This window comes from Solea solea, chromosome 14 (genome assembly GCF_958295425.1).
Source record: "Solea solea chromosome 14, fSolSol10.1, whole genome shotgun sequence".
Classification (NCBI taxonomy): domain Eukaryota; kingdom Metazoa; phylum Chordata; class Actinopteri; order Pleuronectiformes; family Soleidae; genus Solea; species Solea solea.
This window is the reverse complement of record NC_081147.1, coordinates 20,359,797-20,502,781: the sequence shown is the minus strand read 5'-3', so window position 1 is coordinate 20,502,781 and position 142,985 is coordinate 20,359,797. Positions and strand designations below refer to the sequence as shown.

The following is a 142,985-nucleotide window of genomic DNA, read 5'->3' as shown; positions in this document are numbered from 1 at the left end:
GTTCACTACAGTGGAAAATTCCTAATGATGACTACACTTAAGTGTGAAGAGCTTATTGAGTTTTCCCTTGGAAATCTCTCCAGTGCATCGTTTGGAGCTGTGCTGTAGGCAGTCACTGCAGAGACTCCAATTACTGACCAAGTCCCACTTGGCTGGCTTCTAACTGTGAGCAGAAAATTAGAAAGAAAGAGAGAGGGAGGGAGAGAGAGAGAGAGAGAGAGGGAAAGCGTTTAAAAGGCAAGACAAAAGTTTGGTTTGCAGTGTGATACTGGCCTACAGGAAGCCAAAAAGAAGAGCGTCAAGCAGAGTTTAACAAGTGCATTGCCTGAGCAGTGAGAGAGATAGGCAGCTCTTTGTTCGTGACTTGGAGCTGCTCCAAATGCCTGCTTCATAGGATGTTCTTCGATAATCCAGCAGTAGGCAGCTGATTTACGACCCGTATTAATGTTCTGACTGAGCTTCCTGAACAGAATCTTCTACTACGACCAAACCACATGGACAGAGAGAGAAAAAACAACATTCAACAAAACTGGGGCTTTGTGAGGATTGAGTCAAAGTGAAATTTTATTGTAGGTTTGATAAGAACCCAGTTTAGTACATTAAATGTGCAATTTAAGACCTTTATTTTCCTGTAGTGCACTGCGTCCTCTGAGAAATATTTAAGGACACTGATTTGGTAATCTAAAGAAAATTAATAACTGCAATTAATCATTGAAGCAGGAGGAGAATGTACTGCTTTTTTTTGGACTTACATTACAGTAGACGGAAAATTCTGTTGGACTGTTGCTTGGACAAAACAACACATTTAATGACCTCATACTCATATAACTAGAGATGAATAATTTGAATACATTGAATAATGAGGAGAAAACTGGCAGATAATGAATTAATAATGATGTAGTCACAGAAACGTATGTTATAATGCTTGTAACATGAAGGCAGCTGAGATTACAGAAGGTTGAGGTTTGGCAATTTGGTCATTTCCCCACATCTGGATTCTTTAAAGAGGCACTCACTGCTAACATCCTCCTCTATGTGATGATCCACGACTCCAGATGACTCAGCAGGTGTTGAAATAACATAAATGAGAAGTCTTAGTGAGAATTCATGTATGCGGAGTAGAGTTGTGTGATTCCTAAAAAAAATTTTCACCTGCCAAATGGATTACATACGAGTAAAACATGCTTTCTCCTGGGAACACCCTTTTTTAAAAAAAAAAAAATTGTATCATAACTATAGCATGCTTGCCAACATTAAATAGAATAGAAAACCCTGATTTTTCAAGACAAGCAATAGATCTTCTTCAAGATCACATCTGTGTGTGCCACCATCAAAAAAGGAAAAAGAGTAGGTGTAAAACAGCCCATGGCGAAGAGGAAAGGAAATGGCCTTTTAACTGGGATGGGTCATTGCTGCCTGGGTGCAGATAAGTGCTGCCCACTTCTCCTTCACCGTGCGTTCACCACTGTTGTGTAAAAAGGATGGATTAAATGCAGAGGTAAAAGTCACTATCACTGTAATTGGTGTGTGTGCAAAAATAACTTATTCTTTTAGGTTTTTTTAAACTCGGTTTTTTTGACATTCAAGCTGTTATATATGTCTAGAAATAATTGATCCTATTTTTAGTAAAATGGCAGAATGAAAAAGAAGTTTTTGCTACTATAGTTTTTATTTCCTTGTACAAAGAGTGAGGGATGAAATCTCAGTCTGACTTTAAGAATAAAGCTCTGCCGGCAGTAGTGCTGTAACAGCAGGTGGTCAGAGTACGATTTCCCTCATAGCGTATGTGCACATTACTGCATTGTGCGGTAACTAGGCCAAAAGTGACGAGTCTGTGAGATAATACTTCCTGTCTCTGAAATGCCTCATATGTTTGCAACATGTGGGAGTCTCTGTGTTGTAGTGAGACATTAAAATGGAATTGTGATGAAAAATTGGATGGAAAAATTATTCAGTCCCTGCAAACAAAAGCAATTATCTTGAGGTTCGTGGGCCAAGAGCAGCTGCCAGTTGTAAAAGAAAGCAGAAGACTGTCATCTTTTTTTTTTTATGTCACTGAGAACTTTCAAGGGATCTCGGGCACTTTCAACCCATAACTTACTTTTGTTCCCGTACTGTTTTGACTCGATATCGTGTTTCCCAAGACAAGGGCCTGTACACTAGGGAGAGAAGATGGATAAGAGTGGATGTGCCACGTTTGACATTGAAGTAAGATTACTCTGTTCCCTTCAAGAAGGCACACATTAAACAAGTGGGAGATCAGAGAAGCAGAAAGGCAGATGAGAGGTAGCTGTGCATGTGCAACACATCCACATGGGGCTCACAAGGCAGAAAGGACAGCTGGTTCACTCATCACTTCTTTGCTGTGCCCTGGGTTTTTAAAATCCCCAGGGAGAGATTGTTTTTGCTGGATAACTGATGTGCACTGCGCAACAACTGGTTAACAATGGACGGCAGGATTTTCTAATGCAGCTCACAGTGTTTTCTATTTTTGTGCCATATTGGTGTAATTAAAAACATAATATCAGCCTGAAGATATTACTCATACACTGTGGACCTCGGCTGGGGGTGGACATCTTGTTGTGCCCTTTGGGATATTTTTACGTGTCTAATGAATCGAGTCAACAACTTCATGTTATTGTTGTTGCTGCTGTGAAAGCTTCCTTTCTGGTACATATGTTTTCCATAATCATTTCAAACACTGGGATTTTGCTCAGTGCCTCTGTACTGGTAGCAGATTTAAAACAAATCTAATTAGTCAATGCTGTTTTCAGTTGATTTGTAAAATTAGAATCTTGGACAAGGCTTTTAAACATGCACTTGATCGCTTTCTACTTGGGCTGTCCGACAATATTTTTTTTTAATTAATAACAGAAGTTCAAGAGTTTATCACGATTAATCAAAACTTTATTTTTTATCACATTCAAAACTGTATGGCATGTCTTGCATTACACACGTTTTTATGGGAATCAAATGAGTGCAAATAAATTTAGCTTTTAGCTCTATTTGATTGAAATAGAAAATCCAAAGATGTGAAATAAAAAAACGTCTGCTGTTATTATTGCAGATATTCATTGTTTATTTAACTTGGACACTATTTTATACAACCTGTCACTTGTAATACGTCTCAATGCACAAGACTTCAACATGTGGAAAAATCCAAACATCTACGGCCTGATTAGACACAGTTGTTTTTCCATGATCGGTACATTTTATAATGACTTATAAGAAGTTACATGCAAATCAATATTATTTTTACTCATTAACCCTTCGAATGCAGAGCATTGCACTGCTTTTTTACATGCTTCTTATGTTAAAATGTATATAGAGAGACTATAAGAATGTGTAATATAGAGTGTCTTATATCCTTTTTTTCAGCACAACCTACAGCCATGAAAAACTTTTTTTTAATTTTCACCAACTATATAAACACACCTTTTTAAATCATAAATACGTCACATTTTGTTTGCTTGGCTCGTTTTATGAACAAAAATAAAAAAAGAGATATAAATTAACTTTGACTCAACAATACATAAAAAGACAAATAAATGCATTTTGTAAAGCCTGAATATATGACCTATAAGCACATGTCCCAGGGTGTCCATATAAGGATTTAAATTTACTAAGGGTGCATTGTATAATAATAGTGTCTAGTAGTGTATAATAATGCATCAAAATCTAAGCTGACGTGACCACTTACACTGTATTTCTGATTAATTACTACATGAACATTCATGTAAACATTGTTATCTCCAGAGCAGGGAGTCAGAGCTACTTGGAAATGACCACAGTTTTTTTACTCACTCGTCTTCATTCTTTTGTACGTCCAATACAAGTACTTCACTCCCACGTGATTTGTCGACACTGATGTATCCTTTGTCGTCCTGCAGTGTACTAGTGTTTAGTTTCATTCTCCTTAAGAGGCTTAAAAATAGTTTTTACAGTCTCTGGAGCCTCAGTCAGGTCTTTCCACAATATTCTTTTGTGGAAATGATGAATTAGGAGGAGTGTCTTTGCTTTTTCAAGGTTGACAGTTTAAAGTCAGTTGAGGTTGTTTTTCTCCAAGTTGCAAACAAACTTCTTTTCCGCATGTCAGGTGCGTGTGTGATTGTTGACATTTAAGAGGAAAACTTCGGGGGTAACGGTTTGATTCAGTGTCAGATCTGAGGAGAGGCTGAAGGTATGGCAGATGACTTTGACTGACCTGTTGAAGACCTGTTGTCACTGCACTTATCTCAGCGATGAAAATGTCCTATTGGCTCCTCACGCATGGCTGAACCCACCCGTCACAACAAGTCTGTCTCTCTGGGCCTGCCAGACATTTGTGTGTGTGTGTCTTCAGGGACCTTTTCTGGCATAAACACTGACCTTGTCAGGACCAATAGTCCCCAAGACCTGGCCCTATTGAGGCAGAACCTAATTTCTGAGAAACTGGTTACATTTAGGGCTACATTTGAATTGTGGTTAGGTTAATGTTAGGGTTAGGCATTAACTGGATAGGATTAGGGATAGCGCTCAATGCAGTGTCCAAGAAGACTAGCTTTGCAAACTTGTGTGTGCAAGTGTGTGAAATGGTGTGGCAGACAAGGGAGTGATGGACTAGATGTGACATTCGGCCCCTGAAGCAGCCATGGATTAATGGTCTCAATAGGCAGGCTCCTCAAGAAGGATGTGGACGGATAATAAGGACTTCCACTGGCCACAGTGTATCCCATACATCTGCCCTTCCGGATCCTTGCTCTCCCGCAGCTGGAGATTCCAGATGTGAAGCCACCTGTGGAAAAAGGGGGACACTGATTTCCTGACACAGGAGAAGATTCCTCCAAAATTCCACTCGTAATTCTCTCGACTCCCCCTGATGTTTTTTCTTTGGAGAACATTTCTGAGTCAAGGGCACCTTTGGTGGTCTGAGCAGCGGTGGTTTTCAGGTGAGGACGGCCTCGCCAGCACCGTGACAGTTAACACGCAAAACTCGGAAGGCAAGAGATATAAGACACTGCAGGGACTGGAGTCAGGGTCCGGCGGGAATCGAAACATGGATACTGCCGCTGGGGTGTTTTGACATCTTACCCCATATGCAGGTCTGAAAAGGTTCAAACACCGACCGAGAAGTGAAAGTGGCAGCTATGAATATGAGTCGCTCGCATGAAAGAAAGCGTCACACTTCTTTTAACCACCCAGTGGTGTTAATTAATTTGAGAATTTTGAGTGAAGTCAGAAATATTTTCTTTATTAAGAACATGTTTCACTTGAGAAGAGATGGTTTTCGGAAATGACTGAATTTTAAACAGTCCCTCATTTCAATGTGGGGGTAAAAAAAAAAGGGTCAGTTTGGTCACAAAATCACAAAAGACCAATGTTCCTTCTTACTTGTGGTGTAATGACCAGACTATTCTTTTCTGAGCCTATTGTTGCCTTGAACAACTGCTCCTCATTAACTATTAAGCTTGCACCATCAGTGGATCTAGAATCCATTGCCCTGATTAATCCGTGACCTTACTGTGAACTGTTTTTTTACAACCGGTGTCTTTTCATTCCATGTTCAGGAATAATAACGTTGTCAAATAATTGCTCAGAGCACATTTTGAAATAATTCATTGGAACAAGAATCATGAACAGTGTGAGCAGTCGTGCAATCATACAAGTTTCAAACAAACCCTGGGGTCAGACAAACTTATTTGGAAGAGAAAATGAGAAAACATCCATCACAGTTTTCAGCATTAAACAGTTGTGCATGTTCATGCTGCTATTTTGTACACATACATAATTTTCATTGGATATTTACCAATATTTATAAGGGATAGTTTTAGTTTTGTCGTTGAATAAAGGCTTTACATAATGTTTTCCATTATACTTCAAAATGTAAATATTTACATTTTAATAGATTTCAGCAAATACTTTGATTAGCATGTTGTTATAACAAAAACCTAATGACCATAAAGGACAGTCACTGACTTTTAAAACTGAATTAACATGTTAGATACAGCTGGGAGCGTTTTATTGCTATTTAACATTGACAACACCTTGTCACTTTCTTATTCAAGCTGGCCTATGTTTATCTGTTGTCTGACTGGCCTAGAATAAAAACCTCATATAGGAGGCGGATGAAAGTGTTGCCATAGTCCATCAGGAGGTGCCAGCAGGCAAAACACCTGCTGTCACCGTCTCCCACTCTCTAAACCTGCAGGAAACACACAAGGTGAACAGCCAGGTTGGTGCTTCAGGTCTCCATTTATTTGATTTTGAGATGCTCTGCTTTTCACCCAGATCAAATCCCTTCCTGCCAATCAGATTAGAAGCACTGACTGGGGGGCAAGGGGAGTGCCAGCAAGCTGATTTTTAAAGCAACTCATGTTGCTGACCAGACTCTCAACAGAAGCAAGCTACACATCACTCAGGAGATATTGTTTTTCCCTAGGAAGGTTGCAGCTTTTACCAAAGTTTAATCCTGAAAAAGAGAACACTTAAATATGATCTTGCCTTTGATTATAATTTGGGTAAGATTTAGTGAGCCAACACTGACATATAGTATTCTTTATGTTATATAGTTAATAGAGCGTGTCCAACCAAGTCCAGGAGACTTTGTGTCCCTGACATGCAATAGTTACCATGGATATTGGTTTCCCTGATTACAGACCTGCATTGACGATGAGAGGACATTCTAATTGTTCCACTCCTCTTACATGTACAGGTATGCACATATACAGTCGTCATACCACTGAATACCAGTGAACATGAAACCATCTTGTGCTGTAGGCCAGCACAGAAATTTAACCACATTCACCCAAGACATGAATACCACTTCAAAAACATGACCTGGCTTGTCCCAGCCCGAACCAGGTCAGATGTCCACACTCCACTGGCTACCTGGTTACCCAACACTCTTACACTAATAAATATGTATCACTTACAGTATATTAATATGTGGTTTTATATGTATATGAACATGCATTTTATAATAATATTATCTGTGAGCCACCCAGCCTTTTCACCCAGTACTGTTTTGGTCAACCATTTACTGACCTGCAGCTTCACTAATGAATGTCTGCTTTGCCTTAGTTGTAAGGAGGCTTATTTCTATTTAAATCGTATTAAAACATTATGTTCCCTTTGTAATCTTTATCTTATCGAAACTATTTCCATGTGTCTCCAGTTGGTCTTAATCCCAGGGCCAATAGATCCCTCTTAACTAGTAATTGTTCAAAGGCAGACAGTGAGTAAGGAGACTATCTTGGTCCTCTCCCGAAGAACTCACTTGGGGGCTTGTATATTGGTCCAATGTGTCCATATTGTAGTGAACAAAAAACAAAACAAAAGGACCCCATCAGAGCCACAGCGCTGCTTAAACCACAGAGAGTCAACTGACTCGTAAAAAAAAAGGATCGTATGTTTGGTTAATGAGCCTCAGCTGACCAGCCACATTCACTCATGTGTATCTCCTAATCTGTTGATGGCTGTGTAAGAAGGAAGGGGGGATTTCAGAAGCGACACAGACAGACAGATAGCAAAATGCATAGTGGAGGCCTGGTCCAGGATGTCAGTGTTCAGGGTGGGTGATAGTGTTATTCCCTGCCATCTGTTTCTCAGGCGGCGGTCCATCAGTGCTAGATCGAATACACAGGCGTTAGGGAGTAAGGAGCACCAGTCTATTGGCATTGCAGCATTTCTTCTTCTTATTATTAACATGGAAGAAGCCTCTTCCCTGTTTGTGGGGTTCAGTCCACCCATCTGTCTTGTCTGTTTGTCTTTTTAACATTCTCAACACAGGCTCAGTTTGCACCACATCTAAAGTTACAGAAAGCAGAGACAAAAAAAGGCAGAAAAGTGAAATTATTTGATTAGACAACTATTTATTTGCTCTGTAGCTTCCGTGTGAATTTTTCCGTGAAGAATCGCTTGAGCTCTCTTTCATTAACACGAGTGAGTGGCGTCAGTGTTTGGTGACTCTACAAATGCCATGAAAGGCGTATCATTTTCTGTTTAGGTATGTTACCCAAACAACAAAGGAATGTTATGAGAGCAATGGGGTCTCATCACTCAAGCTTTTATGAGCAGACCTCACAAAGGCCCGGATCACTCTTCCTCTCTGTCTCCGCTGTCACCCTCAGGAAAAGTGAGCACGCCGTAAATCACCTTGGCAGCTCTGTGTTTTGAAGCAGCAGACTGCCCATAGCCAGTGTCATTTTATAGGTTTTTATTTCACCCCATTATGTAGAGAGGAGGCCTCTGAAATCATGTTGCTTTAAACACTGATGTGTTTGTGTGGAGTGGTGCATCAAAGGTATGGTTGAATGGAGCGACATCTACAGAAAGACAACGCTAAGTTCACAGAGGAACCTCAAACCAACCTTTGTCCAGAACCTGAACCTTCAGGAATTCAGCTAATTCCTTTAGTATGGAAAGTGCAGGCTTTATTGGGGATGTGAACCTTAACGTAGAAGTGTTAATTTGCATTAACATGCACTTTTTTTTTTTACAATGAATTACTTTGTGTGAGGGCTCATGGGAGAGGTTTCAAGAGAAAACTAAAGTGGGTCCTAGTACCTGCAGAGATCTGGGCCATGTCCTGGATGTGAAAGTGTAGTGATAAAGAATTTGAAATAATTTGCATTATGTCAAGTAAAACTAGACTTCCAACTCCAGCGATATTTCCTTTCTTGTTTTCTTTCACAGTTTTTGTGTTTGGATGTGCCCCAAAACATTTAGCCAAACGTGTCATGCGTGACATGTTTGCATGCATAGGTCTGCACAAATCCCAAAACAGGCTGTTCATAAGCTCCAGAGAGAGAGAGAGCTGGATTATTTCTCCCCGATGCCCTTTGTTTGAAGAAAAAGGTGTTGACTGACAGCTGAGCTCCTGGACCCTACTCAGCCAGGGTTCAATGCGGATGCCTGGCTAATGAGGTCGACTATGGGGATTATAATCAGGCAGGGAATATTAGTGTTCTCGTGTGTCAGTCAAGAGGAGAAAACCTCCCAGTGTTGCAATGTCAAAATGAGCTTTTCAGCTTCCAATTGGTTCATATTTACCATACAACAACACAGAGCCATGTCACAGTGTCCCTAGGGTGGTTTTAAGACGTCTCAAGCTCGTGACAGTTAATGGAGGAAGGAGTTATGGTGGGAAATTTCACCATGGGTCCAATTCCAAAGCCCCAGTGAACACCGAGGGCACTCCAAAATGCACAAATTATCTCCTGGTGGTTTTTTGGCAGTAAAATGTGCTTGTTTTAACCTTGCAGTCTTTAACCTCACAATAATCTTTCAGTGAAAGGTAGACTTCAAGCTGTGACTGAATCCTCGCTTGGCGCTGAAATGTATTAATGGGCATAACGTTTGACCCCGTCCAACCTGGACGGCACTCACCTCTCCCTCCCTGTTCAGGCCATTTTAAAGAGCAAAACAGAGAAAGAGATGAGAGATGGAAAGAAAACATTAAAAAAAAAAAAAAAAAAAAAAAAAGAAGCACCAACTTGAGGAGCAATGCGACATATGGAAGCCATCACAGGCCTGGACTCCCATCTGTGTCGGGCAGTCGTGGCCTGCTGGCAGCCACTAGTCAGTGCGCAGGATGAGAATAATCCAGGAGAGAGGATCCATGGAGCTGTGATAAGAGGAGTTAGAATCCCTTGAGGAGAAGATTTCAGCGTCGAGGGGGATGGTGTTGTTGTGAGGTGCAAAGGCTTGCTGGTGTTTGCAGAAAACAGGTGCCCAGCAGCTCAGTGGGGTTTAGTGTAGGGCTCAGTATCTCATGTTTCTGCCTCCAACAAATACGCTACACATTCCTGCTATTTCCTTGTTCCACATCAGACTCTATTACAAACTGTTAGTGTAAGTGGCACATTCCATCACCATATACATTAAACAGTTTGTAGACTGTAGTAAATAGGCTTTGGCTGCCCTTCCCATTGAGATACATTTGATTTATTTTAAGTTTGATTTCTGTTTAGAGTGTGGCGGCAGTTTTCTGGCAAAGTATCAAACTGGGAATAAAACTAAATAAAAGTCATAATTGGAAAAGGAAATTGGCTCCTTGTCTTAATTTACATGTTAGCATTGTTGCATTTGCCTAAAGGAATGAATTACAAGTATGTTTTTATAAGTCTCAGAGTTGAGCCAGGAGGTAGGGTAATTTAGGAGTCTCCTGTCCACATTCATTCAGGCTTCATATCCTGGTTCACTGCAGATCTAATCAGCAAGTTGAATGATATTTGCTCCCTCCAGTTATGTTCTGCTCTGTTCTCCCTCTGAAAATGGCAGCATATACAAACACTCAGTCAATGTAAGATAAAATGTTAGACATTAGATTTTAGTAGCAGGAAATATTCAGTGTTTTTTTAAGAATCTAACACGAAACATCTTCTCCTTAGTTTGACCTCACTGTCTTTTTTTGTTGTTTTTTTTATTGTAAAGCAGTACATTTTGGAGGACCCCCGACGGTTGCTGTGGTGCTGTATCAATTTCAGAGAGTATGCCCTTTAGCATGTTCATGGGCATACACAAACAAGCATACACTGAATGAATTTACACATTTTACAACAGCTAGGGAAAGACTTACATCTTGTGTATCATAGAGACATGTGCGTCAGTAAAACAAATGAGCCCTATACTTCCAAGCAACAAAATAAATGCAATATCTGATCTTGTTTGACAGTACGGTCAGGTCTCATGGGTCCTCCACGCTGCAATGTTTGGTGCTGCCCCAAGGCCACAGAGGGCCGGACTCTTCAGAATTAACACCTCACAGACATGAACACCTGGGACTTATTAGTGGTCAGGCTCTTGTGGCTGCGTGTTGACAAAAAGTCTCGGCCTTTGTCTTGAACAAAACGGAAAAGTTTTGACTTTTTCTGTCTGTTTCTTTTTTTCCCTTCTTCATAACTTGCTTTTCATCTGCCTCCCTGCTGCTCGTCCATCCTCAGTACTCTTGTGGGGAGTCTTTTCAAGCTTGACTAATGTGGTTCAGATAGCGTGCAGGTTGACGATGGGAGAGCACCTTGATCTGGCCCATACCTTGTTTGTTGTAGTGGCTTTACCTTCTTCTCTTTTTGTGCTGTTCTGCTTCAGTAGTTCGGTCAAATGAAAGAACAGCTGCACGACCTCTTTTTAGCCCAGTTGCTGCGGTCTGGATCCTCTGGACATTATGTCAGGATCATCTCCAGCAGGATGTTGGCCCTGTCACTGCGGTCAGGAACACTTGCCTCATCTCCCGGCTGCTTTCTCTAATCAGACATTTCTCTTATCATCAGGATGTATTTCTGGAGGCGATTCTTTTTTTGTCAGAGTTTCTTGTTTTTGTACATATTTGTTTCGTGAAGAGCCAAACAATAAGACAACATCCTCAGATGGGGAGGGGAGTAAGCCAGTGATGTGTGCAGCTGGGGGTGACACAGCATGCTGTGGTACAGTAATGGAGTCATCAATCAACAGGCAGCATTAAAACACCTTGACAAGCCAGCTGAGGCCACTCCAGTGGCCATGGTGACTAGTCTAAAGGTTGGTTTTGTTTTCAAGAAGTAGCTACAGAAACACTCAGTGGAAAGGCAACACCACTGACATAAATTTGATTGCTGTTTACACTATAAATAATCCACATGTCAACTAGATAAACAGCTTTTAGTTTACATAGTTTTTAGTTTGTGCAAGGCATGAATGAAATACTCTACACAGTATGTAAGAAGAGGATAAAAGGAAAGGAACAGGGGTTGGGATTGGGGTGGAATCTACTTTGTGTCAAGGAGGAAAAATAATATTAAATACATTTTTATCAAATTAACATGTACCGAAGTACTAAGGAAACATAGTGATATAACATGCCAAGAAACACCAAGAAGATGTGGTAGCACTGCTAATACTGCAGTTCAATTCTTTTTATACTGTATATATGGGGTGGCCGTGGTTCAGTGGTACAGTTAGTCACCTTCCAACTGAAGGGTGGAGATAGGGTTCCAGGCTAGTCTACATGCCAGTGTGTCTCTGGGCAAAACATCTTACCGCAAGTTTCTCTTGGTGGCTGTTCCAGCACTTTACACTACAGAACTAAAAAAGGTGATATAGAGTTACATAATATTTATTGTAGGATGATAAGACATTTGCTAAATCTAATTTTCTTCGTCCTAAATCAAGTTATACCACTGCTCAGGTGGAAGATTGTTGACTTTTTCTATTTGCCAGTGTTGTGAACAGTTTCTGTGACATCATCTGTTCAGACGGCTTTGAAAAAAAAAATGCGTAGTATCAGTAGGACATGACACCTTCATTATTTACCATATTTGGTTTCATGCTGGTCATCCAGCAAAATGGACATCCCATTTTAATTCAATCTCAATTCAGTTTGTGGAAATATTACGGTGGTGTTTATTTGGGTAAATGTTTAGGTTTCTACACCACCCACTTGTTTACACTATGTTTGCATTGGGCAGGTATTGTAACGTAAAACAGCTTGTGTGCAGCTGGCTGTGGTTAGAGATGAACTATTGTGATAATGGTTTGAGGGTCTGTCTGTCCATCAACTCTGTGCTTGCTCAGTTTAACACTTGCATCTAATAAAACAGATTTTGATTTGTCATCTCTCAGGTATGTTGAATGATGGTGAAAATTAAAACAAAAAATAAAGGAGAGGTGCAGTCCAATAGGTCAACAACCCTGTGTTTTAGAAAGAGAAATAAAATCATAAATCAGATGACTGATATTTTAGGAACTTGTGCGTGTCTCTTCGAAATGGTCTTTTTCTGTCCTTGTTGCTGTTTAAGAGCTTTGTTCCCTGCACTTAAGCCTCTGAGAATTCACTCAAGCTGAGATAGAGTAATTATGTGCAATTTCAGCTCTCAAGCCCATCTCCAGCAATCACCATGGTGATATTTAAAATGTGGTTGGAGTCAGAAAGCAGAAACAGAAAGTGGTAATACGTTCCTATTTTTTGTTGACCACTCTTTGTTTTCTTGAAGTTTAACTGATGTCTAAACAGACACCTTTCTCAAGCCCTTTTCATTGATTTGAATGAATTCTTGCTTCAACAAAAAGACACAGTCAGTACGTGCACAGTTTAATTGAGCTGCGGCCGTAACTCCAGTGAGTCAGGCAATCGGACACTTGCCAAGTCCGAGTATACGTGCGGAATAGAAAAACGAATTAGCGTCTGTGTACGTCTGTCTCAGCATCCCTAGGTGATGCTGTATCTCTCTATAAGCCAGTGCATATTGAATCAGTTTCCTGTTGACCTTTACGTCACAGAAAAACACTGTTGTGCTGTATGTTTCGTACCTGCTGTACATGTTAATTGTGATACAAATTAGAGGTTGCTGTGTTGGCGCCAACGTATGATCCGGGAGAAAACTGGCGAGGAAATGCTGGTGCATACACAGAATGCCAAGTCCGACGCCAGTCCGACTAAGCGTATAAATGCAGGAGTAATCGTACTATGAATCACATTATCCAAGTATGTTAGTCCGACTAAGACTAGCTGGATTTTAGTCAGCCCAACTTACATGACACTGAGAAAACCAAATTATTGTCTTAGTCTGACTAAAATCTTCAATATACGGCTTTAATATTGTATTTTGTGTTTGGGACAAACTTTGAAGCCCTGTGGAGGATTGTTATACCTGCGGTTTTCACTTTTTTATTTTGATTCCGGTCCAGCTAAAAAGTCCCAGTGAGCCGCCAGTGTGTAAACTATCTTTGACCAGTGATCAGGATCCTATTCAGAAGACCATATCTCTGCCATCTGTGGCTTGCAGACAGGCATCCTCCTGCATTCCAGTCCCTTTGTTTGCAGAGGTAGGGGAAGGATATTAATGTGTCTATCCATTGACTTAACATCCTTGGAAAGTCCGCCTTAGCCTCACACCTGCTGCCTATAAGCCCCTGGAATCTCTGCTCCATCACCGTTGAGGATGTGCGGCCTGGAAAATATGTGGGCTGCTCAAGGCCCTTGAGGTAGTGCAGCATGCGTCGAGGAAACAGTGAAGAATGTCAACCTGGACACCATCTCCACATCCACCAGGACGGCCAAGAATGCAGCTATTGTTATGGGAGCAGGCTCTTCATCACTGATATTGAGCACCTGTAGACTTAATATACTTTTAAACTCCATTGTGTTGTTGTTTTTCTGCCTGTTTTGACTGGAACTGAAGGGCAAAAGTCAAGTGGTTGTGCGATATTGGTGGTGCAAACAAATGTGGCTGTTTATTAACACGGTAGAAAAATATTTGTCTCTTAGAAAAGGTTGCCAAGACAGTGTTTGACATCCTCAAACTTGGTCTCACAGATAATTTTAAGTCAATATGCACCTGATTTCAAAAAACATATAGAGTGAAACTGATGGTCAGCTGAGGCTTAAGTATTGTAGTTTTCACTACTACAGTGCATCTCTTCTTGTCAATGAAATCTTTATTTATATGTTCTGTTCTGGAAAAAAAAAAAAGTCACTCTGAAAGCATTTGATGAAGCCTGAAATAAATTGAGACATGAAAAAGGCACCTCCTTCAAAGGTGATCAGCTATTTACTTTGACTCTTTCCACATGTATTCAAACAACCAAGATGATAAAAGTTAGCTGACACTAACTGCAATTGACTTTTTTCTAAGGCCTACATCACAGCTATAGTGATTAATTTAAAATACAAAAGCTGCCACTGCGATTGAGCTTCTTTTCTAAGGTAACGTTGAAATAAAATAGATCCACAGGAGATATTTACTGTGTCAAAAAGTTATTTAATATCACAAAATAATACAATACTTACAACCTCTTCAAATGCTTTTTGATCTTTTAATTGAATTATCAAATATCAGCTCTTGGCATTTATACCTTTCCTTTGTAAAGAGTATTTGTTATATTTATGTTATGAAAAGAAATTGGATGCAATGAGCATAAAATGTTAGATGTTATTAAAGTAATATAGTTGAGTGCTGGCCCCAGTCTCATGAGCTGTCATTTTGACAGTTTGCAGACGTGTCATAAATTGGGCCTGTGAGCTGATTCTAAGTTAATCTGGAGGTCGCCCATAAACTGAAAATGACTTCACACTGATCTAAGCTCTGTTTGTGTGTATGGCAAAGAAGTGTTTTCACTATGAGGCCGTGAAATTTGAATGAACATTCTACTTTACCCAGTGTATCCCTGCTTGGTAACCAGCCAACAGCTGTCTGCAGATTTCGGGTTAATGTCTAATGTCAGCACAAACAGACTCTCACTTTCTGCCCTGAGTGCACTGACAGTGATTATTAGAGTGGATATCTGTTTGTTGTTAGTGAGTTGAAGCATCTGCTACAGACGGTCCATGCAAAGCTGGTATGGGACTGGTGTTTGCCTTTTAAATCTGCACAGTTTCATCGTTTGGTTTCAGCCATGAAGGTCTTAAAAAGAAAGACATTTACACTTTGAGTTGTTTGTTAATTGCTTTTTTAGGGTGTGTGTGCATCGCATTGAGTGCTTTCAGTGCATCTTTCCACAAAAGAAGTAGGTGAAACTCCACTGTGAAATGAACTCCACACCTCCGTCATCAAGACAAAGTTTCTGAATCAGGAGGTGATGGAGAGGATACACACCACACAGGTTTTTTTTCACACACATCGAGCAGCGAAGGTTTTGGTTGCTTAGTAACGGCAGACATGACAGGCGTGCGACCCTCAAGCACCTTGCACTTCTGGCTTAATTTTGCATTTTTAGGCTGCATGTGAAACCTCAAACTGAACCATTAAGATTAGGGCTGTAAGTTATTCAATTGATCTATCATTAATCTATTGTTGAATAATTCATTCATTCATTCATTCATTCATTCATTCATCATCTACTGCCTTATCCACCACATTAGGGTGGTGTGGCTATTGCTAAATGAATCGCTGGCTATCTTTTAATTGTGTTTTGTTTTAAATTAAAACAAGATCCTTTGCTCCATATAAAAAATAAATCATTAAAACTGAATCATTTTGGTGTGTGGACACAACATTTTAGGGGTTAGGATCAGTTGAGATTTATGATATTTACAGACCAAAGGTTATTCATGGAAATAATTGAGAGATTAATCAATGGTGAAAATCATAATTAGTTGGAGCAATAATTAGAGTCAATAATCAGTACATATCAGTTACCACAGACACCCACAGCAGTGTCTAATATATCAGAATAGGCTTTAAATGGCTAAAACAGCTCCACAGAGAAGCTCCCCTGGTTCTGAGGATCTGGAACTGTTTTTTATTAGGAGTGAAACTACACTCAAGCGCTTCTCTTGTGAATGCTTTGACAGCTCTGCAGAGCCCCGGACAAGGCTCAGATCTCAAAACAACTCCCTTTGATAGACAGACAGAAATATGCCTCTGCGCCACATGGTGAACATAAGACAGCCAGTTGACTTTTAAAGGTCATAGATTATTCAAAAACAAAAGTTATAGTTAAGTTTCTATAAAAAACATGTCTGTCTTTCCCTCTTTCTGAACTCCACGGACTGTAACACTGCAAACATGCCCTCCCTGGGCAAAAATCATGTTATGCACTCATACACACCGCGGGCTGTCACGAAATTGCTAAAAGGTTAGACATACAATCAGGAAATACCACATGATGGGTTGCAGCACCTCAGCAGGAGTTGAGACTCCCCGCTGTGGCAGTGTGTCATGTCTGTGGCTTTTCCTCCATGACCCCCAAACCCACAAGTTACCGTACTGCTGCCCTGCAGTGAATGTGATGGCCTGGAAGATCTGTGAGGGGCCTCTAGGAGATTTATGAGCACCGTGCTTTTGTTTAGCTGAGGCAACCTGCTTATTTTTGTATCCTTGTTTGAGACTAAAGGTTGAGAAATTCATCTACACACACGACTTACGGATTCACAGAGAGCATTTTTTCAGTCTAGTGTTGCAGTCATTTCCTCTTAATTTAGAAAGAATGGCTTTTAGGTATAGAAGAATAAATACTATATTAAATTGTGTGTGTATCATAAAAATTAGGCATAACCTTCCAGTTTGAAAAGTGAGGCCCAGGAAGTAGGACAGTCTTAGTCTACTTGTTTTATAACATTAGTAAACATTTTGCTGAGGAGTTAATGGTTCATGGTTAATCTTATTCAATTTAAAATAATGTCAATTTCGTAAAGTATGTTTTCATCTAGAGTGGACACAGTGTGAGGGGACATTGTGTGATTCCATCAGGAGCCTGAACGTCTGGCTTAAAAAAAAAAAAAATTGCATATGGAGTTGATCAAATTTTTCATTTTTTATTTTGTAACCGAATGTCAACGTCCATCTTGTCCATCTACAGTCTATGGCAGTGGTCAGCAATTGGTGGCCCATGGGCCAAATCTGTCCAGCCAGCATCAGTATCTGGCCCAGCAGGTGATTTAACAACTCTGATCCCAAATTATTTGCATATCTTCACAAAAAAAATCAGAGCTTTTATTCGGAAAAAATTTAATTGACAGTTAACCTAAACTAAACGTTTGGTTCGAAGAATAAAAACACTGCTGTTGTCATGGACAGCCAGGTTTGGGGAGTAAGTGTCTGTAAAATAACTACTTGCATATCATTTAAGGCACTTTGCCTTATGAAGATACGATGTTTTGGCCAAATATTCAATTGCTTACAAAAGAAATTGGCCCTCGTCCACATTTACCTGCTGATCCCTGGTCTATGGTGTGCATATACACTCACTGGACACTTCTTGAGGTGCAGCTTTTCATCTACTGAACAGGTGTACCTTGTGTGCTGCATGGTTGCTGGTGCCAGACAGGCTGATCTGAGAATTTCAGGAACTGCTGATCTACTGGGATTTTGCATGCACAACCATCTGGGTTTACAGAGAATGGTCTAATAAAGATAACATTTTCAGCAAAATACCGTCTTAGTATGAGAGGTCAGGGAAAAATAGCTAGACTGGTTACAATAAAAATAAAAAAAACTAATTAAAAACACACATTGATTTTACATACATTCCACTTTGGTTAAGCATCCATTCAAACATCCTGTTGTCAAGATTTTTGCTCATATACTCTGATGTTTTAGACAAAACAATGAATGTATAATGTGCAAATGTAATGCAGATATAAAGACCCATTGTGTAAGAATTAGCGACATCTAATGGTGACACTGCTCACTCCTCTCTTGCCAGTGCATCAGAGAACTCTGGTAACCTTAGTAGAAAGAATGTTAACACTCTTCCACAACGCTCTGCCGTCTCATCCTCCTTCTATGTTGGCTTATGCATGAGGTTGATGTGAGCAGAACCATGTTTCGTTGTGTGCATAGTAAGCAAAACATGAAATGCACGTACATGTGAGCTGCTGTGTACGTGTCAGTTTCTGTTCATTGTCTGTTCATCTCTGCTTTATCCTCCACACGAGGGGTCGCAGGGCTGCTGGAGCCAATCCCAGCTTCTATTCCTCACTGAACCTCTCTCTCTCTGTGTAACACAGTCTTTGTACAAAATAACAAAGCTACTGGTCAAGTTCACCGTGCATATTCTGCATAATCTGTCAGCATGAATTGATCATAAATAGGCTGAACCTGTACAGCACATTTACAGCATGTGCTATTGTGGCTCATTTTTCATCTCAACCTTTGAAATGATGTTGCTGCAACATCAGTGAAATGTATTATGAGACACAATGAAATCTCTCTTCCTCTCTTTTTCAGTTATATATGCAGTGCTATGCTTGGCTTGTCACTCTGTAAGGGGGTTGACAGGTTTGGTTTTTTTCACAGGCTAAAATAACATTTGTTCACGGTGATAGAGCCTGCAAATGTGGGCCGGTTTATCACTTAAAAATGTTAGATAAGGGTACAGTGTAAAGGTATAGCGCTGTATTAACACCGCTCAGATGTGCTATAAATAGCATTTGTCATCAGAGCTGGGAGACGAAGGTGTTTGAGCGAACAGGCAGACTGGATGAAATGTCAACTGAGGTCACCGTGTGCGTGCCTACTGCAGCGGTTCCATTTTTCCACTGGTCACTGCTGACACCCATAAAAGTCCTGCACATGACAGGGCTGCAGCAGCAGAGTCTCATCGCCCGCAGGTTTGTTTTTATTCGCTGCTTTCAGCCATTATATGAGCCGGATTTCACATAAATTGCTTCGTTCCCTCAGTCTAAATGACACACTCAGACAACTGAAAGTGACAGTTTTAATAGTGAGCTGTTTATGTCGTTCGGTATCACACTGGTGCAATGATTTTTAGCGTTCCTATTAACATTTCAACGTGTGAAAACTTTGCTCTCTTCTGTCTCCACTTTACCCTGTAAAAAAGTAACAGAAGTGTCCTCTTTCTTCTATAAAACAGTTAAATAAGGATTTCGTCCTCACTTTACTTTACTTAGGTTTTCTTATTGTTGCATGGCAGTTTCCATGGATTATAATGACATTCTTCATCAAGCAAAATGAAAATACTGAATTGGCCTTAAGTTGTGTCCTCATATCTCCCCTTGCTTTGCAAATATGTTGCATCTGCATCAAAATAGCAGCCCGTGGGATTAAAGCTCTCTGTGACAGCAGCCTCAACTCCCACCATTTCCCAGAGCACAGCTTAATCCCCGACCAATGTATATAATGAGCCAACTTGACTGGCCACGTTTGACATGCAGTCCTCCCTTTGTAATGGGGTCAGATCCTGCTATGGTGGAGTAGTTTACAAGTGTCAGAGGGGAAAAGGAATTTTGTGGGGACGAAGTAAAAGCAGCCGTCGCTGAGGGTTGCCTGCTCTTTCCCTCCCTCCACTGATGTCTGTTTGCAGTAGTGCCGGGGCCTTACACTGACTGGTCAGGGGGTCAAGTTAGGCACCACGCACTAATCCTTTCAGAAGCTTATTATGGGCTTCTGGATGTGTAGACGTGAGCTCTGCAATACTGTAAGTCGTAAGTCGAACCAAAGCTCTCCATACACTCTCTTTGTTTCTGCAGCCATATGTGAAACTTTTAACCCCCGGACTTTCCATTTAATTAATCAAAGTTCTGTTTTGTATTTAATGCACTGCATTAACGTTTACATAAATTTAAACTTTCAGTGACTTATTTTTATGACCTATGACTGACATGGCTGACTTTGATCTTCTCTGCTGACTTTTCTTTTTGCTCCACAATGACCTAAACATGTGTGTCTTTTACATAAATCAACAGGTGGGCTGCTTTGTGTTTGAGTTGTTCCTTACCTGAGCTGAGGGTCTAAGGACAAGGGATGCTATGTGTACAGATTTTAAAGCCCACTGAGAAAAAAGTCTGATTTGTGAATTTGGGCTCAACGATTGACACAGTGGAGCATGTGGCTAGCACTGTTGCCTCACAGTAAGAAGGTTGCTGGTTTGTGTCCCAGTCTTGGCTTTTCTGTGTGGAGTTGTGTGTGTGCATGGGTTTTCTCCGGGTATGTTGGCCCTGTGATGGACCCACTTTTCGCCCTATGACAGCTGGGATTAGCACCAGCAGCTCCACGGCCCTCACGTGGAGGATAAAGCGGTAGACGATGAATGAATGATTTGAATGTCAGCATGTGACATTGCATCACTTTGTCACTTGTATGAAATTAATCCCCTTGCTTAGAGTAGCAATGTGCTAAAGACCCAATATTGTCATCTGGTTGATGTATTGTTTGCAAACAACATAACAGAGCAGCATTATCATTCTTGGGTTCAGTTTAATTCGTATTTTCTGGCCGTCAGATAATTGTCAAACATTCGTTCCACCATTAAGATGCTGTTTTGCTTTATGTTTGAATAAATAGAGCTGTGAAATGCTCTTCTGTGAACGTTTGGCATTTGGTGCTGAGCATGTAAAAAAACAATCCTCTGTCCCTGTGAACCTAAAATGATGCTGTGAGAGACAGTGAGCTGGAACACACCGTCCAACTAAAACACACTTCATAGTCCAGTGATAATTCTCTGTGTCTTTGTCTCCGTAACTGATCCATTTACATTACACATGGTCATTTGATCAATGTTATCTCGCTCATTAAAGTCTGCAAATGCTTCTCTTTATCTCACAATGTTTTGCCTTATTTGCGTCCAATCTGCGGTCCCTAAAATTCTAACTTAAAGTCAATTAAAGCTGGAAAAAGAAAACTTTATTAGGAATATGTAGACTCGCATGATATCTGTTTGGGCTGATGATCACTTGGTCATCCATGGAGATCGACGGACACAATGACATTCCTCACATAACAGTAACATGCGTAATTAACATAGAGCAAATTCCAGCGTGCAGTTTATGATACCAGTTATAGATATCGTTAAACAAACAAGCTGACACAATGACAGATTCACTAAGTCAAACACACACACATACACACGCACAGGATATCCGGAAGTAAGGAAACACTGTGTGTCAATAGGAAACAACACAGCATGAGCCGGAGTGTGTCCCATGTCCCTGAAGGCAGTGTGTGCGCTTCAACCAGGTGCCTTCCTCCTGTGTATTTTCCTGTTTACTAAACCCACCTGCCTGCTTGTTTGGGTGTTTTCTTTCAGTCCCTTGTCACCTGACTTCACTGCTCGTTTCTGGCCGCCGGATGTCATTAAAAAAGCTCAGATTATCGGCCAGAGGAAGTCTAATGGAGTCCAGTGTTCGGTGCATTGTTTGGAATCCATGCTGGTCTAGGCTTCAGCTATTTCTGGAGCCACATATCTGCCTCCCGCACATTAACTGTATTCAACTGTAAGAAGTAGTTATTTTCCACCTACGCCTCCATTGCCAAATGAAACAATACAATTTCCAAGGACTTCCTCTGAGTATGAATTAATTTCCTCCCCATGGAGCGACAACTTTATCAACAACTCAAACACTTGGATGTTTTTTGAAATGGATTCTTTTCATTGGAGGGTTTTCGGAAGTATGGTTGGACAAAGAATTAGAACGATTTTAGAAGGAAAATAATGACAACATCTTTTTTGTTTTAAACTTATCAGCAGTGGCTCTGGGACTAACTTTTGCATGTATTTTCATGAATCTTTTTAAATATTTCACTCGTTCTGGCCAGCTGAATTGACTGGCAATCAAAGTCAGGACTCCATCATCAGCTACTACCCAAAAATCTGTTGTCATTCTGTCAGCACTCATGATTTAAAGTTCAGAGACCGTCTCTGCCACTCTGGTTTTATGACTGGTGTAAAATTTCATTTGCCTTTAATCACTCTTGAAATTAGAGACTCAAAACTGATTTATGCCCGCTTATTCTTATCCCGGTATGTCCACCCAGTTTATCTGCACAACACATTGCTGTCAGATTTGGGATTACACTCAATCCTCTACAGACATTTTTCAGTTCAAGTCCTGATGTCCTTCTTGACCTTAGTGTATGATATTTCTTATATTCGGTTCATGCACCTTTATGTATCTGCATCACTAATCGGGCCTTTATCGTGTGACCTCTTTTTTAAACACATTATCTATTTACTTACACACCCTAGAGCTGTGCTGCTTTCCCGCTGACCTCGAGACAAACACACTGATAATGAGGGATTAGTTTGACTAGTGTAGAATTTCTCTGCTCACTTTTAACATGTTACACACTCAATCCAGGCCTTATCAGGCCTTTATCAATAGAAACCCGCTGTGCTAACACTCGTCTACTGTACTCTCCTGATATGCGCTCCCACTCGCCTGAAACAAGTTTGGTTATTCCCTCAGCGGTTTGGAATTTGACACCCTGCGAGACAAATGTAAGCGCAACAATCTCCTTGGACGAGTGTGTAGAGCCGCTGCGTATTGGAACAAGACTCTGTCACCTCACACCAAGCACATACTGTTATCAGCCTGCACCCTGCCAAACATGCATCCACCTTACCAGCTGCACTTGGATCAGACAGAGTTCTTTAGCTTCCCAGAGTGACAGCAGCCTGTGCCCTTGACAGAGCCACTGAATGAGCCCCTACCTTGTTCAAAAAAAAAATCAAGTGAAGGAAAACCGCTTGGGTTTAACTTCATGATGAAAGCAGTTCAAAAGTTTGCGTATATGCTTCTTGAGTGGCTCTGGTGATTGTATACTGACGTCAGTCTTCATTAAACTGATCTTTAAATGTCATCATGAGTATTGCCAAGCAAACCACCCTAAAAATGAGTTGTTAACATAATCAGACCATGAGATTAACCTCATAAAAGCTCTGGCTTAAAACGTCTGTGCTCCAATTTTTTTTGATATTTCATCACTTGGTCGGAGCAGTTTGTGAATAACTAGGCTCATTCCAGGCTTTTTCAAGGTTGATGATCAGCAGTTTTTATTCTGGTTGCAATTTTTTAAAAACCACAAAAAAAAATGGAAATAACTTTAGATTCCTTTACCTAATGCCGTCTGACATATTACGCCACCATGCTTCTTCTCAGCAGCAGAGATTTTACACAGTAGATATTCATGAGGCTCTGAGGTCTATGGAATCACAGATTGCATGTGATGGTCTTGTTAGGAAACATAACTCAAGCATGCCGCAAACTTCTGCAAATTGCCTTAACCATGCTATCTCATAACCTAAAAGTCGATTACATTATTGAAGACAGACTTGAGGAACGGCAGCCTGCAGCCTTTCGGTCCCCAGAGCCCCACGCGCTGCTTTACTGTAAAATGCGATACCTCTTCATTAATCCCGCTGATTGGAGCGTGGCCCAGTAGGATACATGCAGCTCGAGGGCCGACTGCAAGGCTCAAGTTTTTTTGTTTTTTTTGTGTGTGTGAGCGTGAACACTCGTACACACACGTCTTTTCTTTTGTGAGCTGGTGTGCACGTGCATTGACACCTTAACATGTGTGAGTCAGTGCATGCTAAGTGAAGCGTTGGCGCCTCAGAACTCAAACCCTGCACCCTGGAGTGTGCATGTGTGAGTGTGTGATTCAAGCACCAAAGGCTTCTTGCATCCATCTCATCTGACAGCTCCCGACCTTCCAGTAATCCCAGTATTTCTTGCTATCTCACTCTTCATTACTTTACGCACACACACATACACAGGCACACCAGGCATGTGACCTGCCGCTGCATCAAAGTCGTTCAGCTCATTCATCTGCTGCTGAATTGACAGGTAATCACAGTCAGGACTCCGTCATCAACTACTGCCCCAAAACCCTGCTGTCATGATATCTGCATTCCTGCTTTAAAGTCCAGAGTCCTCTGGTCCATGTTATATCATCTCTGCCAGTCTGGTTCCGTGACTGGTGTGAGATTTCATTTGTCTTCATTTACTGGAGAAATTACTCTGCAATCATCACATCTCACCACATTTTGTTGGGTAAATTTGTCCACTTTAGGACACAATAACGTTTAGCAAACCCAGTGCTGTCTAACAGTTGGTCCAATGCCGTAACCGCAGGGTTGCTGGTTTGAGACCCCACCAGGTTAGAGGGCTGGGGTACCCCTGAGCAAGGTACCCGCTCCCCGGCCGCCTGCTGCTCCTAATTCTAGGGTGGTTTCTAGTAGAGGATTGAGAAGGAATTTCTCCTGTGGGACTAATTTATTTAATCCTCATTAGTACATTGTCATGGTACCAGGACGAAAGCACTTAATGTTTTTGATTATAGGACGATACCAGCAAATATTAATTCAGGGGTCTCGAACTTAAAAGACCAGGGGACCAATGAGTGTCTACTCTGGTCATGTGGGGGTCGATCATGTGACAAAAACTTCATCTATGTAGGAAATAAGGTCAAAATCATAAAACAATATTCCATCACAATGATATTATTTCACAGAATTTCAAAGTAAAAAATGTTTGTTGTGATATCAAACGATACACATTTTATGATGCAACAGCTGCATATAATCAAGTGTGTGTGTGTGTGTGTGTGGGGGGGGGGGGGTTATTTAATTCTTCCTGTCTTTAACATAAATGTAAGCTGGGCTATAAACAGATCATTAATATCGTAGTAAAAAACGAGCTGTAATTAGGGTTGGGTATTTTTTTTATAGGGGCGACTGAATTACTTTGGTTCCACCAAGTACTGATTCATGAAAAATCAAGTGAGAAAGAGCAGCAAGCACAGCTGCTCAGGCTTTATTTGTCTGGGAGAATCATGAACTGTTACCTCTGTAAACTGTGAGCTACAGCATAGCTCAGGTGAAACTGAGAAGCTTTTTACAACTTACAATACTTTCTAAGTCAAATAAGCAATAAAAAAATGAAGCACTTTTACTGAATTCAAGGTAGAAGTGCCAGGACTGGTATAAATTTTAAATGTGAACAGTACCAAACCCTATTGTAGAAAGTGGTTGTAGTTATTATACTGCATATTCCCATACAGAAAATGTTGTGTTTATGTGTTATAAACATTGATGAAATATTAATGCATTCTCGAAAACACCACTATCAACCTCAGCTCTGGAAACCTCGAAATCAAATAGCTAATTTGTTTATGTTAACCTGCTGTGAAAAGATGAATACACATTAATATCTAACATCTTTCAGTATTACAGATTCACTTGCTTAGTATTCTTATTCTGTTTTGTTTTTTTCTACATTAAGTGAAATAAACAATGATGCTTTAATGATTTGCTTTTTCAGAGGCAGATTTGTGAAACTGTTATATACTGTATGGCGGCGTAAAGAAGACATCACACATCACATCACTGTACAGACTGTGTTTTACCAAAGGCTATAATTCTTCTGGTTGTTGCCGTGACAGAAAGGTGTTACTACTGTTCTGAATGTGAATCTCTGGCTGCAAACCTTTGTCTTCCAACAGCATCTGATTTACTGCCTGTTATCTTCAGTTTCCTCTATTTCTGAGCAATCTGGTTTCACTTGGGCTCCCTGCTCTGTTTGAGAGCACTTTGTCAACACAATGGGAGGAGGACATATTCCTTCATGCCAAAGCACCCAAAAATTATGTATTGTGTCATGAAGAAAAAAGGGAAGATCTGTTTTATACGTCTATCGTTGAAATTTCCTAATTCCTTCAAGATGTGCGGGTTCGCAAAGGTGCAGATATAAAGAGAGCGTCCAAATGCGGCATGTGTTTGTGATCACAGTTGAAAGACAGAGAGAATGCACTGTGTTTGACTCACGACAGGAACTCTACACTGATACGATGATAAATATCTGTCAAATTACATTTTATTCAACATTAAAATAGTCCTGAAAAATTGGGTCCACGTATTTAAATAACAAAAAATAATAATTTTCAGTTAATGAAAATATATAATCTGTATTTAATCTGTTCTGTGTTGTCGTACGTAGCTGAGAGGTGCAGAAATATTTGGCCACAGACTTAGACTTCCATGTGAAATAAGAAAACAAGAAACGGTTATGTTGCTGTAATCCAGGCTAAAGGTGCGTCCGTGGGCCTCTGCAGTGGCACAGTCAACAAAGGCAGCGGTGTGGATTGTAAGTGAGTGACCCCACCATGGTCAGTTGTTGTTTACTTTATACAAAGACTGACGGCTTCGCTCTGGACTGTACAGTGTATACGTGACGGAGATCACAAAGTCTTTGTTATAGGACAAGGCTGTTACTAATTAACTGTTTTTGATGTTATTAGTTATGTCCCGTCTTTTCTTCTCAGTTTGTTTCCAATGTTTCTTCGTTATCTTTCACAACGTGTGACTGATTGTCCCTCTGTGGACCACAGTAGAAGGTCTAATATGACTCTGGAGCCATGTGTCCACTCTCTGCAGCACTTTAACTGATTTATACCTAGTTGATAATTCTAGAAATACATCGCAAGCTATTATGATCACTTTGAAAAATATTATCCTCTACTCAGGGGTGCAATCGTATGTGCAAGACAAACCACAGCATCTCCCCCCCCCCCCCAACAGACCTCAGAGCACAAAAGGGAGCACACATGTTATTTCCTGAAATGTTTACTGTACTCAAATCCTTCACATTGTTCAGACCGTCCAAACACTGCAGCACAAGTCAACTGTTAGTGCTTCAGTTCCCACCGCTGTAGGTTTGATGGTAAACAAATCCCCCCAAAAAAAGATTTGTCTGTTGTGAGAGCCCGCTGATTATTTCATGCTGATTTCATTATAATTCAACTCTAGTTCGGCACAGATGTGACGCTGGTAACAGCCAGGCTTGGAGGTGGTTTTCAGAACAGCATCCATGGTCGGCCACGGTGCCCTGCCTTCCCCTCTGAGCTCCTCTGACTCACACACGGAACACTGTTGCCAGGGCTACCATTTATTAATATTGGTCCACAACTTTGAGCCTCATTACAGTGCAGCTTATGGTTGTCACAGGCACGAAATCACCTGACAAGCACAAACAGACACGTGCAAGCACAAACACGGAAAAATCATTTTGTGTCCAGTTGATAGAGACTGAATGAGTTCACCTTTGATAAAGCAGATTTTTTTTTTAAGAACAGGGTGTTCACTGAGATTGAAGTGAGGAGTGAAGTAGAATACATTAAACACTAGCTACCCCTGGTGGTCATGTTTGGTAACGGGGGTCACACTTTGCCCTAACCAGGCTCAATTTCTGTAGTGTACATTCTAGATTTGGGTGCGGGGTCTTAAGGTTTGAGCCAAGTTTGTACAAGGGAAAATTTACATTATATATAAGTGGTAACAATACATTTAATCAGGGAAAATAATCCGGTAATGCCTGATATCGATTCTACTGATTACTGATGGATGGATGGATGGATGGAGATAGATGGATAGATAAGTGGCATATTTCCAGTGGCTCTTAAGAGTTATTTTTAACAATTTCCTGCAATTAATAATTTTGTATGTTTCTAAGCAGGGTTCTTGATTATTTAGTCTTAGAAATAATGTAAATCTGTTTTGTTAAATTGAATCAGGGAAGGACCCAAATGCAGTACACAGAGGCAGGCAGAGGGTTGGTAATGACGTTTATTTAACCCAATGTTCAGCAATAGTCTTTCACAAGGGAGTTGACAGGTCTGGTGCAGAGCTGTTCCACCACAGGAACAAGTAGGCAGGGAGCAGGCAGAATCCGTTGTCAGGGGCGGAAGGCAGAGTAGATCACTGGGCGAGACTAGTACTGGCGACATAGAACAATCTGGCACTGAGTGAACTGAAAGGGGAGTTTATATACAGGGTTGATTGGTGATCAGAGGCAGCTGAGTGCAACAGGTGGGGAGAGTTGGACTAATGAGCAGGGAGTGGCTGGCAGCCATGTGAGGAGAAGGAGGGGCTGGTGAGCTGAGATGAGATGACAGAGAGAAGATCATGATAGTTAAGCACATCATTCTTTTTTGTGAACGGTAACTGCTGCACAGTTCATCATTCATGTGGATTTGTACACAAATACAGTTTAGCTTCACTTTTTTTTTTAACAAGATGAACTTTTCTGTGCACTCAAGAGATTACAGTGTAACACTTGCACCCCCTTTTGGTCATTTGTTGTTACTAAATCTTATGGCAGAATTCTGTCAATGTTTTTGCATCATGTGTAAACAACATTCAGTGCAGATGGACTGTAGCACTGCACATGTGAAGCTAAGGAAATGTGACAGGTAGGAATCAGCTTAATAGAATTGATTACATTCTATTAACAAGGCAACCTGAAATCGAAATGTAAGTTTCCATCTATTCCATCTATAAAATAAATATACTTTATTTTTAAGTGTGTTTGAATCAGCTCTGGGTCAGCTTTCAAAGTCACCTTTTCACAAAAAGAAAATTAGCTTTTTTAATGGTGCGCTCCTTTTTTAAAGGTGCTCTGGATAAAATGTGACAACTAATTCAACAGCAAAACCCTGAAGATGCTGGCAGACCTGACTCCAGTAAATGAGATAAAACTGTCTCCATTTCCCGCAGGTACTGAGCACCAACTGCTTCCTATCAACAGTTTATTACATGGGAGTTAAAGTTGCATAATCACTTTTACTGCTTGTCTGTGTTATCAAAGAATTATGCAAAAAAAAAAAAAAAAGATTTATTACCAGCGCTGGCTCATTTGCAGTTTCCCATTTGTACACAATGACAGATGGTGGCCAAACATTAACAGCTGTATCTCTCTCTCTCTCTCTCTCTCTTTCTCTCTCTCTCTCTCTCTCTCTCTCTCTCTCTCACTCTCTTCCCACTATACTGCAGGGGACATTGGTTGAAGGTCAAAGCAGTATTGGGCCTTTATTGAACTCATTGTTAAGTTAAGTGTGAGTGGGACCATTAAATGAAGAGATTATTTGATTGTCTTATTTTGTTGTCGTACCAGAATGTATTTATTAACTAGATCATTGCAGAGCACAGTAACTCTTGCTGTTCACTGACAGTTGACTACAATAGAACTGTAATCCAGAAAGTCAACCGCAGAGAAAACCAGGCCCTTACTTGAAACAAGCTCAAATTAGAGCACAATTCTGTGCATGGGCAAGACGAAATAACCCACTTCTTAAAAATGACAAACCTTTGCGACCCAGTTCACGGTATAAATCATGACATCAAGTGTCTAATTTTACTCTGAATATCTAATATTACATTGAATATGTATGTTTCCAAAAGATATATACTGTAACCCACATGTATTAAGTTGTGAAGATATCCTTGATCTCCAGAGGATGAATCCTCAACCTGCTAAGTTCTTTGTTTTGACTAAAATCTCAACACCTTTTGGGTGTTAATGATTGTGCAGGTATTATTCCACTCCATAACTTTTTTAAAAACAAGTTAACACAGTTGTCAGTAGTCAGAAATCTGATCGACAAACATTTTGATAGTCAAATACATAATCTTTGCACAGTTATTCAGGGCAAAACAAGACATTTGAACGGGTAATTATCACAACAATGTTCTGATGATCCCTTAACTAGTACTATATATCTAGTGCCATCAGCAATACCCAAGCATTGTAAATACCTCCTAAACCTAATCATTGTAGCATCATAGTAGCATTTTAGCAAAGATGCGATCTGCCTGTAAGTTACACAACAGGAATGGCAGCACAATCCAAGTATCACATAGGCAACGCTTAATCAAACCATTCGTTTGTTTTATAAAGCAATTAACAATTAATACTGCTGAATAATTGATGATAGTGGTCATGGTTTATGAAGCCAGACATGCTGTCGTCTTAAGGTCTGTCAAGTTCTGAAGATGTGAAGGGCAACGGTAGCTTGGTGGTAGAAGGAGTCGTCTTTCAACTTGAAGGTTGTGAGTTTGATTCTCTGCTAGTCTACATGCTGTGCTGGCATTGTGTGAATGGGTATGAAAGACAAAATGAAAGTGTGTGTGAATGGCAAAACTGTAGTGTAAAGTAGCTTTGAGTTGTCATCAAGAATAGAAAAGTGCTACAATACTTACCATGATCAGACGCAAACACTCCACGACAGTGTTACTCTTTAATGGAAATGTCTTCATCTCTGGTAGTTGCAATGATCGTAAATTGCATACATCTGCTTAATAAACCAGGATTAACAGATCAATCTGAGCCTCCACAGAGGTTATACAGATGCTGCTCACGTCACTGACTAATTGGCTTGGCAATCAGAGTTCTGTCTGTTTACATCATGATAATACTGTATAATCTTTATGTTGAGCTACACACATGGCTAAACATAAAACACTAAGGGCAAATTTCCAAGGGTGGATGTTGATGGTCCGACGACCTGGATGATTTAGAAACTTCATTTGCTACAAAAGGCAAATGCAAACACTTAGGAGGGATTTTGATGAAGGAAAAAGTGCACAAAGGTCCAATGTGGTGGCTAGTGTGCAATTATACCATCAAGCTGTCCACCACAGTGATCACTAGTGACCACATGAAAGGTTTAAGATAGAAATTGTTTGTTTTTCATAGTCTTAGAGTGAGCCTTTTGTATGCACTGTTGGCAAGAGCCTTGCTTTATGGAAGCTGCTCTTGTACTGCTGTGTTTCTACTGGATAAATCAGCCAGAGTGTGCATTTCACGCTTTAAAGTGGAAGTTTACTTCACAAACAAAGAAAAAAAAACTCGAGCGTGAGCAGATGAGTCCTCTGTTTGTTACAGTTTGCAGTCTCACCACTAGATGTCACTAATTCTTACACACTGGGCCGTTAAAGTGCAAGTTTGAGTTTGTCAGGATGACATTCATTGCATCCCAAAGCCAGCAGTTCTGAACTCTAAACATAAAACTTTCTGAATCCACAACTATCAAACACTGTGACTGGCCCGGAGCTGGAGGTGAGAGACGAGCCATGCATCGATCTTCTCTCTGTGTGCCTTTTTTTTTCTTCTAGTACATCTGTCACTTTTAATGACATCAGCCAAATTCTAGTCTATGAGTGTCTTCAAGGAGAAACTGAGCATATGCCCCCATATCCCTGCTGTCTCCTCCTCCTCTCAGCTAAGTGCCATTACACATTTGGCTTGATAACAAGGATTTAAAAATACTCTAAGCACAAAGGCAGTTTTTGCAGGAAACCTCTGCAGGATTACAAGGACTTGTATAGGACTTATCTGTACTCTGTGCATCTGCAGATGCAGATGGTGATACATGTGCTCACATCTAGAAAAATCAACATCTATCCACGGACAAACCCCACTCCACTCACACATGCGTGTGTTGTCTTGTAGTGTATTCTTGCGTTAATTAAAAACACATGCACTAAACGCATCCTAGTTGGAATTTGTAACCCACAGCTTCTATAATTCTAATGTACTGGGAAGAAATTGGTGCGTGTTCACAGTGATAAGACCATTTTTTTCCCCCTTTTTTCCACCGATTCTCCCTTGAAGAACCACTGCACGTGATTCCTATCAGAGGGCCACAGGGAGAGGAGATAGTGAGCAGAAGCAGAGGAGGAGGAGAAGAGGAGCGAATGAGAGAGAGAGAGAGAGAGAGCGAGAGAGAGGACAGCCATATACTTACGAGCAGACACCCACACACACTTTCTCATCAAAAACCCACACCCACTATCTCACATACACTGCATACACAGCAGAGCACCTGCTTTATAGCCACTCTGTGTGTGTGTGTGTGTGCATCTGTTCGTCACTCCACGATGCATTCCTGTGGCTGGTTGATGTCTCTGTCTCTGATAGCACTGGCAGGTAAAAAAAAAGTTCCTTTTTATCTTCACTGATGTTGTGCGATGTGTGAAGACTTGAATTTTAGCTTCTGATCAAGGTTTCTATTTTTTTATAGAACAGGATACTCATTGTGTCCAAACATATGTTTGTTTGCATGGAGTTAAAATACTATGCCATGTTTGTGCCAATAATAGTGTCACAGCTTGCAAATGAGGAATACGAAATTGTGATCTGCTCTTTCCTTGACAGTTTGTATACTCTTCAGGATCTAAGAGGAATATATCAGCTTTGTTTGTACAATTACAGTTTTGACAACAGTTTTCCATCCATTTAAATCTAGAGATTTGATTCACGTTGATTCCACATATTTCTCTGACTGTAACTCTGTCCAAAAACATTCAGCATGATACATTGTGATAAAACGGAGCTTCAGCGTTCACTGTCCTAAAAATGTGCCCATGCTCAGCTCAGCTTGGTCACACTCTCTCTGTCACTTTTCCAAGGCCTTTCCCCTTTCTTTGTGTTCGTCATTTCAGGAAACACAGTTGCTGCTGCTGCGTACAAGCGAACTGAGAGGAACTGCTCTCTGTCCCCTCCGGTAAGATCTGCTTATCAGTGGAAACATGCTGATTTTGACTGGCGTTATTGACTTAATTCATGAAGTTACAAACAATGAGACGACAAACTGTGGTGAAGTTTTTAATGGCGTGGTTTCCCCACAGTTATAGCGAGTGACAGTTAGTGCACATGCGGTTAATGATTACAGAGGGTGATACAAAAAAGATGAATCAGCTGCCGCTTCGGTTTAATTGGATGTGAAGGATTTTAACTCCGACTCTTACTCGTGTGTGTGTGCTCGTGTTTGTGTTTGTGTTTGTGTTACAGTACCTGCCAAGCACAGCAGTAAATACAACACTCCAGCTGCAGGAGTTACGAGAGCAAATGCTTCACCAGAATATATATGCATACATTATCCCTGGCACTGACGCTCACCTGGTACATCTGCCGTCTTATTTAAATCATATTTAAACCATCTTTAAACCTTGTGTGTGTGCTCATGGGTGTGACCTGCTCTGCTTTTTTATTAGAGTGAGTATATTGCACCACGTGATGCCAGAATGGCCTTCATGACTGGTTTTACAGGCTCCGCAGGTACAATCCTCCTCCTCCTCTTCCTCCTCCTCCTCCTCCTCCTGTGACTCAACTCCCCACCCCTGAGTGCTGTGGCCGTGTAGCCCCTATACTTTCATCCCACACCCTCAGCACCATCACGCCTGCTGCTTTGTTCATCTGGTTTTCATCGCCTTGACTTGCTGCATCGTTCCCTCCTCTCATTCGTCTGTTCTCTCCTCTTCCTTCACAGCAACTTGACCGTTAAATCAAGAGATTTTTATTTCCGTGCGATAATGGCGAACAAAATTAATGATCATGCATATATATTCTGCACTCAGCTGTTGCACGGGTGAAAGGATGAGTAGATAGATCCCGACGACCAGTAATGTGATGCTACATCACGCTCCATGAAGAGAAGTCACGTTTCTTGGGCCTACATTAGTGATCAGACATGGAGAATGTCATTTTAGATAATTACATTTCTGATTGAGGGATCTTCACAGATGTTCTTACCCAGTGGAGTGTATTTATCCATATGTGAGGGTAAAACAGTGGAATGGTAATATAATCCCTGATTAAATATCCACCACACGTCACCAGTTTGCCCGCTGCTTCCTTTTAACCTTTTCTTTTCTCCACACTTGACGCTTGAGCTGGCCCATCGCACATTATTCCAACTCATCTCTGACATTTATAGTCGTTTGTAATTCACTGTCACCGCCGTCGTCTCTCCGTATTAAAGCAGCTGCTGTCCTAACTCTCTGCAGGCACTGCTGTAGTCACTCAGACCAAGGCCACTCTGTGGACAGACAGTCGCTACTGGGTTCAAGCTGAGAGACAGATGGACTGCAACTGGGAGCTGAAAGAAGACGGTGGGTTGTGATCACATTGTGGCAGCTTGTTATGACAACGGAGGACATGTTGTTTCCAATCAGATATTTGTGGGTCTGACCTAAAAATAACCTGACAAATGCTGCACAAGTGGTAAAAAATAGCTCATGCACAAACTGAATGCTTCATGGCCACACGTTTTTAAATCGGCAAACATATCGTTATTCTTGCTTTTGTTCCGAAGGTAAATTTATGTAGGCGTATACACATAGCATCCCACAACAACACTGAAGCCAGAAAGTTAATTAATTTATTAAATGATTGTGTCATTTGTTATAGAAGTTAGTGTAAGTTCCTCATCCCTTCTTATTTTAGTCAGGATGGGACCATAAGCACAATGCATCACAATAAAAAGCACTCACAGTAATTGTGAACTTCTACCATAGGAATATTCATGTGAGAAATGTGAAATGATACACCAATGATGTATTTTGAAGTGCTACAAGGCGGCGTCTGCATAGTTCCATTTATTGTAGGACCTCATGATATAAAATGATCTTGTTTTGCACTCCAAACTGTTCACTAAACAGTATGTACCCTAATAGATTTAATCCAAATATGGGCCGATGTCATTTCAGTTTGTTTAATACCAATTTTATGAGTTTCAAGCATCTATTTGTGATAAAAAGAACATGATGTTCAGTTTGGTCAGGAAAACCAATAATGTGTCATTTTTCATCCCATTTGAGTCAAAAAAGAGTGAATCTCTAACATTATACAGAGACAGTAGAAATTGTTTTAACACTGTGTAGTTTAATGAAACTGACCATAAAATATTTCACTCCACATTTTTTGAAACAGCAGTTTTTTTTGCTTATTTGATAATTGAATGACTTTTTAAATGTTCTCCAGTGTCCATCATCAGTTTGGCAGCGTGGCTCATCTCTGAGGTCCCGTCAGGCGGCCGCATTGGCTTTGATCCCTTCCTCTTCTCGCTCAGTGAGTCTCTGGTCTCCAGCCCTTCCTGTCAGTCCTGGTTAACATCAGTGAACTGATCCCAAACGTAGATGGAACATTTTGAACCGAGCCTCCAGATGCCTCACAGACAATTTACCTCTGATTGATTCACTTCATTGTGTGTAATCACCTGCAATTTCCTCCGTTAGAAACACAGGAGGACTACGTCCTCAATCTGGACTCCAGCAATCGCAGTCTCAAGTCCATTCCTGAAAACCTGGTCGACAAAGTGTGGAATGACAAACCGTCTATAGGCGCTGAAAACCTCACCCGCCTCCCAGACAGAGTCATACGTGAGTGTCCTATTTCATTTGTATAAGTGTACGTATACACAGTGCCCTTTATCTACCTGCTGATAAATACCTGCAAACTGGACAGAGGGCAAGAAGTGGCTCCACAAACACAGCCATAAATGTTCTGCTCATGTCGGGTCGGTCTGGATGGCAGATCAAACACTGACTTAGAGAGAATGGAAGAGATAAGGAAGTTGTCTGGACGCCCATGAGCCTCAGCTTTTATGGTCAGAGGAGAGACAAATGGAACAAATGGAGGACATCATAAACCCAGTGATGTGTGTGTGTGTGTGTGTACATTTGATTACAGTCTGGCAGTTTTTCAGAGTTTGGGCATCGGAGGTTGTACCTCCGCTATATTTATCCGTCTGTCTGGGCAGAGTGTTGAGTGATATGCAGACGACAGAAAAGTCCGACAAAAGGGCAGAGCAACGGGGAAATCCTTAATGTGCCTGCACTTAGTGGGAAGCATTACATTTAGATAAGGCACTGTTATTCACATCCTTAGAAACTGCTCTAATCAATGGTTTTATATACGCTGTCTTGGGGGGGGGAGATTGTGGCTATAGTCACTAAGTACTTATTATTGGGAGACAAACATAGACTGTATATAAAATGTGTAAGTAGTCTTCTGGGTGCAAAGTATTTGCGATTTCACCATGTGACGTTCGACATGGTGAATTCACAGACGTCACCTGCAGCCAGACACTAGCTATAAATCACATGGTGTCCACTCATGACATATGCCCGTGATCTTTTTTTTTTTTTTTACCAAATTGACATCATATTCAACTGAAGAAGTCCTGTAACTAGTGATTGAGATCATTAACAGTAAAAGTCACATACTCGAATATTTTTGCTTATTGCCTCTGACGGTCCAAAAAATCAATCATACCGAGGTTAATTGGATGCTGAATTGACCATAGATGTGAATGTGAGAGTGAATGGTTGTTTGTATAATGTTGGACCTGTGATGGATTGGAGACATGTCCAGGGTGCAGCCCACCCTTCGCCCTGTCAGCTGGGATTTGCACAGTGACCTTCATGTGGAGGATAAAAAGTGGTGGACAATGAAAGAATGAATGAACTGCATGACCAGGCCTTTTTTGGGAGTATACCAAGATGACAGTGCCAGGATTCATCAGGCTCTGATTGTGAAAGAATGGTTCAGGGAGCATGAGTCATCACTTTCACAGATGGATTGACGACCAGAGTCCAAACCTTTGGGATGTGCTGTAAAAAACTTAACACAGCAGGCCATCATAAATACATGATCTTGGTGAAAAGTTATGCAACTCTGGATTAAAATAAATGTTGAGACATTGCATAAGCTTATCAAAGCAATGCCATGGTGAATGCATGTTGTCATCAAGGGGGTCCAACAAAAGATGCTGCTCGTCATAGACAAACTATAAATAATCACCGGACTCCGATTCAAACAGCTCTGTGAATCATTTTGTGTCTTTTTACTGAGCTCTATGACTTTTAAGCCAGTGACTTCATAGAGAGATGGTGTGTTCTTCAAGTGTTTATTGTCATATAAATGAGTGAAGTACAATAAAAATGTGTGCCTTTGCAGAAAGGTCCTGGCAGATCAAAGTGGAGCAAATACGGAATCAGATGAGGGACAATCCGTACCAGCCCACAGCTCTTCTGCTGTCAGCGTTGGATGAAACGGCCTGTAAGTCTCTAAAAATCTTCATGAGGCTACAGAAAATATTTTCAATTTCCACAAAGATCGTACTGTAAAACTGCTTTACAGCTTCTCTATATGCAAGTATGTTAATTGTAGTGACTAGATCCATTTATTGTTTTTCACTACTTCAGAAACACAATTAGATAATTATCTAAAGACCATCAACTACAAGTTTCAAAACTGACTTAAATTCACTGTTATTTAGACAACTACATTTTAAAGGGATTTGAATATTAATTGCAAATCATTGCAAAATGGACCTTGAATACAATATTAATGTCACAAATGTCACATGTCTTTAATCCTTAATTGTGGACCATGCAGGGTGATGAATAATCATTGTTGTCATAGAAACTTGGGCCAAAAACACAAGGAAACTAAGTGTGTGATGCACATGAAGATGACTGACAACAGACAATTAAGGTTCTAAAACTAAAACTAATCATTTTAGCACATTTTAAATAAAATTACAAATCTGTTTTCAATGACAGTCACACAGAGAAAGTCACACTCGTCACACACAGACACTGACTTTGTCAGTGTGCTCAGATGAACCCGTTAGATGATGTAAAATTGTGTTGAATATTTATGTTTTTTTTAGGGCTCTTTAATCTCCGCGGCAGTGACATCCCATACAACCCCTTCTTCTACTCCTACACACTGCTCACAATGGATAAAATATGGTAAATCCATGTCGGATTATTTAAATGTGTCCGTTTTGTGTCTGTTCCTGAATGTATACACAATCATATGATCTTTTTTATACATATTACCTATAAGGACCACCGTGTTTACTTTCCCTTCTACCGTATCTACCAGGCTCTTTCTCCACATGAACAGAGTGACGGAGGAGTTGAAGGAGTACCTGAACACCTCCTGTGAAGAGTCCTTGTGTGTGCAGCTGGAAAGCTACGAAACCGTTCGAAAGCATTTAGAGGAGTATGTGGCCCAACCCGGAGTTAAAGTATGGATTGGCACAGAATATACAAACTATGCACTTTACGAGATCATGACACCACAGGTAATGTAGATGTTTCAGAAATAAAATAAATACTGCGCTACATATTACAATATTATTAATATTGTTACTGCTTTCGTAATAATTGCTTTTGTGTGTTATGTAGGACAAACTAATGACAACCTCCTACTCCCCTGTGTTAACAACTAAAGCCATCAAAGATGACACCGAGCAGCGAATCCTGAGGGACGCTCACGTATGTCGACCGCGCACAAACATGCTCAGGTTTAATACAAGCAGCCCACCATGTACAGTTCATGAACACACATAGTTAAACACAGTTATTGGCAGACTTATATCTTCACACAATGTTCATTAAGTAGTGGAACATTTGAATTAACTTAACTGATCACTTTAATACTTCAGTGGACACACACGTCGATCTTACCTTATTCAAAGACGTTTGGCTCCGTGCAGGTGAGGGACGCAGTCGCAGTGATCCAGCTGCTGATGTGGCTGGAGAAGGCTGTGCCTGAAGGAAAGGAGACCGAGCTGACTGCTTCAGAATACGTCAACATGTGTCGCAGGTGAGCGCGCAACGTCGCTACAATAACTGACGTTCAATAAAAACCTATGAAATTGCACACAGCTAATGTTATCGTCCTCCCAGCAAACAGAGCGACAGCAGAGGCCCAAGCTTTGAAAGTATCTCTGCGAGTGGACCTAACGCTGCTCTTGCTCATTACAGGTAACATTCTTTTCATTTTTATGACTTTTAGTTTAGGTCGTAGTATATATGTCGTACGAAGTTTAAGAAATGTATTAGATCACCTAACAAAGCCACAGCTGCCCTAAATTAACAGCACTGCAAATTATCAAAATAATTTTTTCGGTATGTAGAATCTCTTTAACCGTAATGATATCTTTAATGTTAAAATATAATTATTATTGTCCGTCCATGAATTTCTAATTTTCAAGTTTAAAAAAAAAAACAAAAAACGAAAAAATTGTACAGCACATTATTATTATTATTATTATCTATGAATTATAATTATTTATATGCATTTCTGAACATAAAAGTGAGTTTTAATTTGCAAGTAAATAACTATATTTTTTGTTAAGCATTATATACTGTATACAGTGTATATATATATATATATATATATATATATATATATATATATCATCTGTGAATATCTTTATACTTTGACCATTAAAAGCACAATGTTTAGTAGACAGTAATCTCTTTCTCTTGTTGGTGAGTTCAAGGTTGCTCTGACACTTTGACGTTTTGACTGACACTTATATAGCCCCTTTCTCGTCTTGATGACCGTTTAAAGACAGCCAAACAAAAATCACTCATCATTCATACCCATTCACACCCTGCAAACAAGGCTGCCAGGAGCAGTTGAGGATCCAACCCCCACCCTCCCGGTGGTAAGACTCCCTGTCCACTGATCCACAGTGTCCCAGCACAGTTAAGTGCTATCAGGGCCTCTATTATCGAAAACAAATGTACTTAGTTAGATCAAATCTGTCTATTTTTCTATGCTTGCACACAAACTCTTCCTCAGTCAGATCTGAAAGTTTTGCTTGATGGGGCACATTTTCAGAAGAAGGATGCAACATACGAGTAAGGTTACATCATTCCTGTTCCCAAAGATCAACTAGTGGCAGAAAAATGTCACAACATGATTATATCTAACAAATGCAAAAACAAAAGCACCTGAGAGTAAAATGAGTAAAATGAATCTACATAATTTAGCACATGTGTACGTTGATGGTCTGAACTCAAATATTGTCCCTTAAGTCGTCTACAACAACTATCAGTGAGGAAGTTTCCTGTATTGCCTGTTGCAGCCCAACAAATGTAACCAGCAGGAGGTTGACACCTGATGAGATGTATCTGGTCGACTCCGGTGGCCAGTATCTGTGAGTCATAACGCACACACGCTTCACACTCTCTTCCAGTTTCACTTCAAGTCACTTGTATGTAAAATGAGTAATACTGATTCTCACTTCTGTTACTCGCAGAGACGGGACCACTGACATCACTCGCACCGTTCACTGGGGAACCCCTACAGCAATGCAGAAGGTAACTCTTTCTTTTTAAAAGTGTAAATTAAAGTTTAAAGAAAGATTTACAATTTCCCTGTCAAATCATACACACAACTCTTCTGCTAAGAACAATTTAGGTTCTTTTCTTGCTGGATGGAAACATACGACTTCACTTTGTTGATCCCTGGACTCATTATGTGCAAGTTAAAATGAAATTAAATAAATTAATTAATTATATTATATATTAGATCACGTACTTAATGAGTATCAGGCTTTAGAGCAGTATTTTATTAAATAAGCCAGAAACAAATCTTTTTCTTGTATTGGCTGTAAAAAAAAAAAAATTGATATTTGTCTCACATTTATTGTCACATCATAAAAAGAAAAATACTGCTTTAACATAAAATTCCCCATCATTAAACGTTACTTTCAATCCCATCTCTCTTTTTTTTTTTACAGGAGGCGTTCACGCGAGTGCTCATGGGAAACATCGAGATCTCTCGAACCATATTTCCCTCAGGGACCCGAGGTGGGAAGCAAGAACATATAAATGAATGTTTACAAGGAGAGATTTTTTATTGTGATTCTGCTCAGAAAGCTTTTCCCACTTTCACCACTAGAGAGCTCTGTTTCTCCACAAGTCGCTGCAGACTCAGTGGCTGTGTTTCTACGTCTGATTCGAGCTCTGTTTGTTTTCCCCAACAGGTGTAAACATTGAGATGCTGGGCCGCCGTGCATTATGGGAGGTCGGCCTGAACTATGGCCACGGCACAGGTCATGGTGTCGGAAACTACTTTGGAGTTCACGAGTGTGAGGCTCATTTCACACAGACTTTACACTCCGTAGTTCAAAAATTATTATTGTATTTAGTAGAAATATGGCGGAAAATAACAGACAAGTTTAACTTTAACCTGATTGGTTTAAAACATTGATAAACAGAGCTTTGGAGCCAGAACAGTTTGAACTTAAACTCTGACTCTCCCTGTATCTAGAGCTGCAACTAATGGTAATTTTCGTTATAGATGAATCCACATTTTATCATGTTTTCAATTCACTAATCAGCTAGTTTTCTCTGGGGAAAAATGTATTAAATTATCAATTTATTGTCAAAATAAACATGTGTTGATTGACTGACTAAAAGGATTTTGCAGTTTTACTTGTATAAGCATTAGCAAAAAAAAAAAAAATGTGATGATGAAGATGAAGTAAAAGTAAAAAGTAGTTTGAAAAGGTGAATATATATATGATACTAAAGACTAAGTCCAGTCAAGTAACAGAAACACAAATACAATATAAGTGTACAAAAAGGCCTTTTTTTGTGAAGTATAATCTGTAATTTCTTTCTTCTTTTTTTGCAGGGCCAGTTGGCTTCCAGAGCAACAACATTCCCTTCAGAGAAGGCATGTTCACATCTATAGGTGAGAGAGAAAGGATACTCAATATCATGATCACTATAAAAAGTGATTATTTAATGGCTCTCCTATTAAAAATGCAGAGAACTTCCAAACTGATGATGGTTTTCTTTCAGAACCTGGATATTACAAGGAGAATGACTTTGGGATCCGGATTGAAGACGTTGCTGTGGTCGTACCCGTCCAAACTAAGGTGCAGAACCTTATGACAGTACTTTTTCAGTTTACCATTTCATATCAACAAAGTAACAAATTAAGTAAACGTCTGTCTCTGTGTGTTTTTCTCACCCACAGTTTGGTCACAACTTCCTGACCTTTGAAACAGTGTCACTGGTTCCTTACGACAGGAAGCTGATTGACACGTCTCTCCTCAGCTCAGAACAGGTAATCTAATCCAATCCAGTCTTTAAAAACAACACAGGGCAGTCACATTAAAATACACAGAAGATGATAAAACACCTAACCTGAAGAACATTAAAGACAATAAAACAAATAAGAGTATAAAAAGCAATAAGACAACAATAGAGCTCCAGTAGCAAACGCCACACAATCTCATCATGCAACCAAAACACCGCCATTTTGGCAGGAAGATGTTCAAACCCCTTTTCCACTATGATCCCAGCTCGCCACGGCACGGCACGGCACAGCACGGTTTAGGTTGGTTTTCCACTACAAAATTCAATAAAAACATTCTGAATTTCTCAAGCGTGAATTACAAAAAAGCGTGAATTACAAAAAAAAAAAAAAAAAACAAGGAACTGGTACTTGTCAAGTGCAGCAGTGATATTTTATGCAAACACATTTTGCTCTTAAATGTCTATAGATTCAGGAACAGAAAACATTCAAAAAAAGTGTTGCATGCTTCCTTTTCATTTCCCCTTGCTTCTATGTTTGTCACGGTGATGTATTTGCATTAGCATTAGCATTAGCATGTAGCATGTCGGGTCCAGAAAACTTTTCCCCACATAAAAAAAACATGCAAACTCAAAGCAGTGTGGGTTGCCAGACCAGCAGCAAAATAACCTACAAAAAGAGAGTACACAAATGGTGCATTTTATCATTTAATTAGTGTTTATAAAGAAAATGACAGTCATCAACACTTTTAATTTGCAAAAACAAATTACATGAGTGCAGTGTCAAAAAAGGGCAGTTTTTAAATGTCTTTTTATTTTTATGTCTTTTTTTCCCACTTGGTCAAATGAAGAGTAAACTTAAAACAATTATGATGATGCTGTGTTTGCTTAATTCACATTCTATTACAGAATTGGATTAAATTTGACCCTTTTTTTTTAAAATTGTATTTATTTACTCATAAAACTTGTTATAATTGACAGAAACACAGTGATGAGCAGTGTAGGGCTTTTATTTTCTTTGATGGCAGTCACTTTGACATCAACTTTTTATCAGTTTTATTCATTTTTTTTCAATGCCAACTTCCTTTGTTGTTGTGGGGATGTGTCTCAGATCCACTGTCTGATGATCAAATAACACGTTTATCTCTAGAAATTAGTAAAAAAAAATAATAATAATAATATAAGTGGCCCTTATGTGCTGTATACCTGCGTATTGCTTAGCCCAGTGTTTCTCGGTCCTGGTCCTCAGGACCCACACCATAAGTTTACTGCTCCAGTGATAAAAATCAGTTTCCTGTTGTAATTTTGTAAATAAAAACCCCCCTTTTTAGAACCTCAGGTTGTAGATTCTCTGCTGCTCAGAGATCATTACACAAAACAAAACCATGTGTGAAACTTAACTTCTGCTTACCTTTAATGTGAAGAGAGAGAAATGTTTTTATAACATCATAAGTGTGCAAGAATAAATAAATAAGCAGAAGTTTCTTTCACCACTTTCAACTGATCCCTGAGTAATCCCTTGGCTCATTATCTTGTTTCATTTGCTGTGTATTTTAGAACTCTTGAGGCTAACTCCTGACTTTCTCTCCAGCTTCAGTGGCTGAATAAATACTATGAGACCATCCGGGAGTTGTTGGGCCCTGAACTGGACAAACAGGGACTACGTGAGGAGAAGGACTGGATGCTCAGAAACACTGAGCCCTTCCTTTCTCCAGGATCCTCTGCGTCTGTCTGCTCGTCCTCACTGACCCTCCTCGCTCTGGCCATCGCTCTCCTCCACAACATCATCTGAGCGTCGCCGTGTCTTTGCACTCAGTCCATCCACACAGGACTTGCACTCAGACGTTTCCTCCTATGCAGTCTCTTTTTTTAGCAGCCAGGTTGAGAGATGCAATGCAATTTAGCATTTTTTTGATGCTAAATAACTGATGGATATTTGTTTAATTATTTAACTTTGTGAATAAATGTCTAATATTGTGGCATGAAAAAGTTTAGAAATGATCTTTTATGTGATTTTCTTTTTTGAGTATGAGTGTGTTGCACAGGTAATTATTATTTTATTAAAGTAACACTCTTTAAAAGAGAGGTGTCTGATCACTTTTGGGCTATCAAAAAAAATATTGTTTTGAATGTTATGTTAATATTGTTGGCTGACAGGTGCGATATATGTTTTAATATTCCCAGAAACATCATTTTGGTGCTTGCTGCCACCGGGAGAAGACACTTGCCGGCCTACAGCAGTCTGGATGTTGTTGATCTTCTTCCATTTGCACATACAGTGTTGACTCTTCGACCTGCAGGTCATTTAACATTCACATTTTATATGGTTTCCACTCATTAGTGATAAGGCTTATGACTCATGTAACACTGAATGTTTCACATTTAAATGAGAAAAGATGGATATAGGTAGGTACGTAGGTGGGTGGGTGGTTAGGCGGATGATGGAAGTTGGTGGGTGGGTGGATGCATGAGTAGATAGGTGCGTTATTTATTACTCTGCTTTCCTGCATTATATATATCTTGGTTGAATATTGCTTCTGTAGGTGTTTCCCCACACCTGCACAGTAATTCAAATATGGTAAAAGATAAAAGGCGGGTGAAAGGACTTGATTTCACATTTTTGACAATGATAGTTCTCAAAAAATGACTTCTACAACACAGCTTTTAAGGAAACAGCAGTTACACTTGTGTAGTTGTTTGTTTAGTTAGTCTCATAGATCTTCTTCTCAAAAACATTATTTTAGTATAAATGCAACAACAAAAAACAATGACATGAGCTACATTCATTAATCAGTATGTAATAGGTGCTACCCTGCAGGAGGAGCGCCTTTACTTTCATTTCTTACAATTCTATTAAAGGATACTCCTCATTCTGTACTTTTACTTCTATTTCACAGTGAAGTATTGCTACTTTTACTTGAGTAGAGGGTCTAAATGTGTACTTCTGCCGTCTTGCACTCTTTTTTCTCAGTTCCTTCAAAAGCAGTCAACCTTTTGTTTATCAGTTTCACACACTACCTTGACGCTCTGCAGACAGTTGCCAGCCTTCAGTCAAATGACAGGAAACTGAAATAGGGCATCATTTTATCATGTGGTTTGCTTAACGCCCCCCCCACCACCACCACCACCACCAAAAACAAGCTAACCTTGACTTACACTGTACTTCCCTCTCTTGTTACTAACAGTGCTGGATGAGTGTATATTCAGAAGCATGCGCATGTCTGTGAGTCACACAAGTTGTCTTTGTCTTCATTTTGCTATTTTTACAGTGTCAGCAAGTCCTTCGACCTTTAAACCTGTTAGTCTCAGAAAGCGTTTTCTGCATAAAATGTCCTGATGAAACTGGACTTGTAGCCGTTGGCAGGCAGTCTCTGCTGCAGCTGCAGACAGCTGTTAGTTTCTAAATCTGTCATCTGTGCAGATCTCTCACTTCCACATGTTTCGGCCGCAATGACGACTATTATTTGCACGTTTGAGACCAATGGCTCCCAAAGAGTCATCGTCTGGTCAGGGTGTTTTCACAGGTCAAATCGTGTCTGCTGTGATTAAGGGTTGGACGATTATCCCACGTCATCATCAAGAGAACTTACATTATCTGGATAACTGTGAATAGAGTAAATCATAAATAAATATTCTTGCAGAGACTGCACCCGTCACTCAGGTTTAGATGTCCCCTTAAAGGCTCATGGAGCAGTCATCCAAGACATTTTTAAGATTATCTGTGTAATCATGATTAAAACAAATAAGAAAACTAATAAATGTGGATATATAAACACACAACACACATCAATCCATACATATACTGGATGTGCACAACAATATATACATATATTTACATGTTATAAATCATGGGGTCTTTCAAAGGCATCATGATTTATCTTGTTTGAAATTCTTTTCTCACCCAAAAACATATTCTATCTACAGTACAATTCAACAAAATAAGTAATAATAAAGTGATTGCAATGTGCATGTTTTTTATTGCAATCACAATTATTTTTGCTGTGACACTGCAGGTGGTGTGAGCTGGTTTGTCATTCATTATCTTTTAGAGGAGGAGGAGTTCCCAGACCAGACCAGACCAGCACCAGCACCCGGCTTGTGTGCTGGGCTGAACCAGGCTGTGAAAACCTGTAGGAAGCAAGACCTCTTCACGGTGATTTGTCATTTTTATTAGACATCACAATCTTCCGTCCTGTACCAGGTTTCGGCACCAAAATGTAGGGACTTAACTGTGACTGATTCTACAAAAATGACACTGACGTCACATCAGTGCCTCTCCTACGTTACTGAATTAATAACGAACAATAACGAACAATACAGAATTAAATAACAAGGTGATATACACAACTCGAGGTTCTTTCTTCGCATTTACTGTATATTTATTTCAAAGTACCAAAACTAAACCTGCTGCATCCGTCACTTGAACACTTTGACAACAATATCTCCAGAAGACACAGAACTCACATTAAGTTAAATCAACACTCAAAGTTGTATTAAAATATGCCTTTTCACTGTCCATTCCACACCAATTTACACAGGATCCCCAAACGACTATCCTGAATAACTAAATCTCAATTATTTTGTATTAGTGTATTATTTGAGCTGCTAATATCAAGGTCGTGAAAGATGTTCTTCTGCATGGAATATAGTTTACCCATCAGTGTCAAAAAGAAAGAACTGCATAATTCAGCTTGCTGTGTTTGCCTCAGTGTTGTTTGTGGTGTATTATGATGATGATACATGATTTTAAATAGATCTATTGTTTTAATCTTGATAATATGTGTAATATTTTTTAAGGTGGACCCGACTGTCCAGTCCTTCTGGTCAAAGACCTGTTTATTTTCCAACAGGTCTTCCAACTGAAACCTAACTATGGGTCATGTGGATGACATGTTTTTGTCTTTGGTCTAAAGAAGGACTTGGGTCTGGACTTAAACACTCCGGTGTTTATTTTGTTTTGCACACTTCACAAGTCTAAAAAGTATGTGTAACAAACCCAGAGAAGTCATGTGTAAACCTGAACACTGAGGGGGGGGGGGGAGAAATGGTTTTGCCTCTTCGGTCTCTGTGTGGCCGTGTGACTTCCTCTCAAAGCTTCTGTTCTTCACTTGACTGCAGCAGCAGCAGCAGCAGAGAGCCGCTCTGTCTTCCTCTGTGTTGTTGTCTATCGCTGGCGGCGAGATCACAGTGACGCGAACCCTGATTAAAGGGCATTAAAACCTTGTTTGTGCACAGAGACTTTCGAGGACCACTGAGGAAGATGTTGAGGCGACGGCCTTCAAATGCCTCAGAGAAGGAGCAGGTGCAGAAGAAGAAGGTGAGTTGAGGTTTTTTTTGCTTTGTTTTGGTCAAGGTGAGAAAGTCCCTGTGGTGAAATTGGGCTTTTATTAATGTACAGTCATATAATGTGATGATGGTGAATGTTATGATGTGAATACAGTAGAATTGTGCAGCCATTTTGGTGTGAACATCCTTTTCGACACAGGATGTCAGCTCAAACTTTTGTGGTGACGCACACAGTTACAAAGAAACACAAATCTCTGGAAGATGCTGTTCCTGTGTAGAAGTTTATTCTGTGTGCTCCTCTGGTTCCTGTATTCTGTCAGGGTGAATCATTGCTACAGATGTCGTTTGAGTCAGAGCTGACTTTTGTGGCTTTGGCTCCCTGAGTCTCCAGTTGCCAACATGAGCCTGAGCCTCCTACGCTTCACACCAGAGCCTCATTTTCCATCCACATCTCTCGCGCTGTGGTCAAATTTGCACGTTGTCATTATGTCTCTCACTGGCTTTGTTCTCTGCGCCTCTGTCTCCTCGCATAATTACCGGTGGCGATCGCCGAGGCTAGAGAGCGTCACTGTTCCATGACATGATCAGTATTCACAGAGGATTCGTGTATCTGAAGGTTTCATGGCTTTAAAGGGAAGTGAAGTGTGGTTGAAAAAAAAAAAAGAAAAACTCAAACCGGCATTTGCCTCGACTGCTGAGGTTGGTTATATTTTGATGGAGACTATCATCTGCCAGCGCTGACTGCACATCTGCAATGATTGGCTGCCAGCAGTTCACCCGTTTCCTGTGGTTTCAACCAGCAATCAAAAACAATGATAACACGCACGGGGAAATGTAGTCATATATGAGTTATAACAATAAAACAGTTGACAGCACATTACAACTCAATGTGTTTTTACATAAAAACAAAAAACTGTTATATATGGTTGTCGATCAATAAAACCTTCAACAGATCTATTTATGATAATGAAAAGAAGTCATTATTGAAATGATTTATTCATTTTTAACTGTATGTATTACTATTATTATTATTGTTGTTGTGTTTTGTTATCAATATTATTAAAGATCCAGTGTGAAAGAAATGATGACATCTAATGGTGAGACTGTAGATTCCAACAACTTCAATGTTGTCTTGAAAGTGGTTTGTCTGTTTGAGCTGCTGCAGAAACAGAACAGTACAAGATGGCGACCTCTGTAAAGCAAGGTCCTTGCCTGGAGTGCATATGAACCCACGCCCCCCCCCCAATCAATCTCAAGCTATAATGAGATATTTCTGTATGCTTTTGTTTCATCAATAGATTCATTTTTTGCATCGTAAATACATTTATGTTGTGAACTAGTTATTGTGTCATATCAAAACACTTTTTAATTTCAAATTATGTTATTATAAAATTATTATTTCATTGTCTTTTTCCTCAAAAAGGTGGACCTTTTTTTTTCACTTGACTGCTCATGTGGTGACAGGTCATTTGAGTTTGAGACCCCTGATATAAAGATTAGGGACAGCAGATTTATTCTTCTTTTTTTTTCATATTTTGGATTCACTGGCGATGACGCACACGTTCACAGAAACAAAAATTGTTTGCCTGCTGAAGGTCGAGATCAGGCGTCTGCAACCTTAAGTATTAAAAGAGCCATTTTTGTCCCTTCTCCACCCAAATAAATGCAATCTGGATCCATAAAATGAAGATAACATAATGTATGAAGTTAGATTTGATAAAGTTCCTGCTTGAGAAAACCTAATAAATAAATAATATTCCAGCACTGTATGAGAATGTGAAATAAACAAACGCAGCTGCATCACAAGGATTTTCTTCACTTGATCAAGTGGAAAAACAGTTTGTTGCATTTGACGCAGTGTTCGCTTTGAAAGAGAGAACGAAAATAAAGATAAACATATTTTTTGTCAAAGCTACAGGGAGGAGCCACTGCAGAGCCCTGGTCGAGGTGAACTTCTGAAACTATTCTTGCAAGTTCAGTGCACTTAAATACACCGTTCTGTCAAAACCCTCCTGAATGTGACACCGCTGACCTTTTAAGAGCCACTGAGCAGCAGCAGTTGCTTCATGTGTTGCAGTGCATGTCGTCGATAAGCACGTGAGACATAAGCTGTTGGAAAAACTGTACATTCAGTGTGTGCAGAGATGATAATGAGTCATGAGTTCATCTTTATCAGCGTTTGCATTAAAAAAACAACCACCAACCGACAGACGTGTCTCTGGTATGGTTTACGATTTCAACACCTTGCTCCTCTGATTGTGATTTCATGTCATCGTGTGTCCACAGCTCAGTCTGCAAAGGTCCAGCAGTTTCAAGGATTTTATGAAGCACAAACCCAGCAGTCCTGTGGCATCAGACAAGGACTTCACTCTGGAGGAGAATGTAAGATGAGCTTATTTTGTTTTACCTCTCTTTGTTTGTTTGAAAAGCTGAAGTGGATGCTGTTTATAACTTTTTTTTTAGTTTATAGTCCCTGAATGACAGCTCTTTTCAGGTAATTTGTCTCGCTCTTCCTCATTCTACAAAGACTCCAGAGGCCAAGCTGAGTTTGTTATCAGTGAGCTTCCTGATTTAACACCCCCCCCCCCACACACACACACACACACACACACACTGTTCGCAAATGTCTTCTCTTTTTTCTTTTTTTTTATTTAAAAGAACTTTAATAACTTCCCAGTAATGTTCTGCATATCGTGGGTGGAAGTTGGCACATGTTAAAAAAAAAAAAAAGAGGAGAAGAGAGGAAGTAAGAAGGAGAAGTATTGCACAGATGAGAGCGAGCAGAGCCGTGTGTGTGTGTGTGTGTGTGTGTGTGTGTGTGTGCAGACAGACAGACAGGATGTCCTGTGATGTGAGCTTGTCAAGCACAGAACCTCACACACATTACACTTCATGAAGGTGAAGGTCTTCATCCACCACAGAGCCTGAGCATGTTCACTTTAACCCTCTTAACATCTTTAGCTCTCTATTTTGACTCAGAAAACAAACTGCATCTCTATGTGTGTGTGTGTGTGTGACAGCAGTGTGGGTGTGAATGTGTCATTGTGGTTACTGAATGTTACACCCGGAAAATACACAGTATTTCTCTTCACTGTGGAGCACAGTGAAGAGAAAAGAGAAGAGAAATTGAAAATGAAAACATTTGGGAACGCTTTTATTTTATTGTTAACAAACACACAAAAAAAGGTATTTCCTATTTTTATGTTATGTCAATGTAAATGTACTTTATTTCTATATAGCCCACAGGTTATCAAAGTGCTTTACAAAATAAAAGCATTACAGACACACACACGGCATTAAAAACAAATTCATGAAGCATAAATCATAGCATGAAAATACCAATTAAAAACAAACAAGAATAAAAAAAACTTACCCATTTTTGTTTATAGCTTTTCTCTGTTTAAAGTAGAGCTGCAACTAAAGATTATTTTCATAATCGATTAATCTGTCGATTATTTTTTCCAATGAATGTTTGGTCCATAAAATATCAGACAACGTTAAAAAAAATTGTTGATCAGTGTTTGTCAAACCTGCACATGATGAGGTTCTCAAACTTTGTTTTGTCCACAAACCAAAATAATTGAGTTTTAATGATTTCTTTGTTAAATGGAGCAAGGAAATGAAGAAAATATTCACAGAAAGAAGCTGAAACAATCAGAAATCTTGTTTATCATGAAGAAAGATTCAAACCGATTAATCAATTATCAAAATAGTTGACTATTAATTTAGTAATCGATTAATAATCGATTAATGGAGTAATTGTTTCAACTCCTCACTGAGGTCAGATCACTTTGTCCGTGTTCATCTTTGCTCTTTACAGAGGACACAACCTCAAACCAAGTGTCTGCTGCATCAAAGTGCCTCACTAACAAACACTGAATACATCATTAGCTATCATTGCAGAGCACACAGGTGTGTGTTTTCCTGTGTCTGTGTGTGTGTGTGTTTGTGGGTTTACTCAGTTTGTGTATATTCCAAACCCTTATTAACCACAAAGTCTAGTTTGTGAGAAGTGGGTTGTTTTTGTCACTATGAGAGTCATAGGCACTGACTTTGACTTTTGACATTTTGACTTGATGACTTGACTTATTGTACATTTTATGTACATTTTATGTACATTTCTGCTTATGTTGTTGACCCGTTTGCCTCTGATCACAGGCGGCAGAGAGCGTCACAGCAGAGGAGGCGGTAAAAAGTGGCAGCAAACTGGGCAAGACATGGCGCAACGTCATCTCACGCACCATGACTCGCAAAACGTCCAAGATGGTGCAGAAAGCTCTGGCTGAGGAGGGGGTAAAAAAAACAACCTGTTCAACTTACAGTGACCTTATTACACACCTGTTTAACTAATTTACCAATGCAGACATTATTATACTACTACTAATAATAATAATAATAATACGTTTTATGTACATTACACCTTTGGGTGCAATAAATAAAACTCAAAATATGAAGCAGGGGGAAGTCAAGTAATGTACAACATTAGTGAAGAAGTTAAAATATTAAATACACATCCTTGTTGTTATAGTGTATTTGTCCTTTAAAGTTCAGTCAAATAATCAGGGTCTATGCAGGGCTTTTTAACATTATTTAATCAGTCCTAAAAACATCATCAAGGTAACTAGAGACATCAGATCACTACAAGCTGCTGAAGTTCACACTGAGCATCAGAATGATGGAGAGAGGTGATTTCTGTGAATGTGTCCTGGTTGTTGGAAGTTTTTCAGAAACTGTTCATCTTTTTGTGGTGATTATCACACATGAACCATTACAAAGAATGAAAAAGAGAAAACGTTGATCTTGTTTTGATGTCAGGCATCAGAGGAAAATAAGCAGACTATTTCCAAATAATATAAATAATAATATAAATGTAAAACAGTAACTAAAATAACCACAACCTATTTATTCAGAAAAACATCTCTGACCACGACCATGTGTCTGCAGAAAAACCACACCAGGTGCGGGTATTTTATTAGATTCACCTAATAAAATGGCAGAGTAACATCATCATGCAACCGTGGATACCCTGAACTAGTGTTTACGATTCATTGTTGGACAAAATACATGACACTTTTGAAACTGAGACATTTACTTTTTGTCTCCATCTAGTGGACAAATTTAACAACGACAAAAAAAATCAAAATTCAAAAGCAGAACGTAAATGTGTACGTAAGTTATAATTTTATTTCTCCCTTAAGAGGGAACATGATGCATGCTACAAATGAAAACTCATCAAAAGTCAGTTATCATATTTATCTTCATCTAGGCCAACCACTGACACATTAATGCAGGAACAATCTGTAAAATAATATATATATTTAAATTTGTCTAAATGTGGGATTTTTTCAACACTTTTTCAAAGTCATACATTAGTATGTCGTCCAAAATGTGTTAAAAGAATTCATAAAAAAGTCATATTTTAGTATGTCTTTCAAAATGTGACGAAAAAGCCATAGGTAAGTACGTCGTCCAAATTTTTACAAAAAAGTCATAGGTTTATATGTCCTCCAAAATGTGACAAAAAAATCATAGGTTAGTATGTCGTGCAAAATGTGACAAAAAAGTCATACTTTAGTATGTCGTCCAAATTTTGACAAAAAAGTCATACTTTAGTATGTCGTTAAAATTTTGACAAAAAAGTCATAGGTTAATATGTCCTCCAAAATTTTGACAAAAAAGTCATACTTTAGTATGTCTTTCAAAATGTGATGAAAAAGCCATAGGTTAGTTTGTCGTCCAAATTTAGAGAAAAAAGACATAGGTTAGTATGTCGTTCAAATTTTGACAAAAAAGTCATACTTTAGTATGTCGTTCAAATTTTGACAAAAAAGTTATACTTTAGTATGTCGTCCAAATTTTGACAAAAAAGTCATAGTCGTCCAAAATGTGACGAAAAAGCCATAGGTTAATATGTCCTCCAAAATGTGACAAAAAAGTCATAGGTTAATATGTCGTCATAATTTTGACAAAAAAGTCAGTTTTAGTTTGTCTTTCAAAATGTGATGAAAAAGCCATAGGTTAGTATGTCGTCCAAATTTTGAGAAAAAAATCATAGGTTAGTATGTCGTTCAAATTTTGACAAAAAAGTCATAGGTTAATATGTCCTCCAAAATGTGACAAAAAAATCATAAGTTAGTATGTCGTGCAAAATGTGACAAAAAAGTCATACTTTAGTATGTCTTCTAAATTTTCACAAAAAAGTCATACTTTAGTATGTCTTCCAAATTTTGACAAAAAAGTCATACTTTAGTATGTCGTTCAAATTTTGATGAAAAAGCCATAGGTCAGTATGTCGTCCAAATTTTGAGAAAAAAGACATAGGTTAGTATGTCGTCCAAATTTTGAGAAAAAAGTCATAGGTTTGTATGTCGTCCAAATTTTGAGAAAAAAGTCATAGGTTAGTATGTCGTCCAAATTTTGAGAAAAAAGGCATACTTTAGTATGTCTTTCAAAATGTGACGAAAAAGCCATAGGTTAGTATGTCGTTAGTATGTCGTCCAAATTTTGAGAAAAAAGTCATAGGTTAGTATGTCGTGCAAAATGTGACGAAGAAGCCATAGGTTAGTATGTCGTCCAAAATGTGACTAAAAAGTCATAGGTTAGTATGTCGTCCAAAATGTGACTAAGAAGTCATAGGTTAGTATGTCGTCATAATTTTGACAAAAAAGTCATACTTTAGTATGTCGTCCAAATTTTGAGAAAAAAATCATAGGTTAGTATGTTGTCCAAATTTTGAGAAAAAAGTAATAGGTTAATACGTCGTCCAAATTTTGACAAAAAGTCATACCTTAGTATGTCGTCCAAATTTTGACAAAAAAGTCATACTTTAGTATGTCGTTCAAATTTTGACAAAAAAGTCATAGGTTAATATGTCCTCCAAAATGTGACAAAAAAGTCATACTTTAGTATGTCGTCCAAATTTTGAGAAAAAAGTCATAGGTTAGGATGTCTTCAAAATTTTGACAAAAAAGTCATACTTTAGTATGTCTTTCAAAATGTGACGAAAAACCATAGGTTAGTATGTCGTCAAAATTTTGACAAAAAAGTCATACTTTAGTATGTCGTTGAAATTTTTAGAAAAAAGTCATACTTTAGTATGTCGTTCAAATTTTGACAAAAAAGTCATAGGTTAATATGTCCTCCAAAATGTGACAAAAAAATCATAGGTTAGTATGTCGTGCAAAATGTGACAAAAAAGTCATACTTTAGTATATCTTCCAAATTTTGACAAAAAAGTCATAGGTTAGTATGTCGTCCAAATTTTGAGAAAAAAGTCATAGGTTAGTATGTCGTCCAAATGTTGAGAAAAAAGTCATAGGTTAGTATGTCGTCCAAATTTTGAGAAAAAAGGCATACTTTAATATGTCTTTCAAAATGTGATGAAAATGCCATAGGTTAGTATGTCGTCCAAATTTTTACAAAAAAGTCATACTTTAGTATGTCTTTCAAAATGTGACGAAAAAGCCATAGGTTAGTATGTCGTCAAAATTTTGACAAAAAAGTCATACTTTAGTATGTCTTTCAAAATGTGATGAAAATGCCATAGGTTAGTATGTCGTCCAAATTTTGAGAAAAAAGTCATAGGTTAGTATGTCGTCCAAATTTTGAGAAAAAAGTCATAGGTTAGTATGTCGTCCAAATTTTGAGAAAAAAGTCATAGGTTAGTATGTCGTCCAAATTTTGAGAAAAAAGTCATAGGTTAGTATGTCGTCCAAATTTTGAGAAAAAAGTCATACTTTAGTATGTCTTTCAAAATGTGACGAAAAAGCCATAGGTTAGTATGTCGTCAAAATTTTGACAAAAAAGTCATACTTTAGTATGTCTTTCAAAATGTGATGAAAATGCCATAGATTAGTATGTCGTCCAAATTTTGAGAAAAAAGTCATAGGTTAGTATGTTGTCCAAATTTTGAGAAAAAAGTCATAGGTTAGTATGTCGTCCAAATTTTGAGAAAAAAGTCATAGGTTAGTATGTCGTCCAAATTTTGAGAAAAAAGTCATAGGTTAGTATGTCGTCCAAATTTTGAGAAAAAAGTCATAGGTTAGTATGTCGTCCAAATTTTGAGAAAAAAGTCATACTTTAGTATGTCTTTCAAAATGTGACGAAAAAGCCATAGGTTAGTATGTCGTCAAAATTTTGACAAAAAAGTCATACTTTAGTATGTCTTTCAAAATGTGATGAAAATGCCATAGATTAGTATGTCGTCCAAATTTTGAGAAAAAAGTCATAGGTTAGTATGTTGTCCAAATTTTGAGAAAAAAGTCATAGGTTAGTATGTCATCCAAATTTTGAGAAAAAAGTCATAGGTTAGTATGTCATCCAAATTTTGAGAAAAAAGTCATAGGTTAGTACGTCGTTCAAATTTTGACGAAAAAGTCATACTTTAGTATGTCGTCCAAACTGTGACAAAAAAGTCATAAGTTAGTTTGTCGTCCAAAATGTGACAAAAAAAGTCATAGGTTAGTATGTCGTTCAAATTTTGACAAAAAAAGTCATACTTTAGTATGTCTTTCAAAATCAGTCAAAAACGTCATAGTATAGTATGTCGTCCAAAATCAGTCAAAAAAGTCATAGTATAGTATGTTGTCCAACATCAGTCAAAAACGTCATAGTATAGTATGTCGTCCAAAATCAGTCAAAGAAGTCATACTATAGTATGTCGTCCAAAACAGCACCAACACAGTTCAGGAATGCAGAGGGCACTTGTTCCAACCTGGGGTTGAACCCGCATCTGTATTTTCAAAGGCGAGAGTACTAACCTCAACACTAACCTTGTGGACCCATGCTCTAGTATGTTGTCCTAAATGACATCAAAACACCATACATTAGTATGTCGTCCAAAATGTGACAAAAAAGTCATAGTATAGTATGTCGTCCAAATCAGTCAAAAAAGTCATAGTATAGTATGTCGTCCAAAATGTGACAAAAAAGTCATAGTATAGTATGTCGTCCAAAATCAGTCAAAAAAGTCATAGTATAGTATGTCGTCCAAAATATGACAAAAAAGTCATAGTATAGTATGTCATCCAAAAACAGTAAAAAAAGTCATAGGTTAGTATATCGTCCAAAATCAGTCAAAAAAGTCATAGGTTAGTATGTCGTCCGAAATCAGTCAAAAAAGTCATATGTTAGTATGTCGTCCAAAATCAGTCAAAAAAGTCATAGTATAGTATGTTGTCCAAAATCAGTCAAAAAAGTCATAGTATAGTATGTCGTCCAAAATCAGTCAAAGAAGTCATACTATAGTATGTCGTCCAAAATCAGTCAAAAAAGTCATAGGTTAGTATGTAGTCCAAAATCAGTCAAAAAAGTCATAGGTTAGTATGTCGTCATTATTTTGACAAAAAAGTCATACTTTAGTTTGTCTTTCAAAATGTGATGAAAAAGCCATAGGTTAGTATGTCGTCCAAATTTTGAGAAAAAAATCATAGGTTAGTATGTCGTCCAAATTTTGAGAAAAAAGTCATACTTTAGTATGTCGTTCAAATTTTGACAAAAAAGTCATAGGTTAGTATGTCGTCCAAATTTTGAGAAAAAAGGCATACTTTAGTATGTCTTTCAAAATGTGATGAAAATGCCATAGGTTAGTATGTCGTCCAAATTTTTACAAAAAAGTCATACTTTAGTATGTCTTTCAAAATGTGATGAAAATGCCATCGGTTAGTATGTCGTCCAAATTTTGAGAAAAAAGTCATACTTTAGTATGTCTTTCAAAATGTGACGAAAAAGCCATAGGTTAGTATGTCGTCAAAATTTTGACAAAAAAGTCATAGTATAGTATGTTGTCCAAAATCAGTCAAAAAAGTCATGTATAGTATGTCGTCCAAAATCAGTCAAAGAAGTCATACTATAGTATGTCGTCCAAAATCAGTCAAAAAAGTCATAGGTTAGTATGTAGTCCAAAATCAGTCAAAAAAGTCATAGGTTAGTATGTCGTCATTATTTTGACAAAAAAGTCATACTTTAGTTTGTCTTTCAAAATGTGATGAAAAAGCCATAGGTTAGTATGTCGTCCAAATTTTGACAAAAAAGTCATAGGTTAGTATGTCGTCCAAATTTTGAGAAAAAAGGCATACTTTAGTATGTCTTTCAAAATGTGATGAAAATGCCATAGGTTAGTATGTCGTCCAAATTTTTACAAAAAAGTCATACTTTAGTATGTCTTTCAAAATGTGATGAAAATGCCATCGGTTAGTATGTCGTCCAAATTTTGAGAAAAAAGTCATACTTTAGTATGTCTTTCAAAATGTGACGAAAAAGCCATAGGTTAGTATGTCGTCAAAATTTTGACAAAAAAGTCATACTTTAGTATGTCTTTCAAAATGTGATGAAAATGCCATAGGTTAGTATGTCGTCCAAATTTTGAGAAAAAAGTCATAGGTTAGTATGTCGTCCAAATTTTGAGAAAAAAGTCATACTTTAGTATGTCTTTCAAAATGTGACGAAAAAGCCATAGGTTAGTATGTCGTCAAAATTTTTACAAAAAAGTCATACTTTAGTATGTCTTTCAAAATGTGATGAAAATGCCATAGGTTAGTATGTCGTCCAAATTTTGAGAAAAAAGTCATAGGTTAGTATGTCGTGCAAAATGTGACAAAAAAGTCATAGTATAGTATGTCGTCCAAAATCAGTCAAAAAAGTCATAGTATAGTATGTCGTCCAAAATATGACAAAAAAGTCATAGTATAGTATGTCATCCAAAAACAGTAAAAAAAGTCATAGGTTAGTATATCGTCCAAAATCAGTCAAAAAAGTCATAGGTTAGTATGTCGTCCGAAATCAGTCAAAAAAGTCATAGGTTAGTATGTCGTCCAAAATCAGTCAAAAAAGTCATAGCATAGTATGTTGTCCAAAATCAGTCAAAAAAGTCATAGTATAGTATGTCGTCCAAAATCAGTCAAAAAAGTCATAGGTTAGTATGTCGTCATTATTTTGACAAAAAAGTCATACTTTAGTTTGTCTTTCAAAATGTGATGAAAAAGCCATAGGTTAGTATGTCGTCCAAATTGTGAGAAAAAAATCATAGGTTAGTATGTCGTCCAAATTTTGACAAAAAAGTCATAGGTTAGTATGTCGTCCAAATTTTGACAAAAAAGTCATAGGTTAGTATGTCGTCCAAATTTTGAGAAAAAAGGCATACTTTAGTATGTCTTTCAAAATGTGATGAAAATGCCATAGGTTAGTATGTCGTCCAAATTTTTACAAAAAAGTCATACTTTAGTATGTCTTTCAAAATGTGATGAAAATGCCATCGGTTAGTATGTCGTCCAAATTTTGAGAAAAAAGTCATACTTTAGTATGTCTTTCAAAATGTGACGAAAAAGCCATAGGTTAGTATGTCGTCAAAATTTTGACAAAAAAGTCATACTTTAGTTTGTCTTTCAAAATGTGATGAAAATGCCATAGGTTAGTATGTCGTCCAAATTTTGAGAAAAAAGTCATAGGTTAGTATGTCGTCCAAATTTTGAGAAAAAGGTCATACTTTATTATGTCTTTCAAAATGTGACGAAAAAGCCATAGGTTAGTATGTCGTCAAAATTTTGACAAAAAAGTCATACTTTAGTATGTCTTTCAAAATGTGATGAAAATGCCATAGGTTAGTATGTCGTCCAAATTTTGAGAAAAAAGTCATAGGTTAGTATGTCGTGCAAAATGTGACAAAAAAGTCATACTTTAGTATGTCTTCCAAATTTTGACAAAAAAGTCATAGGTTAGTATGTCGTCAAAATTTTGACAAAAAAGGCATACTTTAGTATGTCTTTCAAAATGTGATGAAAATGCCATAGGTTAGTATGTCGTCCAAATTTTTACAAAAAAGTCATACTTTAGTATGTCTTTCAAAATGTGATGAAAATGCCATCGGTTAGTATGTCGTCCAAATTTTGAGAAAAAAGTCATACTTTAGTATGTCTTTCAAAATGTGACGAAAAAGCCATAGGTTAGTATGTCGTCAAAATTTTGACAAAAAAGTCATACTTTAGTATGTCTTTCAAAATGTGATGAAAATGCCATAGGTTAGTATGTCGTCCAAATTTTGAGAAAAAAGTCATAGGTTAGTATGTCGTCCAAATTTTGAGAAAAAAGTCATACTTTAGTATGTCTTTCAAAATGTGACGAAAAAGCCATAGGTTAGTATGTCTTTCAAAATTTTGACAAAAAAGTCATACTTTAGTATGTCTTTCAAAATGTGATAAAAATGCCATAGGTTAGTATGTCGTCCAAATTTTGAGAAAAAAGTCATAGGTTAGTATGTTGTCCAAATTTTGAGAAAAAAGTCATAGGTTAGTATGTCATCCAAATTTTGAGAAAAAAGTCATAGGTTAGTATGTCATCCAAATTTTGAGAAAAAAGTCATACTTTAGTATGTCGTCCAAATTGTCACAAAAAAGTCATAAGTTAGTTTGTCGTCCAAAATGTGACAAAAAAAGTCATAGGTTAGTATGTCGTTCAAATTTTGACAAAAAAAGTCATACTTTAGTATGTCTTTCAAAATCAGTCAAAAACGTCATAGTATAGTATGTCGTCCAAAATCAGTCAAAAAAGTCATAGTATAGTATGTTGTCCAACATCAGTCAAAAACGTCATAGTATAGTATGTCGTCCGAAATCAGTCAAAAAAGTCATAGGTTAGTATGTCGTCCAAAATCAGTCAAAAAAGTCATAGTATAGTATGTTGTCCAAAATCAGTCAAAAAAGTCATAGTATAGTATGTCGTCCAAAATCAGTCAAAGAAGTCATACTATAGTATGTCGTCCAAAACAGCACCAACACAGTTCAGGAATGCAGAGGGCACTTGTTCCAACGTGGGGTTGAACCCGGATCTGTATTTTCAAAGGCGAGAGTACTAACCTCTACACTAACCTTGTGGACCCATGCTCTAGTATGTTGTCCTAAATGACATCAAAACACCATACATTAGTATGTCGTCCAAAATGTGACAAAAAAGTCATAGTATAGTATGTCGTCCAAAATCAGTCAAAAAAGTCATAGTATAGTATGTCGTCCAAAATATGACAAAAAAGTCATATTATAGTATGTCATCCAAAAACAGTAAAAAAAGTCATAGGTTAGTATATCGTCCAAAATCAGTCAAAAAAGTCATAGGTTAGTATGTCGTCCGAAATCAGTCAAAAAAGTCATAGGTTAGTATGTCGTCCAAAATCAGTCAAAAAAGTCATAGTATAGTATGTTGTCCAAAATCAGTCAAAAAAGTCATACTATAGTATGTCGTCCAAAATCAGTCAAAAAAGTCATACTTTAGTTTGTCTTTCAAAATGTGATGAAAAAGCCATAGGTTAGTATGTCGTCCAAATTTAGAGAAAAAATTAATAGGTTAATACGTCGTCCAAATTTTGACAAAAAAGTCATACTTTAGTATGTCGTTCAAATTTTGACTAAAAAGTCATAGGTTAATATCTCCTCCAAAATGAGACAAAAAAATCATAGGTTAGTATGTAGTGCAAAATGTGACAAAAAAGTCATACTTTAGTATGTCTTTCAAAATGTGATGAAAAAGCCATAGGTCAGTATGTCGTCCAAATTTTGAGGAAAAAGACATAGGTTAGTATGTCGTCCAAATTTTGACAAAAAAGTCATACTTTAGTATGTCTTTCAAAATGTGATGAAAATGCCATAGGTTAGTATGTCGTCCAAATTTTGAGAAAAAGTCATAGGTTAGTATGTCGTGCAAAATGTGACAAAAAAGTCATAGTATAGTATGTCGTCCAAAATCAGTCAAAGAAGTCATACTATAGTATGTCGTCCAAAATCAGTCAAAAAAGTCATAGGTTAGTATGTCGTCCAAAATGTGACAAAAAAGTCATAGTATAGTATGTCGTCCAAAATCAGTCAAAAAAGTCATAGTAGAGTATGTCGTCCAAAATCAGTCAAAGAAGTCATACTATAATATGTCGTCCAAAATCAGTCAAAAAAGTCATAGGTTAGTATGTCGTCCAAAATGTGACAAAAAAGTCATAGTATAGTATGTCGTCCAAAATCAGTAAAAAAAAGTCATAGTATAGTATGTTGTCCAAAATCAGTCAAAAAAGTCATAGTATAGTATGTTGTCCAAAATCAGTCAAAAAAGTCATAGTATAGTATGTCGTCCAATATGTGACAAAAAAAGTCATAGTATAGTATGTCGTCCAAAATCTGTCAAAAAAGTCATAGTATAGTATGTCGTCCAAAATATGACAAAAAAGTCATAGTATAGTATGTTGTCCAAAATCAGTCAAAAAAGTCATAGTATAGTATGTCATCCAAAAACAGTAAAAAAAAGTCATAGGTTAGTATATCGTCCAAAATCAGTCAAAAAAGTCATAGGTTAGTATGTCGTCCAAAATATGACAAAAAAGTCATAGTATAGTATGTCATCCAAAAACAGTAAAAAAAAGTCATAGGTTAGTATATCGTCCAAAATCAGTCAAAAAAGTCATAGTATAGTATGTCGTCCAATATGTGACAAAAAAAGTCATAGTATAGTATGTCGTCCAAAATCAGTCAAAAAAGTCATAGTATAGTATGTCGTCCAAAATATGACAAAAAAGTCATAGTATAGTATGTTGTCCAAAATCAGTCAAAAAAGTCATAGTATAGTATGTCGTCCAATATGTGACAAAAAAAGTGATAGTATAGTATGTCGTCCCAAATCAGTCAAAAAAGTCATAGTATATGTCGTCTAAAATCAGTCAAAAAAGTCATAGGTTAGTATGTCGTCCAAAATGTGACATAAAAGTCATACTTTAGTATGTCGTCCAAAATGTGACAAAAAAGTCATAGGTATGTCGTCCAAAATCAGTCAAAAAAGTCATAGGTTAGTATGTCGTCCAAAATGTGACATAAAAGTCATACTTTAGTATGTCGTCCAAAATCAGTCAAAAACGTCATAGTATAGTACGTCGTCCAAAATCAGTCAAAAAAGTCATAGTATAGTATGTTGTCTAAAATCAGTCAAAAAAGTCATAGTATAGTATGTCGTCCAAAATGTGACAAAAAAGTCATAGGTTAGTATATCGTCCAAAATGTGACAAAAAAGTCATAGTATAGTATGTCGTCCAAAATCACTCAAATAAGTCATAGCATAGTATGTTGTCCAAATTTTGACAAAAAAGTCATACTTTAGTATGTCGTTCAAATTTTGACAAAAAAGTCATAGGTTAGTATGTCGTCAAAAATGTGACAAAAAAGTCATAGTATAGTACGTCGTCCAAAATCAGTCAAAAAAGTCATAGTATAGTATGTTGTCTAAAATCAGTCAAAAAAGTCATAGTATAGTATGTCGTCCAAAATGTGACAAAAAAGTCATAGGTTAGTATATCGTCCAAAATGTGACAAAAAAGTCATAGTATAGTATGTCGTCCAAAATCACTCAAATAAGTCATAGCATAGTATGTTGTCCAAATTTTGACAAAAAAGTCATACTTTAGTATGTCGTTCAAATTTTGACAAAAAAGTCATAGGTTAGTATGTCGTCCAAATTTTGAAAAAAAAAGTCATACTTTAGTATCTCGTCCAAATTTTGACAAAAAAGTCATAGGTTAGTATGTCGTCCAAAATGTGACAAAAAAGTCCTATGTCCAACACACATTTTGACCACATTCTACAGTTAACAATTTGATGATAATTACATATGAAATTCAAATGATTGCTCCTTTTTTTCTGTACTATGTTGTAATGTAGGTCAGTTTTGTTTCCCAATATAAAATCATCATGTGTTGTTATTGTCTGCTGAACTCAAAGTGATGAGATAAACTTCTGTCCGTTCAGGGTGAGAGCGGTGAGGAGCTGTCTCCCGTCTCTGCTGACTGGCATCCAGACCTGCGTGCAGGACAGAGGACGTCCGTGTGCTCCTCAGGGTCAGAGGACACCCTGCCCAGTCCCATCTCCCGCCAGCTGTCCGGCAGTAAGTCCAGAGACGCTGACACAGACACCTCCTCTGTGCACTGAGTCTGTGGACGTCACACACATCATAACAATTATCTGACCCTGCTTCTCACCTCAGGCAGTGACAGACAGAGCCTGGACAGTGGATACTGCCAGAGGGACAGCATGAGACTGGAGGAGAATGGCGTGTCATATAATGGACCGTTCTGCGGTCGTGCTCTGGTCCACACTGACTTCATTCCGAGTCCCTATGATGTGGAGTCACTCAAACTCCAGGTGAGAAGATTGTCTCCTTCTCTTTTTATTTATCATCAGATTTTATCTGGTGTTTTACTGGGATTTTGTTTGTCATGTTTTTATTTTTTTTACTCTTGCAGTGTCACAGTCTAAACATGTTCCTGTTTGTGAAGAACACAGTATTTTTTGGTACATAAACAGTCATTAAAGAGATGTTGGTTCATGGTGTGAACACTCAGCTCAGACAGGAGAGTGCAGATTTATCGTTTGTCATTTCTCTTTCACAGAAAGGAGACATCATCCACATCATTGAGAAGCCTCCTGTCGGGACGTGGACAGGGAAGCTCAACAACAAAATGGGCTCCTTTAAGTTCATCTACGTCAACCTCTTGCCGGACGAGAGTCCTCCCGTCAGGAGGTCACGCAGCAGCAGCAAGACCAACCGAGCTAAATCCAAACCCAAAACTCTGGAGGAGGTGCTGGACACCATCGGCCTCATGGTAACACAATAACCTGAACCTAAAACGGTCCTCGTGTCTCAGTCTGTGTAAGTAACGTGTGTGTGAATGTTCTTGTGTTCCAGGAGCTGAGCTCCTTGTTGTCCATGCATGGTTTCCAGAACCTGGAGGACTTCGCAGGACTGAAGGAGTCTCACCTCAACGAGCTGAACATCACAGACCCAGAGCAGCGCTCCAAGATCCTGAACACCACTGAACTGCTCAGAGACTGTAGGTTCACACACCGTTTACGCGCTCACCAGCCACTTTATTAGGTACACCTGCTTGTTCACTCACAAACATCTCGAGGGTTCTTTAAGCAGAAGTTCTCAGGGTTAAAATAAAGAGGGCAGCGGAGAATGAACAGACTGGTTTGAGATGATGGAAATTCAACAGTAACTCAAATAACCACATATATGTATATATATACATATATATATATGCTGTATATATATATGTATATATGATATGATTTCAATCAAATGTTGAGATGTGAAAGTGCTGCGAGAGCATGTAACTCATCTCACAATAACACCGTGGCCACCACAATCAATGGAATCCGCTCTGAAATGTAATGGGGTTTGTTTTTGTTCATTTTTGCTCATCCTTCACAAAATGTCATGGAAATTGGGAGCGGGTTCAGTAGTTTTTGAGTAATCCTGCAAACAGACAGACAGACAGCCTTGAAAACAGAACCCTCTATAACCATAATCTCATAGCATTGAGATGATTCTGGTGATCAAAGTAGGGATTTCAGTCACGTGTGTTTGTGTAGAAATGGTATGACGGCCGCGCTCCTATTTCCCTGCCTCAGCGTCGTAATTAGACGTTTAATGTCTCTGCTGCTACACACAACATCACGCTCAAAGTTCACAGTCACACGCTCAGTCAGCTCGTCTTTCCTCCAGATTATTAATTATTAAGCGAGACTTGAACCGTTAACTGCAGGTTGAACGCGGCTCACAGATTTCTTGGGTATGCGTGGATGGATGTTTCTGCTAGAAAAACTTAAAAATCAGTCAGGAGTGAACAAAAAACAGGACTTATATGCATCAGGTGGTGAGATATATGACTCACAATGAAAGATAATGCTGTTCTGGAACTAAATAAGCAACAGTTATTGAACAAGTAGGAGCACCGGGATTAACAGGTGATGACGTGATCGTGTTTAGTGTCTAAACAAAGCTGCGACTGCAGGTTGGTTGCAGGACCATGACTCTGAAAAATAAAACGTGATTGTCTTTGCAGCTGACGACGAGTCAGAGCCAGAGGAGGAGCAGAAGGAGAAGGTGGAGGAGGAGGAAGAGGAGGAGGAGAAGAAGGAAGACGCCAAAGAGCCGAGGGACTCAGGCTGTTTCGAGAGCTCGGAGAACCTGGAGAACGGACGCGAGGAGCCGAAGACAGACGGAGGTGATGAGGCATCTGAGGACAAGACGCACAAAGAAGAAGGAGAAGAAAAAGATGAAGGAGGAGAGAAACACGATCAGGAGTCAGGAGGTCAAGAGGAGAAGCGCACAGATCCGATGGAGGCTGTTGAGGAGCAGCTGCAGGAGCTGACTGTGGATGACGGATGCTGAAGTCGTGGACTTCATTTATTCCCGAGACTCTTTGGAACAAACGGCTCTTCGTTGTACGCGAGTGGACTGAAGGTAGAAAGACGAGGAACGAGGGCTGAAATACTGTGCGAGAGGGACAGTCTCTGTCTTACTGTCGAGAAAAAGTCAATGTTGTGTATACTGTTGTGTTGTTGACATTTTGTAGGGTTGACAAAGAAGAACTTTTTAGATTTTTACTGGTGCAGCAGACGCAAATAAAAATTAAATGAAATGTAAGCTGTCATGAGACTGTTGGACTTTCTCTCCGAGTGCTTTCTCGAGTTATGTATGAATTAAAATGTGTGTTTTTTGTTTGAAATGCTACAAGTGAAGCATTTAAACGTTTTTCTCTAATGTTTTCACACAGTAAAGTGTCATCAGAATAAGAATGTAAAATGATATATGTTCTCATGTTTTTTCCGTGTAACTTGAATTATTCTCATTACTTTGGGTTTTACTTGTTTTGAAAGTTATTAGTCATTTATCCGACCATGTAAAAATGCTGTAAATAGAATTTTAATAAAATTCAGTGATACTTGTATGATTATTGCTGTTGTTCTTGTCGCGTTTTTTTCATCTTAGGAAAAAAATGATACAACTCAATTATAGCTGGTATTTAAACTCATATAAGTGTTAATGAAGGACATTTATTAACTGGATCCAGAGCTTTTGATTACTTTAAAATATAGATCAGCTGAACTATGAATTTGAAATCTGTGGAAAAGATTATTTTGCCAACTATTTCCAAAGATGAAAATAAATGTTGAACTTTGTGGCACACTTAATTATAAAACAAACCAGTTTAAAGTTTGTGTGGCCTTAATCTTCTTTATTGTTTCCCCACATGTGGCTGTGGCTGAGGACCTCTGGGTGTAAAAGAACATTCATTCATTTATCTTCGACCGCTTTTATCCTCCACCATCCATCTGGTGCCAATCCCAGATGGCATAGGAAAGGTGAGGAATACCCTGCATAAAAGATAAACAAATTCAAAATTATGAGATAAAAAAGTCGAAATTATGAGGAAAAAAAGGTAAAATTATGAGAAAAAAGTTGAAATTATGAGATAAAAAGTCAAATTATGAGATAAACAGTCATAATTATTAAAATAAAAAGTTGAAATTCTGAAATAAAATGTCAAAATTATGAGATAAAAAAGTAAAAATTATGAGATAAAAAGCCGAAATTATGAGATAAGCATCTCAGCATCTATGGTGATGAAGACAAACACTCTTGCTTGTCCCCGACTGTTTTGACGTCTTGAGGCACAACAGTTTTCCACCATCTTCACTTTCTATGATGAAGACATGACTTGTCTGACTAAACAAATATGCTGCTGCTGATGGACTTGAACAGAGTGGCTTCCTGCCACAATGGGAGTGTTTTGGTTTCAGGATTGCAGACAGCAATAGATAAAACAACAGACAGACAATTTCTCTGGAATATTGTTTCTTCCATCTTGTGTAAATCTCCTCAGTATTACAGCCTGCAAAAGCCATAAACCAGTTTTAATGTGTCCTTTGGAGAAAATTACATTTATACTGTTTGTATTTTTCCAGGGGCAGAAATATACCAGTACACAAACACGTCCTCTGCTGCACATTTAATAAAAAATAAACAAAGAGGGAACAGAGCCCCCCCCACACACACACGCACGCACGCACGCACGCGAAAAAAACATTAAAATAATAAGACAATAGTGTTTATTTGCCACATTGATCATGTAAAAAGCAGTGAAGTAAATCAAATTAAATACATATAATCACAGTGTTGATACTAAAAGTGAACATAAATAAGAGCTTCATCAATGGTATAGTACTGTATATGTATACATGATGCAATGTAATAGATTGAACAGAGCATTCGACACAGGAATCACACACACACACGTCAACTGTCCCTTTAAAAATCGGTTCCCTTCATTTATGGATCACATACATTCTTGATCGGACACATCGCAAAACCGCCTTCAAACAACTTTCCACAAAGAAAACGTCACTAAAACTAATCTCGGTTAAGTACTTCTCGTTACAGCCGAACATCGTCGATCCGCGTTCCCAACAAATATCTCAGTTAAATACACGTTCTTCACTTCACAGAAAACAATACTGCCACACACTTTACAGCATCTTCCAACAGACGTGTCATCATCCTCCTCCTCCTCCTCCTTCAACAGTGAACGCTGGAAAAAAGGTGCTGATCAAACAAGAGGAAAAAAAGAGGAAAACTGACAGCAATCATTCATTTGTTTAGTTTGAGGGGAAAAAAATGATTTCAAGCTTTAAAAATGTGAATTTTCTTTAGAATATTTAGGGTTTTTTTTTTTTTTTAGGCTTGACTCAATCAGCTAAATGTCAATGTTTCAATACAATCGACTTAGTGCAGGTATTTCAGTGATAAAATGATGTCACACGTTTATATTTTACTATTTAGTATCTCTGATCAGTCACGAGCATTAAACTGCTCCAGTAAAAATAATCATACAGTCCCAGCAAATTTTCTTTTATCTTTAAGTCAATTCTTTAAGGGGATTAAGGAGGAATTCTGAGTCCCGGGGGCAGATTTTTTTAGGCCTCTGACACGATGCTGTTGACAAACTAGAATTTCTACACAGGTATATTTCACAAAACACTAAATCTGTCTTCTTGCATAATGACACAATCACTAGGACAAACTCTAAATACTAAGAATCTGCTTCACTTTCTCTCCCGTGAGCGGCTGCAGCGACCTCTGCGAACTAAAGACACTAAAGACACTAAAGACACACAGGCGTGTGCGACGTCCTCACTGCACACATATGAGGGACAGGAGGAGAAGACGGGTTGGCTGTGAAAAGGCAGAGGACGGCAGGAAGAGACGGAGAGAGAGAGAAGAGAAGAGAAGACTCGGGGGGGAATCAGCTCTGATGTGATTTGCAGGAGGAGGCACTCGAGCTCACAGGCAGAATAATTAACAATCACTTAAGATTTGAAGAGAAAACAAAAGGTGTGCCGATGTCGCCTGAAACGTGTGCAATCATATGCCCTTACTCTCCTCTCATAGGTGAACGCAGTTTCATTAAATGCTCGTTTAAATTTGTTGTAAATACTGACGTGTAGAAATGACAGGAAGTAGAGAAAGAGCTGGCGTTGTAAAAACCACACACCGTCTTCAGTGTGAACGCTAAGCAAACGCTCGCCACGTCGCACGCGTAGCTTCATGCTCATGACACAGGCATGCGACACAAATCTTCTCGTGACATTTTCACTACTCTACGGGCAAGTCAATGGAGTGTTGTTGTTTTTTTACTTAACACTGTAGACGGTGTCGCTGTTAAACGACCTACGATAAGGCACTGTTACTACGAGTGTCTCGGGGGTCATCGGGACGTCAGGTCTCACTTTCACCCCAGCTCCACCTCCTTGTCTCATGGCGTCCCGCAACATCCTCTCTTATATAAAAAAAAAAAATGGAAGGACAAGTCTGGATCAAACTGTGTTAGAAAAAAGGTAAGAACAGTACTGAATGCAGCATTAATCAGAAAAAAAGGTCAATTTTTTTGATTTGCCTGGAAGGAGCCGTTAGTGATTTTCTCAGTCAGTTCTCAGACTTTACATGTCCTCCCTCCCCCTGCCTGGACATCACACGTGTCCACACACACACACACACACACACACACACACACCTTCTCATGGCTTGCATAGGGGCATGTAGAGTATGTAATGTGCACACAACAAAAACTGACCGTATGTTTGGAGGTTTATACACAAGTCCACAAGTACGACTCTGTCGCTGTCTTTGCCAGACACTTGTAAAGGAATATATTTGAACTGGCTTCTCACAATAAATGTCATTATGCAACTTTAAATAAGGAAAAGTCGTAGTGACGATCATAACAACCCATTAAAGAGTTTTGTTGTTGTTGTTGTTGTTTTTCTGTTTACATTGCAGTTTTCCCACAGGCTGCCTGTCTTTTCCATGCAGTATTCAGGAGTTGGAGGAAGCTGCTAGTGTTCCACTACATCACTCCTACTCCTCCTCCTCCTCCTCTTCCAGCGGGAGTTTGTGTCAGTCACACACTCCTGCAGCTCCTGCTGAGGAGAAGGAGGGAGGAGGACGAGCTGCGGCAGCACAAACTCTGCTCCTCGGATCTGAATGTGGGACAAAGGTCGGAGGAGGAGCGAGGTCACCTGCACAGTAATCATCAGACATCGATTATTAATGTTCCAGTTCCTGATCAGGGAAGGTGCTGCAAAGGGAGGGGGAGTGGCTGATTAAGGCCGTCCCCTCATGCAGCTAATGGGTCTTGTCCTTGGTGATGGTCGCATCCGCATCCGTCTCCGGTGAAGCCAGCGGCGGGATCTTAGGGGTGGGAGGGCGCTGCTCTTTGGGGGAGGGGCTCTTCTGCTCCGAGGCGGCGATGCTTGGCTTGACGTCTTCCGGCGTGTGCTCGTTGGGGATGGGTGGAGCCGTGGTTTTCTGTAGGCAGAGGACAGCATGCTGAAGAGAGGCAGGCGGACACTGTGTGAGCCACTGATGACAGACACAGACAACAGACAGGCACAGCACCGACGACAGATGCTGCACTGCAGCTTTATACAAATAAACAACACTTTTTCGTGTCAGACACAATATCATTTTCACAACCTTGATTCCTGCAGGGCCAACATCAGTCCAATTCAGCCTCTTCCGTCTTTTACATCTATTTTTACATTTTGTGCTCAGGTATTTACCAACTTATTATAGCCAGCCATTTCAAAAACACAACGCTCCATCAGTTCTGGTTACGTGCAGTCCTGTATAAAGCACCTCAAAGGGATAATTGAGTAAAACCACAAGTATCTTAAAAGATACTTGTGGTTTTTTCCTTTTATTTTTGTTCACTAAAGCGAGCGTGTTTCCAAATTTCACAAATTCAATCAGATTTTGAACATTTTGAGTACTTTTTTGTTCAGGTGTGTTTATATAGTTGGTGAAAATGATTGTCTCGGTTGTGCTATTAGACACTCTGTACTGTACATTCTTATGGCCTCGGTTTTAACATAGTAGAGCATTTAATGCTCTGTGTTCTAAAGTGTAAAGAGCTTCTACATACTGGTGTACTAACCATTACAGAAACATAGCGGCTGTGACTTTAGGCAGAGGTCTAATACATGTGTTAAACACTGTACTTTAAAGGATATTGCATCTGTGTGAGTGTGTACCATGGTTGTTGGCGCTGTGCTGCTGCTCATGCTGTTGCTGCTGCTCATGCTGTTGCCGGGCGGCGCAGCAGATGTGGCAGAAGCAGACGAATCCTCGTGCATCAGTCCTCTTCTGTCCAGCACACTAAAAAGTGAGACAGAGTGATCAGTCACCGACGGCCTCCTGCTTGTTATTCACCCGAAGGAGTCGTCGGAGCCAGAGACTAATGTATCACAGGCACCGGGTACAGAACTTAGCGATAAAGCTGAAGAACGCGTGTGACATAAAACAAGACGCCGGATTCTGACTTGAAACAGGTATTTAATACAAAATCAATTCATCTGCCCAGTGAGAGACTGTACGTGTTGTTACCTCGGGTAGGCGGGCCCACACAGAACCTCGCAGCAGTTTTTCATGATGTTCTTGTGGCTGTATGGATTCTGGACTCTGTTCTTTCCAGACCAGGATCCTTTAATCTGAGAAGAAGGAAAAAAAAAAAATAATTAAACACGACAACCATCACTGGAAAACACACCCCGACCATCTCACGCTCACTCTTATACCTTATTCAAAAGCACTGCTCCATTTTTAGATGTTATTCCCACAGGCATGGCTTTGACCTACTAAAAACATCTTGAAGGGATTTTAATGATCCCTGTTTCTTGTTTTTTTCCCCTCTATGTGCTGATGAGTGTGAAAGTCCTTCACTGGGCTTTATTTATACTCTCCACTGATGTGCCAGCAACAAACAGAGACTTTAACTAATTCACTTGAGCACATGAGCACATTAACTCTTTAGATATTTTGTAGTGTGTAAATGGAGCTCTTTAAAATCGTACAGTGCAAAACCAGCTTTTTGCAGTGTTGTAATGTTACTGAGTGCAAATACTTCATTACTGTACTTAAGTGCAACATTCACGCATCTGTACTTCACTTTGTTGTTTATATTTCTAGAAGCTTTAAAACATTATTCCACTACATTTCCTCTATCTCTTTGTAACTGGTTACTACCAAATACAATCAGAAGAAGAGTTGGTAATGGTGTGTATTTAGTGTTTTTCTAGTCCTGATGAGCTGCTCTACTCTACAGTTTTGCCATTCACCCATTCACACGCTTCAACATAGGGTTGTGTCTTGCACAAGGACACATATAGACAAGCAGAGCCAGGAATTGAACCCACAACCTACCAGTTGAAAGACAATTTGCCCTCTAACACTAATCCACCGTGACTCAATCCTAAATCCTCACTTTTTTAATACTTCTAAAACTTAAGTACATTTTAAATCAGAAACTTACTTTTTTTAATACTTAAGTACAGAAAATGACTTTTACTTAAAAAGTGGCTTCAACTTCTACCAAAGTCATTTTCTGGTGTGATACTTGTACTTTTACTCAAGTATCCCCTTTAAGGTACTTTATACAAGACTGTATATGTCATCATATACATTTACATACTTTCCATCATAGAGATACAAGCGGACCTTCCCCTCACTTGTTAAATTAACCTTTATTTTGTGGAATCCTCATTTTTAATTGTTTATGGCCGAGTAAACACTAACACTAATTCATTTAAGTCAACTGTAACCAAAATATAAATCAAGTAGTATTTTATTAGTATTTATAGTATAGTGATTTTAGGGCTGAATGTTCTATGTTCCTTGCAGAATAAAATGTGTAACACAGAGTATGTATTTGGGACCAAATCATATCTCACAGTTCTCATCTTTGCAAGAAAATAAAAAGTTTATGATTTATTGTGTCGTGCTGTTGCCTAAATCTATACCGTAGTACACAGTGAACATGAAGTGAAGCTTGACTTTTAAAAAAAAGCAATCGCAATATCTGTCACAAACATCGCAATTAGATATTTTACATCAACGGTTCAGCTCTAACTTTAGAGCACATGTAACTGATATAATAATCACTATTTATTTACAAAGCTCCAGTTTGACCTTCCTGCAAGTCACTGCACATGTAGGTCAGCATGTGTTTATCTGTGTGTGTGTGTGTGTGTGTGTGTGTGTGCGTGTGTGCGCGTCATCTTTTTAGGACCTTTTCTGGCCTTGTCAGGACCAGTAATCGTCATAGAGACCAAAACCTGGTCCCTAATGAATCAGAACCTTATTTCTGAGGAACTGGTTAGGTTTAAGATTTTAATTGTGGTTATGGTTTAGGATACTCTTTGTTTAGGCCTGTCCAAAAGAACGCAAGTCAATGTTGTGCACTAAGAAGAAGAAAGTGTGCAAACCTCTCTCCCTCTGTGTGTGTGTGTGTGTGTGTGTGTGTGTGTGTGTGTGTGTGTGTGTGTGTGTGTGTGTGTGTGTGTGTCACGGCTGACAGACCATGTGTCATCCTATGGGAAACCAGAGCAGCTACAACTCTCAAGGTGCCTTCTCTTGTTCGCCCTTATTCCACTGTTTTTCTGTCCTCCTTAACTCCCTTCTCTTCTCTTCTCTTCTCCTCCCTCCCCTCCTCCCCCCTCCTCTCCTCTCCATCTCTCACCCGCTCTGCCACAGCAGTATTTCTGGCAGCGTGCCCAGCCCCTGCAGGTATCGATGCAACTATTATTAGGCCAATCACAGATATTGAAATGGCCATTGTTTTGCCTCCTGGAGCAACGCAACACTGTAGATGAACGCTTTCACAGCGTCATTTCTGATTAAATAGGGGGGAAAAAAATGAGGCCACACATCCCACAGGACAGAAGAAAGGGAATTATAAATGAATCATTACAACAAAAGCATGAGCGCACTCTCTCGCTCTCTTGCTTTCAGCATGCAGAAACCTCCCACCCTCTCCACTGGCGCTGCTGCTGCTACAGCTCTGTCTCTGCTGTAGCTCTGCAGTCAGATCTGGGCCAAACAAAGACTCCAATGCACGATACACACACTGTTGAAGCTGTGAAACTTCATCCACCTGCATCAGCAACCACCCATCATCTAGCCTGATATGTGCATCTGCTTATTTTGAGATGATTATCAAACTACGGTGGCCTGTTGGTGAGCAGAGACAAGTCCAAATGCTGCTGATTTACCAACCATGCTCGGTTTGCCACATTTGCCTTTACAAAAACATTTTTGTTTTCAGCATTATTCCTTATAGATAATTCATTTTTCAAATATTTGGAGAAAGTTAAAAGATGATTAAAAGGCTCAATTCTATTTCATATGTAGAGTTTTCACAGACTTTGCACATTTGCTTTACTTTTCCCAGTAGCATCACAACATAATGGCCTCATTTAACAAGTTCCACTTTACTAGCCCTCTGTCCTTCAGTTGTGAACAAGGCGGTGCTGTCGCCAAGGAAACAGCTCTGCGGTGTGTAGGCACTGTGCTGTTTACACCGCGGCGAACATATGTTGATCTTTCCAGCCCACGTGATTCCACGCTGGTGGATCATAATATTTACAGACACATTAAACTACATTTTGTCTTTATTCTCAAGTGACCTTTGACAATTAACGTCATTTTAATCTTCATCAAGTCACGTCTTATACTTTAAATGAACTCTTTAATAAGTGGAGGACAGAAAAACAGGATTTTATTCAGTTTACTTTTCTGCGAGTGAACGGGATTGGGTTTTGCTCTCACATCTAATGTTTCAAGCCCATTTTACAAGTGAAACATTAGCCTCTCTAGTATTGTCTTTGTGGATGAAAGTAATGCTGAAAAGACTATTTGCAGCATCATGACAGTCTGAATATTTTGGATCTCACTCTTCACTTTTTTGTGCTTTGCCACATTATGCGTCTCAATCAATACATCAATCAATCAATGCCTGAATCTGGAATTTTATCCAAACATGATGAAATGTTAACGTGGTCGACCTGAACCTGGACCAAGAGTCTAATAGCAAACATCATATTCACGTGGTTTTATTTTACCACCAACATAAATATAACACACGCAGGTCCACTTGCATAAAGAGAACACTAAACAAACTTGGCGTGAATGCACAGCGCTGCATCACAAGCGATGATTCAGACCCGAGTAAGCAAACAGCAGACGTGTGAAGAAACATTGATCTGTAGTCAAATTTTAAACAAACATGGAGGGAGACTGCACTTACGTCCTCATTGGTGGTCTGGTTGAGAGAGATCAGGTAGGTGTGGAAGCCGGTCAGTCCCACCACTGACCACAGGGTGAAGAAACACACCAACACCTCCAGCACAGTGAGTGCCAGTTAAGAACAGTAACACAGGTTGTGTAACATGAAAAGGATCTTGTTAAAAAAAAAAAAAAAAATCATTTTCATAATTGTTTGATCATCTTAGTGGAAGATTATAAACAGCAAGACTCTTTTAGTGCTGTGTATTAGTCTGAATTAAATGAGTATGCTTATTTTGTTTCAAACATTATTCTTATTGGCTATTAAGTATATGTTAGTGTTTATATTCTACATAAAGTGTGAAATCTCTCAGTTGTGATGTGTTTGTTAGTTTATGAAAGGTCATTTTTTTGGTCTCTCCCCACCTTCACATCCTGTCTGAAAATTCCCCACCTGAAGAATTCCTTTATCTGTGTGACTTTCGCCTATTATTATCTGCTTTTTTTTTATACCTTAGATTTCCATTGTTATTACTCTTCTCTATAACCTACGTGTACGCCTAAAGAAAAATAAGTAATATTGCAGCCTCATCTGTGTTTTCTATCATTACAGAATATTTACTAACCTGCTAGTTTACTGAACTCTACTGGTTCCTAGACCTCGACAGTATTACCGTCCATGCTCCTGTTGCCCAGCAACCATTTCCTCACGGCCACTTAGTCGACAAACATACATGTACGTACATGACTTGTCCTTTTATAAGCATGACCTCACTTATTGAATCCTTGAGGCAAGAGTATAAAAAGGATATCTTCCAGGTGTTTCTTTCAAAGTGTTCAAGAAGCCATTGTCCACTGAACCTGTGAACAGATGAAGAGAAGAGAGGTTAGACAAACAGTACATTTATATGATGTTATTAAAATGAAATTTAATTATGGCCTTAGTCCGACTAAAACCGCACGTTTCAATTGTATGTAAACATGTTAAGAGCAAGAGAATGGCAATATCTATAATTTTTTTTGCTGATGAAGAGACAGAATTTATGCTACAGAATTTCATATTTTTAAGTTCATGGATGGTAAATAGACTGAGAATAGCACTCAGTCTGTGACGTAATAATAGGTCAACCTGAGGACAACGGGGACTGACACACCTACAACCTGATTAGGGAAGGGCATGAGTACTTGATTATTCGTTGGATTCTAGAAAGTTGATGTTAATGTGACAATTTGTGAGTATAATATTAAAAATACATTAAGAGACCGATGATGTCATCTCTTTATTCCACTGGTCATGTGGTGTAGCTTTGCTGTGAGTCTCGGTGCTAAGTGCTACAGGATGAATGAATGGAGTTATTGTATGTATGTTTACATTTGGGTTTACTTTTAAATCTGTGCTCTGTTGTGCTTTAGAGTCAGGAGGAGGATTTCCTCAGGTCAAAGTGAGGATACAGTATCATTGAAAACGCAGCAGGACGTCCCTGCAACTGACGCTGCAGCTCTGAAACACAGCTCTGCTGAGAGTGGTGAGAGATTTCAGCCTGGTTTTAGTCCATCTTTAGTTTACCCAAGTAACTGTCACACCACTCCAAACCTGGTTTAGGATTAGAATTGGGTTTAGATTATTGGTTATCTGATATGGAACTACTGCTCAGACACAAGCGACAGTCGCTAGGTTTGAGTACTTGGCTAAGTCGCTAAGTTAGCAGTCGTTAGGTTAGAGTATGTGACTAAGGAACGCATTAAGTCTAGAGTGTCCTCAGTAATAATGCTGCTCAAGAACGTACGTGTTCATCATTTCAAAATCCAAGACGTGAGCTCGCATTAGCATAAACACTGGAGGCCGCCGGTGAGGTCGTTCTTCCTGCGTCACAAGCTCTACAGATTCATTCTCCCTGTTTGTTTGTTTTTATTAATTAGTGCACACATACACAGACATACACACAGGGACAATTGCGTAATTGTGCACAAGACATGCAGAGTAGTGGTAATAGTATAGAATAATTAAACAAGAACAACAAAAAATAAAAGGATTGTGATAAAAAAGAAAAAAGTACTGATGGGGACAAGAGAGAAAAAGATAGCAGAACAAAGAAAGCATTTGTTTCAGTCGCTTTTTTGGGCGGGTTTAACAAGTTTAAAAGTTCTTCCTGCTTTACATACTCCATTTTTTACAACTTTCCACGTGACGTTCTCTCACGTGTGAGTTCCCTCTGACAGGACGACTGCTACTTACGCATGACCACGTGGACAATGTCGAAGGTGAAGATGTAAATGGTGAGCAGGGAGAGGGACATGGTGAACAGGTAGAAGTAGCGGTAGTTTCTCTTGCCCACACAGTTGCCGACCCACGGACAGTGGTGATCAAAACGGTCTGTGAAAAAGACAAAAAGTGTAAAATGTCACACACAAACAAAGACACAATGTCGTCACAATCAAGCTTTGTGCATCAGCTCCTGTAAACCGGTGTTCTAAATATAGAGGACACTTCCTCTTTGCCTCTCCTGTCACTGGAGGTTTGCCAGTTGAGATCCAGACCCGGTCAAACAGTCAACACAGGGAAGAGATAAATCATGTATTCATGTGTTTTACTGGTCACTGCAGCAACTATGGCCAGAATATATAGAGCACATTATCATCAATAAGGAATATTATTTTCCTCCTCTGACTGAGGCACTGGGTCTGAAATTAACATCATCATTATTTGAATAGAATTATACAGGAATTATAGTCTGTTTGTATTTATGTTAGTGACACGGCTGTGTATTTAAACTATGAATTGCCATATAATTTGGGACAGACATCCATGGTCCTGAGAGCATTAACCTTAAATAGGTAAAGATTAACCCCGAGGACATGAAACAATACCGCAGCCAAAGAAACTGTTCCAACTAGGGATGGAACTCTACTATCTACCGTTACAGATATTAGTCTGATACAGTCATTTTAGACCATTTATGAACTATGAAGCTGTTAACAACACATTTGTGCTGAGTTACTTCAGAAGCATAATTCTCCAAGTGTGTAACAAATATTGTTCTCCCAACAAGAAGAAATAAACAGCCCAAACATGACTCAGCTAAATACGACATGTACTGTAGGATTTTTGGACTGTGTCAGATCTAAAGTTTCTGATATGGATTGTTTAATGTGGTCAACAGCCCGAAATTCCAGGTTAAAGTCAGCACTTCATTTGCCATTCAAATCGATTTCTATTTTAAATCCCACATCATGAGACGTGTGTGTGGTTATTGAAAGGTCAGTAAACAAATACATTACCGTCATACCCTTTTTTTCTTTTTTACTTTTCACACTCATTGTTTTATTCAAATTATTGTTGGAAATGTCCGTGTTCAGGCGTCACAGAGGTTTGTCCATGTGACGCCATAATTTAACCACTAAAAATGGTTCAGATAGAAATTTTATGGCTACAGTAAAAAAAAAAAAGAGAGAGGCATGCTGTGTGTGTGTGTGTCAGGTGCACACAGATGAACCAGTGTTCACAATGACTGAGCACTTATTCCCTCTCTTAGCCTCCACTGTCTACTCTCATATCGCCTGCAAGTCTACGCTGCTTTCAAACACATTCCTCAATCATCGGCAGCCAAATGACTTTGCATTTCAGCAGAACTGAAAGATAAAACAGCCACACACACAGACACACAGACACAAAGACACACACACACACACACACAGATCAAACCATGGTCTTTCATGTCTGTATATTTTAGTGTTCTAAAACCTCCTCACCCTCTTCCTGCTTAGTGTTTATTTATAAAACTTTGCATCACAGTCACAAATGAATGCAGGAGGATTTAGTAATAACCGTCACGTCAGAAAGATATTTCTTTGAAACTGACACAAACCCAGTGGAAAACATTTGAAATGAAGTGGATCAGAAGACGTTTATTCACCGACACAGTTGTCACAGATGCTGCAGTGAGACGCTCGCGGCGGTCTGAAGATCTTGCAGGTGTAGCAGTATTTGAGCTTCACGATCTGGTTGTTGATCTGAACGTTGCGGATTCGCGGCGGCGGCCGCTGGCCTGCGGGGACGTTCCCATTGGCGGCCTCTGTGGAGACAACATTTGACAACATTGATGAGAAGGTTCTTTGCTCAAATAATTCCAAAACGATGATCTTATTTTATCAAAATAAGAACTCGCCCAAAGAAAAACCCTTAGTCACACTTTATCTCTTATAATTTGAATGTCTTTTTTAATTGGATTGGAGTTAACACATAAACTCAAAACAACAAAGTATTAGAAGCTAAAATGTAGAACTTGTTGCAGCTTTATTGCACGGGACTGCATAAGATCTTACGCGTCGTGTTCACCTGCTATGTTTTTATAAAACTGACGGCTATAAGCGGAAGATTTAGAGATGAGATGAGAAAAAAATTAGTCAATAAATCTCAGCAGCTCAACCTTGAGGAAACCATGTGGGTGACGACGGAGGCTCAGTATAGTGGATTTATGAGTAATCACTGCTGAGCTGTTCATGTTTATATAATAATAATAACAATAACAACAAAAACACTGTTTACTCATCTGTGTTCATGTGTCCAGTAATCTTACAAACACTGACATCACTGTCTTTCACGGCAGTAGAAAATCGTTTTCAGATCAAAATCACAAAAGCAAGCAATTTACAGAAAATCTTAAATTTCCTTCATTTCATCAGAACCACTGTTCTCAAAGCTGTGGTGCGAGCTTCCTCTGGTGGTACTTGGGAGGAAAATCAGAAATGCCGTTACTGACGTAACCAGAGCGCATAGAAAATGACAACAAATGACAAAAATCTCTCGCTCCGTGTTAATCTAATATCACTACACCAGTGTGTGAAGTATATGTGCAGAAGAGCACGATGATGATGATGAGAGCAAATTATCTTATTGGGAATAAATCTGCATCCTGTGAAATGTCACCACTGTATTTTAACATTGCTGATAATTACTGCGTTACTTCCAGGGCTCATTATTTTCTCAGGTGGTTCTTGGTATAAAGAGTTTGAGAAGCCCTGCATTAGAATTATATTTTATAGTTCATATTTCATGTGACTTCAATCAGTACATCTGTCAGATGAGATCATTCAGTCTCATCTCTTATGTGCTTCTTTTTGCACAGCAGGTAAAAAACCAAATAAGATTTTCACACGTTTTCTTAGCAACTTCATTTTTTCCTATTATGTCACTCTGCAGGAGCCGAGCGGTTTAAGGGGCCGGGCTGATGACGACAGGGTTTCACAGGGCTGGAATCTGCAGAGAGAAAAACTATTTGTATGCTTGTGAGAAAACACATTATGTTTGGGTTTTTTGGGAACACACATTAAGATAAAGAAAAGGTGGCATTAGTGGAAATTTAATTACTTCGTCTGCTGAAATAGTTGAGCAGAACAACACATTCAGCAGTAACTTAATTGCATATTTAAATTAGCCACCCTCCATCCATCCATTATAAAGAAGTAAACATAAATCATGGAAACACATCCACAAGCTTGAATACAAATGATCCATAACACATTTATGGATATAAAAGAGTCAGAAATGCATTTTATCTGATCGCACAGAAAACCTCACCAATCATGAAGCTGAAGAACGGATTAGCAGCTTTCAGCGTAAACCAGTGGGGAAATAAACGAATGAGTCACCACTCGCGGGGAATAATGCCACTCCCTCGAGTAACGGTCGTGGCATTAGATTTCCAAGAGGATGCCTCTCCCTGTATTAGCATCGTCCCCTGGGACGCGTCCTTAACAGGCTGAGGGGACTGAGCGTTTGACAGCCTCATCGACTCGCCTGCCTGACAGCAAACACGTAAACCTGATGCTCACATCCAGAGCGAAAATTATTTTATTATAATTAAACAATTATCAATACCATTACAAAAAACTATAATGCTACAGTTGAAAGTAGAGCTTCAACTAACGATTATTTTCTCGATTAATCGAGTCACGGTTTGGTCCATAAAATGTCAGAAAACTTAAAAATAAAAAGAAAGAAAATATTCACATTTAAAAAGCTTTTTTTAAATATGATACGTAACATTTCTGAATTAAAATTAAGGCTGAAACAATTACGTGACCAATCAATTATTAATCGATGAATAAATTCAACTATTTTGATAATCAATGAATCAGTTTGAGTGTTTTTAGGGAATTATACTCCATGTAACACAAAGAAGTAATTTAAAGTGAATCTAAAATCTGACATTCGAGAACATCATCCGTTTCCAGGTTTGAGAAACACTGCTCAACATTTCATGGACCAACCGACTCGATTAATCGAGAAAATAAACAACAGATTAATCGATTATTAAAATAATCGTTAGCCCTAATTAAAATATCTACAAAGGTTTAAACTAATGTTCATTTAAAATCTGTAGAAATCCATATTTTCATTAGTTTCATTAGAGTCACCTGCTTTACTGTCCCTGCAAAACTTCTTCATCAGAGTGAGGAAGGAGATATTTGGTATTACTAGTTTACTAATGGACCCGCGACTATTCACCGCCATTTGCTGCGTGTTTTACCATCAAAGCTCTCCTCATAAAGCCCAGAAGCACACATGGAAAATGGTCTGAGCCGGGGATCAAAAATAATGCAATAGCTTTGAGTATGGGATGAAGTTCAAAGTAGATTTTGTTCTTATGACATGTTGGGTGAATGATGAATGAGTCACTGAAGACACATCTGACTGAAAATATATGATCTACCAGTGAACATGCTACATGCTACTAAAGATCAGTTGTTTGTTTGCATCTGCAGCAAAGACTGTGTGGGGTAAAGTGTCCTTTACATGTCACTGTGCAAAAGGCCACTAGTCTAGATTAGATTAGTATAAATATTTCTCAATCACCTTATTTGGAACACATCCAGAAAACATGGGGAAACATGTATGCCGTTCTAAAATAACAAATTTATCAGAAAGAAAGTGTCAGTAAGTATTCAGTGTGACTGACGCTTACACAATAGCACAACACTGATTCTCTTAAAACTGGAGTGGAGTAATCATTAAAGTTACTGGTTAAACCTTGAACATTACATACACATGTTTCTGCTAAACTATTTGACAGACATAAAAACGACAAAGCAGGTGGTGACTTTTACACAATAGTGTAAATCTATAAATGCTTTACATACTGTGCTATTGATTAACATTCAAATAAATCCCCTACAAATGAATAAAATAAGTGTTTTTCTGCTATCTGTGACAACTGCCAAGCTGAATCCATGTCAATAAAAACACTGTGCTCTTTATGACATCATGTATTTGCCTACTTCTACTTCACCTTCCCTTTTTTCTCTGAATTTTCTATAATGGCGACATACTTTGGTGTTAAACCGTTGGTCGTCACCATGGTTTCTGGGAACTTTGGGTAGATGATTAAATGTGTATCAATAGCAGGAATAAGTATTAGTCACAGCCCTGTTCTCGGGCTGAAACAATTACTCAAATAATCGTTTATTAATCGATTACTAAATGAATAGTCAACTATTTTGATCATCAATCAATCATCAACACGATTTCTGATCGTTTTAGCTTCTTAAATGTGAATATTTTCTAGTTTCTTTGATATTTCAGCTTCTTAAATGTGAATATTTTCTTAAATACTCATCACATTAATGGTTAATGAATATAATCGTTAGCTGCAGCTCTACTTTATTCACAGAACTTCCTCATATGAACTACACGGCGGAGCTTTACGTTCTCCCCCCAGTGTCATCACGGACAAAGCCGGTTAAACCACCCGGCCTTTGTCATCCAGTGAGCAGAATGAGTCACAGAAATGACAAGAGGAGCGCTGGCTGCCAGATAATCCATTCTCAGAGGACCAAGAGCCTCAGCAGCACAGCTTTTACAGGCCACCTCTGTCATGAGCAGAGAGCCGTCTCCGCCCATGGCTCTGCTGTGGTGTGGTGGGAGCGCACGAGTGATGGCTGAAGGACGCCATGAATCTTTAACAGAGACAAAGAGTGAAGACTCAGCGGCCAAACCGGCAGAGAGGCAGCGAGTGATGGGGGAGGAGGAAGAAGGAGGATGCAGGGTGGGCTGTTGCAGTAAAACTACAGGATTATCATTCAGACATAAACAGAGAGAGATGAAAGACACACAAAAAACCCCAGCGTTGATGAGGACCTTGTTGTTATTAGTATACACGGAGCCGTTTGTGTTGTATAATGAGACTCGCAGACACCTTGTAATGAATGTGCATTAGAGTGAGTTCTACATCTACTCAGACGAGCGCGCCCGGCCGTCACCAACATAAAGCATTAGGGACATGAATAAACCAACAGGACTGAGATCGTCTCTTTAACCTGCTTTATACACTGAAGTATTTACACATCCAAAAACTTTCACCTCAGCTGCTTCAAAACCACAGACTGTGCAGAAAAAATTGATGCCGTCTCCTGTTTTGAAACCTCAAGATTCACGATTTGACCAGCACCACGGTGGTGTTTGAAAACAGGAATTCATAAATGTCACACGAAACTAGGGCTGAAGGATTTTGACTAAATCTAATTGCGATTATTTTGATAATTTTTACATCATTATTCTCACTTTCATTCAAAAAACATATTTAAAATGATTACTATGTGAAATTTGTGCAGATCTGTGAGAAACAAAGATGTTGCCTTCAGTGTGTGATAATAAGATGTGTATAGGTCAAGACAATAATTCATCTAAAATTATATTCTGACACATAATTTTTTGGCTTTAACAAACCTTAGGCCGTATTGAACGGCATCAGCTGTAAGTCACAGTGGTGTCCAGTCACGTTCAATTCAAATCAATTCACTTTGATTTGTATAGTACCAAATCACAGCACATATCTCAAGGCACTGTACATAGTGAGAGAAGAGAAAGAGAGTAGAAACCCAACAGTTCACACAATGAGCCAACACTAGTGGAGAGAGAAAAAAACAACAACTCCCTTTTAACAGGAAGAAGAAATCTCAGACAGAACCAGACTCAAACACGTGCAGCCGTCTGCCTCGACCGGCTGGGGTGAAAGGAAAAATGGGGGAGAGAAAGGGAAAGAGGGAGGCGAGGTAGAGACAGAAGAAAAAGACCAGGAGCAGATTATAAATTTGGACAGGAGAGTCCTGAATCATCGGACATGTTTTAAGTACAGTACTACAATGTCAGTTATACACGCAGTAGCACCACTGTGTGGCGTCTGCATTTTCCACTAAATCATAATTTACAAAATCGACGGTGATATCGAAGACGACCCGAAACTAATAATTGAGAACATGAACTCCTCAGGAAAATGATTACATGAACTGTCCAGGGTGTACGCCACCTATCGCCCAATGTCAGCTGAGATTGGCACAGTGCCCCCCCCGCGACACTCATGTGAGAAGATAAAGCAATAGAAGATGGATGGATGAAACAGAGTTCTTAACAGAACCAGTGGTGGTGTCCACCTTGTGGCTAACTGCTACTTCCTGCCTACATCCTCAAACTAGACGACTACATTCATTTTCATAATCTTCGTATCAGCACATAAGCTGTAAAAATTGGTTAATGCCGTAGACTTCACATTTGAATGGACACAGATAAGAGATTAAGCGATTTGTGTCTGGTGGCGTTATCGCTACAGACTGGGAATTATAGCTGTGCAGAGACCGTCACATTAGACCACACGTCTGACTTCAAAGTTGCAGAAATCTGAACAGAATCTCAGCGTTATCACTGAAAGGTGCAGGAATAAACTGTGATGTGGTTCTTCGTCTTCCTACTGTTATGAGTAATTTGAGTATTTCAAATTTAAGTCGATATTAATATTCTCTGCAACATAACATGTATGTTTATATTTTTTTTGTGGTTATTTATGGCCCTTTTCCACAATAGTCCCAGCTCGCCACAGCGCGGCATGGTTTAAGTTGGTTTTCCACTACAAAAATAGTACTTACACAATGTGGGTGCAGTCATCACTACACAGCTGCATGAAACTGCCGTGACTTGTTTTACACACGACACACACACACAAACGAGTGACTAGTGACTTGTAAAGCAGTTGTTTTTCGTGTGACTGAATCATTAGAATCAGGTAATTAAAAACATTTATTCAGTACTTCCTCCATGACTGGAGCACAGACTCCGTCTGACACAGTCACTGGACTGACAGGGTAGGGTTTGTGAAGCCTCTTGCAATCAGCAGCGCTGTCACTAAATACACCAGACTTCTCTGTTAAATATTGAGATTTTAGACATTTCCCTGGTAGTTGTTGGAGATTAATCCACATTTTTTAGGATTGTTAAGAGGCGAGCCGGTGGAAACATGCCATTAGTTTCATATCACTCAAAACCTTTCATTAAATTTACATAAACCTGCCATAAATACTGAAAAATCTGACATAACAGCTCCATCTTTGGCCCAACTCTTACTCTGCTAAATGTTGCCGTGTAGCCAGGGTTATGTGGGTTGAAAGCAGCTGCTGGCTGCTGATTCTGATGATGATGAATGCTATCAAATCTATGACAACAACAGCAGAGTTGAGAAATGAGCTGAGACTCACTGAACTCACTAAACTAGATAAACTCGATAAAGCCAAGGATCGAGCGCTGCAGATCCAGGTGATGATTCTCTGTAGGATCATTTCCATTACCGTTTTTTTTTTTTTTTTTTAACCCTAAGACAGTTATATACGTTACTTGCAACTGTAAAAATACTGACAGTTGTATGTTTAGGATGTCAAATGACTGAAACTACCTCTACACAAATTAGATACAATATAGGATCTAAAAAATAAATAGAAAACTAGTTTAAGGCCCTAAAAACCTGTTTTATAAAAGAGCTTCATTGTGAAATGATGCTTTATGTTGGCAATAATCTAGTGATATGACATATTAGAGATCTAGTGCAATACTACTAAATAAGCAAGATGATATATTTTCACTTTTCCCCCCAAAATGTGTTTATTTTTAGAAAATATGTAGAGAAGGCAACATCACATGCATAACAATAAGTTTTCTTTGTCTACTGAAAGGAGTGGACGGAGGCAAATGGATGAAAACCTGCTGCCAAGTAGGGGTTGGAGGCTTAAATACAACACAAGTCCACAATTAGAAAAGCACAATCAAGAATATTTCCATATCGACACAGTGGTTCAAAAGAATCAATACAGTCTCACACCATAAATTCTTGCAATATTTTAGTGCATCAATATTTTTTTTTACACACCCCTAAATGGAAATAAAGACAAATATTGATCTTTTCTGTGAACCATCATTGCTGTAACTCACCGATTTCCATCTCGATGAACGAGGCCTCCTCTGGCAGCGCACGGGGCAGCACCCCGGGGTCACTGAAGCTCGTCCTCAGCAACATGGCGATGACGAAAAGGAAGAGCAGGACAGCGAAGACTGGGATTGTGGGAGACAGATGCACGGCCAGGTACGGACATCTGTAGAAGGGAGATGAAAAAGTTTGTGAATATAGAGAGGTACATGTGCTCATTACAGCCCTAATGAGACATCCGTGGACAATTAGGTGACTACTTTACAGCTGCAATAGACAAAGTTTTGTAGTAAACTTCTTTAATAACTGGTATAATCATGTAAAATTATTTATTTCTCCGTTTGGACTTTCCCCTTGGATTTGGGTACAATATTATGGAAACTGTTCAAACTTTTACAATATTAAAAAGCAATAGGTAATCACAATAAATAAAATAACTAAATGTTGTATATTTTGTGTCTACACATGACTACTGTTACTGTAACAGTAAGTGGCAACTGGTCCTGATGTTACCCATAACAATCTGAAGTCACACACACACACACTGGCATCCACTCATGTGTGCCATACTTTTTTACATATGATTTTTACATATGATCTATGATTGGAAGGATGATGGACAAAGACCAAAAGAAAGTGACAAGAGAAAGACGTTTGTGCATTTGATGCTGTTTTAGTCTCTTTAGCTTTGGAACAAAAGCGTACGTCCCTGTTAATCCGATCACATTCAGACGACATTAAGTACGACTGCTCACATCTGGATTTTTGTGAAAATATAACAGCAATAGCATTTCACACAATTATTCATCCATTACTCCTCCAGAAAACGGAACAGTACGGAGTACAGGGTTTGGCAAAACATTTAAGCTTAAAAAGGTTTTCAATATGCAAAAATTAATAACATTGACTCCTCTCTGACAAGAGTGACTTGTAGTGTCCCACAAGGTTCCGTTCTGGGACCCAAATTATTTATTCTTTGTATAAATTCCTCAACAGAAACAGAAAAGCCATTCAAAGCAAAGCAGAGAGGACATGACACAACAGCACTATACTTACTCTGAACTGGTGTTCAGAGAATAAGGTCATGAACTGTAAAGGCGGTTTGTTTTTTTTCCTCTGGGCCATGCATAAGTCATAGTCATGAATAAACAACACCACACCACCCTCCCCTCGCCTCCTGAAAGAGTGGACAAACATTAGCATAACTCCATTGGCCAGGTCTTTGAGATTAGAGCCAGCAGTACTCCTCCAAAGGAGAAAAAAAACGCCTGCTGCTCAGCATGATAGCAGATGTGAGTCGCGACACAACAGAAGCACAGGAGCACAAAAAGGCTTCTGCATGCAGTTATGAATAGTTCATCTACCTCCCATCCCATGGCCCCCCCCGAGTATATATTCATCATGCAACGCTAATGTTGCGCTGCAGGATTGCAAGTTATTTGGCCATATCCTGTACAAGACTAGCTTTTGTAACACATCATGAGAGACGATGATGGCTACCTGGATCCAAATTAGGAATTTTGATAATAGTTCAAATTGCTAGTTAGTTAGTTAGATCAGAGAAGAAAGCTGTACTGGAATAGAGAACCATCTCAGAGGGCAAAACAAGTTTTATTTTAGGTTCCTTTAGGTGATCTGTCATCCATTGTTGCCACACACAGCCAAAAGGAAGTTTAAAAAGAAAGGGTGCAGCCAAGTAAACAACTGCAGTCAGCAAAAAAACTCGGCAGATAAGCCTCCTTTAATGACTCAAACAATATGTAGATGAATCCGGTTCATCAACATGCCTGAGCACTGACAACACAACAGGACACACAGGCCCACGTGGCTATCTTTTTTTAAAAGGACTCTGCAATGCCTTGCCACAACAAACCAGAAAAGAATCCTAAGAAGGCAACAAATGCACACACACACTGGACTGGTCTGAGCAGTTTCTCTGCAGTGCCTTTTTTCCCCCCACACTAATGGAAACAAGGAGCGCAGATCAAATCAATAGAAATTTCCAGTGGTGCAGGCCTGTGAAATACTTCTGCTCCATTTGTAGCGCAGACATGGCAGCAGCAGGCAGTGGATACGGAATGAGGGAAGCAGTCTGTCGATGAAGTGTAATTCCAGTAATGATGACTGGTAGGTATTCAGGGCACACTCTATCATCGCTTCCCATCGAGCCTACACGTCCTTCCTGGATGTGACCATTTCCTGTGCTGTTGGGGAGCAGGGTGGTGCTGCACGGAGAAGCTGTGTGAGCTCATTCATCAGTCACTACAGAGGCAGCAGAAAAACACGACTTAATCTGGCCGGTGTCCATGATGGGGGGGGGATACTTTCATCATCAATAAGATGAACAATCAGACTGCCAAACGACTCTCACAGGCCTCCTACACACTCCCCATCCCTCTTACTCAACTTCCTAACCTCTACATTTGCAGCTCATTATAAACTACTGCCAGCAATGAAAAGTATGTTTAAGTACCACGCTGGAAGTTAACGCGAGTACACAGTAAATTTTGCAGTGTTAAAGTAAAACTCTGAGTCAATTTAACACAAATTCACATTGTACACTGTGGAATAGTTCACCCTAAGAGAGTTATATACACTTACTCCATCAGATTCAAATGTTACAAAGATTACATAGACGCTGGAGTGGTTTATGGAATTCAAACACTTTTCACGAAGCAAGCAACACTTTATGAATTGAGCAAACAAAATGAACCACAAATAGCAAATGAAATATCGATTTTAATCATTCTAAAATATTGTATTTTATTTGTTTGAAAATGCACTTTTTGTTAGCAATTATCGGAATTGTGTTTGCTCCAACTCTTTCGAGTTTGCGCTCCCTTACTTCTTCTTTGTGCTGTGGTTTTGCATTTGCGATTCTGACCATGGGCGGGGCTTTAAAAAGCTGCCTGCTGATTGGCTACTGAGTTTTGGAGCATTGACAGCTGAAGTAGTCACGGGCTTGGAGTCGCAGTCCGTCTGGATGTAGACGGGGAAAACTTGGGGAACGAGTTCCAGACTGAATTTGCAATTTGAATTTTTCAATTTGCAATTGAATTTGATTTTGAGGTTTGTTTTTGTTTGCTCAGTTCATCAAGGGTTGCTTGCGTTATGAAAAGTGTTGCCTGAAAGTATTGACACAAAAATCTAATTCCATAGTGGTTTAGCCTGAAAAGCAAAGCTAAAAGGTGAAAAACAACAATTGCCTTAAGCTTTAACTTTCCAAACCTATACAGCGGCAAATGACAGCCACATCTATGTGGAGGTGCAGTCAAAATATCCATAAAGTCATTATCATTCTCAAGCAGAACTCGGTTCAACACCGGTACTTTCTACTTCAGATGTAAAGCCTGCTGGAGACGTTCTATTCGAAGCAGGTAGAGAAACCTGCTCTCTCTTTGTACCTGCACTAACCAACCAACCGTGAATCTCCTGACACACATATTAACTAATAATCTTTGACTTACTACTTAAATTAAACTCACCCATTACTGCTTATCCTTTGACAGCCTTGGGGGCTGGAGCCACTCCCAGCTGACACTGGTGGAGACAGTCAGCCTCCATCATCACCGCCACCGAACAACAACAATTCACACATGCATTCGCATCTAAAGGGAATTCTGATTAACCACTTAACCTCCATGTGTTTGAACCGTGGCAGGAAACCACACAGGGAACATGCAAAGTCCACACAGAAAAGGATTTGGCAGAACTTTGCTGTGACGTGACAAGTGCTAACCACCGCACTCATCTACTGCCTAGTGTGTTAATTGTTTCTGCCATAAGCCATATTTTACTAATGGGCCCCCGACAACAGACATAAAATCATTATGAGTGGACATTAGGCTCAGACATAATGGAACACCAAGAGGAGATAGTTTATTGTTTAATACGTGGTCTCTTTACAAAAACTAAATCCCACCCCCCTGTGATCAGATGGACATAAAGAAAAGAAGCAGCTGCTTATTCAGTATTTACAGTGCATTAGGGTGTGTCGACTGCATACTTTGATCTATGACAAGAACGGAAAGATGACAAGCCTCTAAAGTCAGTGCATCTTTGAATTAAAACCAATTCAACAGTGTAGAAAATAAAACCAAGATTAAAACATCACCACGTCACTCTGTAGTGAAAGTTTCCGAGCCTGTCCTTTATTAATAGTTGAGCCCTTTATGAATCCTACTACAAATAAATGATGCTGTGCAAGCAGTGATCCACAGTGGGCCTGTGTTATTCCCACATCTGTGCACTGTGGTTATGTCACTTTCTGGGACACTGCTAAAGGAAACTAAAGCTCACCAGTGAGCTTGGGAATTATTCAAATTAGAGGGTGGGTTCAGACATTTTTGAAAAAAAATGTTTGCCCTTGGTTCCTTCCTTCCCAGTTTGAGTGTCTCATACACTGAAGTCACAAAGCCATAATAAATACCTGACAGAGCCTGAAAAATCCAGGAGGTTGTTCAACAACATTTACTGCTTATCCATCGACATTGTTATTCTGTCTGCTGCTCAGATTGTTTCATAGGCTCCAACTGTAGTTTTTCATCCTGGTCGCCGTAACTAACCAAAGTCCTTGATCCATTTGTGGAAGCATCAGTAACAATGTGTTTTTTTTGTTTCGTTTTTTTGGAGAAAACAATATAAAATTTGTTGTTTTGCAATGCTATAACGACCACACAGTATAATTATTTATGCAGGAAATATGGGAAATCATGTACACAACTGACAACTGGTTAGAGTACTAATTATTTAGTGTGACCTTGAACTATAGCACAACACTGGCTCTTAAAACTGGAGTGACTATTTCATGTCAAGAAATATCTGCTGTGAAAAGCACCATATTACATATACCTGGTTGAGCTTTACATACACATGTTAAGAGTAAAAGAGTCACATTAATCCAATCCAAATACCAATGATCACAGGATTTTAACATAAAAACAACAAAGGTGTCCCTAAGACGTTTACACAGAACTATACATATAGTCGTTTTAATTAGTAAAAAAAAAAGACGTTTCAAATAGATTATATTGGTATTTTTTCCCCATCTCGATTTTTAAAAATACTTCCAAAAAGCCCGTCATTTAAAATATTAGATTTTCTTACATGACATATCAGGTTAATCAGAGGTAAGACCATGAGGTATTCTTTCTTTTCATTATTATTAGCTCTGTGAGCTCAACATTGAAACATCCTTCAAAGCACTTTTAAATCAACCAATAAGTGAGTGAGTTTGAAGGAGGTGACACTCAAGCTGGAGAAGATACAACCAAGATACAGTGTGAGTATAATACACACACAGACAGAGAGAGAGAGAGAGAGAGAGAGAGAGACAGAGACAGAGAGAGAGAGAGAGATGAAACATTAGAGGCGAGGTCATGGCCATTTTACTTGCATTAAAGCTTGGATTACAGATGTTGAATCACACAATATTTGCTGTTAAATAAGGACTAATGGTGAATCTGGTAATTTGATGTCTGCATTCTATCTTGAAGGAGAGCATCTAAATTTCCATCTTTGTACGGCCAGCCCTCTCCTCCTGCCTGAGAACAAAAGCCTCCACATGACGGTTACTGTAAATGGACCCTGTACTCTGAATAGAGCATAAATCGTGTTATTGCTCATTTAGCCTGGACCAGAAGCTGCTCACTGATTGGCCGGCAGGGAGACAGGGTGGGGTTAGAGATGCTCAGGGAGGCCCAGTGGCAGGGATACAAGATATAAAATCTCCTCTGACTGCAGATGGTCAGAGAGCACTTTGATTATTGGACAGAGGGAGAGACAGAGGGAGGATGAGAGAGATTGAGAGAGAGAGACATATGCTTCTCCAGCACCATCCTCAGTGTCCTGGGGTGGACACACAGATGACACACTGTCCCCCTGTTCCAGTTTCTTGTCCCTTCATCCAAGCTCTATAGGGGACTACCCACATGCACTTATGCAAGGATGCACACACACAGTTTGGGCAGCAGTCAACGTCAGGACCCTTATAGATATAATGCATTCCAGAGCCCCATACCCTACCCCCAGGTCTTAGCCTTGAAAAAGCCCTTTAAAGATGCAAGGATGAGACATAACGTCCTTTTGGTCCTCACAAAGCAACAAATACAAGAACTCTCACGCACGCATGTGCGCAGGAATACTCCTTTAAAAGCAGCACTCCTTTTAAAAGGACCCTGCACAGACTTCCCTTCATTTGGACAGTCTAAACAAAGCATCACCATACAAACCATGAACCATAAATCAGTTAATACCTAAACCAAAATCCAGTTCCCCAGATATGACATTTTGCCTTAATATGTGCAGGTTTTGGTCTCCATGAGGACTAGTGGTCCTGAAGAGGCAACAAATTTCAAGTTCAAACCCCCTTCCACACGCAAATGGAGGCCAAACCTTGTAGAAACATTCATGTGAGGCGTTTGATATCCAAAAAGCCTTTGCGAATAATCTCTCATTAAATGTAATACACTGAGTGTAAAATCTCATTACTTTTTAAAAGAGATGAGTGGAAACTCAGTGAGTACAGAACCAGCAGAGTGAAGATGTACACAGTCTTACAGAATTAATTTAATATGGAAAAAGAGAGAAAGGGGAGGGGAAAAAAAAGCTGTGCCTGCATCCTCACTGAATCATTTGTTTAGTTCTTCCTAATGAGTCTTTCCATTTGTGTGTTAAACCGCTCGCTTCCGCAATTAAGCGTAAATCAAAGCGCATAGTGGTTCCCTCGCACGGGCGCTGCTGATGACTGGTGATAAAAGTGAGGAGGCTTCTCTGCATGTGACGGATATGAGCGAGTCCACTGTCCTCCTCTCTGTCCTCTCTGTCCTTTATCAAGGCCAGGCAGGACAAGTACGAGAAACTAGTCAAACTGAAAGGAAACTAAACACTGCAGAGGAAGCATTTAAGATTATAGAATAATGAACAACAGTAAAGTAAACAGGAATTAGCCCTCACAGAAAACTTTGCTGCTTTAAAATGAGATTTTAATAATGCAGTGCCTTGCATTATTTGTGTGTACACCGCGTTGTTGTTGTTCAGTTTTTAAATCAATATGAGATGCCTTTCGCAAACTATTAGTATTTGATAGATTGTGGACATTGTGCATGGTGCTTTGAAACAAAGTCTTGTTTATCACAGGATCAGTGAAACAATGATCAACATTTTAGTTTAGGAAAAACCTGTGCAAAAAAGTTCACTACAGCTTTGCAAGGTAGTCCGTGTGTTGGATAGTGACACAATAGATGAAAGGTCACGGTATCACAGGGAGGGAATTACAAATGAATCCAGAAGTCTCATGACACAGCTATACAGGAAAGAGACCAACAAATGATATGTTATAAAAACATTACTTTGTTAATAACCTTCTAAAAAAAAGGATTTGGAGCAGTTCCCTTTTGCTGCTATTGTCAGCCTGATTATTATTGTGCTTATCCTGATGAAATTAAATGTGATTCAATGTTTTATTGTGATTATTGTCCAAATCTGCTTTGCCTCCAAATCCTACTAAAATCACTTTACCTTACATTGAGGTAAGAGAGAAATGTTTGTTTGTTTTTTGCACCATTAATATAATACAAGGTAAATATTTTAAGTAAGTAATTAAGTATAAATGAGTTCCATGACTCGAAAGATGCAGACTTCCCTTTACTGTCACTTCACAACTAGAGAAAACACCAATGCTGTGGTTTCCTGTAGTGTCAATTAGCACTGCAACAAATAATTAGTGTCATTAATTAATTAATATGTTGATTATTTTCTTGATTCATCGGTTAGGTGTTTTTTTGTTTATAGGCAAATGTCTTGTTTTGACCACAAAGTGATATGATTCGGTTTAAATTATTTCTTACAAACACTCAAACCGATTCATCGATTATCAAAATAATTCACAATAATTTGTTGCAGCCCCAGTGTCAGTTCACTCAAAATCGAATTATTTCTTCCTTGGGCCATGAACTACATCACCCAGAAAATCGAATCAAAATCTGTTCTTCATTTTTTTCATTGTTATTCGCTAAAAAACAGACACAAACAAACAAACAAACAAACAAACGGGACCAAAAGCATAACCTCTTTGGCTGAGGAAATAAATAACTGGACAGCATTTTCAAGGCTCTTGTGTCAAACGTTACCGATTTTTCACATTTACGATTATGCCAATAATAGCATGCATGATACATTTGTATCTCAGCCCATCCCTTCTTCTTATGCCTGGACTTCAGTCAAATGTAGCTGAAAATGAGCTGTTTTTGAATAAAAAAAAACAACCTCAAAGCCTTTTCTTCTCAAGCCAATAACGCTGTCAAAGATGTAAAACCAGATATGTGTAATGGTGCAAGAGACCAACTACCCCCATGTTGTCTGATGCCAATCTCCACATTAATATCCAACACCCCCCCCCATGAGAGATAATTATGTTTCACTGTAATATGTAATATGAACATAGCATGCTAACAACCCTCCAGCCATTAGTCACTGAAATGCCTCCTGTGGGCTCTGGATGCTCAGTGTGAGCAACATCGTCTCTTCTTTCTCTGCGCTCTGAGCCGAACAGCAGTAAAAAGAGCAGAAGGGGGGGTTGTGGGCAATGATGGGCAGGGCCCGGCACGAGTAAAAGCAGCTTCTTCTCCACATATGCGCCCACAGTGGAGTCAGTGGAGGCTGGCGTGTTTCTTTTTTTGCTACAGCACTATGTCACTATGTCATATACATAGAGGAGAGGAAATGAGATGGGACAAAGACAGAAGAAAGGCGCACTAAATGAGACACAGCACCGTTTTATGAGGATTACGTACAGACTTGAAAACAATCCTCTCCACACGGCCTTAACTGACAGAATTTGGGTTTGCGTGCCGCATCTGAGATGAGACTGCAGCGTGTGCAGGGCTAATGAGTCCACTGGGCTGAGTGGGTAGTCAATTGAGACAGTATAGGGAAGTGCTGAGACAACAGAAATTTCCTTTCCTTAAACCCCCAAAGCGGAGCCGGACAGCTAAGGTTATTAAAAATTAAACACCTCCACTCAGTATGTGGTCAATCATAAACCCTTTTCTCTGTCAGAAGCTGAAATTTTGAGCAGTGAAATATGAATACAAGGTCCATTTGGGATGTTTTTGGAATGGAAATGGATATGAAGGCCATAAGATCTAATGACACTTCTGTATAAAATATGTATTCACCTTATAGATGTATATATATATATAGAGAGAGAGAGAGTCTCAAGATAACCAATCACTCAGCAAAGTATTCATTTCAGTAATTTTTCATATGTGAGAATTTCACATGCAGTTTATTAACATGACTTTACCTGGATTGTTGCATTAACAAAAAACAAACAAAAAAAAGCTATTTCAGTGCAACATCTTAGATGAATTAAATTGATATTTTCTTTCATCACAATAAACGGCACTCTTTAAGTTGATTGTGGCAATGAAATGGATCATTGTGAATGTGGGAAATCATTGATACTTTACAGGAGTGAAATAATGAGCGAATTTGATCAAATCAGGTTTATGCGTTTAAGCTCAAACACAACCTCATCCAAATGGAATTCCACAGACAAGACTAGAGGTGAGTCAAAATATTGATTTGGTGATATATTTCCGTCCTTCCTCATGCAAGACGATAATCGATGTGCACAATACTTCCTCTAGAGGGCAGTGAAGAGTTTATTTTATTGTGTTTGATCCAAAATAGGCTGAAACGCAATTTTACAGCTCAATATTTTGCGGTAGTGGAATGCAAGACCATGAAATGTAATTCATCCCAAATATTACTCAGGAGTGTTGCCGATGAGAGAGAAAGAGTCATTTTCAGCATTTCCGTATGTCCTACGCGAATTTAATAACTTGCCTTACCCGATAGCCTCTCAAATCAAACATGCCGCAATATGATTCCGCACCATCTCGCAGAGACGACCTTGAAACTTTCCACTATTTTTTAAAAGCCCGTATATAGGTCAAACTGTAAAGCCCTGACTCATCACTGCAAACTTTATTCTCCGGTTCGATGGCCTGCTTCCCCATTACCTATGTGCATATTTTTTGATTGACAGGACGTTGACATGTGGAAAAAAGACTGGACATTCAGACTGGAACAATGTACAGAACACCCTCAAACACCAAAAGCTGGTTTATCTAGATCATCCATCCATTCAACCACGCTTTATCCTCCACATGAGGGTAGAGGGGGGGCACTGTGCCAATCTCAGCTGACATTGGGCGATAGGCGACGTCCCACCCTGGACAGATCGCCAGTCCATCACAGGGCCACACCTATGATCAATTTAGAGTGTCCAATTTACCTAAACCCCATTTTTGGATCGTGGGAGGAACAGGAGAAAACCTATGCACACAAGGGGAGAACATGCAAACTCCATGCAGAAAGACCCTTGTTTCGACCGGGTCACAAACCCAGGTCTCCTTGCTGCAAAGAGAAGTGTTATCTAGATCACCTTAAATTCATTCATTCACTGCCTTTAGGTTTCTGTCATTCTGTCACAATTTCCAGTAGTATTGTTGCGTTTTGTCCGTCATCGTGAGCTCATTTGCGAGGACATATTTGAAAAAAGCACACATTGAACAGGGTTTTACACTAAATGAAGGTTACATAGACTCTCCAACACACTTGGAATGGAAGGGTGGGGTGAGGGACATTCAGGGCCAACATGGAAAATGTCACTCATTTTTTACACACTGAACCTTTAAGACATAGATCTACAAGTATGGGAATAATAATGTTGGTCGTATCATTCCACTGCCATGTTTGGGTGCAGCTGGGAGGAGGCACAGGAGCGACTACAGTGACTTTTATGGACTGTGATGTACAGTATAGAGTCCATGTATGGAAACAGCACTTACTCAAAGGCAAAGAAGAGCGAGCAGGTCCCCACGATGAGGAAGAGGGTCAGGTAGAAGACTCCTTTCTGCCGGGCCATCATCACCCGGCCGTCGCAGCAGAACGTGTTCTTGCCCGGGAGCTTCTCCCATTTACGCACCTTGCGCGTAATCATCACCGCCGACATGGTGGCGTCCTGTTATCAGTGCTTCTCTGGGTAAACGTCAGGTGTTATACTGTAAAATATAAATAAATAAACAATCACAGAGTGAAGAGGGAAAAAAATCTGCTCAGTCAGTTTCGCGCAAATTGGCACAAAAACAACTCACTCAGCGATATTAAAGATTTCCTCGGCGCGCGGCGATCATGACTGTGGAGCATTTTCCGACGTCCAAGTGTCGCAATCACATCATCGGCGTTTTCTGATCGGTAACATTCCCAGTTCGTCTCTCTCAATCTTTACTGCAGCGTGTCATGCCCACGGTGAGACTCGACTCCACGCTGCTGCTGCTGCTGCTGCTGCTCACACACAAACAAATCTCGACGCCTCGTCGTCCTTCACTCGAGTAAATAAAGACAAAAAAAAATCATCCAAACGCTTCGAGGCTAAGGATCCAGCTGTGGCACCGGCGGAGCTGAGTGGACCTTGACCGACTGACATTCATGTCATATCTGGATAAATCATCAACGAGCTGCTCTCCACCTCCACCAAACACCAGGCTATGACCGATGACGTGGACAGTGTAAAATAAAAATAAATGATGATGATACTACTAATAATAATAAACGCCTGTATGCACGCAAACGTAAAGCTACTGCCGCCGCTGCTGCTGCTGAAGAAGAGCTTTTCCTCCGCAAGATGCCAGTTGTTTAGTTAATGGCAGCAGGAAACACGCCTAGATTGAAACGTCTAATCTTAAAGGCGCAGGACAGGTAAAACAAAATGGAACAAAGGAGCCAGATTAAGGTCTTGTGCAGTTCACATTAATATTCAGTAATCTTTAATTTCACCCAAGTGAATTGAGCGTGTGGAAAAAAATGCATTATAATGGAGTTAATCTGTGTTAATCCCTGCAGGTTTACTGTAATGATAATAATAATAATGATGATGATGATAATGAAGAGTTCATTTTTTGAAAATCCACATTACAATATACTTTACAGTTGTGTTCAGACCTATCCATTAAATAATATACAGTAGGCATTATACAGTATACAGTTTGTTTATAGTAGTATATAGTACACACACAATATGTGCAAAATATTCAGTTATTGGTGCAAGTTTGAACAGAAATTTGTATTTTTATTACATTCTATAAATCACTGACAACACTTCACCCAAAATCCAAACAGATGATATTGTATTTTATGAGGATTTATTAGCAGAAAATGAAAGCTGCTCAAAACCACATTTAGACATTGAGGAACACAAAGAAACAGTCAAGACAATACTCGTGTTTACAAATTAATAGTTCAGACATTAAGGCGTGGAAGGCACTTTATCAGATACATGGGGTCAAATTATTCCGTTTTGGAGGGTTTTTTAAATAATTAAAACAAGCTTTCTGATTTTTCAGGTTCTTAAATGTGAATACTTTCTGGTTTCATTGATGCATTTGATTAAGAAATCATCAAAATTGAAAAATGTTGGTTTGTGGACAAAACAAGACATTTGAGAACATCATCATCTTGAGGTTTTGGGGAAACACCAATCAACATTTTCTGACATTTTCTGGACAAACAAATGCTCAATTAATCAAGAAAAAAAAGCAACAGATTCAGCAATTATGAATTAAGAAAATACTTACGACCCAGAGAATGAACCAAACATCCTTTATTCTTTATCCGCAGGTCCTGCAGCATTATATCTCCTTTGGAAGAGGACATTATTAATATATAACCTATTAGATGTTTCTTTGATGAACCTGCCAACTCAGGTTCAAATATCTGGATGGCTGCAGAGGCTCCACACTGTGTCAGAGAAGAGGAAGACGGAGCAGGTCGTTTGCTCTTGCATCAAGCAGAAAGCTTTATGATATGACTCATGTAATGATTTTAAAAGCATACAGATACGTGCATTTATCCCCAGTGATTTAACATGTGAAATACATACTAATAACTTAACCAGCTCATATTTTAACATAAATGAAATGAAAGATTCGTCAGATTTGACCAGTCATAAAGAGTGAAAGAGACAAAAATACATTAAGTATCACTGAGAGTATGTAAACAAATTTACAAGCAATAGCTCTGCATACATTTTTTTCTGAATCACTGGAATAAATGCAGTAAATGTAGTGCACACTATATCACTTTGCTCTATTTCCTTGGTTCTTAAACTGTGGTATGTGTACCACCATGAGCTGTATATATAACAGGGTATGTGATCTGAGCAAACAAATAACAAACAAAAAACGAAATTAATTAAATAATAATGGTAGCAGGTGCTTTTCATACAAATAGGAAGAGACATCATGAAAAACCTTCACAAAAGCTCAAAGGCTACTTTAACTCAATGATATGTCACCTATGACAGATATGTTTTAAATGATATCACATGTTTTATAGAACACTGTTTTAATCCTCACTCATTTACTTCCCTTGGATTTGTCTCCATCTGTTGACATTCGGGAAACTGGTCCAAACTGGTTTTGTTGTGTCGTTTCTCGGGGCTGTCGCTCCCGCACACAAACATAGCACATTTTAAGTCCCGGGTTTAAGTTTAAACCCTTTAATGATAAATTAGCCTTACTGCTCGTCAAATGATCACTGAGTTAATAACAATTATCTCTGCTACATTCTGTTCTGGACAATAAAGTTTCATGTTTTCAAAAGTCCGTCCCGTATAGCAGTCCGACTGGAAACACGCTGTGGCTGTAAAGAATCTTCGTTACCGGTTTACCTGGAATTCTGTGGATAATAAAACGAACCGCACAGTGTTTTTATTTGTTTGTATTTTTCATTGGATTGTTTATAAATGGACGGAGTTCCATGTCTCCGTGTGTCTCAGTGTCACACACAGCAGTTCAGGTAATCCGCCATTAAATCCTCTTGGATTAATGTACCTGCTAGTTATCATTTCTGCAACTCTCTTACTGATTGTTTTTATTCCATGTCTATGTACACTGGTCTTAAGTCTAGTTTTATTGAGTTCACTTTCCCATAATTACTATCTGTGAAGAGTGCTATAGCAATAAACTTTGCTTTCATTATAAAATGATGTGTGTTTGTGTGTGATTGACAGGGAATGTCTGCAGTCCAGAGGAGCTCTGGACTTGAGTTTGCGCCTGCTGAAAGACCCAGATGGGACAGTTCTCTTGCCCATTCAACCATCCTGTCTGTCACAGCTTGATCTGCACTCTTTCAGAGACACGTTGCCTTCTGACAGTGCTTGTGAAATAGTTTGGAGTCAGGTAATCAAAGCAGAATTAAGTACTATTCGCAACAGGTAGTTGTGCACTGTACCATGTTTATGTGTGTCCTCTTGTCTGTGCTGTTTTTACCACAGTCTCTTCTGCAGTCAAAGAAAGAGAGGGGAAAGACGAGTGGTTGTAAACTTGAAAAAGTCCTCCAGGAGCTGTTGGAGTCTTGTGGTGAAAGATGGACGGAGGAATTGAGGAGGAACCTTCCTCGCAGCTTCCAGAAGCATGGAGACCTTGTTCTGCTGGGAGACGGCTGTTTCTCCCTGCCACTTTGGAAGAAAATAGGTACTGTTTACATCTTATGGAATCCACACCACAGAGATTTGAGGCTGCAAATTAAGCCCCTATCCAGCCTACAGTTCACACAATAAAGCACCCTCTGAGTGTATTTTTAAAAAGTGATTGATCAGGATATTTGGTTCCCATGTTCAGATGTTCAACAACTGTGGAGTGCAGTGGCCAAAGGTCTGGGTGCGAAGCGTTTGGCAAAGATGAGTCGAATATCCAGGGATGGATTTAGATCTCCTGTGGTGACGATGCTGCTAGGAGAGCACAGCTGGGTCAAACATTCGGATAATGGTGTCACGTAAGTGTCAGTAATAATCTGCCTTTTTATTTTTATGACACATGGTTTACTAAAGCCTGTCTGTAAGTCATAATCTCTCCCTCACCTTTGTTTCAGGTATGAGTTTGATGTGACCAAATGTATGTTTTCAGCTGGAAACATAACAGAGAAGCTCCGGGTGGCTGGATTTAACTGCACAGGGGAGACTGTGGTGGATTTATATGCAGGTAGAAAAACTGTGTCTTGTATCATGGCTTTTTTAAAACAGAAATTACAGAATATATAGTTTGAATTGGAACATTTCATGAATGAGGAAAATAAAACAATACATGTACAATATCATATAATAGAATACAGTGGTCATAGACTGAGGAGAGTTATTTTGTCTTTAGCCCACCCTTTAATTAATATTTTCATTTTATCACGTAAATAACATAATTTGAACTATGACTTGATTGACAGGTATTGGATACTTCACACTGCCCTATCTGGTGCATGCGGGGGCCAACCATGTTCACGCCTGCGAGTGGAACCCTGCTGCTGTCGAGGCCTTACAGAAAAACCTTCAGGCAAACAAGGTGTCTGACCGCTGCACTGTTCATCAAGGAGACAACCGACAAGTAATGTATTCTAATATTCATGCTATGTATACTCCCTTTGTTTACATTCAACAAGATTAGTTGTGGCTTCCTTCCAGCTGCTGATCTCTACACTGCAATCCATGGACAAAAGTGCTAACTTGTGCTCTCTAGTGGTTGAGATTAGCACCTGAAATGAATGTTGGCTCTCATCTAGAGTTATCCTTTAAAACTTACACCTACAAACACATCAGATTCCTTCTTATTTACTTCTAAGTTTTGATGATTGTAAGTCTCATCATCCACCAGTGAAATCATCAGAACTTTTTTCAGGGGTTAAATATTTAAATGTATTCTGTCAAAAGCAGGTACTCTTGGAAGTATTTACACTGTGGCTCTAAAATTCAAATTAACTTCATTATAAAAATTAAAAGGTAATGACATACATGATGGTAGTTCTGAAGAGCTTTATCTTATTTTTCCAGCTCCAGCTGTGTGACATCGCAGACCGGGTGAATCTGGGTCTCATACCAAGCTCTGAGGATGGCTGGCCTGTCGCTTGTCGCCTGCTGAAGAAAACAACTGGTGGCGTTTTGCACATTCACCAGAATGTCACGTCACCGCTACCGAACACTGCAGCAATTGATGATGATGATGATGATGATGCCGCGACTCGGAGGATTTCTGGGAAGAAAGCAGACAGAGAGGTGTGGCAGACCTGGGCCGATGACACAGCAAAACGCATCACTTCTCTTTTAAAGGACGCGAGTGGTGCATCGTGGACGACAAACATCCAGCACATAGAGCACGTTAAATCATACGCACCTCACGTTCACCACGTTGTGCTGGATTTGGAGTGCAGGCCGCTCTGAGCTGAGGAGATGGACACAGATACAGCGTGGACTCTGTGGCTCTGGACATTTTAATGTACTGAGTTTTTCCAGAGAAAGAAGTTTCCAACAAATGTGACAACTGCTGGTTTCCGTAGTCATTTTGTCAGTTAGTGAAATCTCAGTGACCTGTATCTACAGTGGCACGTCTGACATCAACAGGAACACCCATGATCATTATTAAACTATAATGTTCTGACTTTTTAAAATAAAGATTTGTGAAGATAAGGTGAACACAGTATATAAAGGGGAGTCTTTTAGTTTTCAGGAGGCTAAAGCTCATTTTATTGACCCACTCTTTTGGGCTATCGACGCTTTATAATTTAACAGATAAAACTGGAACAATAAATAATGTTTTCATACAAAGGGACCACTCATGAGTGTGTGAGTCATATGATGCAGCGGTTGAATTCTAAGCCCAGTTGAACTGCAATGACAGATCTTGGACCCAAATAAGGGAATATCTTCAGGTTGAATTAGTGCTCATCCTTCCATCAATAATCTACACTAAAGAGCAGAGGGGCCCTTAAGTCGACTTGTGGCGGATTAACATTCTGCTTTTTCATCATATGTATCTGCTGTGGAGGTACCAGGAGGTAAGGGCACAACATAGTACAGTATTAGCACTGCATGTGTGGGTTTTCTAAGATCTGATCCAAACCTACCCAGTAAGTACTATTTAGATTTTGTAATCAGTATATATTAATGGTATCTTGATAAATACGTGACAAGGAAATATTATTTTTGTCCAAGTTGAAGATTTGGTTACATTGCCATTTAAAAATGATGATTATGACATGGAAAATAAATGTATTATAAAACAGTGCATTTGTATGTAATTTAAACTGTTAAAAAAGGGTCTGAACTGAGCGTTGGCCCCTGGGAATCTTCACATTATCAAATCTGGCCCTTGTTAAAAGGAGTTGCGGAATTGAGAAGTACACATGTTGAATCCTGTCGGCCACAACAGGAGGGTTATAGTGGACCAAACAGCTCAGACTGATATTATAAATCTTTCATTCAAGTTAGAGCTGCAACTAACGAGTATTTTCACAATCGTTTAATCTGTCGATTATTTTCAGGATTAATCGAGTAATCGCTTGGTCCATAAAATGTCAGGAAATGCTGAAAAATGTTTGTGTGAGTGTTTGTCAAACCTGGAAAGGATGATGTTCTCGAATGTCTTGTTTTGTCCACATTTTTTCTGTTTCTGGAGCAAAGAAAGCTTCAGAAATCTTGTTTTAATCATGAAAAAAGCTTCAAACCGATTAATCAATTATCAAAATAGTTGACGATTAGTCTAGTGATCAATTAATAATTGATTAACCGAGTAATTGTTTGAGCTCTTATTAAAATTGAGTAATTTTCGCAATGTGAGCCAAGTCGCCCCCTGGTGGCTAAATGTCACTTCTGTCATATATTCTGGGCCTCACTTTTCAAACCAGAAGATTACATCAATTTTTGTGTACAATATATAGATTCAATATAAACCTTTTTCTTTGTTTCTCATGAAAAAAATTTAAATACATAAATATTGGGCACTGATTCAAGTTTTTTCCCAGCTCAGAAGAACCAGGATTTGATCATTATTGGACTGTTGCAGGTTGGTCAAACGTTCCACATGGAGCCCTCCTGTGGTAAATAGAGCAGAGGAGAATTAAGCACCTGTCATGGAAAATGTGGAGAGGCGCTCCTTTGCTCTGCCTGTCTGCTGCAAACTTTCCTTATCTTCCGGTGTTTGACTCAGTCCTCCAACACACTAAAGTCAACAGTTGCGGAGACGAGAGGCAACAACGAGACGAAAGGGGGAAGCGACCGCAGGGTTATGGTCACACAAGCCGACAAAAGGTGAGCATTGTCGACTTTATCTCAAGTGTTCGCTTGTGTGTCGCTTCATCTTTTTTTTTTATTTTAACCGTTTTTGTTGTGTTTTCTGTCAGGAATATCGCGCCGTTGCCGCAGTGACGGGTGTAGTCGACAGTTAACGACAGGTGTGTTGTGTTTTTAATTCAGTAAACGGTAAATAAAAGTGTGAGATTACTTTTCAAATGTAAGGCACCGGTTCAGGCGCATAAAAGGGATGTGTTTTTAAATGAAATCATCAAGTGGGTGTGTGGAGTAACGTTCATTTATCCGCTGGTAACGTAACGTTATATAAGCCAGTTCTGTATTTCATTCCGCGTTGGATTTTCTTTTTTGCGTCCGTTAAATTCAGATTCACGCTAAAGTTGTAAGTAGAGGTCGTAGGAGTTTTACGTTCACGTACGCAACCATTGAGGAGCTCATCGTGTAAATCATCGTCGTAACTAAGTTGTATGGAAAACGTAAACATTCTACGTCCGTAAGTATTTTTACGTAAGCGTACGCAACCATTGGGAGAACGTTTATGCATTTTAAGTTTACATTTGAGACTGGTGATTTGTGTTGAGTTTATTCACTTAATATGATTAACTGTCCATCTTTTAATGCGTGGAGAAAAACACTCTGATTTTCTTTATTTCTGAAACTCATGGAAAAGCATATAGAAACACTGCATTACAGTTTTAATTGTGTACAAGTATTGAGATGATATCTTAAAACTCAATTGTGAGTAGTGCTGAAGACTGTATACCCTTATGTTTGGGTTCCTACTTTCTTCAACACACAAAATAGTCATTTAAATGCACAGCTGAGTCTGTATGCTTGCCAAATTTGCAAAACGTGGCCAGAAGCTCATAGAAATCATCTCATTTGCAGCTTTCACTCACTCACATGTCTGTACTGTGCCACACTTCTTCAGCCCAGTGTTCTCATGAAAACACATTTCCTTGTAAATGTCACCAGTTTGTTATTTTTTGAAAGGATTGTTCCATTTAGAACAGTATGTTTCGGTCATGCACCATTTCCTGAAGGGTCACCTTAACAAGTCACTTGGCAGGTATTTAAAAACTCCTGCTGGGGTAAGTTACCCTCGGGCATTCAAACAACGAGGAATACATGGTTTCAGGTTTTGCACACTCTCTGCAAAACCTGCAGCTATCTGTCGCTTGTACATTTTCTTCCAAGCTTAAACTCCCATTGAGGCAGTTTGTAAGTTTCGGAGGAGGGAATGTAAGGGATGATAAAGATTAATGCTCGGCTTTAACAAATGGTTAAGCTTCTGAACTCCACCTATCTCTCTGTATCCTTAGAGGGTGGGAACCCAGCCCGTGTTGTTTTTGTCCCTCCTACTCAGAACAACCTTTCACTTTGGCAGAGACTTTCTGTGGGATTTTTTTAATCCACTCACATCCTGGTTTCTTTTAGTCATATATTATGTTTGGGAATGCCGTGTTCAGCCAGAGCATGTGACAGAGTTTTAGACAAATTCCTGCCCTCTTGCGACATGGAAAACATGTCTTGATGATCAGTCTCTGCTGGCTTTATCTGTATTCCCATGTATGACCAATTTTTTTCTTTTTGTGCGTGTGTGTGTGTTCTTACATAAAGCTCAAATATAAGAAGTTATTTTGCATAAACATAAATTTAAATAGTCATGAGTGTTAGGATTGGCACATCGGCAGCTGTTGCTTTTATAGACTCTCTGCCTGTCTGTATCTTCATTACCGTAGGGCATCAAGCCAACACCAAGTTTGTCTTAGGTTTACCACTGTTACTGTAATTGTAGCAACCAGTCTGACAGTGCTTGGATACATTAGTATATGCAACAGTCTCTGCTCTCTCTTCCTTCCCTACTTCCTTGTTTTACTTGGATTGCATAAAACAACAATTTCATTAGCTAAGACATGGACAGATTCTGTCCTTTTTTAAAGCTGCACTTCACGACTTTTTAGCTTTAATTGTCATTATGTTAAAAATCAGTGTTGGGTGCTGGTCTTTTGAAATAGAGAGTTGCAGTTTTAAATTGACATTAAAACTGCAAACGAACAACTAGAACAGGGAAAGGTGATAATTATGTAAAACTGAAAGTTTACAAAGTGTGTATATATATATATATATATATATATATATATATATATATATATATATATATATATATATATATAAATGAAAATTGGTTATATCGCCAAGCAAATAACACACACCGTCTACAGACTTCTCTCGCTGTCTTGTATGTTTCTGCAACGCTGTCAGCCTTTCCGACAGTTCCTCCAAACAGCATACAGTAGAAGCCCAAGTTTCAGGCGCGGACACCGACTCCCAGAGAAGCTGAGCTTCCATGGAAGTGACGTTTTTGCCGCATTTGTCCAATTACCATCAAGCTCACTGCAGTGAAAAAACCCCTTCTGTGCCATCCCATAGAAAACAAGTGGTTTTGATGCGGAGGCTGCTACGGGAATACGAAAAAAACCTACAAACACCATCCACATTTATACTGATGCCCTGTAAGTTTTGCAGTCATTGGTTTTTAAAACCAACATGTTATTTAAATTTTTCTCAGTTCGATGTCAGTCAAGACACTAAATCAATTTCAACACCTTAAGCCCCGCCATACTCTGACAGGCTGCAGATTAAACTACATATGTTATTCTCATGGCCATTGGGACGGGGATTATACAGAAATCCGACACCTGAGCTTATGCGCAAAGGAACCGTGTTATTCTGTATTAAAAAACAATGACTAGAAAAGCGTTCACCAGTATCTACCTATTTTATCAGGCAGCAGTGCACAGTAGGGCTGCAGGTTAATTATTTTTTCAACATGTATTATATGGGCCAAGCTACTCCATAGAGAAAAAAATCAACAGATGAATCGATCTTAAAAAGAAACTGTTTCCTTACTGGCATCCTGCTTCTGCTGCATCGTAACTACAGTGACTCTTAGACTGTATATAAGAATGGACGTAGTCTTCCAGTTGCATGACAAACAATTTGGCCAGGGCCATCTCAGTTTTTGAAACCTGAAAATCACAGATGTCACCTTTGTCAACCAGGAACCTGTTGGATCTGTCATTCACACTGACGTCAACTCTTACAGTATGTACTGTACTTTATAGTCAGTTTTCTTCTAAGAGGGAACATGATTTAACTAGCAAGTGAGACTCCTGAGGTAAAAGTTTACTAATGTAATAAATCACAGGAGAACCAGGCTAATTTTCTCTTAGACTTCCAGCAGAGTCATCTCCTGGTCGCTTAATGCTACTTTTGCTGTGACTCCTAGGCCTCATTTTTCAAACTGAAATGGTACATTGTCATGACCAAACAGGAAGTGCTATGGGCGTTAAATCAAAGTTTTATGCAGCATTGCATAATTTCCCCTATGTTCTGTTTGTCTTCAGGTGTCCTTTTCAATGCAGCAGCTACTCACATAGTCATTTCATCTGCTGGGTTTTGAAGGCACAATGCCCCAGGCCGCTGACATGATCAACCTGGGCTTCCTGTCTGATTCTGAGCGGGAGCTGATCCTTGAGGTGCTGCAGCGGGATGAAGAGCTGAGGCAGGCTGAGGAGCAGCGTGTACGGTGAGAAAACAACGCTTTCCTGTTGAATTACTGACATCTCCCGTGTCGGCCATAAATGGAATAGAAACTATAACTATAGAAAATGATAACGTCCTCCTCCATCATTTCACCACTTGCCTGGCTTGTTGACACGTGGCAAATTAAGTAAATACATGCTGTGCTGTTGACACTGGTCTTCCTCTGGTGTTAGTTTATCACCTCAGGGGTCAGGCGTGGTGTCATCACAGTTATAAACCTTGATCAGATACTCAGTTTAAACATCTGGCCTGAAAAATCCACTGACAACTGGAGTTTCCACCTGGCATGAAAATGTGTTCCTGAATGTGTTCTCTGTGGGTCGCACGTCCACACACTTTATATGCAGACGCACACCTAAACGTGTGTGTGTGTCATTTCTATTGAGGAACAAATTACGCTGTTTTTAACCAGTCTGGCCCCGACTTTACTCGTGTCCACTGTCTTTGTACGTGTCAGAATAAGTGAGAGAGAGAGAGAGAGCTGTACTGAGTTCTACGAAAAGATTTGACCCATTTGAAAGAAATAGACATGATTATGTAGAAGGAAATGTAATGTTTTGTAGATGGCTGGCCAATGCTTGCTTTACACATTGTATTTGTAAAACACAAATCAGTACATGTTAATTGCAAAATAATTGAGATTGCTGCACAGCAATTTTTTGATAAATATGAAATGAGTGGGATGAAATTCTGCAGTGCTGTTAAAATTAGAACACCCCAAAGTCTTACTGTACATCAAAAAACACCAATTCTTTTAAACCATATTGTGCAGCTGTATTAGTGTTGCTTCTACGATGCATTGCAATGTGAACATGGACGATTCTGCATCAATGCAACGACTGCACACATTGTCACTTGTTGATTTTCCAGTATATTGGGGATGGAGCTTTTGTCTAAACAGATAATTAAGTTCATATTTAGCTCGAATTGACTAATGAAGATGTAGCACGGAGGATTGAATCATGATGCATCATATTAATATCAATAAATCATTGATATTTGAACTGAATCGGATCATGAGACCAGCGTTTTTTTTTGTCACAGGAAGTTAAAGACAGATTTGCTGGAGGTGAAGAGGAAAGGGGCCAAACGCGGCAGCGGCAAATACAGTCAGCGTAGCTGTGGCCGATGCCTGGAGCCCCTGAGCACTCTGACGTTTTTCTCCAGCCAGTGTAAAATGTGCAACCACGACGTGTGCCGCAACTGCAGGACAGTGTTCCCCGACGGCTCCTGGCTGTGCTGCGTGTGTGCCAAAGAATCGTAAGACACTCCTCGTGCTGTTGCTGGAAGACTCACTGAGTAGATACTCGTCATGTTTATCTTGTGCACACATTTGCTTGCTGGTTTCACACTTGTCCATATATGGACATGAAGGCAATGCAGGATTTTCAAATTGTAATATCTTATATGAAAAAATGAGGATATGACTGCATTCAAACTCTTTTTTTTTTTTTTTTTTAAGGCCACAACACATTTTTGTCACTGAAAATGAAGTTATGTAGAAGCAGATACCTGTTTTTACCAGGTTTCATAACGATTGTTTTTTATTATTGATTAATCTGTTGTATAGTTGTTTAACCAAATCACAAAAATGTCAAAATAAACCAGAAAAAGATCAATTTTAACAGCTGCCTATTAGAGCTGAAACATTAATTTAGTAATCAATTAATTGAGTATTTGTTTAAAGCTTTTTTCATGATTAAAACAAGATTTCTGATAGTTTCAGCCTCTTAAATGTGGATATTTTCTGGTTTCTTTGCTCCATGCAACAAAGAAATCATTAAAAACTGAATCATTTTGGTTTGTGGAAAAAAACAAGACATTCGAGAACATCATCATTATCAGGTTTGACAAACGCTGATCATCGTTTTTGAATGTTTTCTGATATTTTATGGACCAAACGACGACTGGATTTATCGTGAAAATAATCAACAGATTGATCGATTATGAAAATAATCATTAGTTGCAGCTCTGGTGGTCAACACTTGGACAAGTTCAGCTTCATTTGTCTTGTCCACCACATTTACATCGCTGACAAGTGGCTAACAAGAACACCACTTTGTGTGACATATTAGGCTGACAGAAAGTCAAATAATTTGTTGCTGATAATCCAGCGTAAAGTCTCTGTCTATTTATTTAACCTTTATTCAATTGTCGTTTGTACGACGTGGTGCTGACAGCGATGACAATGTCTATTAAAACTGTTGTTTTAAGCAATATAACTTTGCAAATAAACACTACAGTAATCATAAGATTAATGTACAACATGTTGGCATGTGCTGAAGAGCTCATAGCACACATCTGACGAAAAAGAGAAATTTACTTGCAGCTTTTTTTATTTGTATTTTTCTTGGATTCCAGGGACGTGAAGAAGAGAACGGGCGACTGGTTCTACGATCAGAGGGTCAACCGTTTCTCGTCAGAGCCTGCACATACGCTCGTGAGCGTCTCCCTGAAAAAGAGACAGCCATGTGAGTACAGGAAGAGGAAGTGTGGGTATCAACTGTTCTACCAGGAATGTAAACAGCGCTGAGGCCAGTCACAGGAATGTGGCTCCAGTTAGGCAGGGAAATGTCTTTTTAAAAAAGAGTTGGAGCATGATTGCATTTGTATTTACCTACTTTATGGAAGTATCATTTTTTTTCCCTGTGTGTTGCAGTGAATAAACGTGAGACAACTGGAGAGATACTGTTGAAAAGTAACGACATAAACACAGATACTCCTGGGACTCCTCCTGTGCCTCAGCCCAGACTGAAAAATCGAATGGAAAACAAAGAGTTTGTCTTCCTTCTTTCTTTCTTTCTTTCTTTCTTTCTCTTACAGCACTTTAGTCCATTATTTCAGAAGCGTGGGTTAAGAACGTGTTGACGTTTATTTTTATTTTCTCCTCAGTCATGCAGTCAAGAATTCGGAATCCATTCTTTCAAAAGAATCAGTTGAATCCAAAGAGGACCTTGGGTTGAAGGTGGCCCGCAGTGACACAGAGTCTGCGGAAAACAGCAGCTTAAGTAGCAGCAGAACTGAGACTGAGTCGAGCCACGCGACACCTGACGAACCATGGTAAACTCGCATAAATCTATTCTAAATTATTCTAAAATGCACTAAAACTTCCCACTACAAACACCGCCATTTTGTAGTGCAGTGTTTAGTCCTTCTCCCTCACAGCCGGTCTTTTTTTGAATTATTGAAAATGATATTGAAATTGCCCTTAAAAAGTCTGAAATGAAAACCTATTGAATGGAAGTCATCTCCTTAATGTTTTCTGCCACATTTGGTATAAAAATGCACCAAGACACTTTCAGTGAACTAGGTCACGAGTATTTCACAAGTTAAAAAATTGTGTTTATACACTGTATTTAAAGGAATACTTCACGGATTAGCATTTAGCTTTGTATTACTAGAATAGGGGTAGTTTTTTTGAAAAATTGTGCTTCCCATCCTCAGTTTCCCCTGAGTTGAGAAATATCTTCATTCTCTTCTTTGTTACATGCCCACCAGTGACACTTGGTCCTGTTAGCATAACTGTTAGCAAAGATGGCGGACACTGTTTACATTCTGGGAATGACCCCCTCGTAGGGGGCGGGACCTCATTCCCAGAATGTAAACAGTGTCCGCCATCTTTGCTAACAGTTACGCTAACAGGATCAAAAGAATGAAGATATTTCTTGACTCAGGGGAAACTGAGTTTGAGAAGCACAATATTTCAAAAAGTACTATCCCCATACTAGTAATACAAAGCTAAATGCAAATCAGTGAAGTATTCCTTTTATATTCATTTGTGTTGTCAACAAGGAGAGGAAACCAGTCGCCTCAGTCCAGCACAACAGGGTCCAGTGCGTCCAGTCTCACCATGCCAGTCAAAGTACATATCAACAGGACTGACAGTGCTAACTCGGACGCTAGCCATGTAAGATGCTGTCAAGTCAACATGGCCTCTGGGTATTATCTTATATTGTCTTTTTCTCTTCTCTAACTGTGTCTCTCACATCTGTTGTCACCACAGGCCAACCAAGTCAAATCTGTCAGTCCTAGCCCAGAACTGGATGTTGATAGACTCTTCAAGAAAAGTGTCAAAAGAGTCCCAAAGCCTCCCGGTTAGCTTTTTTATTTTTAATTTTAATTTAACGTACAAAGCTGTTGTTGTGAATTCATTGTCTGAAAATGTGTTTTTAATACATTTAGATAATGTGTCATCACTGGACCATGATGGACAAGAGGCTGCAATGGGCAACAGGAGTAGTTCTGTACCAGCATTAGACGCACAGGTGAGTGAGTGACTGACTGAAAAACATTTGATTAGTTTCTGCATTTTCATTTTAACAAGACTGACTTGTATTCACGAGAGTCAAGTAGGATTTTTTTGTGAAAATCCATCTCTGTTTGTATAACAGGTGATGTGCTAAAGTCTAGGACTGAACGACTTTGAATAAATAATCAAATTAATCTAATTGCAATTATTTTTGGCAGGAATTATTCTCGTTTTCATTCATTTCTGTGATATTTGTGCATATCTGTGAGAAATAAAGATGTTCTCTTCAGTCTGTAGAATAAGCCGGTATAGATAAAGACAGTAATGAATCTAAAATGATATTTTGACACACATTTAAGTATAACAAATATTTTAAAATTGCAGTAGACTGTATTTCAGCCAGACTAAAGACTCCACTCAGTTATTATGTAGTCAAGCAGCCATAATGGTTGATTGTTTTGGTAGTCCATCACCTTTTGAGTTATATTTCTCTAAATAATACGAGTCTTGTATTGCAATGGCAACAAGTCGGTATTATCAGCCGTTTAAATGTCTACTATTATTATTATCATGATGCAACAGGAGGAGGAAGAGGAGGATGAAGACATTGACAGCTTGGTTAGCTTTCACAGAAGGACACTGGCTTCGAGCTCCTCCAGCCTGCACAGCTCAAAGGTAAAATATTGACTCACAGCTTACATTAGTCCTCTAAAGGCCTGCTAATGTCAGTCAGGGCAGAGCTGATGTTAGATAATCGCAGCGAGCATCTGTAGCCTCAGGATATCCTCCAGCAAATTAGCGATGATGAAATCAATGTGTTAACTCAAGAATAAAAAACAAGAAAAAAAAAGTCTACAGTAACTAACCTGAGGGCCAGTCACTATCAGGCCTGTTCTGTGTAGTGCTCTGTGTGTGTGTGGGGGTAGGGGGTCTACCCACACTCTTCACAGGTGCGTCCACTCCCACAGTCACTGTGGGGATGACATGCCTGTGAGCCAGTGAGCAGTGATCCCTCTGTATTAACCCAGCTTCCTGTGAAGCAGCTCGCTTTAAGCTCTCTGATGATTTAAATGATTGTAAATAAACGCGTCACGTATTGACGACTGTCTATTTTCACATTGCTCCTCCCTTCAACGCGTCTCTGATGAACACAAATATTGTTTGTGTCGATACATGAAGCTACTTTCTTCAGTTATATATGAATTCTTTGCTTGGCTGTTATGTCTTGTTTTTTTCTGTTTGATCTGCAGCTGCTGTAACACGAACGTCAAACATTTGTTGTTAATGGTTGTTTATTGATCTCGGGGTGTGTGTGTGTGTGTGTGTGTGTCTCTCTGCAGAGCGCTCTGGGCAGTTTGATGAGTATTTACAGCGAAGCAGGAGACTTTGACAGCGTTGAGGTGAGCGGCGACATCGTCTTCTCCCTGAGTTACGACAACCACACCCAGAGCCTCGAGGTCTTCATTAAGGAGTGCCGCGGGCTGGCCTACGCCGACGCCTCACGGCAGCTGTCAAATCCGTAAATAAGTTCAAATATGTTTACTTTTTCCCTTGCACACTGCAGCGTGAGGCTCCGATAGGCCAAATCGGCTTCAGATTGTGCCAACTTTAGCTCTGAAATAATTGTTTCTACTGCACACACACACACACACACACACCTCGGTGATGTTAGCACAGCTTTGATCAGTGTAGATAAGAATTTGCTATGTTTACAAAGTTGCTATAATCACGTCCCCTGAGGTGATTACTCCAGTTTCACAGGAAATTGAATGTCAACAGATCATTTTTTTAATCAGGAAACGCAGCAAAAACACAGTAGCTGTAGTGGCCCCCGGAGAAACACTCTTTAATTTCTGTGTATTATTCCTGTGCTTCAGTTACGTCAAATGTTACCTGCTCCCGGACAAATCTCGCCAGAGCAAAAGGAAAACCACCATCAAAAGGAACACCATCAACCCCGTCTACAAGGAAACACTGGAGGTGATGCTTTATGTGTGCGTCTGTGCTGCTGACCGTGTCCTGTTGACTTACTAACACTCCCTGCTTGTGCCAGTGCCAGCTGCAAATAATGACCACACCTACAGATGCAGAAAATCGTCGTCAAATATTGATTTTATTTCTTAGCATCAAGTGTCGAGTCATCTTAAACGCAGTAGCAAACAACTCACTGAAGAGGGAATCCATATCTCGCTGTAATCTCTAGGTTTTCTTTTACGTCCATTAAACTCATTTTCTGTTTAAATCAATGGTCATCAATCATTTGAACAAGGCACAATGATTGTATCAGTGCTTTGACACGTCTGTCTGCTTCCTCTTCCTCTTCCAGTACTCTATCAGCCGCACTCAGCTGTTCACCCGCTCTATGTTGATATCAGTGTGGCATCATGGCCGCCTGAGCCGCAACGCCTTCCTGGGCGAGGTGGAAATCCCTCTGGACTGCAGAGACCTCGACTCCTCCTACGAGGAAACTTTGCATCTATGCTCAAAGGTAAGACTATTTATAGCTAAATGAATTTGTTTTTTCTGTTTGAATGATTTGGACGATGCCAAGTGGGCGTACACTAGTGTTTACATGTTTAGGATTTAGCTTAGAATAGAAGTCTGTGGGGGGAAATTGGGCCTAATTCTCACCCGAGTTACGACGCCATAAAACATTTCCCTGCGTGTTAATGGACTCATTTGCTTGTTTCTTTAATAGAACATAAAGTCAGTTTTGTAAATAATGTTCCCGTTTAGAGGGAAACGGCAACAACGGGGGAATTAAGTGGTTTTGTTTACCTATAAGAAAATTATAACCTGTTAAAAATCTGACAGGAGTCCAAAGGTCAAAGCAAATCAAAACAAGGGGAAGCTATTAAAAGAGAGTGTGCATGTTAGCAGCTGCTCAAATATCCTACCATGTCTTCATTCAAATGTAATCATGGTTAATATTGTTTTTGTTATTAATTTAGCATTTTAATAATGTAATTTATCACCTTGCCAATCTCTGTTTGTTATTGTTAGTCAGATGGTTAAGCTGCATGTTAGAACTGATAATACCGTGTTGTGTGTCTGCTCTTGTGTGACACAGGCTGCCGCTGCTGCCGTGCAGACGTCAGCTTTTGCTCAGTACAGAGGAGAGCTGGTGATCTCTTTGAAATACGTCACGCCTAAAAAGCCTGCAGCGGGGAAAACGAGTAAAGGCAAGTACTTTGATAATAAAGACCGTTTGAGACACTTTGCCTCAGATTTTTTTGACATTGTTCGTCTTCGTTTTAGGCAAAAAGGGGACGACTGAGGACGGGGGTGAACTGCACGTCTTAATCAAAGAGGCGAAGAATTTGATGGCGATGAAAACAGGGGGCATGTCGGATAGCTTTGTAAAAGGGTAAGTCTTTTTGTTACAAAAAACAGACCTTTAAAAATATATGTAAACACTCAAATTACTATTATACGAACACGTTCAACTGGGACCCAGGTTCCTTGGAACTGACTCTGGTGTCCGTGGTTCTGCAGATACTTGTACCCGACTAAAGCAAAGACCACAAAGAGGAAGACTCCCATCGTGAGGAAGAACCTGGACCCCCACTATGACCACACGTTCGTATACAAGGACCTGGTCGCCGAGCAGCTGAGAGGGATGTGCCTGGAGCTGACGGTGTGGGACAAGGAAGCCATGCTGAACAATGAATTCCTGGGAGGAGTCCGTCTCAGCTCTGGAAAAGGTAGACATTTTCTACAAGTTTGTCCCCAGACTTTTCTGTCCTATCCTTTTTTGTTGTGATTTTGTGTGATACTCTCTGTGAGATCACGATCAGCAGTTTCTGAAATACTCCGATCAGCTCTTCTTCCTCATTTGTTGTTGAATAGGTGTACCTAATAAAGCGGCAACTGAGTGTATTTATTTATTTATTTATGCACTAAAATAAAGACTGGATGGAGCAAGGAAAACCTGTTTTAATGTTCGTTTTATTCTACTGCTGAAGCCCCTATGATACTTCAAAGCTTTTTTGTGTCTCCACACTGCTGTAATTAATGATGACAAATTCCTTTCACAGCTAACACTGCACTAATTCTGCATTCACTGTGTGATTTCCACCCCGCCAGGCACTGTTAAAATAGGCAAGGAGGAAGTGGAAATGGACTCGGTTGGAGAGGAGGTCAGTCTGTGGGAGAAGATGATGCAGTACCCCGACTCGTGGGCAGAGGGCACTCTTCCACTGCGTTTCACTATGCGAAGAGAAGAGGGCAAATGAGGACAGGCTCCGGACCTCGGGGAGAAAAGACACTGAAGAGGGCGAAGAAGGCGATGCCGCGGCCTCCGAGACGAAGATTGTGAGATTGTGGATTAATTTTTTTTTTGAGACTCGTCAGAGCAGAAGTTCACAGAGCAGAAGTTCACAGAGCGGCTGAACACCGAGGCCTTCCGCTCACACCTGTCCTCTTCCCCCACGGTGTTAACTGCTGAACATGTGCCAAACAACACACACACTACACTAAAGTCTTTATTTCAAGAGCTTTGAAATAGTTATTTTATGTTTTTTTAAGATTCAGGCTGCATATAAAGAAAAGGCCTGTTATCATGCACAGCACTTAGCACAAAAACGATCTCACAAACAAAGTCGCCCTTCATGGTTTTATACGGATTGTTGCGTCAAATAAATTGTGCTTCGTTCGATCTATATTGTACATTAATATCAAGATTTAAAACTATATTTATATAAAATGAATAAAGACGTATTTGAAATTCTTAAATCTCTCTTGTTTTCTCACAGTTGCCACTTAAACATCTGATTAGTTTCTGTCCACTCACAGCAGGATCCTCAGTAGTCTTGTGCAGCAGTGGTTGTTGGTTATAATATAAGGTGTTTTCATTAAAGGCCCAGTGTGTAACCAGTGTATAATTGCTTTAAAACAAAAATAATTTAGTTTCTGCCTTTTTATATTAACTTTACAGAGGCCGCCATCTTGTGCCATAAAAACCAGCCAGAGCGTGCTTTCCTTTTGAAAATGAAGGAAACCAACATCCCCCTCGTTTGTAAAGACCAGCTTTCCTGACACACTTGGGGTTAGGAAGGATTTATTACGTTATTTATTTATTTGTTTATCTACAGTCTGACCATTAGATGTCACTGATACTCCACTGTCACTTTTCACTAGTCAAAGTGAAATTATTCTGCAATGCTTGTGGGTTTTATCATGTTCCGCTTCGATTGGCATGTGCGGGAAGTTGAGACCTGGGGGTAAATATGTTAATCGCTTCCTCTTCTGCTTCAGCAAATTCCTTTTTCACAACTTGGGACAGCTCTCACTATTTTTTTTTTATTATTATTATTATTTCATCAGATCAATTGAACGGATTGATCGGAAATGTACAAGATACAAAAAAAACAGTAACGGCGCTATAACTGTCACTGGACTCCACAGCGTTTGTGACAGGTTCAAAAAGCCCAGGTGCGCTCACTTCTTCCACACCTGGCCTTAAATATCAGGTTACGAACAGGTATCTTTGTGTGTTCTGTGTTCTCTCTGAATCCTATCTTGACAGTGCTGCAGCTTCAGTGTTATCTAATAATCACATTAGAACATGAGGACCCGCCTTCTTGTCCTTGTCCTCCCTCCTAATGTTCCTCCGAACCCGACGCCTGAACCGTCCTCGTGCTGCTATAGTTTCGCTGATAGGTTTATCACTATGGCAACCGGAGGGATCTATTAAGTTAGTCACAGAAGTCTCTGTGGAGCTCGAGCCTCTCTCGCTCCTCTTCATCCAGCAGGAAGCTGTCGATGTAGGAGAACAGCTCGTCCGAGCCGACGGGGGTGATGAAGCGCTCTCGGTCCATGCCCAGCTTGTCGAGCAGCACCATGCTGAAGTAGGACCTGGAGATTCTGAACGCTTGCCTGCAGAGGCGACACAGCGAATGCAGCAATTAAAGTGACCGTCCACTGTCTCGTATAATACAAATGAAGCACCGCATAATTAGTATTAGTTTTTCCGGCCCACGACTTCTGTTATGGCTTTCATTGGCATTGTTTTCAGACAGTGCTTTAATAAACACACACAGAACGCAACAGGAGCCAGCGAAAGACAAACCAAGAGAAAGTGCGTAATTCATTAGGGGGCAGGAAATATGTTCTTCAACTCTACAACAAGTCATTACAATGTAAAATGATTGCTCATTATATCAGCATTAACCCTTTAAAAGGCACTTAAAATGGAAAAATGTCAACTCTAGAGTTATTGGAAGATATAACAAGACTATGAGCGAGATCATAGGTCATTGGGGAGGCGGGGCAAGGAGTTTTTTTGTTTTTGTTTGTTTTAACTTTGTCATGGTCGTCCCTTGAGATGTCAGAAGGCAGAGATGCTGTTGCCGAAGCTCAACGAAACATTCTTCACCTAACAGCAGGAGCTCCTCCACTTCCGTTTATGTCAGTATGTTACGTTGCGTCAGAACACTCTCTTAATCTCACGATCCACAACTTTATTCATTATTTATTTACGCCCATTTAAAACCACAGAGTGGCACCAAAATGCTGTACCAGTCTAAAAACTGTACGCACATAGTAGGCACATAAAATGAGACATAAAATCATACAGTAAAACAACACAAATGTGAGAAACGCCCACAAAATTAGTCGTGGTAAAAGCTACTGAAAACAAATGTGTCCTTAAAAGAGATTTAAAAACAGCCTGACAGCCTAACAGTTAAAGACAACTTATTCCAGAGCTCGGGAGCTGTGACTGCAAACGCCCGCTCCCCTCTGAGCCTCAGCCTGGTCTTAGGGACAACCAAGGTCAGGAGGTCAGCCGACCTTTGGGCCCGAGGAGCACGTCGTAGGAGATGTCAGAGTAGGCAGGAAAATAGGGCGTCGCCGAGCGTCCTAAACACTGAAATCTCTGTTCTTCACTTATGTTACACTACACGTGACAACCCAGCACCAGTCGTTTCCTGGACTGCAGCTGGTGTCCGGCAGCATTCTGTTGGACACAGCTGCCTTCTGCTCTTCACAGAGCTGTGGAAACCTGAGCTGTCAATACATGCAAGCCACTTATATTTTACACACACACACACACACACACACACACACAGTCACTTGATCCATTGTTAATGTAGAAAAATTGATTAGTGCACCTTTAATTTTAGTATGACAGCTGCTGGCTTCAAAAAAGCTTCTTTGTAAATCAAAGGCAACAAAGATTATTGACACAGCTTTACAGACGCTTTAAAAGGAGCGTGTAAGACATGTGTCATTTATTGGTTTAAAATCGTGATTGAAATGATAGTTTTGGCAGATTCTCAGGAAGGAGCTTAAATCACTTTTACCTCAGATAGTTTAGTTCCTTAAGGATGAGTAGTAGGATCCTAAAAATCCTCTTTTGACACACAGGAAGCCAAGGCAGTGATTTAAGAACCAGAGTAATGTGCTCCACAGGGCCGTGACTGTAGCATTCTGGATTCATTACACTGTTTTATATCGTTTGGACATAAAACCTTAAGTTATAGCAGTTGTTTTAAAAGCTGGAGGTAGATCTATTTTGTGACTGTTCAAGGTTTCTGGATTTAGCCACTGATTTAAGGCGAGTTGCGACTTTTTCCTTTCTTCTTTGGGGCTAAAAACCTTGACTGCTCTCATTTTATCTGTATGTCCTTTTCACAATAAACCTTTTCTCTCAACCCCCCTCTTTTTTCCTCGCTCTTGCATTTCGCAGCGTGCACTGAAAGAATGTGCCTCGCGCTGCACTCAGCTCAGCTCAGCTCTGGGATTCGTGTGTCAGTGGTGTAAGAGACTCACTCGGGTAGAGATTTCCCACATTCTGGAAAAAGTGAGCAGCAACCCCTTACTCACATTGCACAGTCAGTGGAAAAAAAAAAAAAACACTGCGTCTTTGCCTCTTCTCAAACACTTACACGTCTGTGTCTGTACGTCTGGCGCAAAATGGAGACGCTTTTACTCCCTGATTCTCATGGAACCCGGAGCTACTGTGTTTCTCCTGTCAAACATCCCATTAATGCTGCCCCTTGAGATTTTGTGCCGCTATTTTTAAACACCCTTATTCTTTTCATTTTAACTCAAAGATAACAGAGACTCCTTTTACACGAGGAGGCTCCTGAGAGGTGGATTGTTGAGCTTGTGACTTCACTGTCAACATGAATTTTTGTTTTGGACTTTTCTGCCGAGACTGAACCATGAAACTGTTACTAACTTTTACCTCAAACCCTCGATGACTTCCACGTTGAGGAGACTTTCTTTAATGCGGCCTGTCTCTCGAGGCGGGGAGCCCAGCAGCTCGATCAAGGTCACGTGTCTCAGGTCTAATCCACAGTCAGATTTCTGATGGAAACAAGGGGAAAGTTTATTAAAACTTCCCTAAATAAATCTTGTTATGTCATCAACATCAACAACAACAAGACAGTTTCCTCACTTGAACCATGATGTTCTGCAGTTGGTAGTCGGGGTCAGATATGTTGGGCGCGGACACGATCAGCAGCCTCCTCTTCTCGTAGAACTGATCCAGGAGAGCTGGAGCGGTTTTCACGTCCGATTTAATCTCCATCGCTACAAATTCACCAAAGCACAAGTGTATGTACTGAGTGTATGTACTTGTACGACATAAATACTTGTACTGAAGTACAAACTTAAAGAGCCAGTGTGTAGGAAGTCGTGACATCTAATGGTGAGACTGCAGATTGCAACACTCCTCCCCTTTCCCAAGCATACAATAGGTGACAATAGGTCAGGTCTCCCTCGTAAAAAAGATCCGTGATCTCGATGGGATTATCCAAGTTAAATAGCGGTAATCTGAGCACTTCTTCCACCACTATACAGTATACACGACCATATATAGAACCCTGCTCATTACTCACGAACACACTCGGCAGGATCTCCTCCCCAGTTACGGCTGAACTGGCAGACACGACTGGAAACTCCCCGCAGCTCGTATCCTCCTTCGCAGTGATGGTCACACGTGGCGCCGTAGTTATTCCCATCAGAGGAGCAGGTGATGTCGCCATGCAGAGGTGGATGTAGTTCTGGACATCGTCTCACTGTGAAGAGAGCGCCCACGACAGTTAAGAAGTTAGAGGGGCCTCGTTTTAATGAAGCTCACGTATGAAAACATCAGCATTCGTTGGTCATCTCACCCTCAACGCGGACAATAAACTTGCAGGCGGCTCTGTTCCTGGCCTGGTCGTACACTTTGTATCGGATAATATGCACTCCTTCTTTAAAGTCGGTGTCTGGCTCTTGGCCCACTAATATGACTCTGGAGAGAACACAACATTATTAAATCATTTTAAATCTGTAGTGTGTGTGAACATGGACAGATTGCTGCCACTTGGTTTTACACCTATATAAATGAAAAACTTTCAAGAAGAATCTAAAACGCTGTAGTGTGATTTTTAAAGGAATACTTCACCAATTTAGCTTTGTATTACTAGAATAGGGGGTAGTATTTTTGAAAAATTGTGCTTCCTAACCTCAGTTTAATATCTTCATTCTTTTCTTTGCTACGTGCCCACCAGTGACACTTGGTCCTGTTAGCTTAACTGTTAGCAAAGATGGCGGACACTGTTTACATTATGGGAACGAGGTCCTGTGCTCCTACGAGTGGGTCAAAAAGTGCGGAAGGAATTAGCGTTGAAGGCTCAGACCAAGTGTCACTGGTGGGCACGTAACAAAAAAAATAATGAAGATATTTCTCAACTCAGGGGAAACTGAGGTTGGGAAGCACAATTTCTCAAAAATACTACCCCTATTCTAGTAATACAAAGCTAAATGCAAATCGGTACACCCTGGACAGGTCACCAGTCCATCACAGGGACACATAGAGACAAACAACCAGTCAATTTAGAGTGTCCAAATGTTTTTGGACTGCAGGGGGAAACCAGTGAAACCCACCCGCCACTGTATACACACACAATCACACCCTCACTCAGGTCAGATTCAGTTTTGATTTTCAATTCTATGTCAGAGTCAGACTCATAACATCAGCGTGCAGTGAACAGGAAGGGAGGCAAAGGAAAGGCTGTGACGTACTCGAGAGATTTATCCGCGGTATCTGTAGCGGCGGGGCGTTCCCAGGTCACCCTGGCTGTGAGTTTTCCCGGCTCGGCGACCTTGAGTCTGGACGGAGGGCACCTGATTTTTGGAGGATCAGTATCTGAAGTAAACAAAATAATATTGGAGATATTAAGAGGAGGGGGAACTGGTTGTTATGGCAGTGGAATTGGATTCGATCCAAAGAACAGAAGACCGGGAAATATGCTTGTTTTTTGGTGGGACCAGTCTTGTATGAAGTACCTTAAAGAGATCTTACCAGAAGTTTTTTTAAATAATATTACTTAAGTAAAAGTCTTAAAGTATATGACATTTACTGCACTTAAGTATCAAAAGTGATTTTCTGATATAAAATGTACTTAAGTTTTAGAAGTAAAAGTATTAAAAAGTGAGGATTTGAGGATTGGGCCATGGTAGCTCAGTGGTGGGGCGAGTTGTCTTTCAAATGGAAAGTTGTGGGTTAAATTCCTGGCTCTGCTCGTCTATATGTGTCCTTGAGCAAGATGTGTGGATGGGTGAATGAGAGAACTATAGTGTAAAGCAGCTCATCAAGACAAGAAAAGCTCTATATAAATACAGACCATTACCAACTCTTCTGATTTTATTTGGTAGTAACGAGTAACAAAGCTATTTAGAGGAAATGTAGTGGAGTAAAAGTAATAGTTGCTAGAAATATAAATAAAGTAAAGTGAAGACACGTGAATTTTGTACTTTGTTACACTGAGGTGGGCTTGTGAATTAAACAACACAAAACACCAACGTAGATCTGGAAAGAAACACACGTGCACAGCAACACAGACATACCTGCACAGTCTGGCTGAAGTCCGCTCCACCTTCCCCCGTGCCGACAGGTGCGCGAGTGTTCGCCCTCGATGCGGAAGCCGGTGTCACAGGTGAAATCGCACCTCGAGTCGACCTCAAAGCCGTGCGTGCAGGTGTATCTGCCGCGCGGGATGAGTGGCAGCACGCGGCAACGCATTTCTGAGGAGGTGTAAGAAAACAATTAGGTAATCAGAATAAATTGTGGATGTTCTACTATTTTATTCTTGGAAAAAAATCTTATAAAAGACTAAAACTAGTCCAAATTTCCAACTATCCCAGGTCTGTTCTTATTACAGGTTTAAATCTTTTAAAAAACACATAAATACTTTCATATACTTTAGGTTTTCGCAGATGTTACTCAGTGTTTCCAGTAGTGGATTAATGCATAATTAGCTTCTTTTTAATCAATGTAAAAACAATGGAATTCATTTCTAAAGAAGAATGAGGCGTAACAGGTTTTGGATCAAAGACAGACTGTCGATAAAAAGTGGACATAGTCTTTCAGTTTGCCGGTTAAAGCAAAGCAGGAAGTAAGAATATATTGAATGGCCACCAGATGGCGACTCTGCTGATCATAGAAATAACTCCTTTTAAACAAAACTCTATGGGGAAATGAAGAAGTCCACAACTCACTTGATTTACATCAGTAAACATTTTCCTGAAGAAGTTAATGGTCTCAGTTGATAGTTTCAGCTCTTCTTCAATAGAACATTATGTCAATTTTATAAATTACGTTCCCGTTTAGAGGACAATGGCACATATGAGTGGACACCAGTGTGACTGACAGCTGTTGTTGTGTCCTTATGTAAGAGGTTAAAGGTCCACATACTGCGGCAGAAAGCTGTGGCGGACCAGCGGCGGGTGGCGAGGCACTGGATGGAGCTCCTCCCCAAGAGTCGGTATCCTCGGTCACACCTCATCTCACAGCGAGTGCCCAGCGTGCTCATGTAGGCCACTCCTCGAGGAGAGCGGCAGGTCACCTCCCCGTTGGTCAGACCAGGAGTGTGGCACCAGTGAGGGTCTGTTTACCCAGACAACAACAACAACAACAGCCCCTTCATTACATTTGTGTGGAAACAGGTAGCAACTTCAGTCATCAATTTATCACCAACACTTCCAAACTTAAACATTACAGTGCAATTAAACCAGGTTAAATTGCATGTAATCATAACAAAATAGATTTCTGAGATCAATAAAAGAGACAACATGTGAGAATTCTGACTATTCAGTGAGTCATGTGGAGCTAAAAACATCCAACAATGAAGTCACAGAGGTCAAAAAGGTCATTCACTGCAGTAAGATCAGTATCTCTGTTGATTTCAGGTGATTTATCAAGGACACCAGTGTGTGCAGTGCCGACTTTGTCTTCTTTGTTTGGACGATAACTGCGAGACATGCGACCTCACGCTCCTTTGATGTGTATGCAGGTTACCACGGCAACTATGGTAGTTCATTGACTTTGTTTTGGATTATGAAACGTGTTTTTTGTGAGGCCGTAGTATTAATTACTTTTTGTGAGCTACGTAGCAAACGTACATAGTTACTGTACGTTTGTTACCTTTGGACATTTGGTCACTCAAATCTCAGCGTCACATTTGAAAAGGATTCCTTTTGAAACATGATTCAGATAAACATTCACACTGGCAAATAAGTTTGTTTGTGATGAAACGGCGACCTTGACCTTTTACATTTAAAATGTAATCAGTTTATCCTTGAGCTCAAAGGAAGGTTTGTGCCAAATTCTTTAGATAACACCAACTGTTCGAGGCACTGTGGCAATGCTTCTTATATTCAGACACTTAGTTCACAATTTACTGATTTACTTATCTATTTTATTCCATTTTATCTGTTACTACTTATATATGTTTTAAATTAAATTTCTCTTTTACCTTCTTTTACCTCCTGTTTAGATCACACATTAGTATTTTAGTCTCCAGTGCTTTCCCTCACGGCTGTTTGTGAGTTCCACGATAGCGTTTCCTCACTTCTTTCCTCTCTTCTTTTCCTCACTAAAAATAATGATAATAATAATAATAATAAATGATTTTCACACACACACACACACACACACAACCATCTCTGGTGTTTGTTTACATAGAGGATGGATTAAAAAGAGACAAACATATCCAGTGAGTGGTAAGTTTTATGCCCATGTTTAAATTGCTAAACAGGATCAGGTAACAGCAACACCAGTAAAGTAAACACTTGTTACAACCAGAGGTTTGCTGTATTCAGCATACATAATACGTAAATAGGAGAGTGTATGTGTATATAAGTGGAGACAGACTCTCTAACATGTCACAGCTGTTCGATTAGCAGGTGTGAAAATTAAATTTCCCCCTTGGTAGTTTTTATGTGTGCAACATAAGGTTTTATTTGTACTGCTGCTGCTGCTACGCGTCTCGGCCTGGTCTCTCTTTAAAAACATCACTACAGGACATATTTCTGGTTAAATGAAACCATATTTTCCACTCTTGGTGTGTGTGTGTGTGTGTGTGTGTGTGTGTGTGTGTTGTTCTTAAATACACACCATTGTAGTCCAGTTTAGGAGCGTGCTCTTCCTCTGTGAAGTCATTGTAGCCGTCATGTTCCGTCGTGGCAGAGCCAGCTGAAACAACAAAACACTTCAACTTTAATGTTATATTACACAGCATCATTCTCCCCAACATAATCTCATTCCCATCACTCTCCTCTCACATTTCTTTCCACCAGTAACATTCCAGTCCACACACACACACACCTGGATATGTAATCACCAGTGACACTGATGGAAACTCTGCAGGTTTATTAAAGAAAACGTGAAACTCTTGCAGATGCTGCTGCTGCTGCTGTTATTGTTGTGAGCAGAGAGAGAGAGAGAAAGAAAGTACGTCAGACTGCTGCTGCAGTTTTGTCCTCTGGGACTCGGTGTGTTATGAAACGTTTAACTCAACAATAACTCCGGCACAAATTAGGACAAGCAGCATGTTTTTGTTACTCGGCTGGCGATCGGTTGTCTCTCTTACTCATCTCGTTCCATGGAAAAGTAGGAGTACTGTATTCAGACATTCCCTCTTAACCTCATCTCTGAATCCGGATTTCATGCACAATGAATCCTTGTCACTACCGTCCTCAGCAGTTGCGGTACAGGCGCATTATTTCTTTAAAATGCCAGAACATCCATGTCACTGTCTGTTCCTGTGCTTTTTCCTTTGCTGAAGCTCGTTTCCCCCCCCCCCCCCCCCCTTTAACATCATCTCAGTTCATAATGGTTCGGCATCCCTGCACTGGAAGATTGTTCCAGGGATGTGTGGGTTAAACCTGTCGTCAGCAACTTTCTCATGATGAGCCCATGTGTTCCACTCACTGGCATTTCCATAAAAAAAATAAAAACCTTGCACACAATTAGTCACAGAGGAAATAAACAAACTCAGCTCATCTATCTGATCTGGCCTGTATTAGAGAGAGACGGCGGACAGTACTGCAGGGACTTCAGCCAAAATGTTTAGTTTTGGTACAAATAACATACCGTGCCAGTTTACTGTCACACAACAACAATGAAAAGCATCAAAAATAACTGAAAACACAAATATTGATTCTGGTTTTGAGGATTTGAGTACCGTGTGACTGCTGGAGGGTGCAACAGAATACCACACTTGTCTCAAGTTCATCAAGATCTAGGAATGTTGAGTCAGGTCGACTCTAGTACACTGGTTTAATCCGGCTTCCATCATCAGACTGGGGGGTATGAATGTGAGAAGGAGATGCTAATCCGAATTGTAACCATGCTTTGCTTCACTGAGGCCGTTCACCTTCAAAACAAGACAGGGTGAGTGTCACAGCATCGTCAGTGCAGCAGGGACGAGTCAAACCAGAGGAAGGTGTGTGGAGCGCAACAAACGCTGAGTCTTTGAGGTTTTCTTCTACCTCTGATAATAACAAAGCTGCAGATAATGACCCACATCTTTCTCCTCTACTCATCCTCCCGTGTGTGTTTCTGAGAGGATCTCAGGTCTCGTCGTTATCTGCCAGAATTAAATGGAGTCTTGAGCACACTTGGCCCGAGGGGCGAGGGGGGGGGGGGGCTCCTCAGTAATTAAACTGCCAGTGATTGAAGCTGAGCTGTAATTAAACTGCCTGGTCAGCAAAGCAGCAGAGAGGGAGCGTCTGAAGAAACAGTTCACAGCTACACAGCTACAGCTTGTTTTAAATTCATTCTGTCTGAACTGTGGCCAGTGGCATGTTGGGAGATGTCACAAACCCCCAGCGCTTTCATTCCTGAAGAGATGAGTGGGTCCATTTGCATTCACCTCAAACATCCTGGCACATCTGCTTCTAATACTGCTGTTGTTAGTCTACCGCTGAGATGAAGCTTTCATGTTCCGACTGCAGTGAGTGCTGTCGAGTGCCAACTTTACCTCGCAGTCCATTATATTTGGTGGAAATGCAGTTAAAGAATTAATTTGAATACAGTATGTCTCTGTGTCTGTTGACACCATTTCTTACTTTACAAGAGTTTACATAATGTACTTATAGAATATAATACATCCTCATAGATTATAGATTAATCATTGTAGATCAAACTACCCAACTGTCAAATTAGAGCTACAACTGAGATGAGCGACTGAAAATTAACCCTCAGGCTTCAGTTTAATTTACTACCCTCTTAAGTCATTAACAACAAAAATGTCCACTTTTCTGGCGGAAAACTGCTGTAAAAACTTAACAGATCAATATTTTTTAAAACAACTTCAGCCCTGCTCAAAACTACCAAACATTCAATCATTTTGAGGATTTTAACCCTTTAAATGCCATTTTGATTACCTGATGTCGCAGTTGTTATTCATGAATAAACACGAGAATTTTTTTTTTTTTTTATCAGTCTTGGATATGTCAAAGATAAGCCAAAATGTATTACCTTCTCAAGTCATAAAGGACAAAAAATTTCCACTTCCAAAAAATAAAGTTTTAGTACAGATTACTATTTTCTCAGTGAAAAGGGCAGGAAAAGGTATTAATATGGAATGTTTTCATAACAGTTTCTGGAAATGGACTCAGTTTCTAATGAGTAAATTTTTTCTGTTGATCTATTAGAACAATTAAAATTTGAATTTCAAATTCAAAACAAAAAAAAATGTTCTATATGCACTAACACAGCTAAAATGTTGGCCAGATCAAGAGGAACATTTTGCCCAAAAGGACAAAAATGTCCATTAGGGGTTAGTCCGCAACTATATTGATTTAGGATGTCTGCGTTCATTTCATTACAAAATTATGAGCATTTTCACTGTGAACCTTTTGAAAAACAAATCAGTACATTTTCATCAATTATGCTGCAATTCGATTGCACAATATCAGCACATTTAATAACATTAACTTACTTGTGATAGAGAACTTTTACTTATCTGACTAGGCAACTTCCTCCACCATAGAGTTAACTGACAATTTGACAGCCATAGTTAATAATACTGTGTATTCAAGATGTTAGATGTCAAACTAAAGAAGCTCACCTGTGAAGAATAAAACATTCACAGCAACAAAGCAGCTGAGACTGAGCATGTCAGAAATACACAGATGACGCTCTTGAAAGAAGTTGCTTTTGTTTTTAAATCCCAGGATCCAAACAAAAAAAACGGGACAAAGTTATGGTCCAGGCAGAGTTGACAACTGAAACCAGGCACAGCTTCACTTCACTGGTGGCGAGGACAACGTCCGCTTCGACAAAACTCTGCAGATTTAACTCTGAAGAGAAAAAAAAGAAAAAAAGAAAAAAAAGAAAGAAAAGAATCTTCTTGTTCTAGTTCATCACCTGAAAAACCACTTGGTGGCACTGCTGGACTTCTCATGCTCATGTGCTCTTCGCAGCCCATAAAGATAATAAGTCATACAGATATAAATGAAGTGAATTTTTATTTAATGTTAGTCTCATTGGGAATTTAATTCTGTAATGATGGTATATACCACCACATTACATAATATCCATATAAACAAGAACTAAAGTAGACTCTAGTCCAAATATTGTTCCTGGTGTTCACTTAGATAAATGGACAATTAACACAATTGGCCTTTTTCAGGGGCGGACATTTTGACAAGTAGTAAAAGCACAAATGTAAATAGTCAAATTAATAATGGCTTTCCTGCAGATTTGGGGATTACCCAAATTACGCACTTTTATCCATTTAGCCCCTCAAATTTAAGGTGCATGATTCCATTATAAGTACTGTGCAAAACTCTACGTCCACTATTAGATGTGGTGTGTTAAAATAATGCTATAGTGAGCCCATGCAGTATAATTCATTTTGCTAGAACACATCCAGAAAATAAAGGAAACAATTTTAAAACCCTTGGAACTGGAGTGGAACCCTAATTAACCCTTTGAACATGGAGCATTTAAATTGGCTGCTTTTTCCATTACTATGTCTAAACATACAGTATATACAATGGTTATAAGAATGTCCAACATAGTGTCTTACATCCTTTTTCCAGCACAACCTCTGCAATCTAATTTCCAACAACTATATAAACACACCTGAGCAAAAACTATTCAAAATGTTTAAAATCGGATTGAATTTGTGAAATTTGGAAATACATCACAGTTCAAAGTTCACTTGGCTCATTTTTATGAACAAAAGAAAAGAAAAATGCTCTATTTTGTGACTTCTGCACAATTACTGCTACTTTATATCACTACTAAAAATGTGATATAAAAGAATCATAACTTTGACTTAACAACACCTAAGAAGACGCATTTTTAAAAGTCTGAATATGTAAACTATAAACACCCCCCCCCCCCCCAGGAAGTCCATATAAGGAGTTGTGTATTATTCCCACAGCAAATTACCATGGGTGTAGGGCCGTGTGAGCACTCAGGGTTAATGTCTGTGGTAAAACTGTTTGTCCTACTATATGATTCGTTTTTTTCAAGACATGCTTGAGCATTTCATGTACATGTCGTATGAGCTGAACTCACTGACAGTTTGCTGAAACATGAGATTGACCTTCAGTCGCATCATTCCGATCCAAATTCCAATGATCACAGAATTTAAACAAACAAACAAAGGAACAAAGCTGGTGGTGCCCTGAGACTGTTGCACAGTATAATAAGAAAAAAAAGATAAAAGCACTATCTTGGTGACATCAAAGTGATGTGTCACAAGATAGAAGTGAAAAAATAGAAGTGGCAAAGGCAAGAGAGAAAGAAGGCATTCAAAGTATCCAGTGAACTTGCCGGTTTATCTACTTATACTAAGGTAGGTTATTAAAACAGAGGAAACTACAAACCAGGTAATCCCAACCTTTGACTAAAACATCTCTCAGAAACGTTTCTTTTGGGGGTTATAAGTCATGTCGAAGTTTTCCACTTTATGTTTGCAGTTTTTCTTAATTTTTTGAAATGTTTGTCGAATGCACTTATACCGTTTGCTAGTGCTAGGTAATATTGCATTTCACATCAGGCAGGTTGATTCCATCCTACGCCATGTGTTGTGTTACACTCTGCAAACTCAAGTGGTCTACTGTGGGATAATTAGTGACATCTACTGGTGAGACTGCAGATTGCTATTCACATAGCAGAAGTAACTCGCGGGGCCTTGTCTAAGAACATACTTTATTCTAAGTTAATATTTCCAAATGTACGCCGTGACTTTTGAGAACTTGCTTTGCCGGATAGCCCCTCCAATAAAACCACAGTGCGAATAAAACCGCAGCGCACAAGTCAGTAAAGCAAAGCGTTTTACAGTTGTTTTGCTGCAACTGTAGTTTGCTTGTTCGCCGTTTACCAAACTGATTTGACTATTAAATCAATACTGCCCCCACAATTGACTTATGGTCATTTCCACTTCCGACTTTCGAGTTCTGATGTAAATCGAACGCAACACCAGAGTGTAGGAGGATGTGTTGCAGTATGCAGTCTCACCATTAGATGTCACTAATTATCACATAGTTGACTTTAAGGAGTTAAAATATTTTTTTGGAAAGAATTTCGAATGGTTTTGAAATGTTAATAGACAGTGTGGTTTCTTCCTCCGTGGACACAGTTGCATATTTACCCCTCAGAAAAGTGAATCTGTGTCAGTGACGACACTTCCTCCGCTCCCTGTCCTCTCGGGTTTATCCATTTTTTCCCTCCTCCTCTCCCCCGCAGGACGCTGAGATTCGAAATCTTCACTCAACTTGAAAGCAGAGAATAAATAAACCATCAACATGTCGTCTCGACGTCTCCAGACGAAGCCAATGATTACGTGCATTAAGACTTTCCTCGTCTCGTACAGCCTCATATTCTGGGTGAGTACACGATATGTAACGTGGGGACAAGAAGCTAAACAAAAAAACAAAAGAAAAGAAAGGGGGGAGCAACAACGGAGCAACAATGCTAACTAACTCAGTATGATCACGTCTAATCACGACACACGCAGAGAAACACACAGTCAAACGAGTCCAAAGTTGAAACGTAAACGAGCAGAAGAGCCACTTGTTGAGCGAGTCGCTAAAGCAGATGTTTGTTTAGTTCGACCACACGGAGGAGAAAATGGTCAACTACGTGTCCTAAACACAGCCCGTTATAGCTGTGGTGTCAGAGATCTGACATCTTTTTCTTATTAAGTCAAAGGGAAAGTAGTGGTTAGACGTTCTTTTTTAGAGACTTATCCCAATGTGTTGTCGATTAATCCACATCTGTGGTTAGCAAATGCCGTTTTAGAGCGACAACCTAAGTTACTAAAAGGCTTAAATGCCATATATTTGACAAGTTACAGCAAAGCGTACATTTGAAATCAATTACTAAGGGGGAAACATGGTGTAACTTATAACATCAGCATTAGTTGACATAAATCCAATCCAGTGAAAGCAATAATTTGCCAATTTCAGTTTACAGCACTCATAGTGGTTTGAGTGAGGATTTACAGAGGATGTATTTCAAATCATGTATGTTTTGGCTAAAAGTGTACACGTCAGGTAGTTGTGGAGATTAGACTGTGATGGTGAACTAGGGGACTGGGTTAGAGGCTTAAATGTAAATGTTTACCCTAAACCTTCCTCACCTTTCTCTGGTGGTCTTTAATTTGTTCCGTGACTCAACCTGCTGTCTCCTCCAGCTCACAGGCGTGATCCTGCTGGGAGTCGGGGTGTGGGGGAAGGTGAACCTGGAGGCCTATTTCTCCCTGGCTTCTGAGGAATGCACCAATGCACCATATGTCCTCATTGGGACTGGAGCCTTCATCATTGTTTTTGGCCTGTTTGGCTGCTTTGCGACATGTCGTGGCAGTCCATGGATGCTCAAACTGGTAAGTGAACGAGCAGAGTTATCCCTGGAATATTGACCTTGGTATTAACTGTTCCTCTTCCTTGTCCTCAGTATGCCATGTTTTTGATCTTGGTCTTTCTGTCTGAGCTTGTGGCCGGCATCTCAGGATTTATCTTCAGACATGAGGTGAGTCTGAGTCACAGGTGCATAACATTTTCACATATCTCACAATGAATCACAATTCTACTCTGTAAAGTATATTCTGCTGCTTGTTGTATTCCCCAAAACTGAGCCACAACTTGGCTGCCAGTGGGAACAACAGGGGGGAAAAAAAAAATATGACTAAAATATATTCTGCCATGTTTTGGATTCCCCAGATGAGAAACATTTTAGGCCTTACCTATCAAAATGCTGTGAGAAGCTACAACAGAGATAACGACTCAGTCTCTTCAGAGGCCATCCACAGAGTTGTAAGACAAGACATTCTGATTGTGCTTTTTAGTAAACTGCATAAAATTGACCCCTTAAGTTTTGGCCACCAACATTTATCAAAGGTGTCCAAATGACAGAATGACACACAGCTAACTTGCCGCCCGCTGCCGAGAACACGCAGGGACACGCTCTGCTGGGGACAGTGAAAGCAAAGCTGTCAGTGGGGACAGTAGAAAAGGCTCAACTCAACAAATCTGCCCACTAAAACGTATTGTGTGTGTGTGTGTGTGTGTGTGTGTGTGTTTTGGCTTTTTTAGCTCCAAAACCAGCTGGGCCACACTTATGAAAACGCTGTGAGGCTCTACAACAAGATTGACAGCAGCAGCTCTGCGGTCGACGCCATCCAGAGAAGTGTGAGACATTTGTCACGTATCCATCTCGCTGTATTATCTCACAAACTCCTGTTTAGGGCTATTTTCAGTAGAATGGCAACATTTTAGTCACTACAGGGAGACAGGTGATGTTTTTCTGTTATTGTTTTTTACAACACCCTTTGTTCCACTCCATACAGTTGCATTGCTGTGGAGTGAATAATTACACGGACTGGAGTGAGACAACTTACTTTGCAACGCATGGCATCCCCGCCAGCTGCTGTAGAAGTGACGCAGTGTGCACAGAAAATAACTTGAGAGTCCTCGCCACGGCTGCGGACTTAGTGTACTCACAGGTGAGTTCACTGCCTACACCAGACACTAGATATTACGTAGCGTTATAGCATTTTTTTTCACCAGCTCACGTCAAAATCTTTCCTAATTAATTGGGGAAAATGTTGAACGTAACCCTTTTTAAATATTGTTATGTTCACTGTGTAGGGATGCTTCACAGTGATGACCCAAACAGTGGAGGCCAACCTAGGAATCATCGCAGGGATCTCCTTTGGGATCTCTTGCTTCCAGGTACAGAATACATTGGAGAAAGAACATGTTCAACTGACTTTATAATGTCTGTACAGGGACATGCTGGCATTTACAGCAGTAATTCATTAATCGGGTACTTGTTTGGTATTCACATTTAAGGAGCTGAAACAACACTCTGATTAATTGATTATCATAGAGTTGACGATTAATAATCCAATAATCGCTGCAGCCCTACTAATGAGTAAAATAATAGGACTTGTCACACATTAAGACATGTTCTAAATAACTCTACTGTTGACTGAGGGATTTTGTGGTTGCAAAATGGCCAAAATATGTGCAGAACTGTCCTGTGTTTCTGATGTCTATATATTAACGTGTTTTCTCTCAGATCATTGGGATATTCCTGGCCTGCTTCTTGTCTCGATACATATCCAAGAACCAGTATGAGATGGTCTAACATTTACCCTCCAAAGGTAAGACTTCACTGGTAGTGGTTTAAAGAGCTAATGTTCAAATGCAAATTGTAATGATCTGTTTTTATCTGTGTTTACAGGTTATCACGGGGCAGCTCCTGATGATGAAAATGGAGTTAAAAGAATATACTGGGATTTTAATATTGTGTGTCTGTGTATGCGTTATCATTTTAGAAAGGGAAAACATTGTGCCCCCTCGTTTCGTGTAGGCAGTCTCACCAATGACAAACAAGCAGAAGGAAATGACACCATAGGAAATTAAGCCTGTCAGTGTATTGAGACCAAAAAGAAAAGGGACCTGAACATTTTGGATATTTGCGTTACTTCAGGGATTTAATTGTGCCATGTCCATCTACATCTAACGTTTCTTTGAGTTAATTCCCACTACCAGTTTCTCGTATCTTTGTATATTGCAGCTGCCTTATTTTGTAATGTTGCTGTATTTCGGCAAATGAAATGTAGATGATAAGCTGATAAATGTTAAATTCCTTTTGATCACTAAGTGAATGTGTGTGTGTAAAGCCAGTCAAGCCTCAGATAACTGACTATAGTCGCTCCCCTTGGATTGAGTTTTGTCGTCAGTGAGAAACTTGAGAGTCGTGTGCAAATTAAGCCTTAATAAGGATTGTTTAGGCCAGTATTGTTGAACACCAGCATTCCTGTCATGTAGTTATTCTTTAGTGGATGCATTTAAAATAAAGATGAAGATACATTATCTTTAACAAAAGGTCGTAGTTCAGGATGTGTTTGATTATGTGTTTGATTATTTTGATATGTGTGGTATCGGTACATTTACAATACAAGGCTTGGCATTTTCCAAATACTGTGATATAATGAGATCATTTGAAAGTCGGCCGACAAACTACAATATTTGTAAAAGAAAATGTCTTCATGTTTGATTGAACAGGCCGTCTCTGATTATCAGAGCAACAAATTAGATTAAGCAATTGATCTCACGCTGCGGAAATTCACTTGTTACAGCAGCAGAAAGTCAGAGGTAGAGAAGTGACAAAATAGGAATAGATTATGCAATAAACATAAAAAATAGGATCAAGCAGAAGGTAACAGGACAAAAATGCAGTGGCACAGGATTATCTTTATTATTTTTCCACATTTATACTTTGGGATGTATAATAAAAAAGGATGATTTCCAGGATGTGGTATGTTTGACGGAGTAACAAATGATTTAACTAAACAGACCATAATTCACACAAGGTCTAGTCTATTATTATATTAATTGTCACATTATGTACTTACACCAGGAATGGGAGAGTCTGTACATTTTCAAATGTTCAAGTCTTTTCCTGTTGCTGTGTCTCGTCAACATTTTGGTGGGAAACTTCACCTTGAGCTGTTGTGTTGAGACACAGAGGAAGGACAATCACTTACTATGCAGTCTCAATGAATGAATACGGTCACAAATGGGACGAGAACAATGGCCTAATGTCCTAAAGTTGCAAAGAAAGACCTGTTTTTATTTCATGAATTTGCCACAGTGAAAGTCTGGTTTGAAGTTTCCCTGAAGGTCACAATGCTGAAGTGGAATGAAATTTGGATGAGATTTAACACTGTTCTGTAGGGAAGTACAGTACATACCAACATACTAATGTCACTCAACACCACGCAGATCTATCAGAAGGACTGAGAATTTTAAGATAATTACTACCAAATATTTATGCATACAACATCAGAGTAGTACCGTGATCCTCCATGAGTCACTGAAACCCAATTTATGAGTGAACCCGAATGAGTCGAGTTGGTATCATTTGTACTGTATTGATTACATTTCTTTACAATATCTTGTTTATTTCCCATTTTCATCAACAGTTGAAAATAGTAGATGAACAGGCAAATAAGCAAAACAATACGTACTCTATACCCTCAAAGTAAAATAATAACATTAGTGACATAAATTAAATACAATGCAGTTTTATTAGTAGTTCTCCAGGAACACTCCAAGAAGTTTGTCACTTATTTTATCCCGGGGGAATTCTTGTGACATGAACCTCTTGATCAACATAACAGTTTTGCTGTAAAGGTCCAGAATGTTTGTCCATAAGCAAAACACCAGTGGAAATTTGGGTTGAAATCTAGTTATGATATGAATACAGCACGGTGGAGTAGTGGTTAGTAATTGTAAGCACTGTTGCTTTACAGCAAGAAGGTGCTGGGTTTGATTCAGTCACAGCAGCTCTGATTAACCCTTTATAATGACAATAGAGATCCTTTCAAATTGTAATTACTAGAGCAAAGTTTGAATGTGCCTGCGTCTTGGTGCACATGAAAATATTGTCAGTTATAAATAACAAAACATATCATAAACTGTATCTTGTACATGATTATGTTTATGTAGACATGTGAAGACCTTTGCCCTTTCTTCCTCTTTCTAGTTTGACAGTAGAAAAACAGCAGGTGTAATTAATAGTCCTAATGACACTGCAGCTCATTAACTTCATTAAAAACACCTGTGCTGCTTCTGCTGCCCTATATGAAAACACACTGAGGGGCTGACACCACAGTAATACGTGTGTGAGACACCATTTCACAGTTGTCATTCAGACTCTGGTAAGAATAATATCAAAGTGGGTTAGTATGTGATTGTTTTTGGTTTTGTTTTTTCCAGAGCTGTGAGAAAGCTCTAAAATCTAAACTCCGTCCACCAGGTGGCAGTGTCTGCCCATCAATACAGCGAAGCAGTCGTAAATTCAGAATATGACAAAAGAGACAAACGGAAAAACACAAGCTTAAAATGTAATTTCGACTTTTACTGACATAGAAATAATTATATTGAGAAAACAAAACAAAAAAACACCTGCGCAGCAACAACATTCACTCACGCACGCACGCGCACACCCGGTGCACAGGATCAAAGCCTTCAGGCTACAAACGGTCCCGGAAAAGCTACTGTGAGTCAATGAGATGCAGTCTAACTGTGGATCAAAGCACGTTTGAGTGACAGCTATGCGGCGTCTCTGATTGGCCAGATCTGGATCAGATGCTATTTGACTCCGCCCACACCCTCCACGCTGTCCAACGGCAGCGGCTTAAAATTACACAGAGGGAGCGGCGATTCCTCCTTTCACTTCAGCCCGGCGTGTCGTATATAAATACCGCTTTCAGCCGACATTTATTCGAGGAAATCTTGTGTTTCTTCCCGGCGGGTGGTGAGCAGATAGGCCCTGAGTGGACTTGGTTGATTTCACCAGCACAAGCCAAGAAAACGTTGCGCTCAGGTTAACTCGTGGTTCAGGTCAGTGTTCATCCTCTTATTCACAAACACTCACTGCCATTTCTGACGCAAAATTCAAGGTCATTTTTGTGACTGGAGCAGAACAATGCGGCAAAATGTGATGTTGTTGTGGTCCAGGTGTGGTGATGTGTATCTCTGGATTGCTGACATTTTAGATGCAACTATGTTGAGAAGAGATGAGAAACGAGCTGCCTGTGTTTCATCATCCTGCAACCTGTGTGTGTGTGTGTGTGTGTGTGTTAGATTCTGAGGAGAATTGTTCAAGACATCTAAAGGTCTTTTTGATGTTCTACACTTGTTTTTGGTGTTTAGGAAATAAATGATTTAGGGAGTGCACCACAGAAGTGTATGTTTATAAAATGCCACTGTATTGAGGAGAACAAATTGTGGAAAAAGGATCGTTATTGTAGTCTTAAATTCATGTTAAGGGTTGTTACAGTAGTGGTAAATTTATTAGGAAATAAAAGCTAGTCTAGGTGCATATGTGTTGCTCTGTTGTGAATTGGTCTTTGTCGATGCTGACTATGTAAACCTGTACCTCAAACTGGTTTATAGACCAGGGTTTGTCAGCAGTTTGTTCACGCACAATTTCCTGCCCCCTCATGTTTCCTCTTGTTCTCTTTATAGATCAGCCATCTTAAGACTTAAGCACCTATCATCTCTGCCTTAACTACAACCCCACCCGCCAGTTCTTCTCTGTAACCACGCCGACCCAAAGCCTTCAAAATGATGCAGATCACCAGTGACTCCGCCAGCAACAAGCACTCCCTCATCAACGTCATGCACCGCTTCATAGCCGCTGCCAACAACATGGACGAGACCATCATGGTGCCGAGCCTGCTGCGAGACATGCCACTGGAGGAGCAGGCCACCAGTGAGAAGGAGGCCAACAATAACAATGAGCCGGAGTGTCCCAACAAGCAGAGGGACATGTACGAGCACTACCTGCTCCTCAAGTCCATAAAGAACGACATGGAGTGGGGTCTTCTGAAGAGGGAGATGAGCAGCGGCGCCAGCTTCCTGGAGATGGCGGTGAAGCAGGAGGAGCAGCAGCAGGTCACTGGGGATCTGCTCCAAGATAACCACTCTGACCTGGAGCGTCAGTTTCATTATCACCTCAGAGGACTGTTTGGAGTTCTGTCCAAGCTCACAACGCAAGCAGACAACCTCACCAACCGGTACAAGAGGGAAATTGGAGGAGGAAACTTCATCAGATAGAAGTCTCTTCTTATTTCTTCTTTTTTTTGGCACCCACCCCTCTCACTTTACACTGAATGCTTGACTTGGAAAAAATTGGATGTGTTTAAAAGCCCCATTTTGTTTATAGATCTCAATGGACAGTGAACTGACCAGGGCAAATACGTTGTGACCTGTGTAGTGACACTCCCGCACTTCCTCTTGTTCTTCCCTAACACCAAACATACCTGAAACCAGTGATGCCTGCACATGTCTGCCTGAGCCTGCTTATTGTTGCAGAGGTCGACATTAGTGCTTGGTGGAGGTTTTAATTAAATCTGTACCCAAGTCCAAATGAAGCACAGCTCTAGTTTTTGCAGAAAATTGCACTCCCTTATGTCTTTATTTCACATTCGAGCACCATCACCACGTCAGTGTGTCTGATTATTAATAAAAGGTTTCACTGTAGGAGATTTGAATGCTGGTTATTCGTCCCTCCTTTTTTTTTTTCTTTTTCTTTTTAAATTCCCGTCATGACTCTAATGCTGAGCTGAAGGGCTCATATTAGCAGGTTTTAAATCTTTCCACACGGTGTAAGTGTAACACGGTGTGCCTTGACTTTTGTATTCCCTGATGCCCTGTTCAGTGAACTCCCCATTGTCTCTCTGCTTAAATGGCTCATCAAGGTGTTTTATGATGAAATGGCTCATTTAATTGTCCTTGGATATTTCAAAACCTTTTATATTGAAGCAAAAATGCAGTAAAATTTAAATAAATAATTGCAAACCTATTTTCTGGCTCCGATTCTTTTGTTCATTGTCACAGGAAGGATGTTGAAGGTGTTAATACCATTTTCCTGTAGTGGTTTATGTACAAATGTTCTCTCAGTAATGCTTTTGTTTTTGCCATGTCATTATATATGAACACTTTGTGTCCCTTCTCTATATAGGGTAAGTTGGTGTTGAGGGATTTGCTGAGGATTTACCTAAAGGAGATGTATGTAAGCAGAGTTGCAAACGAGGTCACAGCTCTCCACAAACACTCCATATAGATTGTATGTTTGATGCAAATAGCTCACAGCAAGGCACGTCCGCAGCATTTTACACAATGAACTGCTGTTTAGTCTTTAGTGTGCAGTACAGATAACTGCAGTTTTAATATTATATTCTACAGAAAATACATTTCTTGAAGTTTAAATTGTAGTAGATGTGTTTTAATGAGTGTAACTAACTTATTTATGGTTGCAGATATTGCAATTACAACACGTTCTCTTCCACTAATCATCTCAACCAGTAAAAATATAAATGGCTGTAAAGTGCTCTGACCTATCAGAAGAGATAAGCTTTGAATGTGAGACAATAAGTGTGATAACAAATATAAAACACACCCTGGTGACATATAAATTGGATTTTTTATTTTACCCTGTGGGGAAGATTTAGCAAATATCAGTCACAGATCGCTGTAGGTTTGTAACACTGAAAGCAGTGTCATTGACTGGAGTTTAAATGAAACATCAACTTGTATATGTTGCCACATCTATCCATCACCAAGTGAAACCCTCCCCCTAGCAACAGTACCAACAAGAGTAGCCAATCCGTTTGCAGCGCCCCCTCCCTTTCTGTCTCTGAAAGGCCCAGTAGTGATTAAGAGATTGAAGGGCATCCAGGAAGCAGACATGGCCAAGCATACTGGCTCTCCCCGATCAGCAGCAGCAGCGAGGACGCTGAGGGCAAAGAGTTTGCATAGAAAGTGCTGCATGTGTCCTGTGGTGAGAGGCTACAGTCATCCTCTGTTTCCACTCACAATGGCCCATACAAATGGCTGCGAATCAAAATGGCTGTGCTGGCTGGTGTGCCTCAGCCCACTCTGATAACTGGGTCAACCTCACTGGTGACAGCTGGGCCAGAAACTGGGTTTTTATTCATTTTCATTGACAGAAAACTAATCATATAATAGTCATATAATCCGTCAAAGCCATGCTTAAACCGACATTTGAAAAATGTATAATGCATTGACAAAATACAAAATAATAATAAGCAATCTTTTTATTTTAGTTTTTTTTATTCCTGTCTGGTGCACAATCTTATTGTTTTTGGTTCACTCTCATAGCATATGTTTTAGCAGTAGTATGAAACAAGCTAGCTTTACCAATGTTTCCAAACTTCCAAAAAGATAAACTAAATATCTGCTGGCTTAGTCTGAGCTAGGCTAGATGTAGCTTTACCTATTTTTTCAGTCTTAATGCTAGGCTAAGATAAACTAAATATATGCTGGCTTAGTCTGAGCTAGGCTAGATGTAGCTTTAACTATTTTTTCAGTCTTAATGCTAGGCTAAGATAAGCTAAATATATGCTTGCTTAGTCTTAGCTAGGCTAGCTGTAGTTTTACCAATGTTTCCAAACTTAATGGTAAGCTAAGATAAGCTAAATATCTGCTGGCTTAGTCTGAGCCATACTAGCTGTAGCATTACCCTGTCTTTCCAATCTTAATGCTAGGCTAAGATATGCTAAATATATGCTGGCCGTTGATTCCTGTTTAAAAAAGTCAAACCTCAAATGTGCCACAGGTGTGTAAGGGGCATACAACACAATTAGCCCCAAGTTGTTGTTTTTTATTTTTTAGATAATATCTATAGTTTCCTATACTTTAAATTTGTTTTTTAGATAATATCTATAGTTTCCTATGCTTTAAATTTGTATTTCAAAATTGCACCATCCCATGGTGCAAAGGGCTTGCACCATGGGAGTGATATTCTGAAATACAGCTCTGACTGCTCCCCAGTCACATTCATATCTTGAGAAACCTGAGAGCGGATAGTTGCAATAGTTGCTGTGTCCTGTCTGTGTGTTGCTGTTTTGAAATGGCTCCAGACTTGTGATGAGTAAGATGCTGTAGTTTCATCATCCACAGTAGACATTTAGAAAACTGTGAGTATGAAGCATTAAAGCACTTTTTTCCCTAGAAATTTTGAAGTACAACTGGCGTGTTGCAAAGGGTTTGGGGGTTCATTGTAAAAGTGATGGTGGACAAATCTTGGAAGACATTTGGTGTTGAAAGGTCTCGAGTCTCTGTGAGGTTGGCAGCTCTTTGCCCTGTCCAGTTTTTCTGCCAACATATGTGAGGCTGCGTGATAACAGACTTGGCAGAATAGCGGTGCCTACATGCTGTTACTCACCTATCCCTCACATTTATTGGTTTATGAGGGCCAGGTCAAGTCAATCTGATACACGTGATACAGGTGGGTGACGTCTGAAGGCCAGTATCATGATTCTAAATAGTGCAAACACCTACCCCCTGTGTGCTCTTACACTTATTCTGCAGTTTTCCATGGTGACAGCGCTGCACCTTGAGTAAACACAGTTAAAGCATTTGCCTTTGTCTTCATATGCAGACACGCTACTTCAAATGCAAGTTAAATCAAACAACAGAGAGAGAGAAGCTAACTTATGAGACTGTGAAGAGTGAATTAGAAGCAAAGTACAAAATCATTTACAGACGCCTCAGAAGTGCAAACTTGAGTATATGATACGTTCAGACTTTAGTATTACAATTTGAATTTATTTTACTTCATTTTTGTAATTTATACATTGGATTAGGATCTTATTCATTTCTACTGTTTTTACTCAGTAACAATAAAGGTGTAAATTTTGGTCATACACAAATAGGTACTGAGGGTTTCACACTGTAGTAAATCATTAATCGCAAAGACATTTAAAGTTTATTTGCAGAAATTGAATAAACTACCCACGTTTGGATTATTGCAATGACTGAAAGTCACCACGATTAACTTATTGTAAGTTATTTTTTATATAATATCCTATATTGTCCCATCACTAGTTTGCATGAATGTATAATTACTTTGAAATTAAAATGGATTGGTTGTTTTAGCCTTAGAATATATGTACTTTTGGTAACAGCCTTCCCTTAGGGAGGAAGGGAGAGGTGCATTTTTGTGTATTTTTGTGTTTTAATGGCATCTCTTGCCTATCGTGTCCAAACACGGCCAAAGCAAAACAAAATGGTGCCCTTAGTTAATCACCTGCCAAGTTTGAAGCCTGTCAAATGACCCGTTAAAAGAGAGACAGACGTTCCTTGCAAATTGAAAGATTGATCTGCTGTACTCTCTACACACTTTTATAATTTCCACAGAGCCATAGCAGACACTAAGTGTCTTACAACTCATCTATAAGCATTCAAATTATTTTGTTACCTCGTAATACTTCCACCGAGGCATTTTTTTAAACCCTTGTCAGAAAACATCACCTGCCTGAACAGGCTCTTTAGTTGGTGTTTATCTTGGTTACAGTGTCACTGATGCTTTCGTGGTGATTCAAACCAGTTTGGTGTTGTGTAATGTGATATTTGTTGCCTCACGCAGTGAAGACGGAGTCCGGGCGATGCCGCAGCAACGGAGTTGGCGCGCAAAAGATGGCGGAGCCCACGACACAGACTCACAATGTGTTGCCTTTGTGCTGCAGGCGTAATGAGAACCAGCACGTTATTAACATTCCTGTGTGTTCGATGCAGCAACAAACAGCACAAGAGCAGCATCTTTTCTTTCCAGAGTCACTTTCTGGGAGAATTATATCCAGAACTCAGAGTGAATCCTTTGGCCATGAATGATGTAATGTAAGAAAATGAAATGTCTGGTCTGGTGTGTTTACTGAATTACTGATATTTGAAACAGTTTTTTTTTTCAGTCTTAATGCTAGGCTAATATAAAATAACAATATGCTGGCTTAGTTTGAGAGCCACGTAGCTTTACATATTTTTCCATTCTTAGTGCCAGGATAACATAAGTTAAATTGGAATAGTCTGAGCTAGGCTAGCTGCAGCTTTACCTATTTTTTTCAGTCCCAATGCTAGGCTGAAATAAGCTAAATATATGCTGGCTTAGTCTGAGCCAGGCTAGCAGCATCTTTTCTTTCCAGAGTCACTTTCTCGGAGAATTATATCCAGAACTCCAGAGTGAATCCTTTGGCCATGAATGATGTAATGTAAGAAAATTAAATGTCTGGTCTGGACATTTAGCAGAGTTTATTGGCAGAAAATTAATATACTACCTAAGTGTATGAAATGCTTCAGTATTCAAATTTTTTAGAAA

General features: G+C 39.5%; 8 protein-coding genes across 18 annotated transcripts; 6 read left to right on the top strand and 2 right to left on the bottom strand.

The window, feature by feature from the left end:
• The first annotated feature begins 31,612 nt into the window (after positions 1-31,612).
• xpnpep2 (X-prolyl aminopeptidase (aminopeptidase P) 2, membrane-bound) lies at positions 31,613-43,514 on the top strand. Its single transcript, XM_058649393.1, has 21 exons — positions 31,613-31,897; positions 32,413-32,474; positions 32,762-32,872; positions 32,965-33,028; positions 33,757-33,861; positions 34,733-34,819; positions 34,987-35,130; positions 36,710-36,811; positions 37,428-37,509; positions 37,646-37,847; positions 37,951-38,040; positions 38,262-38,371; positions 38,455-38,532; positions 39,645-39,716; positions 39,819-39,879; positions 40,302-40,371; positions 40,548-40,652; positions 41,201-41,260; positions 41,371-41,447; positions 41,549-41,638; positions 43,199-43,514. The coding sequence occupies exons 1-21, from the start codon at positions 31,666-31,668 to the stop codon at positions 43,397-43,399; spliced, it is 2,205 nt and encodes a 734-aa protein (XP_058505376.1). The 5' UTR covers positions 31,613-31,665; the 3' UTR covers positions 43,400-43,514.
• Positions 43,515-43,783: 269 nt separating this feature from the next.
• Positions 43,784-65,647, top strand: sash3 (SAM and SH3 domain containing 3). 3 transcript variants are annotated; one of them, XM_058649395.1, is made up of 11 exons: positions 43,784-43,907; positions 45,657-45,760; positions 46,843-46,924; positions 49,180-49,275; positions 49,364-49,387; positions 51,052-51,186; positions 62,658-62,793; positions 62,893-63,050; positions 63,299-63,511; positions 63,595-63,739; positions 64,757-65,647. In XM_058649395.1, exons 3-11 carry the CDS (start codon positions 46,868-46,870, stop codon positions 65,083-65,085), a joined length of 1,293 nt encoding a protein of 430 aa, XP_058505378.1. In that variant the 5' UTR covers positions 43,784-43,907; positions 45,657-45,760; positions 46,843-46,867; the 3' UTR covers positions 65,086-65,647. The 3 variants fall into 3 exon arrangements, with proteins under 3 accessions (XP_058505378.1, XP_058505377.1, XP_058505380.1); XM_058649394.1 differs by lacking the exons at positions 43,784-43,907; positions 45,657-45,760 and having other exon boundaries at positions 46,656-46,924; XM_058649397.1 differs by lacking the exons at positions 43,784-43,907; positions 45,657-45,760; positions 49,364-49,387 and having other exon boundaries at positions 46,660-46,924.
• A 1,142-nt stretch (positions 65,648-66,789) lies between these two features.
• Positions 66,790-97,175, bottom strand: zdhhc9 (zinc finger DHHC-type palmitoyltransferase 9). Of its 2 annotated transcripts, none has more exons than XM_058649905.1 (10): positions 96,722-97,175; positions 96,416-96,628; positions 85,565-85,725; positions 78,228-78,386; positions 76,550-76,687; positions 75,126-75,174; positions 74,336-74,438; positions 70,639-70,742; positions 70,287-70,410; positions 66,790-69,582 (listed from the first exon to the last, which is right to left on the bottom strand). In XM_058649905.1, the coding sequence occupies exons 2-10, from the start codon at positions 96,577-96,579 to the stop codon at positions 69,379-69,381; spliced, it is 1,206 nt and encodes a 401-aa protein (XP_058505888.1). In that variant the 5' UTR covers positions 96,580-96,628; positions 96,722-97,175; the 3' UTR covers positions 66,790-69,378. The 2 variants fall into 2 exon arrangements, with proteins under 2 accessions (XP_058505888.1, XP_058505889.1); XM_058649906.1 differs by having other exon boundaries at positions 66,790-69,561.
• Positions 97,176-99,233: 2,058 nt separating this feature from the next.
• On the top strand, positions 99,234-101,829 carry trmt12 (tRNA methyltransferase 12 homolog). Its single transcript, XM_058649904.1, has 7 exons — positions 99,234-99,422; positions 99,637-99,805; positions 99,901-100,099; positions 100,247-100,400; positions 100,497-100,606; positions 100,842-100,999; positions 101,443-101,829. Exons 1-7 carry the CDS (start codon positions 99,370-99,372, stop codon positions 101,827-101,829), a joined length of 1,230 nt encoding a protein of 409 aa, XP_058505887.1. The 5' UTR covers positions 99,234-99,369.
• A 1,644-nt stretch (positions 101,830-103,473) lies between these two features.
• sytl4 (synaptotagmin-like 4) lies at positions 103,474-116,287 on the top strand. 6 transcript variants are annotated; one of them, XM_058649509.1, is made up of 18 exons: positions 103,474-103,695; positions 103,788-103,838; positions 107,164-107,287; positions 108,349-108,564; positions 109,666-109,775; positions 109,964-110,081; positions 110,197-110,364; positions 111,097-111,211; positions 111,308-111,398; positions 111,487-111,569; positions 112,136-112,228; positions 112,894-113,072; positions 113,431-113,533; positions 113,880-114,041; positions 114,624-114,735; positions 114,812-114,920; positions 115,049-115,257; positions 115,640-116,287. In XM_058649509.1, the coding sequence occupies exons 3-18, from the start codon at positions 107,169-107,171 to the stop codon at positions 115,786-115,788; spliced, it is 2,136 nt and encodes a 711-aa protein (XP_058505492.1). In that variant the 5' UTR covers positions 103,474-103,695; positions 103,788-103,838; positions 107,164-107,168; the 3' UTR covers positions 115,789-116,287. The 6 variants fall into 6 exon arrangements, with proteins under 6 accessions (XP_058505492.1, XP_058505493.1, XP_058505489.1 ...); XM_058649506.1 differs by having other exon boundaries at positions 103,475-103,695; positions 107,106-107,287; XM_058649510.1 differs by lacking the exon at positions 103,788-103,838.
• Positions 116,288-116,832: 545 nt separating this feature from the next.
• On the bottom strand, positions 116,833-130,533 carry srpx2 (sushi-repeat containing protein X-linked 2). 2 transcript variants are annotated; one of them, XM_058649516.1, is made up of 10 exons: positions 130,441-130,533; positions 124,944-125,021; positions 123,243-123,434; positions 122,396-122,572; positions 121,571-121,694; positions 120,676-120,797; positions 120,400-120,579; positions 119,958-120,091; positions 119,745-119,866; positions 116,833-117,430 (listed from the first exon to the last, which is right to left on the bottom strand). In XM_058649516.1, exons 3-10 carry the CDS (start codon positions 123,358-123,360, stop codon positions 117,250-117,252), a joined length of 1,158 nt encoding a protein of 385 aa, XP_058505499.1. In that variant the 5' UTR covers positions 123,361-123,434; positions 124,944-125,021; positions 130,441-130,533; the 3' UTR covers positions 116,833-117,249. The 2 variants fall into 2 exon arrangements, with proteins under 2 accessions (XP_058505499.1, XP_058505498.1); XM_058649515.1 differs by lacking the exon at positions 130,441-130,533 and adding an exon at positions 127,903-128,134.
• A 4-nt stretch (positions 130,534-130,537) lies between these two features.
• Positions 130,538-134,182, top strand: tspan7 (tetraspanin 7). Of its 2 annotated transcripts, XM_058649517.1 has the most exons (9): positions 130,538-130,675; positions 131,485-131,673; positions 131,745-131,819; positions 132,011-132,103; positions 132,383-132,478; positions 132,637-132,792; positions 132,938-133,021; positions 133,371-133,455; positions 133,536-134,182. In XM_058649517.1, the coding sequence occupies exons 1-8, from the start codon at positions 130,595-130,597 to the stop codon at positions 133,437-133,439; spliced, it is 843 nt and encodes a 280-aa protein (XP_058505500.1). In that variant the 5' UTR covers positions 130,538-130,594; the 3' UTR covers positions 133,440-133,455; positions 133,536-134,182. The 2 variants fall into 2 exon arrangements, with proteins under 2 accessions (XP_058505500.1, XP_058505501.1); XM_058649518.1 differs by lacking the exon at positions 132,011-132,103.
• A 2,330-nt stretch (positions 134,183-136,512) lies between these two features.
• mid1ip1l (MID1 interacting protein 1, like) lies at positions 136,513-138,671 on the top strand. The gene is made up of 2 exons (XM_058649520.1): positions 136,513-136,705; positions 137,333-138,671. The coding sequence occupies exon 2, from the start codon at positions 137,432-137,434 to the stop codon at positions 137,921-137,923; it is 492 nt and encodes a 163-aa protein (XP_058505503.1). The 5' UTR covers positions 136,513-136,705; positions 137,333-137,431; the 3' UTR covers positions 137,924-138,671.
• The last annotated feature ends 4,314 nt before the right edge of the window (positions 138,672-142,985 follow it).

Excerpts from the sequence above, each read along its gene's own strand:
- tspan7 (XM_058649517.1), top strand. The coding sequence starts at position 130,595 with ATGTCGTCTCGACGTCTCCAGACGAAGCCAATGATTACGTGCATTAAG. Across the intron at positions 132,104-132,382 it reads CAGAGGCCATCCACAGAGTT|CTCCAAAACCAGCTGGGCCA; the intron begins GTAAGACAAGAC and ends TGGCTTTTTTAG. Across the intron at positions 133,022-133,370 it reads TTGGGATCTCTTGCTTCCAG|ATCATTGGGATATTCCTGGC; the intron begins GTACAGAATACA and ends GTTTTCTCTCAG.
- srpx2 (XM_058649515.1), bottom strand. The coding sequence starts at position 127,951 with ATGCTCAGTCTCAGCTGCTTTGTTGCTGTGAATGTTTTATTCTTCACA. Across the intron at positions 123,435-124,943 it reads TCCTAAACTGGACTACAATG|ACCCTCACTGGTGCCACACT; the intron begins GTGTGTATTTAA and ends CTGGGTAAACAG. Across the intron at positions 120,580-120,675 it reads GTTTATTGTCCGCGTTGAGG|TGAGACGATGTCCAGAACTA; the intron begins GTGAGATGACCA and ends CTCTCTTCACAG.
- trmt12 (XM_058649904.1), top strand. The coding sequence starts at position 99,370 with ATGGACGGAGTTCCATGTCTCCGTGTGTCTCAGTGTCACACACAGCAG. Across the intron at positions 99,423-99,636 it reads TGTCACACACAGCAGTTCAG|GGAATGTCTGCAGTCCAGAG; the intron begins GTAATCCGCCAT and ends TGTGATTGACAG. Across the intron at positions 100,100-100,246 it reads GCCACTTTGGAAGAAAATAG|ATGTTCAACAACTGTGGAGT; the intron begins GTACTGTTTACA and ends TCCCATGTTCAG.
- mid1ip1l (XM_058649520.1), top strand. The coding sequence starts at position 137,432 with ATGATGCAGATCACCAGTGACTCCGCCAGCAACAAGCACTCCCTCATC.
- sash3 (XM_058649395.1), top strand. The coding sequence starts at position 46,868 with ATGTTGAGGCGACGGCCTTCAAATGCCTCAGAGAAGGAGCAGGTGCAG. Across the intron at positions 49,388-51,051 it reads TGAATGACAGCTCTTTTCAG|GCGGCAGAGAGCGTCACAGC; the intron begins GTAATTTGTCTC and ends CTCTGATCACAG. Across the intron at positions 63,051-63,298 it reads TGGAGTCACTCAAACTCCAG|AAAGGAGACATCATCCACAT; the intron begins GTGAGAAGATTG and ends TCTCTTTCACAG.
- xpnpep2 (XM_058649393.1), top strand. The coding sequence starts at position 31,666 with ATGAGAGAGAGAGAGAGAGAGAGCGAGAGAGAGGACAGCCATATACTT. Across the intron at positions 38,372-38,454 it reads TACGTCAACATGTGTCGCAG|CAAACAGAGCGACAGCAGAG; the intron begins GTGAGCGCGCAA and ends TCGTCCTCCCAG. Across the intron at positions 39,717-39,818 it reads GACTCCGGTGGCCAGTATCT|AGACGGGACCACTGACATCA; the intron begins GTGAGTCATAAC and ends TGTTACTCGCAG.
- zdhhc9 (XM_058649905.1), bottom strand. The coding sequence starts at position 96,579 with ATGTCGGCGGTGATGATTACGCGCAAGGTGCGTAAATGGGAGAAGCTC. Across the intron at positions 70,743-74,335 it reads ACCAGACCACCAATGAGGAC|ATTAAAGGATCCTGGTCTGG; the intron begins GTAAGTGCAGTC and ends CCTTCTTCTCAG. Across the intron at positions 69,583-70,286 it reads GCACAGCGCCAACAACCATG|CATGCTGTCCTCTGCCTACA; the intron begins GTACACACTCAC and ends GCCTCTCTTCAG.
- sytl4 (XM_058649510.1), top strand. The coding sequence starts at position 107,169 with ATGCCCCAGGCCGCTGACATGATCAACCTGGGCTTCCTGTCTGATTCT. Across the intron at positions 114,042-114,623 it reads CTTTGCATCTATGCTCAAAG|GCTGCCGCTGCTGCCGTGCA; the intron begins GTAAGACTATTT and ends TGTGTGACACAG. Across the intron at positions 114,736-114,811 it reads AGCGGGGAAAACGAGTAAAG|GCAAAAAGGGGACGACTGAG; the intron begins GCAAGTACTTTG and ends TCTTCGTTTTAG.